At 36.4% G+C, this 103,556-nt stretch overlaps 13 protein-coding genes and 2 pseudogenes across 23 annotated transcripts in view; 7 read left to right on the top strand and 8 right to left on the bottom strand.

The window, feature by feature from the left end:
- Positions 1–3,697: 3,697 nt before the first annotated feature.
- Positions 3,698–6,365, bottom strand: LOC113702937 (V-type proton ATPase 16 kDa proteolipid subunit-like; annotated as a pseudogene).
- A 3,463-nt stretch (positions 6,366–9,828) lies between these two features.
- LOC113704044 (haloacid dehalogenase-like hydrolase domain-containing protein Sgpp) lies at positions 9,829–13,271 on the top strand. Its single transcript, XM_027225675.2, has 5 exons — positions 9,829–10,131; positions 11,774–11,888; positions 12,188–12,339; positions 12,451–12,712; positions 12,807–13,271. The coding sequence occupies exons 1-5, from the start codon at positions 10,097–10,099 to the stop codon at positions 13,008–13,010; spliced, it is 768 nt and encodes a 255-aa protein (XP_027081476.1). The 5' UTR covers positions 9,829–10,096; the 3' UTR covers positions 13,011–13,271.
- Positions 13,272–13,576: 305 nt separating this feature from the next.
- On the bottom strand, positions 13,577–20,792 carry LOC113704043 (phragmoplastin DRP1E-like). Of its 3 annotated transcripts, none has more exons than XM_027225673.2 (15): positions 20,416–20,791; positions 19,996–20,059; positions 19,478–19,585; positions 18,962–19,063; positions 18,733–18,783; positions 18,591–18,652; positions 18,095–18,185; positions 17,910–17,974; positions 16,720–16,914; positions 16,494–16,613; positions 16,339–16,409; positions 15,154–15,379; positions 14,764–14,814; positions 14,311–14,679; positions 13,577–13,821 (listed from the first exon to the last, which is right to left on the bottom strand). In XM_027225673.2, exons 1-15 carry the CDS (start codon positions 20,542–20,544, stop codon positions 13,702–13,704), a joined length of 1,824 nt encoding a protein of 607 aa, XP_027081474.1. In that variant the 5' UTR covers positions 20,545–20,791; the 3' UTR covers positions 13,577–13,701. The 3 variants fall into 3 exon arrangements, with proteins under 3 accessions (XP_027081474.1, XP_027081473.1, XP_071917494.1); XM_027225672.2 differs by having other exon boundaries at positions 13,577–13,830; positions 20,416–20,790; XM_072061393.1 differs by lacking the exon at positions 14,764–14,814 and having other exon boundaries at positions 13,577–13,830; positions 20,416–20,792.
- Positions 20,793–23,101: 2,309 nt separating this feature from the next.
- Positions 23,102–26,948, bottom strand: LOC113702876 (histone-lysine N-methyltransferase, H3 lysine-9 specific SUVH6). 3 transcript variants are annotated; one of them, XM_027224032.2, is made up of 3 exons: positions 26,598–26,948; positions 24,260–25,388; positions 23,102–23,538 (listed from the first exon to the last, which is right to left on the bottom strand). In XM_027224032.2, the coding sequence occupies exon 2, from the start codon at positions 25,372–25,374 to the stop codon at positions 24,262–24,264; it is 1,113 nt and encodes a 370-aa protein (XP_027079833.1). In that variant the 5' UTR covers positions 25,375–25,388; positions 26,598–26,948; the 3' UTR covers positions 23,102–23,538; positions 24,260–24,261. The 3 variants fall into 3 exon arrangements, 2 of the variants coding, with proteins under 2 accessions (XP_027079833.1, XP_027079834.1); XM_027224033.2 differs by having other exon boundaries at positions 23,102–23,535; XR_003451289.2 differs by lacking the exons at positions 23,102–23,538; positions 24,260–25,388 and adding an exon at positions 26,000–26,472.
- Positions 26,949–29,639: 2,691 nt separating this feature from the next.
- On the top strand, positions 29,640–31,734 carry LOC113702886 (histone-lysine N-methyltransferase, H3 lysine-9 specific SUVH5). The gene is made up of 2 exons (XM_027224042.2): positions 29,640–30,876; positions 31,425–31,734. The coding sequence occupies exon 1, from the start codon at positions 29,805–29,807 to the stop codon at positions 30,873–30,875; it is 1,071 nt and encodes a 356-aa protein (XP_027079843.1). The 5' UTR covers positions 29,640–29,804; the 3' UTR covers position 30,876; positions 31,425–31,734.
- A 1,590-nt stretch (positions 31,735–33,324) lies between these two features.
- Positions 33,325–35,074, top strand: LOC113703352 (F-box/kelch-repeat protein At3g06240). 2 transcript variants are annotated; one of them, XM_072062220.1, is made up of 2 exons: positions 33,325–33,734; positions 33,815–35,074. In XM_072062220.1, exon 2 carries the CDS (start codon positions 33,817–33,819, stop codon positions 34,873–34,875), a length of 1,059 nt encoding a protein of 352 aa, XP_071918321.1. In that variant the 5' UTR covers positions 33,325–33,734; positions 33,815–33,816; the 3' UTR covers positions 34,876–35,074. The 2 variants fall into 2 exon arrangements, with proteins under 2 accessions (XP_071918321.1, XP_071918320.1); XM_072062219.1 differs by having other exon boundaries at positions 33,326–35,074.
- Positions 35,075–38,036: 2,962 nt separating this feature from the next.
- LOC140012591 (histone-lysine N-methyltransferase, H3 lysine-9 specific SUVH5-like) lies at positions 38,037–47,513 on the bottom strand. 2 transcript variants are annotated; one of them, XM_072060842.1, is made up of 3 exons: positions 46,385–47,513; positions 46,207–46,291; positions 38,037–39,328 (listed from the first exon to the last, which is right to left on the bottom strand). In XM_072060842.1, the coding sequence occupies exon 3, from the start codon at positions 39,301–39,303 to the stop codon at positions 38,152–38,154; it is 1,152 nt and encodes a 383-aa protein (XP_071916943.1). In that variant the 5' UTR covers positions 39,304–39,328; positions 46,207–46,291; positions 46,385–47,513; the 3' UTR covers positions 38,037–38,151. The 2 variants fall into 2 exon arrangements, 1 of the variants encoding a protein (XP_071916943.1); XR_011819769.1 differs by lacking the exon at positions 38,037–39,328 and adding an exon at positions 40,879–41,110.
- A 596-nt stretch (positions 47,514–48,109) lies between these two features.
- Positions 48,110–50,774, bottom strand: LOC113702906 (probable purine permease 11). The gene is made up of 2 exons (XM_027224083.2): positions 50,279–50,774; positions 48,110–49,474 (listed from the first exon to the last, which is right to left on the bottom strand). The coding sequence occupies exons 1-2, from the start codon at positions 50,316–50,318 to the stop codon at positions 48,357–48,359; spliced, it is 1,158 nt and encodes a 385-aa protein (XP_027079884.1). The 5' UTR covers positions 50,319–50,774; the 3' UTR covers positions 48,110–48,356.
- Positions 50,775–50,787: 13 nt separating this feature from the next.
- LOC113702907 (purine permease 21-like) lies at positions 50,788–53,124 on the bottom strand (annotated as a pseudogene).
- A 1,912-nt stretch (positions 53,125–55,036) lies between these two features.
- Positions 55,037–55,621, bottom strand: LOC113703508 (putative invertase inhibitor). Its single transcript, XM_027224887.2, has one exon. The coding sequence runs from the start codon at positions 55,619–55,621 to the stop codon at positions 55,037–55,039; it is 585 nt and encodes a 194-aa protein (XP_027080688.1).
- A 1,777-nt stretch (positions 55,622–57,398) lies between these two features.
- On the top strand, positions 57,399–59,290 carry LOC113702919 (cytochrome c oxidase subunit 6b-3). Its single transcript, XM_027224099.2, has 4 exons — positions 57,399–57,698; positions 58,414–58,523; positions 58,637–58,718; positions 58,888–59,290. Exons 1-4 carry the CDS (start codon positions 57,543–57,545, stop codon positions 58,939–58,941), a joined length of 402 nt encoding a protein of 133 aa, XP_027079900.1. The 5' UTR covers positions 57,399–57,542; the 3' UTR covers positions 58,942–59,290.
- Positions 59,291–60,947: 1,657 nt separating this feature from the next.
- Positions 60,948–75,048, top strand: LOC113703652 (exocyst complex component SEC10b-like). 2 transcript variants are annotated; one of them, XM_027225092.2, is made up of 26 exons: positions 60,948–61,309; positions 61,482–61,516; positions 62,644–62,742; positions 62,836–63,078; positions 63,162–63,236; positions 63,793–63,894; positions 64,085–64,135; positions 64,240–64,345; positions 65,637–65,756; positions 66,629–66,720; positions 68,113–68,278; positions 68,359–68,435; positions 68,719–68,817; positions 68,916–69,006; positions 69,565–69,650; positions 69,788–69,961; positions 70,302–70,355; positions 70,461–70,589; positions 70,706–70,798; positions 70,882–71,028; positions 72,211–72,308; positions 72,405–72,489; positions 73,374–73,432; positions 73,972–74,070; positions 74,161–74,244; positions 74,558–75,048. In XM_027225092.2, exons 3-26 carry the CDS (start codon positions 62,644–62,646, stop codon positions 74,634–74,636), a joined length of 2,508 nt encoding a protein of 835 aa, XP_027080893.1. In that variant the 5' UTR covers positions 60,948–61,309; positions 61,482–61,516; the 3' UTR covers positions 74,637–75,048. The 2 variants fall into 2 exon arrangements, 1 of the variants encoding a protein (XP_027080893.1); XR_011820094.1 differs by having other exon boundaries at positions 61,156–61,309; positions 72,405–72,457.
- A 1,602-nt stretch (positions 75,049–76,650) lies between these two features.
- LOC113703455 (transcription factor SCREAM2) lies at positions 76,651–80,211 on the top strand. 2 transcript variants are annotated; one of them, XM_027224823.2, is made up of 4 exons: positions 76,653–77,883; positions 78,083–78,310; positions 79,079–79,249; positions 79,897–80,211. In XM_027224823.2, the coding sequence occupies exons 1-4, from the start codon at positions 76,717–76,719 to the stop codon at positions 79,978–79,980; spliced, it is 1,650 nt and encodes a 549-aa protein (XP_027080624.1). In that variant the 5' UTR covers positions 76,653–76,716; the 3' UTR covers positions 79,981–80,211. The 2 variants fall into 2 exon arrangements, with proteins under 2 accessions (XP_071918328.1, XP_027080624.1); XM_072062227.1 differs by lacking the exon at positions 79,897–80,211 and having other exon boundaries at positions 76,651–77,883; positions 79,065–79,222.
- Positions 80,212–80,283: 72 nt separating this feature from the next.
- LOC113703454 (protein TORMOZ EMBRYO DEFECTIVE-like) lies at positions 80,284–88,860 on the bottom strand. Of its 2 annotated transcripts, none has more exons than XM_027224822.2 (14): positions 88,427–88,860; positions 87,962–88,144; positions 87,214–87,363; positions 86,646–86,863; positions 85,903–86,188; positions 85,003–85,137; positions 84,464–84,582; positions 83,826–83,982; positions 83,413–83,659; positions 83,248–83,324; positions 82,137–82,256; positions 81,620–81,750; positions 81,372–81,546; positions 80,284–81,077 (listed from the first exon to the last, which is right to left on the bottom strand). In XM_027224822.2, exons 1-14 carry the CDS (start codon positions 88,730–88,732, stop codon positions 80,730–80,732), a joined length of 2,652 nt encoding a protein of 883 aa, XP_027080623.1. In that variant the 5' UTR covers positions 88,733–88,860; the 3' UTR covers positions 80,284–80,729. The 2 variants fall into 2 exon arrangements, with proteins under 2 accessions (XP_027080623.1, XP_071918327.1); XM_072062226.1 differs by having other exon boundaries at positions 87,214–87,349; positions 88,427–88,567.
- A 3,976-nt stretch (positions 88,861–92,836) lies between these two features.
- Positions 92,837–103,556, top strand: part of LOC113702809 (regulator of nonsense transcripts 1 homolog) — a 14,012-nt gene continuing 3,292 nt past the window's right edge. For both annotated transcript variants that reach the window (XM_072061902.1, XM_027223955.2), the window contains exons 1-21: positions 92,837–93,582; positions 95,727–95,978; positions 96,402–96,572; positions 96,713–96,763; positions 96,879–96,971; positions 97,134–97,229; positions 97,448–97,498; positions 97,607–97,725; positions 98,223–98,331; positions 99,339–99,461; positions 99,540–99,611; positions 100,013–100,084; positions 100,185–100,251; positions 101,242–101,384; positions 101,514–101,585; positions 101,689–101,817; positions 102,409–102,564; positions 102,967–103,080; positions 103,169–103,267; positions 103,349–103,426; positions 103,552–103,556. The exon at positions 103,552–103,556 is cut by the window's right edge and continues 130 nt beyond it. In XM_072061902.1, coding sequence (XP_071918003.1) covers positions 93,034–93,582; positions 95,727–95,978; positions 96,402–96,572; positions 96,713–96,763; positions 96,879–96,971; positions 97,134–97,229; positions 97,448–97,498; positions 97,607–97,725; positions 98,223–98,331; positions 99,339–99,461; positions 99,540–99,611; positions 100,013–100,084; positions 100,185–100,251; positions 101,242–101,384; positions 101,514–101,585; positions 101,689–101,817; positions 102,409–102,564; positions 102,967–103,080; positions 103,169–103,267; positions 103,349–103,426; positions 103,552–103,556 — 2,621 coding nt within the window. In that variant the 5' untranslated portion in view covers positions 92,837–93,033. The remainder of the gene's footprint in view (positions 93,583–95,726; positions 95,979–96,401; positions 96,573–96,712; positions 96,764–96,878; positions 96,972–97,133; positions 97,230–97,447; positions 97,499–97,606; positions 97,726–98,222; positions 98,332–99,338; positions 99,462–99,539; positions 99,612–100,012; positions 100,085–100,184; positions 100,252–101,241; positions 101,385–101,513; positions 101,586–101,688; positions 101,818–102,408; positions 102,565–102,966; positions 103,081–103,168; positions 103,268–103,348; positions 103,427–103,551) is intronic.

The following is a 103,556-nucleotide window of genomic DNA, read 5'->3' as shown; positions in this document are numbered from 1 at the left end:
AAAAGTTGTACAAGTCAATTCCTGCTTAGCTTTATGCATTTACAATTTTTTTGTATGTAACTAGACTTAATAATTAATATGAGTTTAGTCCCTTGTCTTCTCTAATTTTTGCTTGTATCCATCTAACGTAGCACGTGTATAATCATAGTTCTGGCCAAAAACTGACAGGTGTCGAATCTATACAATAATAAAATTCTACTCAAAAAAAAATTTATTTGAGTATAATGATAAGTAAGGTCGTCTCCACAAGAATTAGGGAAAAATCTGCTTCTTTCCAAGTCAGAACTAAAAAGGGGGTTTTTGGAAGATTTAAAATTAATATAAAATACTTGATGGAAATTGATAAGTTACATTTTTATCATTAATTTTATGATTATTTTTCTCATTTATTTTACCAAATATTGCATTAATTGGTAGATTTTACATATTTTTGGTAAATGGCACTGGTTGTAGGGATTTGGAACAAAATGGGAATTAAAGTCATGATTTTTCACTAGATTTGCTGTTCTGCATGGTCACCTACAACTCTATACGTCCGGAAAGCGCGGGAATTAGGGTGTAATTTCTAGACGCTAGTTGAAGTCATATGAATAGGACGCTCCACCAAATGGATAGTATTTTATCAGTACTAGGAAGCTAGACTATTTTGTTTATGATGATATACCCTTTTTCGATTAAGATATGATTTGTGGAGACAATTTGACTTCAAATAGTAGTAGTAGTTTAGTTGCAGTTGATAAGTGTGTATTTTACATGTTTTAAGTATGTTTTATTAATTAGTTTTGGTGTGTTTTATTTAGTTTTATAACTAATTAGTTGGGATTCTTGTGAAAATATACATTTTGTGGTTTGAAGTGTGAAAATTGTATTTTTATGGATTTTAATGGTAAAAATTTCTTCATGTTTTTATAGGTTTAATGATTCAATCATTAAATGACATGAACTTAATTTGGTATTTTACATTCATCATTTACATATCTTTTGAGTTTAATGTCATACTTTGAATGATGAATTTGTAATGTTATTTGCTGATGTATATAAGCTCCCTTATGCTTATTTAACATCTCTAAACATGTTTAAATGATCAAATGTGGGAATGTGATGATCTATACAATGTTTCAATTTATGCATATTCCTATTTTATGATCAATGTGATATTTGGTTTTGGAATGTTGTTAAGCATAATTGGATTGTTCAAATTGCTAAAATGTGACTTGTTTATTATGCTTACATATATACATTCCTTCTATGGTGACATTTTAGCCAATTTGATTACTTACTCTTTATATAGAACTTGATTGGATGATGAACTTTGAATATGTAAAAAGTTAGCAATTTTAGTGATATTTTAGGGATAAAATTGAACATGTGCATAATGTATGTTCCTTAGATTACATTTTGCTCCTAATCTTGTTATTATATGGTGATGTTATAATTATCTAGAGAATGAGACATGCTTATACGTCATATTCTAGGTAATAAATATGATGATTGTGTTAAATGCATAAAAATTTTGGGAATTGTTGTGTGATGATGTAGGAAATGTTGGCACAGAGTTAGTAGCAAATCCTTCATGCCTTTGTCACTATTACATCTTTTGATCCTTATCTAGTTTATTTTTCATTTTCAATTCTTAGGTTCAATTACTAATGGTTATCCAATGAAACTCATGGAGTTTTGGAGATAAGCGGATAACGGTTTGCGACACTTCATGATACGTCAAACACAATAATAGGGGAGTACTATTTTCTTTATCTTGATTTCTCTTTTTACACATTGAGAAAAATGTGCATATTAAGTGTAGGGGGAGAATTGAGATTATATATGTTGGTTGTGATTGAAATGATTTGGACTTGCCTTGAAAATATTTATTGTGCTTACAAAATTTTGAATTTTAGGTTTATTGGCAGGGAGATTTATACGTTTATAAGGGAAAACTCTGCCAAAATTTTTTCTTCAAAATCTTGTCAAAAATTGTAAAATTGCCCCCAAAAGTTTCAAATTTTTTCAATTTTATTCAAGGGGTAACAAGTTCTATATCATTAGTAATTCAAATTTCTTCTATTTTTGAGATAAATATTTGCAGTTTGAAAACTTCTTTTCTTATTTAACTTGAAAATGACTAGTATATGATTATAATTTGTGCATTTATAGGAAAGTATATTGTGTAAATTGGAGAAAATTATGCCTAAATTTTGCATATTTGATGAAATTTCTTCTCTTTATTTGATTTTATAAGTTAAGTGATAAATATGGTCAATAATTGCAATACTCTTCTCATGATTATACTTTTGAGGGACTAACTGTTATCTTTACTTTGAAAAAAAGGAAAAAAAAAAGTAAAAGTAAAAAAAAAGCAAAAAATAAACAAAAGAGAGAATAAGAGTTGTTCTACTCCAATGATTCTTGTACTTAGTAATCAGGAATTTTCATCTACAAATGTCGATTTTCACGTAAAACGGGACTACAATTAAGAGTATGCAAGGCAAGTTGAATATGTAAAATGTTGAGTAATCGGCGATTTTCATCTAAAAATGTCAATCTTCACATCAAAAGGCACTTTCATAACTTGAGTAATATTTATATATGTGATATGAATAAATCCCTCTTTAAATTAAATAAGAAGATGATCATGGGTTTAGGAAATATTTTTATTGACCATATGAGTAACTTGTTTGTGAAATTGGATAAGGATGAGAAAATGATTTGAACTAGTTACAATAATGGTATAATTGGCTCTCCTTTATTTGATATTATGAATACTTGAGTTTAGTTGAGTAATTGCATAATAGTTCTTTACCTTGTTTTGAGAAAATGAAGTTGAATTGTACACATATGTTTATTTTCAAAATTTTGGATCATTGTTGATTTGTATTTCTAATTGATTAAGGACATACAATGATTCAAGTGTGAGAAAGTTTGATAAGTGTATATTTTACATGTTTTAAGTGTGTTTTATTTAGTTTTATAGTTAATTAACTAGGATTTTGGTGAAAATATACATTTTGTCGTTTGAAGTGTGAAAATTACATTTTTATGAATTTTAATAGTGAAAACTTCATGTTTTGTAGGTTTAATGATTCAATCATCAAATGGCATGAATTGAAAAGATAATTGGATGATTGATGATAATTTGAAATGATAAAAAGAGAATATGAAGTGCAAGAGATGAAATGCAAATTAGTATACAAGAAGGAAGTTTTACAGCTTTGATATCTTTCACTACTACAAAAGTGTCATTTTATGACATTCAAAAGCGTCATTATAGATCTATGTCATTACGTTTAGGCTATAATGACGCTTTACTGATAGCGTCATCCATTCTCGCGTCACGATAGGTTTATGACAGTTTAAAGTGTCCCAATTTATCATTATTATGACATTATTAAATGTCATTATTTATGCCTATTATGACACTTTATAATGACAAGAAATGCTTGAGTACAATAACATATCACAACACTTTTTAAATATAAGTAGATAGAAATATTATGACACTTTTGAAGAGTAACTAGATCAGGCCTTTATGACATTTTCTACTTGTTAGTATAGCATCCAAATTAAAGTGTTCCAACTTCATGTTGCATATTATCTAACGTCAGAAATCACATTTCATCCTGCTGCACAAGCATCTCAGATCCTAAATTTTGAAGGATTGTAACGTAGCTAGTACAATAATATAAAAGAAGCAATACAATCATCCAAACTTGAGCAAAAGTACATCATCCAAAAAATCCACACCAAAAGTGTCTACAAATTACATACTAATTTAGATGATTTTAAATTAGTCGTGTACATATGAAGGACACCTTTAACAGCAACTCAACTACAAAGCAAGGAAGATGTCTTCAAAAAACTGCCACTTGACCCAATGTTGCTTTAGTTTTCTTCAATACTCACCTACAAGTGTCGTAAACCAAACAAGACAAATTACAATTCACGCAGGCAAATGAGATGATGAATAAGAAACACAAGCAAATATAAGAGAAAAAGAATCCACTCCGTGACTAGCATAACTCCGATCCCTACACGTGGACAAGCAAAAATATTCCAGCTTATAAGTTAAACTGGAATAAAAATTCTCAATCAGCTCTGGATTGGCCTGCTCGGGAAGAAAGGATAATCCTAACAAAAAAGCTTTGGCTGTTGTGCATTTTCTCTGCAGTAGTAACATAAAAATTCTGAAGCACACTTGATAGTGGACATAAAATAAGTAACGTTAGATACAGAAAATCACTAATGGTGCATAACAGCATGATAACTGCTGAGCCCAGGAGATTCATCATAAATCATAAATGAACAAAAATCAAACTAAAAGCTTTTCTATTCTAAGTTTAAAGACTATGCTAAGAGTGGGAAACCATTTTACTAATTACAACCCAAAGGTGACTGACAGGTTGTAATAAGCAGAGCAAGAAGTTTATCAGTTGAAACAAGCAATAGAAGGACACAATCACTAAAGAGTAGTCCTTCAAAGTAACCTCACAACACTTACTTTTCTTTTTTGCATGTTTACCCGCCATAAGTATTTTATGATAAGGACTATTTTAAGTTATGTAAAGCATCAGAGATTCAAGTCTCTCTTTCTTTCTTTCTTCTTGTTCTTCTTTTTTATTTTTTAACACAACTACATTGAAAAGTAGGTTCATGAAACAAATATTAAAATACAAAGAAACTGGAAAGTATTAGGTACTTTAATATAAGGAACAACATATCTGGGCACTGACATTGACATTGAGCTTGCCAATTGGGTAGCAGAATCTGGGCATTGAGGAAGTCAGGCCTACCCAAGACCCTTGGATCCTCTAACTTAATACATGCCCTTTACAATGGCATTTGAGACAGTTTCTCGTAATTATAGTTTCATAATTTTACTTACTACCTTTATCTTTGCAACAAAATCAAGTTTCTTCACATCAGCTTACGATCTCTACATGTTTGTCTACTAATGGTACAGAGCTACTATGTTTAGAAAGTCAACATAACCACTAGTTTGTCAGCTACCGAAGTTCATTAACAATCATCTATCTAATGCAGGTTGAAATGCAAAAAGGCAACTACCATACTTCACTTCATGATCTTTAGGTTTCTAGTGAAATTCAATAGGCAACAATAAATAGCAGGCCGATTTATTACAAAACCAGAAATTCCACAAGATAAGGAGCACGAATAGTAATACAATATGGAAATGCGAATTAACCCTGAAGTAAAGTTACAATAAAACATGGAGACCAAAAAAACCTTATAACACATTCACATAGTTTTCTAGGAAGACAAGCCCCTAATTAGAGTCAAACAATCTCAGATGCAGTAGGCTTATCCCATACTAACATGTACCTTATAACATCTGTTAGAAGTACCATGTATTCTCATGAGCTCTACTATTCTACAAGGGACTCTATCCTGAAATCCCAGCAAAATGAGCAGAAGCAAGCTCCAAAAAGTGAAACCGATATATGTTTCAAACAAAAAAGGCCTAAACTAAATGTAAGTTAGTTAGTCAGACACAGATATCCAACCAATAGAAGCACAATTTACAAACATCAGCAAAAAAATAGCTGCAAGAACCAACACAAATAGACAATACATCTCTTTAATCAGGACAAAAACAAGTTAAACTACCTGACACCAGCATCACCGACAATTCTGATGGCCATTCCCGCGGAAAGGCCAGCGAGACCGCAAGCCAAGCCAGAAGAAAGATGTGCATAGCCATCAAAGAGGTAATAAGCTTTGGTCTTAGGATTAATTCCAGTACTGATGATGACAGCAATAATCAAACCGTAGATACCCAGCACACCAGCCATAACAACCGGGACAATCGACTTCATCCCAAGCTCTGGCCGCATCACCCCCATTGATTCCACTCCTACCCACTCTTCGCTGTCCCATAACCAGCTCCCATGCCTAAATTCCCATAATAAATAGGAAAAATGAAAAACATAAATCGACATGAAATTTGATAAAAAAAAATGTAAACGTAGTTATCTATGTTAGGGTTAGGGATCGTACAGGAGAAGACAAGGACGGCAGCCGCGCCGAAGAAGCCAAAAAAAGGAACAATTTCATCGCCGCTAAAAGTTGATGACATTTTTCTTCAGATTAAGATCGCTTTTAGGTTACAAACTAGAAAATTGATCGGAAATTCGATCGAAAGAGCTTTCCGGAATTGGGGGCTCTCTCTCTCTATTGCAGCGATCCGATTGGTAATTTTGGGTGTTTTGACAATGCTGCGCTGTTCCGCTCCAGATCACACGTTTCAATTGGAATGATTGGTTTTATCCAGAGAGGAAAAATTGGGGGATGAAAGAGTAGAGCTTGAGATCAGGTAGGTTCTGGAGAAGGGCTTACAAATTTTTTGAAAAAAAGACGCCTTAGTGGAGAGTTTCAGCATTTTCTGTTTTTTTTTTTCAATCTGTTTCCAACCATTACGACGTCGTTATGGTGTTTTTTTTTTCTTTTTAATGACCATTCCTATTGCATGTCATATTAAGATTGTATTATGACATTTTTCTAGAAGTGTCATAATAGATGTGTCATTAAAGACTATTTTTGTAGTAGTGTTTTAATATTTTGGTTATATCTTGAGTTACAAGTATTGGATTGGGGTGATTCTTGAACCATTTTGAAGTTAAGAGATAGATATACATTTGGTATAAGACATCTAAGTCTAGTTTAGCTGTTTTCATTGTCAAAAAGTCGAAATACAAAAGTGCATTTTCATGATCAAAAGCTAAAATAGAGTTCTGACTAGTTAGGAGTATTTTGGTCATTTGTCGGCCCACAGAGTTTCAAATTTGATGATTCTTGATGCAAATTGGATGATTCTTGATGCATTAGAAAGCTAACTCAAAGAACTACAACTTTCATATTTTATACAAGACTTAGTTTAGCCTCTATCATCGAGAAAATATCAGTTGAAATTGGATCAGCAGTAGGAGAGTAGTCAATAGTTTTTTTTCTTTAGTCGTTGTCCTTTTCTCTTAGGGCATAGAAATAAATTTATCCTATTTTATGTCAACTATAGGCCCCAAATTCATGCTAGGAGAAAGTTAGTGCTATTTTTCAAATCTCATGAAGGTGAGTGCAACTGTCAAAAATCTAAGGGGAGATTTCTGCAATTATCCCATTCTTTTAATCCGATCTAAGTGAGGCCCTTAATATTACAAGAGAAAAGGAAAACGTCTGAGTATCGAATCAGGACACTTGGAATTGCACCCAAAAAAAATGATTTATCTCAAAGAGACTTACGAAAGATTTTGAAAAAAAATCAACGAGTGTTGGTTTTTCATAAAACTCCAGTTTCCAATTGTACAAAGTAGCTAACAAGATAATAGAGTATTATTATATTGAGTTATATTTTTTTTTAGGTTTCGAATCTATAAATCCTGTTGAAGTATATACTCAGGGGTGGGTTCAGGGTGAAGCAGACTCCCCCTTCATGTGATAGAAGAGAAGATCATCAAGATTTCGTGATCTGATCATGACTTGACTAATGTCTTTACCAATTCAATCATGGATGCCTCCTTTTTTTTTTTTTTGTCAGTAACGATACATGTGTATAACCTACTCTATCCTAATCTAAGGGGGAGGGGAGCCTAAGGAGGCTGTTGTAGGAGCTAGTGGGTATACAAATCCAACTAGATCAAGGAAGTGCTATGGCACAACCCTTAGATTTTTTTTCGCTGCTCAGCCCAAGGAGGGACTTAATCCCTCCCCGATGGCCACTGAGCCATTGGCCAGTGGTTGTCATGGATGCCTGCCTCCTTGCTTCGTCTCATTGAATCATGGATGCATAATGGGCTTTTAAATTGGAGGTGCTGTCAGGCCTGATGTGATTTGTTACTGGGCTTCAACTGCCACATATAGCTAGAGCCTCAGTTGCTTGGTCCACATGAATATGACAGTTGGGTAATTTTGATTTAACTGCTTGCAAGACACGTGGAAACGCTTTTTTGGACTGATTACAAGGAGACATCAGAGAAGCATCTCATCATCATCGTTTCAGGTTTCACGTGTGCCGTCTTTATTTGACCACATCAGGAAGATGACAGCCCACCAGCCCACCAACGAAAAGCTTCCACATTCACGAGTGGCAAAAGGCCAGAGGATAATTGGGAAATTTGGTCTCAGCTTCACAAAATTTGCTCCTGGAAGAAGAAGAAGAAGTGACAGCAGCTGTCAAAATTCGTACCCACAAAAAAGATAAAAATATAAAAATATAAGAGTTTCTGTCAAAATGGAAATGTCCAAGCCAATTCTTTAGGAGGGTACAGCTCATTAGATGAAGTTAGGTATTTAATGTTTATAAAAAAAGTTGAGTTAAATTGGAGAAGTTTATCTAAAATTTTACTGTAATTTACTGTAAAAAATTTTTAAATTTTTTTTGAAATGTGTAGATTTTTGAATATTTTGAAATATATAATTTAAAAACTTTAAGAAATTTTTTTAGATTACTGTAACTAAAGTTTTTAAAAATTTGTAACAGATAAATTTGACAAAAAACCTGAGTTCCAAACAACTTGGGTTCCAAACAAGGATGATGATTGCAAGCGTGTATTTATATTTATACGTTAGGCTGTAATTCTGGTGTAATAATGAGTATATGCCAGACATCCGGTGAAAAAATTATTGTTTGACGAATAATACCTTATACTTTTCTTGTTTATAAATCAACTCGAGACAATTTTTAAGTCATCGAATTGTCTAGTTTTGAGATTGCTAGTATGAAGGATAGCAATCTAATTTTTGTCAATTGTGGTGATAATTAGCTCCCAGAACCAAAGGGTATGCTCTGATTGTCACTCCGAAAGAACAAAATATAGGAACAGTTAAAAAAACTACTATATTTGTTTTCAAAAATATTAAATATTTTCAAGACATTTTTTTGACAAGTAAACGATTTTGAATTAGAATCTCCTGTTTACTATTCTTTTTCATTTTATCACCTAATCCAATCCCCTTATACCTTGAAGACTTAGAGTCATGACACGGCAATTTTCTAAGTCAAGTTATGCATTGCGCCTTTTCTTGAATATCCTAAATTCTAGAATCCAAATGAGGGCGAAGTTTCAAACGTTGTTTAATATTTGGTTACGTCTTACTAGCCTTTACGAACAAATTGAGTCACTATTTGAATCATTGAAAAGTTCTACTAGGTCTAAAACCAAAAAACATTATTGTGGCGTTATTTAGGAATAAGGATTTTTTTTTAATGGAATTGGACAGCCATTTTCACATTTAAATTACATCCAATTTAATTTACTAAATGAATGCACGTACTGATAATTATTATCCTACCCTACAATTATATAATTTTTAATTAATTTTATTTTTCTAATAATTTAATGTACAAATTTTATTTTAATGAGTTTCCATGAACAAACCTTAAGAACAAGAGAATGAGAGGAAAAAGGAAGAAGCAAAGTGGGACTTGATTCTCCTTGCTATCATCACATAACACGTTTGCGTGAGAAGGGTAGATAATTACTTTATTCCTAATCACTCCATCCTCAAGAAAAACTTTAATCCTTGAACTTTGACTAAACAATTATATAACTTGAAACTTACATACTAATAAATCAAGATGATTGGAAAATCAATTTGACCTCATCTCAAGAAAATTCAAAATTTTTAGCAATATGAATTGCAATCACAAAATTCAATCTATGAAAAAATGCATATTAAACTTGAATAATTAATAATTCTTATTTTTCAATCTGATTGGAGTTGGTCTCGCTTACACAAATAATTTCATATATAAATGAAAGAAACTAAATACTAGAAACGGTAAGTAAATGCCGTATATATACACCATTCGCTCGAAGTGAGGTAGCCAAAAATAGAGGGCAATTATCAATTGCATGTGTGGGTGGGGAAAATAGGAAAGAGAGAGAGGCATCTTCACGAGTGTCTGGGGCTCCGCTTTCCTTGATTCCTTGGCACATTCTCTTCCTCTGGACCCCTTTATATTCTTCTAGCCACCCATCAGAAAAACTAGAAAGTTTTAGGGGGCAAAAAAAAAAAAAAAAACTACTCATCCCAGGATATTGAAAAACTTTTCATTTTAGAACAGACATCTCGCAAATTCACAAGAATGACGGTTTCAGCTACGGGAAACTCTTCAGACAGGTGATTTTCCATCTGGGTTCTGCTTTTCTTTTTTGTTGTTTGAATGTAGAGGTATTTGGGATGTGATCATTGGGTCTGCAATCTACACTTCGAACGTCGATTTTATTGATCTTTCATGCCAGTCTTTAGAAGAAATTGTTTGTTTAAAATCAGCATTATATGTATACAAGACGTGTCCCTTTGTGTAATTCTTTGTTTTATTTGTCTTGTCTGGGAAAATGTTTTGTTTGACCCTTCTTAAATCTTATTTCTTGGTTATTTTTCCCGTGCAATTGGATCCATCATCAGTTTTCGATTAAGTGGAGGAGTTACAATCATCAGCTGTGGGCTTTCATTGACTTTTCCTCCCAAAATAGATTTCTTCGTGGCTTTATTATTTTGGTGGGGCTGTTCGAGTACATGCATGTGGTTCTTTTGATGTCGCAGGAAATGTTACTATGATATTTCACCTTTTTGTTGGGTTTTGAATGTGTGTGATTGGTGTTCTTAGCTATGCTGGGAGTAGAGACGTCGCAATTAGACTCCCCTCCCCCCCCCCCCCCCCCCCCCCCCCCCCCCTTCTTCCCTCATTTTTTCTCTTTGATTGATTGATCAAAATTCAAGAAGAAGTTTGTGAGTCGTGGGAATCTTGGTTAATGGAGGGTGAGGTTTTGTTTCAATGGTATTTACCTTTTATTGCAGTTTTTATGTTTTGCTTTCATTCTCTTGGGGCCCAAAATTCTTGATTAAAAAGAACTCTTTCCGGACGAGCATCTGAGGATCATTCTTGTTTATTGACTGTGACTGACTGACTCTTTACATACCATATGGCATGGATTGCAGACATCCAATTGCCAGTGAAGCATTAGCTTTCCACAGCATCCATTTTGATTTTTCTGCTTCCCTGTTCTTACTCTGGCTTTCTTTGTCAGACTTTGGACCTGAGAATTACCTTTGCCTTTCTTTCGTTTGCGCATATGTATAGCTCCTCATGCAACTTTTGCGTCAAACACCTCTCTTTTGTTGTGTTGTTGTTGTTGGCAATGGAAAAGGAACAAGCACATATCTTGAAGGTTTTGTTGTGGAGTATAAGTTGTGATAGCTTGATTCCGGATTTTGGTAGTTCAATTTTGAATCATTCTAACTGTAAAGAACAATCATAAGGACTGGATTGATCCATAGCATAGTCCTAAAATTCTGGAAAGGGTATCTTGATTAGGCTCTAAATGGTCTAGTATGATCAGGTTCTATTATAATATATTGGGAAAAAAGTGTTGTTCTACATAATCAAAAGAAACTATGAGGGAAATATCCTAAAGTATAAGGTGTGTATGAAACCTAATACAATTTAAGTGTTAAATTCAAGTGTTAAATTTGCCCTTGTAAAGTGTTAAATTCAAGTGGGATGCAATGTAATTCTTCTCTGTGCAAGATTAGCAAATAACATGCTTGAAAATGGTCATTCTGTAACATTCTTTTTGGGGGTACGAGGGCGGGGTTTTAGAGCATTATGAGCTTTCTCATATGGTTACTTTAGATTTATTGATTGATAATCCTCATGAAATATTCGTAAATTTGAATTTATTGGTGTTAAAACATTAATAATTTTTCCCTTATAAAATTCTGAAGGAAGTTCTCACTGTTCTCTGTTTTCTGGTTGCAGTATTCCCTCTCTGACTCAGGCTGCTGCTCTTGAAGCAGTACTGTTTGATGTTGATGGAACTCTTTGTGATTCAGATCCCATTCATTACTATGCTTTCCGTGAACTGCTTCCAGAGGTATAAATTATGGTCTCACCATATCCATTTCAGTTTCGCTAGTTCATCCTTGAGAATAATCAAGTAATAAATGGATTACATATAAAAAGGGTAAGCACACCTTAACAGAACCTTATTCAGCTTGAGCAAGGCATTTGTGTTATTACAAAATGCAGTGTGCTCTCCATCTATAGGCCCTGTTGCATTTAACAGTCGGGGGTGTAATATGGTTATCCATCCATCTCAGCTTTGCTGAGATGTATTTTCGTAACCTAGTACTCTTGTGGGAGGGTTTTAACAAGAAGTCTGGTGTTTAACAGACAGGATTCAATGGTGGTGTTCCAATAACTGAAGAATTCTACGTTCAGAATTTTGCTGGGAAGCACAATGATGATGTTGCTGCTATTCTTTTCCCTGATGATATTGAAAGGGGCCTTAAATTCTGTGAGGACAAGGAAGCTATGTTTAGAAGGTTATTAACCATATTCTTATATACCATCTTACAACTTTTAACTTTATGTCCACCGCTGGGGATTGTTCAGTTTCCACCTGTCTTAGACGTTCTTTTGGTCGGAAAATACAGATTGGCAAAGGAGCAACTGAAGGCCGTTGATGGCCTCTACAAACTACGGAAGTGGATTGAAGATCGTGGTTTGAGACGCGTTGCTGTTACCAATGCTCCAAAGCCCAATGCCGAACTGATGATCTCACTACTTGGCCTTTCAGACTTTTTTGAAGCTGTTATTCTTGGAAGTGACTGCACCCGTGCAAAACCATTCCCTGATCCCTACTTGAAGGCACTCGAAATACTGCAAGTGTCCAAGGATCACAGTATCATCTTTGAGGTTTTGACGACTTCTGCCCTTTTTTTTGTGTGAATTTAGAATACAGCCTTGCCGTGTTCGTAAACTAACTATGGTCATGTTTCTGCTCGGTTAGGATTCTTTTTCTGGAATCACAGCCGGTGTTGCAGCTGGGATGCCTGTTGTTGGCTTAACAACAAGAAATCCTGAGAATTTGCTTATGCAAGCAAAGCCTGCACTGCTCATAAAAAATTATGAAGATCCAAAACTCTGGGCAGCACTGGAAGAGTTTGATAAGAGAGCTGGCAGATCAACAGATACTGCATTTGCTAACAAGTGAAGAGCAGTGCAATATGACCCCCTTGGTATATGCAATAACTACAGCCCAGAACAGCTTCATATCCTCTCCTCTCCCTGTTGAATTGAGGAAATTTACAGGATTGATTGATGGCGATGTGATATTGGCTTTGGCCACCACAGTTCGAGTCCTTGGACTTGTAAACGTCAATATCAACATTTTGAAGTATTTTAAGGTTAAAAATTTCGTGGACACAACTAAATCATTGAGAAATGAACATCTGTCAAATCTCTCTTGCTCTAATTATTCTAAACGATCAACATAAAAGTATGTGTTTTGTGGTGTGAAGAATTTTGATCGTATGGTAGAAGGGTGAGAACCTTCATTTGCCGTCTGGATTCACTTGTGGGTCAAATGGCTACAATACTAATGCCAAATTTTCAAATCTATGACAAGCACTTCACATCAGGTGTATCCATCTTATACCACCACTCGCAACTACTGTGGGTGGGTGTATGCTTATATGTGAGAAGGAGCAGAGTTGCTAGCTGCTGCCGGATTATTTAAGATATTAATAAAGAAATTATAGTCTCCTCTCACAAATCAACTGGTGAACATTAAGGTTTTTGCATTTAAATTGGAATGATCAACAAAATTTTGCAACCGAACATGAAATGCAGTTACCTAAATCATTCAATCTTTTCATCAGATAAAAGATGTAATCTACAATCCCTTATCTTGTCCACAACACTGAATCTATTTCATTTCTAGCAGCCGTGTACAACTCCAACTTCCTAGAGCACTGCTGCCTCCTTTCCATTAACACTGGATCTTCATCCAATAACTGAGCAAGCTGACGGCCCTACAAGATAAAAACAATTAAACTTACAGCTGTGTACAAAATCCTCATTCTTTGACCTATCATTAGCAACTGTGTGTGTAAAATTGGCTTTGATGCAAAATTTTTTTACGACATGTAGTAACAAAATTTGACTGAGATTACACCCAATGAGTGAAAATATGGAATTCCAACTCATGAAAAGATTTTGAGAAGACTCGAGTGTTTTGGTCCACTGCGTAGTGTAAAACTGTCGATAGTGTTTTGACAGCAGTAATTCAAAGTGCAACCATATCCTCCAATTGGTTTCAGACTAGATTTAGTTCCGATTACTGTTGCTTCAGCAGAAACAAATTAAAGTCCAGTGGAAATCGTCCCGATATCTTTCCCCTTCCCCTCCCCCTCCCTCAGCCCAAAAACAAGGTAAACCAAAGAAAGAGAGAAAAGCAGAAGAAAACAATCAATTGATCTCCTGTAACTAAGATGTCAGAGAAGGATATTTACCTCCTTTTTGCCAACTTGTGTATAGAAGTGATCTAGTAAAGTTCGCTTCGCCTCTTGAACTTGACAATATACTACAGCTTTGGGAATCATGTTCTTGAGAGTCTCAGACACCATGCCTACATAGGAGGAAACATTTGAACCTATCCGCCTAAAGTGCCCCTCACTGTAACGGTCAGCAGCAGAGACATTTGGATTTCCACCCTTTTCGGCTTCTTGCGGGAGTTTTCTAAAGAAATCCACAGTGAGGTATGAGGCCTCCATGTCTACCATTCGCAACACAGTCTTCTTGCTGTCATCACGAAACCTTTCCAATGCCTCATTTGCTGCAGCTACTATTTCTGCCTGGAGAGTTGGAAAACGTCGAAGCTCCTGCATTTTAGAGTTCCATCATCAACTCTCTTTTGACGAATAAATGTTAACAAATGTCACCGGAATAGACTTGTGACTTTCTACCTGTGTTTCTCCAATTGACTTGCGGACAAGCTCCTTCAAGACGAAGTGGATCTACAAGACCATTTGGTAGTTTAAGAAAAACAAGCAATTACTTTTGCAAAACTATAGATACAGAAACCACCTCTTTGCATATAAGAAAATTTGTTTTGCCTGCAGTATTTTCATTTATTCCAGTTGTACACTTGAAATAAATCCATTGATCCCGTCTTCAAACTTTTATCTCAACCCAAGCATAATGCTAATGTGTTAGTCTTATCACGCCCATTTACAGCCAATGGACTGCTGATTCTTCCTTACCAGAAATGGTCATTAATCCAACCAAAATAGGCATGCTTAAGCAGTTAATGAGAAGCCATTATCCTAGTGATACATGTAGACTGAAGCACTTACTGTATCAACTGAAGCTTCAGCTGGACCTCTGAAATAATTGAGAGAACTCTCAATCAGGCGTCTGTAACCTTGTTCTGGTGCTATAAGATGAGGTTGGTATCCATCTGCTTGACAGACCACTTTCTTTACATTTTGTAGTGAGAGATGCCGATCAAAAGGGAGCTTCCTCAAAGCAATAGGGAGTTGGTGGTCAAAAACTCCGTAAATCCGATCTCCCCCTGGCCGCCTATCAAGAGAAGTAATAGATGCTTAACATAACCAATATGGGAGTACAGATGCTTATTACCATGAAAAATGCAAAAGTAAAAACTGTACGCCTATTTATGGAGATTTAAAAAGCTCATGGTCAAACTTTTAGTGGAAGTTAGTATAGTGAGATCACAAATTCTTGTAATCCTCATAAGGGTTTCAAAAAATTCACTGTAGTCAACAGATGGTGAAAATCATTCAATTTACTCCATCTACTTCACAGTTTTTAAGCATAAGGTCCTAAAATCAATTTTAGATTGCAATTTCCTAAAACAATTTATACCTACATCTTATACGACCACATGACATGGTTTCTTTGCAGGAAAAGGACCTTAAGTTGCAATTGAAAACTCTGGTGCACCAAATATTAGTGATAGTGAAAGGACTGGTATGATCACTTTAAATTTGACTGCATTAGCATTTCTGAAAACTTCACAGTCTAGCAGACATAAACAAATTGTCCTATAAGCTCTGAGTTGCTATTTCAAACATCTCATGTCTCCATCAGTTGTATAATCTAATATGTTTAATACCCAAACTTAGAAACATCCAGCCAGCAGGATGTGCAATAACTCAACCAAATGGCTTGTGTTACATGGTCTTCAGTCATAAGCGGCTGCAGCTACAAACTGCATGATTGCACATTCTTTTCTTGGCAAGTGATAGTGTTATTGCCGATTAAACATGGAACCAAATGGTTTCCAAGAAAATCAAATACTCAAGTTTTATTTAATTCTCTATTTGATGCATTAGACTACTTTTTAAGTGAAGATTAAGTTTTTTTTATACATTTGTGTACTTCGCATCCCCCCTCACCTCCCCCCCACCCCAAAAAAAAACCTTTATTTTTGTTTTCTGTTTTGTAGGCCATGGGGGTGGGTGGGGGGGAGTGAGTAGTAAACAGTTGCACTAGGTGAGGCTGGAAAAGCTATGTACCCTCCTTCAAGGTGTTCCTTGAATACTCGGTCAAATGCCCGACAGAGCTCCAAGATTGTATACAACTGGGCCTACAAAATTGAACAAATTACTCAACACAGAAATTGACAAACCAATGTTTAGACAAATTTACCGAAGTAGGTATATGTCCTCACCCCTTCATCTATCGAAACAGGTCTGCCAAAATGGGTAAGATCTGATTCAAGTTCATCGGCAGTTTTGTTAATCAAAGACACAAGACTAGGTATGCGGGCCTTTATCACTGATTCTAGGTGCTGAAACCACAGATATTTTCAAAATAATTATTAGTGAACTCTGTTATTCTAAACAATGGAAAAATATTGCGGCGTCAGTAAGCGAAACATAAGTGCAAACATGTACCTTGGAAAGAAGTTTTGCAAGATACTCTGAACCCATTCTGCTGGCCAAGTGCCCATATTCAGGGCTAGTTGCAAAGAATTCCCGCTCCCTATGCCTGGCGGCAATCATGTCAAGATTTCTGTTTATGTCAGCTTGTGAACGGTTAACAACCCCAACCCAGGGATGTTGCAGTCTGTATGATCTTCCTTCAAGCACCTTGGTGGAAGAAAGGTGAACCTTGAGTGAGTAATCTAGGGGCAGGGTGGGGTGGAATTCTAAATCCTGAAATGGCATCTAAATAGAGACATTGCTAGTCGCTCGAATAGATCGTTTTCATATCATCCATCATTTGGTGGTGGTAATACATAAGAAACCAAACAGAATAAAAACTGGAAATTTAAAAAGAAAAACTGTAAGTTAATAATGTTTGCATACTTAGAAATCTAACTATGGGATATAGGAAAAAAGAAAAACAAAAAAATAGAGTGGCCACACTACTATATTCCCTGAAAACTACGGGCAAAATTTGCAGAGATAAACAATATGGTTATCAAGATTATGGCTTTCAGGATAGCTCTAATAACCAACTTGCATCTGCAGTGGCAACACTTAGGTGTGGGTAATGAAAACAAGTAACTGATCGACATTCTTCACAGGCTCGAACAGAACTGCATCCTAATGAAATATATCTATAAGGCCCTTGATAATTATAACCTTCAAAAGGATAAAGGACCTAAGTGTCAGTTTTTGTCTTCAAAAGGAAACTACATATAATCCTCCAACTCATGCCTGCTCTAACTTCAGCTAATTCAAGAGCAATTTCCTGGAAAACTAAATAACCTGCAACAACTCCATCTAGTTTGGAGATTCATCATGTTAACACAACAATCATGAAGATCCAAAGAATTTAAATGTGTTTCTAAAATCCATTGTCGATCTTGAGCATATTTAATTAGAAATGACCTCCAAAAAACATAGACCTTAACTCTAAAAGTGCTGATGTTAAACTCTGGATATTGAGAAAGTTGACAACAAAAAGAAAGTTGAGTAAGAACCAACCAGAAAATTGGCTAAAACCAAGTTTATGGACTAATGTTAGGCACAATACATAATATATTGGTAGAGGCTACCTTGCCAAACAATAGATTGATATAAGCAGTCACTTTCAACCAGTCTCAGACAAACTTCTTGGAAAAAGTAAAGACACTTACATCCAGCGCATTTGTTCCTTTATCCATCAAATCAAGCTTTGTCAACACGCCAAAGGTCCGTTCTCCTGTATATAGGATGCATCAATAGTGCAAAGAGACAAAAAAATATTCCAAGAATACATTCCAATAAATTAAGACGAAAGAGTGACATAGCAAGGTTGTTAAAACTCTACCACAGAAATTACCTGCTGGATCAACTTCTCGTGCAATCTTGATAGCATCAGATGTGGCAAGATCTTGATTGGCAGGAGTTATGGCTAAGATGATTGTATTTGGCTACAACCAGAAACAAGATGATCAGCAATCAAATGTAACTACAAACTGCAATTTTGTTCAAAATCAACAAATTCTGTACTTCAATTCCAGTTCAAGGGTGTGCGAAAGGTTAAGAAAATTCCAATGAAAAAGAATCTTCCGTCATTATATAAAATGACACTTTGTGCTTACAAGAAGCTACTTATCATGTCTCCAAACTCAGAAGTTACCTTCATACGCTTCCAAATCTTTTAAGTAGAGTCATTTACCAAATCAAACTAGATAAAAAAATGATAATGAGTGGCACACCAAAATCAAAGTGCTTCGGTTTTTGTATGAGCATCAATCAATAGGATCAGAAGAGTTTACTGAGATTTAGCTATTCAATGAGAGTATTTTCCACAAAATATGAGAGCATCATTCTACCTTCTCTACATATGAGCGAACCATATTTTCAATTTCTTGGACTATGCTTTCAGGCTGTCCCTCTGCAAACGCAAACTTGTAAGTAAGGCATAATGATTGTACAACAAAGAATAACAGAAATTTAGCAAAAAGAATGACATACCCACAGCAACTTTGGTTAAACCAGGTAAATCTACCAAAGTTAAATTTACAACTGCAAGTAAAGAAATTAAGTGAAAGGAAAAGATATTGTTAGTGAAGGAATAAGACAGGAGAATATGAAGAAAACCAGAACTGCAAAATTAAGGATCACCAAAGTAAGAAATCAATATCTTAAACCATAATCGCCAAAAGTTAAGAAATCATGAAAGATTTCTCAAATTAAAACGCACCATTAGGGGAGTAGATACTGAGATTAATGGGCAGTGCAGAGATCTGCTTAGCTTTCCCAGTCACCCTGTCAGTTTCTTCCTGAATCTCTTTCCGAACCATGGCTTCACAAGGAAAGCATAATGAATCAAAATGAACATTGTAATAGTGTACGGTTGTGCAAAATGTCTTTTATGATGTTTTTCACTCCACTTAAAGAAATGGAAAAACCACTAGGAAAAAAATCTAAGATGATAAAATGTCTACCAGTGGTAAGACACTGTTACTTTCAAATGAAGCAGATATGGCAATGTTGCCACGTCACCAAGGCAAAAGCTGACAGCTAATCAGAAAATTAACAGATCATCCTATTCTGCAGTTTAATGAATAAAAAGAGGCAATTCATGCAGCCTTGCACCTGCAAGTTAGGCAGCTTCGTTGCATTCAACTAGTGATCTTCATTTCACTCTCAAAACTATCCAATGCATTTACAATATTCACAACATTACCATTTAAAACAGCAGAAGAAAATAACTTACAAAAGTCTATGAATTTTTTATCTCCAGTATGAAGAAACTGTGCATAATCCTCTTTTCCAGGATCTATCTTGTAGAGTTGCAGGATCAGAGGCCTTCTTGTTACAATCCCTACAAGCATTATAAATTTAAAACCCATAAGCATAATTAGTTGCTCCGAATAACACTAAAATCAGGAAAATTGAAGCAAGGGGAATAAATGATAGACATTTGCTGTGTTTAAGACTGTGATGCATTCAAACTTCATTCTTAATTTCCTCAAACTCCCTCAGCAAGAATGACGCTCGTAGTTAATGATGTGAAATCCATTAACAACACGCGATGCCCTCTAGCACATTTAGTATTCACCACGAAAGCATTTCTAGTCCAACATCAAACTTGTAACTTTCGATCATCATCATAATACAACTAACTTCTCTTAATTAGCATCAATTAAATCACAAAATTATACACACAAGACAAAAGGCAAAGAGAAAATGAAGATAAAGAGAATAAACAAGAAAAAAATAGGGAAAAAAAACCTGATCCTCTAGGCAGAAAATCACGCCCAACGAAGCTCTCCAACACCGATGACTTCCCCGAACTCTACACGTCATAAGAAAACCAACAAGGAAAAAGAAAATTCATATTCTTTTCCGAAAAAAATGAACTAGTCATCTACTTGCATTCCTAATAAACTCTGCCAAAAAAATCAATATACATCAAAATTGAAGTGCATAGAAACGTACAAATGTTATGCATGTTCGCTGTGCGAATTTATATAATCACAATTTTAGTGCTACTCACTCTAGAAAAAACCTTAAAAAACAGTAAAAACAGAAAACGCTTAAAAATCTTCCACTGGCAACTTCTGAAGCCTCGACTCCTCGGGTGCACACACAACAACACACAGCAGTACGTGATGCTATAAAAAGTATATATACAGAGAGAAAGAAGAAAACCTGGCCGCCGAGGACGACGATGGTGGGGAGAGAGTCCCAAAGAGTTGGCAAAGAGCGATCATCACCATAATCGCCGAGAAGAGTACAAGTTTTCTGGAGTGTATTCACAAGTCCTATCACACTTTCCATCTCGCTACAAGTACCAGAGCTAGCCGGCGCCTTAGGAGTTCCGGCGTTCAAAAATTTTCCGACGCCGGTGAAGAAGAGAAGCAGTAGGAGGAGCAGGGGAAGAGGCAGGGGTGAAGTAGAGAAGAGGTAGAGAAGGAAAATGAGAAAAGTAACGGAAGCTATTTTAAAATTATTATATTTTGACCTGTCAAGAAAGTTTTGTTCAGTTTTAGAGAGAGAAAGTAGAGAGTGGGCCTTTTTGTGCGGTAGTTGTTGGAGCGAAGCGCCACGTACGTGCTCTTTTTATAGTAGTTGTAGTAGGAGCAGGGCTGGACTGAGTGGGGACTATCTGGTCCAGCCGTCCAGGGTGGTTTGAATGATTTTGAAATCCAATTGCGGCGGGATCTTTTTTGAGAGATGAGATAATTAATAAGAAATTCTTTTTAGTGGGGGCTTCTTTTTTCCTTTTGAGATAAATTTATTTTGCCCCAATTAACTACCAGGCATTAGCATTTTGCCTTCTTTCTTAATGGTGAAAAACAAACCAACACTCAAGTGGAGCACGGTTAAAAAAGAGTTTTTTCTAGCTTGATTTATCAATGAATCATACCAAACATGAACAGTTTTTTTTTGGGTGTTAAAGTTCCAAATTTGACTTAAACTTGACTTGATTAACCTAAGATTTAATTTTATATGTAAAAAAAATTCAAATTATGTGAACTCGACTTGGTAAAAGTTTATTTGATTTCGACTAGGTAAAAGTTTTTTATTTGGACTTGACAAATATAACAATGTAAGGTTAAACATAATTTTAAATTCGTGAAAATAATGAACAAGTTTTAACACTAGAATGCTCGATTTGATTAGACTCATTTATATTTCTATTCTTTTCTAGGTTGTACATAGACTCGTTTCTTTGAACCATTTGGATTGCTATTTTTAGGAGTTTTTGTAGAAAGAATGTATTATAGCAATTTGATATATGCGATGTAAAAAAAATGATTAGAAAATATGTTCACAAAAAACGTAAACATTTTTTCACGAAAATCACAATCCAAACAAGGTTTCATACCATCACTAAACGAGGTATTTTGCCAAACAAAGTGCGTGTTTGGATATAGGATTATTTATAATATTTTTGAAATAATTGCTCTATCATGTTTTTGTGATATGATGCATGTGTGATAGTGATTAACTAGATAAGAAGATGATTTAAAAAAATATGTTTGTGATTCAAGTAAATAAATTTTTTTTTTTTTGCAAATAATAGCCAATCCAAATTTAATTTAAGGTACTAAAATCTTTTCATTAGAACCTAACTAGTGAATGACTTGTATAACAAATTTGTATTTTATAATGTTGTAATTGATATATTGGGTGCTTATTTGCAACATCAAATTAAACTAAAAAGTGAGTAGAGACTATTGCTCAAATACGTTCATTAGAATTCCCCTTGAGGAAAACATTTCATTGAAAAATTTCCGTCTAATCTCTTTTGAATCGTTGAATGGTAGCATTAACGAAAATTCTAAGATATGGTTTGTTTAAGGATTAAAGGAGCCCCCAAATGTTATTTTTTTAATGGTAATTTATATCTGGAAAAAGTATAAATCAAGGAACTATAAATGTTACTATGTCCAATTCATTGAATTGTATATACTAATTAGTACTCCTTAATAATCAGTAGAAATTTCAAAAAGATATGGAGATGACATGACTAGGAAGAAGAAAAATAGATGGCATGAGCAAAATGCGACTGCAAGTTGTTCTAGCATTCCCATCTACAAATTTTGATGAATTTCAAAAACCATATGTACTTTAGGATATAAAAACGACCATTTTTTTTTTTTTGGTGTTCTTAAATTTGATATTCAGCAACAATTACAAAAAAGAACTTCAGGGTTCATAAAAGAATAGGATACTTATATCACATTCTCGCTTTATACCGTAAATTTCAATTTTGAATACTTTGCACTCTAAACTCTTAATTTTTGGCACTTTGCACCATAAATTCTCAAGTTTATCCCATTTAAATATGAGGCAAAGAGTGGTGAAAATTAATGACAATGTACCATTTTGTTCTAACTGCGATCATTTAACTTTTTTTTTTGGACTATTTTTAGCATACGATCATTGATTTATATGGTTTCAATTAGTAATAGTATTAGTAAAATTAACCAAAAAAAAGATGGTGCAAATTAATAATAATGTATTGTTTTATTTTTGCTATGATACCTCGATACCTTTTGACCACTTTTGGCACATTGTCCATGCTCCTAAGTTTGCTAAATTTGTTATTGACTAGACTTAAATGGAACAAACTTGAGAGTTTACGGTATAAAGTATCAAAATTGAGAATTTTTGGTGCAACGTGTTCAAAATTGAAGTTTAGATTGCAAAGTGAAAAAGTGATACAAGTTTGGGAGCGTAACGTGGAGTTTATCCTGAAAGAATATGCAGAGAAAAACGTACATCTTGAATAGAAAAAGCTTCTTCAGAATTTTCTCTTACATGGGAAGGAAAAGGCAGTTGTTATAGCATGCCAAAGATGTAGGCACAACAAAATCACAGCCAAAGATACTAAAACTTGACTCTAGACAAATAAACTCACAATAAAATACTCTACAATATTGTTAACTCAAGATTCATGAGCAATAAACTCACAACTCTCTGCCAAATCTTTGAGGCTTTGTCAAGATTTCTGATAAATCCTTTTTTAACTAGTAGGTTTTCAACTAAGCACTAGTTTATATAGGCTAACACAACAGGTTCTGGCTAAACTAGAAGAATAAAAAGGAAACCATCCAAACCAGTTCCTACACAAATTCTGTCTAGCAAAACATCGGAATTACTACTAAATCCTGTAACATGTCTCTAGTACGTTCATACAACTCTTTCACCTAAATTGCAGTAATTTTTTCCAGCAAAAAGATTGAGTCGTCTTGGGAATGCCACCAACTTGAACTTGGAAAGAAATTTCTCATGCAATCTCCCATCTTCCCACATCTTCTGCTGCTGTGTATACAATCCACAAACCAACAGTAGGTCAATTAAAGCAATAAGATCATTTGCTGTTAAAATTGGACAAAAGGCCTCCACTATCGTCCTTTATAATTGAAAAAGTTGCATATACGCATTTGTTAACTAATCAAAACCAGCTATGAAGCACATTATCTGTGTTTTAGCCTTTTAAGTTGGGTTCGTCTCTTAGCTCGATAAGCATAAAATTTTACATTGACACATGAACAAATTAACTTTTACTTAAACCCGACTTGAATTTGGTTGATAAAAACTGATTTGGGCTCAGACCAAATTACCAAATTAACCCGAAACAAAGTTTTTTTTTTCCCTTAAATTATAGAAAAAGGAAGATCAAACCAATCTTGAACATGTACAAAGGCTTGCTTAGATCCTAGCCTGGTCAAGTTATAAGTTTCTGATTGTGTAGCAGAGTGATCTTTCTGGACAATTTTCCAAAAGTCTAATGATGGGGGACAAGCACGAGCTTGAGCTTTGATTAAACATCAGAGGACATGAATACAAAGTGAAGAAAAAAATAGACAAATAGATTAAAAGTAGGAGCTAAATGAGCTCTCGATCATTTGTGCTTTTGTCCCTTAAAGTTCTTTTAGACTAATATTGGCCTAATTAAGGTGTAGCAGAAACTCAAGCTGGAATTTTTCAAGAGGAATATCTCTTCCAGAATACAAGTATATGCATATGACTGGATTATTACCTCTAGTTTCTTCGGTTGCTGAGGCTGACTTGTCCTGGGATTTTCTCCAATTTGAACTTGAAAATCAGTTTCCCATGGTTGCCTCTCTCCTTCCAAATCTTCTCCACAGTATACAATCCATCATAAAAGTAATGCCCAGATATTGCGCTTCTCCGAATTACTCTCACAGGATTCTTTTTCACAATACTATTCATCAGTGCAAGATTTCCTTTGCTGAGCTTCTGATCTTCTGCCGTCCCCTGAGTACCAGGTCCATACTGATTTCCTCCTTGCCCAGAATAAATTAAGGTACCCTGATTGCTCAAATGATTACTGTATCCCCCAGAAGCAACCACACTAATAGCAACCTTTCTTCTTCCATAATCCATCCAATCAATTCCTCCTTGTGGTGGACGATGGAGGCATAAAACATGAATTTCCATGCGATTGTGGAACCTGTCTCCAATCTCTATCCCCGGAACTGACCCTAGGATTGGCACATGCGGGTACCAAAATTTGTTCTTTATCATGTTTGATGCTGCAAATTCAGGCCTCCTCTCCTCCTTGAAGACATGCTCAACGTAGTGCCGAAAATGGTGTAAGATGTCCTTCACTTTCTCACGAGCCAGAGACTGACCGGAACTGCTAGTAGAGGACCTCAGGCCTTGTGGCTTAGAATTCTCTTGGATCACATCTTTTTTCAGTTCTTGGATTTCATTTTCATTATCAATTGTTGAGGGACGTGGTTCAATTCTTGTTCTTATATCACTGTTTTCATGATGCTCTGAAGAAGGTGGAATGTTTTTGGAACTACTTGCTTTTTGTTCATGACCAAGCTTAGGTACTAAGATTCCATCTTGAAGATCGAAAATCAAGTTCCTCAAGAACTTAGGAGACTTAATATGGTTAACCTGGATTTCTGGAAGTTCCTTATTGATCATCCCTTGATTAGTTTCCACTGGCCTCATGAAAATTCCGTGCGGGACTCGAACAATGGGGAAACTTTTCTCAACTTTCTTAGCCTTGGTGGGGCTGAAAGGGCCTTGATCACCATCAACATCCTTCACGTCTCGCTTTTTTCGCTTTCCTCCCAGTGGAAAAGGCTCCATTAATGAAGTCTTGCTCCAATGTTCCATGTTTAATGATTTTTCTAGCATTAAGAGGAAAAATTAATGGCCAAAAGCATGAGAGAAGAATGTGCTTTAGTAATTTCGAGAAGGTGCAGAAAGTATGGGAAAGGCTAAGTACAAGGGAAAAGAAGCAAGGAAATGAGCGGTTGGATCATTGATGACTACCAAATGGAAACTAAGCAAACGCTCATATAAAGCACTACTAATTGTGTGACTAAACACTTTTTTGGCTTGTCTCTCTCTTTTGTTAGTGTTTTTCTTTTTCCGCAAAAGGTTATGTCAGCCATAGTTATTGCTTTACTGCCACCCAAAGCGTGCGGGATTTTCACATGTACCGAGCAGGCGATTTTACCAGTCAAATGTTCTGGAATTTGTATCAACAGTCTAATCACAGTTTAGTAAAATTCAATGCAAGAATGCTCTTTAGTCATATTGGAATCCAGATGAATGAGTGAATGAATGAATGTGATCGCGAAATTCAAATGCCATCGTAGAGATGCAAATGAGTCGAGAATCCGTCAAACTATACGCGTTTCGAATTTGGCCTGAATACCTGACGGGCCTTCTATTCTTTCTCCCGAAACCGGATCCGACGGATCCGAATCCGGGTCGAGCCTACCATTGATACGGATTTGGAAGCATAAAATCAATCAATACATTTCTTTAGACATGCAGTATAAAATCAATGAGTTCTTTTGGATGAATTCCTAACTTTTTTTGTTTCCTCTAGCCTTTAAAACGAAGCATAGAATAACATCATCAGCTAGATCGGCTTTGTACAATCGAGGCTCTGAGCCTCTCGCTACTCAGCTACAGAGCTCTCTGCCTCTCTTCAAAGTAGAGTTGACCAAATATCGCGACGACAGAGTACTATATCTTCATCCTTCCAACTAGAAATCTGTCCACGTCTCTCACTTTGTTTTTCCATCGATTATCAAATACCTTCCATTTTTCTTGTAATTCCGGCCAGATTGGTAAACCAATATTATCTTCTCATCCACCAACAGCTAATTTAACTCCCTCTTCCACACAATTCTCCACCATCAATGACGAAAACATCATCAGGAGCAGCAGTGGCATTGAACCCAAGAATGAGGAATTATCCTTATCAAGGGATTGAAAGGAATAAGCATAATTTGGGGAAAAAAAACTTGTAGATTTTAGAAAATATCAAGTGTAGATGAAACAGCCACCATCTTTGACAAAGACAAAATACTAGAAAAATTTACCTGTTAGAGAGTGAGAGCTGGAACCAATGACTGTCGCCGGAAGGCCCGCTGCTGGAGCTGCAACTGTGAGAGAGTGTGGACTGAAGAGATGGCGGAGGCGGAGCTAAGAGATGGCTCGGACAGTCTGGTGGAAGCTCAGAAGTCAGAAATGGTGGAGACGGACCGAAGAGAAAGAGAGACGGTGGGCTGGAAGCTTAGATTTTGCCTTGCTCAGTTGCTCCTCTTTGAAGCTTGGAAAGGGGACGGCTGAAATTGTCAAATTGGGGACAGTTAAAGAGGAGAGAGTGAGAGAGATATCAGATGCGGCAGAGCCGCAGAGGGATACCAAAGGTATATTAGCCTATTAGGGTTTGGACCGTTTGGCGTGTTTGAAGTAAATTTGGAATATTATATTAATAAATATATATTTTTTAAATTATTAATTAACTTATATTCGGGTTTGGTTCGGATACGGGTCGGAATACCACATTTCGTATTCAATCCGTTTTTTATTTGAGAAAACGGATCCGAACCCGGGTCTGGGCCCCGAAATTATATCCCTACTCGTACTCGGAATAATTTGACGGATCCGGCTCGGGTCCGGGCCCAAACCCGAACCGTTGACAAGCCTAAGCTCGAGCTGCTCGAATAGATTGATGAGCTAGAATTCGAGTTTATTATGTGAGGTTCAAGAACTCACCAAGCTTAATTGAGCTCACTCAAGGTTCTAATTTTTTATTTTTATATTATTTGTATGAAATGTCAATTATATTTATTGATTCAAATTCTATTAGTTTATAATAATTGAGTTCGATTTTCTTCAAATAAATTCAATAGGGCTCACTTGAACTAAATCTACTCAAATTTGAGCTCGAGCTCATCTTTTAAAAGCTCCATGGACTCAAGTTCAAGTATTTTGAATCAAGTCGAGCTCTGAGTAGCACTATTCCATAGGTAAGCTCCCCTTTATTAGTTGACTTGAGTCAATTGTAGTGCTATTCCATAGATAAGCTTCCCTTAAATGAGTCTCAGTTTGGTCCTTGGAGGGATAAATGGAGTGAGCGCCACCACTAATAAAATGCCTTCACAAAGCAAGCAGTACGAAATGCCTCTCTCTATTAGTATTTACAAGAAGTATATAATTTTGGAAAACCTTTCTTTGGGATCGCTACGATTAAAACTCAATTAGGATCCATAGATAAGCAACGAACCCCCATGAACAATATATTATATTATGAAACTGTCTAAGTTTTTTTTTTTTTTTTTTTTTAAATCACTGTCGATTTTAGAAAAAAAAATGAAATTTTACAGTTTGTAATTTCTCACATTAACCATGACAAGAAAAATCTTGAATAATTATTTCTCACTTTAATCCCTGCTTTCCCACACATATCAATTAAAAAAAAAGGAAAGAAAACGTATTTATCCCCGGTGGACAAAGTCCAATTACATCCGTCCCGATTTGATTGAGCCACGGACCAATGCTACTTTTTCCCCAAATAGGAGAAAAAAAAAAACCTTAGCACCTGTCCATTTACAATCAATGATCAATTCACAACTAGTGAAAGTTTTCTCTCGCTTAAAAAATTTTTGAACGAGACTTTGTCCCTTTTTTTCTTGTTCTTTATTTTCTCTTGTTTTCTTGTCAGCTCTCATCTAGAATTCTCTGATTTTAGTTATATATGTTAGATCTACACTTGTCTTATGGATATGGAGCTATTCATGTTACTACTACAATTACTACTAGTCTAGTACCAATAGAACTGGCCTTTTTGTTGTGCATGGCTACTGCACATTTTGCCATCTCTAGCTATAATTGATGCGAAATATGCTTTGGCGACATGAGAGTCTATGGAGCATCGTTTGGAAGTTGGGGGAAGTGCGAGGAAAGGGGGAGAAAAAAGCCACGAAATCCCGTTTTCGCAAAGGATCCGTGTTGATATGAGGGCTGTGTTGGTAAGGACGGTTAATTTTCTTACAAAAGGTCGTGTGTTCGAATCCCTTATCGATATGAGAGTTGTGTTGGTGGGCGAATGTATGTATCTCTGTAAGCAGCTTATAGTCTCGAAGACCTACCCTGACTCGTAGTGGTGACCGGAGTCGAATTTATTCAAATTTTTGTTTACCAAAAAAAAAAAGGATTCGTGCGCAGATATATATCTATATAAACTACAGAAGGGGTTTTTGGTTAAAAGCCATCCTAAACCTTTAAACTCTCAACTACTTTTTTATAGATTTTCCATTTATCTTAATTCCTAAAATGAATGAGTTGATTCAAAATCTTGATTGTAGGCTATATTCTCATCATTTCAAAATTTAAATTATTTCCAAACTCTCAATTCCTTTTTTTTTTTTTTTTATAGATTTTCATTCATTTTGATTGCTAAAATGTAATGGATTGATTTCAAAATCTTGATTGTAGACTATATTCTCATCATTTCAAAATTTAAATTATTTCCAAACTCTCAATTCCATTTTTTTGTAGATTTTCTTTTTATTTTAATTCCAAAAATTTAATGAGTTAATTTCAGAATCTTGATTGTAGTGTATGGTCTCATCATTTCAAAACTTAAATTATTTTCAAATTCTCAATTCCTTTTTTGTAGATTGTCTATTTATTTTAATTCCTAAAATGTAATGAATTGATTTCTGATTTTTCTTAGCACTTTCTTGGAGGATTATACAATACAATGCACAAGTAAATAATTTACTTCCCAAACTGATAGCTTGTGAAAAATGAAAATAGGGGACCATATATAATTAGCTGCTAATTTACGAAAATGGTCATGCCTTGAGAAATTTGCAATTCGATACATACATCTATATTGGTACTGAATTGGGACGTAAAAACAAAGTTCTGGGAATCAATTTGCCTATCCGAAAAAGAGCAAATTGATAGCAAGACAATATGATTATATATATATGGCCGTGTCGTTTTCTTCGTAATTTGTCGTGTTGTGAGATCGTTAGAAAGAATCTTCCCGCATTGATCCATGTCAGCAGTTAGTAGTGCGGCTCTGCATGTAGTGGTTAAGCATTGTCACTCCTATCCGGTTACCATCTGAATTTGTCCCGTATTTCCAACCCTCATTCTCTCTCTCCTTTTCCTCTCTCCCTTCCCATGCCTGCTGCTTTAATTTTCTTGACAATTAAAATTGAACTGCAAAAGTTCCATATCTTGGGTTTCTCATTTTGTTGGCCAACGAAGAAACTAATCTTGGCAAATAAATGGAGCAGTGGAACAAGACTTCTACCATGGAGCCCTCATCACTAGGAAGAAGGCAGAACAAGAGAAAAATGGAGGAGGATGGTGATACAAGCACAGATCATTGCCATTGCCATTTTTCTAACACCAGATTTCACAAGGGTCGAAAGGTTTTCCCGGTAGTTCAAGTCCCACATGGAGTTTTCAGAAGCCCGGCGGATGCTGGCAAGGCTGATGGGTCTGAAATCCAGATTGATCATATTAACTCTCCAGAAGATATTGGAAGAACTACATCAATGGCGGAAGAAAATGTCTCTGGCAGTACTAGACACAAAGAAGATGGAGATCACCACCAAAGAATGCAAAATGAGTTCATCTTAAAGGATCATTCCCAGTTACCCGCTGCTAGTACTGCTTCTACTCGGGGGAAAAAGCTCCCAAAAAATGTTGACAGGGCCAGGCAGCGAGTGATGGAAATTGTAAGAGAATTCCGAGCTTTTTGTGACCAAATCACAAGGATGGATAAAGAGGATAATTACAAGAGGAAGAGGGTTGATTTCATGGCAGCAAAGATGATTAAAAAGAAATTCCATTACTACCCAGATAAGCCCTTCCTTGGACCAGTCCCTGGTGTGGAAATTGGAGATGAATTCCACTACAGAATGGAGCTGCACATTTTAGGCCTGCATCGTCCTTCTCAGGGAGGGATTGACTATGTGCAGGATGGAGGAAGAATTATTGCGACCAGTATCGTAGATTCTGGGCTTTATGATAACTACAAGGCAGATCAAGACACTCTAGTATACTGTGGTCAGGGAGGAAATAATGCAAATCCAAACGTGGGCCTGCAAATGCCTGAAGATCAGCAGCTGAAAAGGGGAAACTTGGCATTGCGGAATAGCATAAGGGCAAAGAACCCTGTTAGGGTTATCCGCGGTCGTAAGTTACTAAGGGCCTCCATCACCTACATCTATGATGGATTGTACACGGTGGAGAAGATGTGGGAAGACAAAGGTCAGCGTGGCAAAAGGGTTTTCAAGTTCAAGTTGGTGAAGATGCCCGGACAGGCCAGCCTTTTTACTTCAAGAAACTAAGGTAAGAAGTCTTTGATTAGATGATATTATTGTTTGCCCCCTCTTTTAGCAATTTAAGGCATGTAATCGAACTTCTAGTCTAACTTTACAGAAAGCAATATCAATCCCCTTGATCTTACTGATTGATGTCACTATAGATTGATTCATCGCCGCGCATATTTGTCAAACTAGATTTTTCCAGTACAAGTAATTTTAATCTCAAAAAAATGGCTTAATTCCTTTGTTTTGTTGCAAATAATTCTTGACTTTCTAATTCTCTTTGCACGTTCTATGGTGTACATACTTTTTATTTTGGCAAGTGCTAAGATGTAAATACTTGCTTTTATTGTATTTCCACGCCTCCTTATTTGAGGAAAGTTCGTGTTTAATCTCTGCTATCGAGCTATGCGCTTCTCCTTCCAGGATTAACGTTTGATTTACAGATAGAATCATCGTTTTTAGCAGTTATTAGAATCGACTGAATGCTGTTAAAGTCTTGAAAAAGATCAGTTATCTACAGGGAAATCACCGTTTGATTGCCAGTTGAAAGCCTTTTCCCTCATTGTACAGGGCTAAAGATGTGCAAAGATGAAGGAGCGCCTGGAAACACCTATTGCTAGTTCAAGTTGGCAAAAATCCCCGGACCACTCACAGTCTTATCTGATGGGACATCTTAGGACTTCGAGTTCTGAATTTGGATTTGCAGAGTTAATGTTCTAGTACTATGTTGGATTTAGTCTAGTAGTAGTAGTAGAGGAGTATATAGTGGCTTTTCAATACATGCAACTTTGTCCATGCATGATCACTAGACTTCATGTTTCGTGTTCTCAGTTATCAGCATACAACATGAATGGCTGCTATTTACCCAAGGGAACAAAAATTTTAGGTATTCAAGGAAATAGAAACAAAAAATAAGCGGCTTTTTCATAAGAAACAACCATATAGCAGTTACAAATTAACTCATTTTGGTAAGTTTCATGGGACATGAACGGTTGCAGGTTACGTGCATTTTGCACATAGTGTAACTTTTTTTGCACATGGTGCAATTTACTTTCAATAACGTGTAACTTTAGAACAAAATTTTGTGAATCTCACACGTTAAAATCGAGATACAAGATGAAATCTAAATCATATAATTTTTTTTGGCCAAATCTTAACAGTGAACTGCCAAGAACGGTTGCAGCAGTTCCTGCTCCTCTTCCCATATTCTCCACCTCTAGGAAAGCTCCTAAATTTTGACGTACATAATTCATAGGTTGATTGAGTTGCTCTGATTGAAATTTTATTTTTCTCATTGCCTTATAATCTTGCAAAATGAAAATATTCACAAGAATAAAATTGAGACCCTGATAATCCAACTTTTTCATCAAGTCTATGGGTGCTCCAATTTTAACTTGAAAAATGTAAATATCCACATATTGTACTCAAGTTAAAATGATGGAACTCGTGGTCGAGCTCATGGAGTTTTCATAAGTCGAGTTTAAGCTCAAATGCGACTTCAATTTGTCTTGCTCAAGTTCAAACTCAATCAAGCCTAATCGATTCCAATTGAGCTCATCTATAAATTAATATTTTATATAATTTTAAACCAGAAATATAGTCGACATTTCAAACTAATAAATATGAAAAATTACACACACATATGTTTGTCAAGTCTGTTAGGCTAGATCGAACTAGATCCATTCATATTCTCGAGTAGCTCAAACTTGACTTGAGCTCAGTCTTAATTTAAGCTTGGTCTCGATTTCAATTGATACCGAGCCCAAGCCGAGTACTTAATCAACTTGCATCCGTAATCAAGTCCCAATCTACCAGCTAAGAAAAACCTCGTGTACGTAGCACAATAAGAATAACTACCTGTAGTGCAATTTGAGATTGAGGGTGGGTGGGCTAGAGGTCTAATGGACTACTGGATACGGCTCAATTTTTGGTGACAAAATCGATGTGGGTCAACCGTCAACCAATGGGCCAGGTTGGATCAAAAGCCCACCATTGCATGGTATTATGTGGTAATTAAGCTACTCTTATATATGATATCGTTTTGGTTCTGAGATACACTGGCAGTGTATATAAAAATTACTCAAATGAAAATACTCATAATAATAAAATTGAGATCTTGGTGCTCCTTCTTCATCATCAAGCCTGGGGGTATTCCAACTTTAACTCGAGCTCTACTTGAGTTAAAATAATTGAACTCAAGTTTAGGCTTGTTAAACTTTTAAAAATCGATTTCAAGTTCAACTTTAATTTATCTTACTCGAGTTCGAGATCGATCAAGTCTAATCGAATCTAATCTAATCGAGCCTAATTGAGATCGCCAAATATATATTAATATTTTATTTAATTTTGAACAAGAAGTGTAGTTGACATTTTAAACCAATAAATATAAAAAATTAAATACCCTTATATACATAATCTCATAGAGCTTACAAGGTTAGAAATTTAATATTTGAACTGGATTCATCCATACTATTGAGTAGTTCAAATTCGACTCAAGTTCGGTGTCGAGTAGCTTAATCAACTTGCACCCCTAATTCCCTCAAAAAAAAAAAAAAAAATTTGCACCCCGCGTCAAGTCCCAATCTGCTAGCTAAGAAGAACCTCGTGTATGTCGCAGAATAAGAACAACAACCTGAGATGTGATTCGAGACTTGAGGATCGTCGGCCTAGAGGCCTATCTAATGGAGTACTGAATATGGACCAATTTCGGGACACAGTTGATCTGGGCCAATAAAAGGGCCAGGTTGCTAGAATCCGAAAAATCCTCTCAAGATTCATCTAACAACGTTTTCTCCAATCAATCTCATCAAGAATTAAAACCCTCAATGGAGCTATGATTAATCAGCTACCTGAAGGTGTATTATCTGAGATCCTCGTCAGGTTGCCCGTCAAATCATTACTTCAATTCAGTTGCGTTTGTAAGAAATGGTGTGCTCTGATCAAGAGCCCTTATTTTGCAGATATGCATCTCAACCATGCCAAAGACTACAATGATCACCGTGTCGTTCTCATCAAGCGGTTCATCAAGGATGGAAAGAAAACCGTCTTGTCGTTCCATTCTCATCATAATGGAGGAGAAGAAGATGAAACTCTCCATGTTGTGGCCCCTAATTTAGAGCTACCTTGGTGGGATCGTTACTGGGTCGGCCTGATCGGAGCCTGCAATGGCATCGTTTGCATCTCGGATTTCTACGACATTTATCTATGCAATCCTGCCAGGCATGAACTCCTCAAACTCCCTGTTCGCCCTTTTGTTTATCCCGATGGTTGTTCAAAAGGCTCTGTGTTTACAACAAACGGTCTGGCTTTCGGGTTCGATCCATCTTCTGGAGATTATAAGGTTCTTAGGATAATCAGTTTCTCTGCGGGCTCTTTTTGCCTCCCTTCAGTGACAGCTGAAATATACAATCTCAGCACAAATTCCTGGAGAAATCTCGATGCTGACTTACCAAAAATCGAACACCCACACCCATGTTTCCCCGCACTAATTCATGGATCCTATCATTGGTGTGCTGCCAGCACGAAATCACGGCTCAGCGTGTCTAGGATGATCCTTTCTTTCAACATATGCACCGAGGCATTTGGGGAGATGGAATTTCCTTGCTATACAGCAGACGACACAAGGCCCAGCCTTGTTGTCTTAGATGATTCCCTTGCCTTTATCTCGTTCAAAAACCCTTACCCGCAACGGCTCCCATCAATCTATGAGCAGTTCATTGATATCTGGGTGATGGTGGAATATGGCATCAAAGAGTCCTGGATGAAGAAATTTTCCTTAGGACCTCTCGTAGGAATGAATGGGCCATTGATTCACGAGCCATTATGTTCTTGGACTAATGATAAGCTTCTGCTACAAAGCGAGGATGGGTACTTGATTTCTTGCTCTCTCAAGAATCACAGCCAGGAAACCAGGAAATTTGACATCTGCGGGCAGAGAGATACGCTGAAGGTCATAATATATCAAGAAAGTTTGGTTTCTCTTAGCAAAAGACATGAAGGTTTATCTTGGTGGAAGATTTAATCATGGAAGTGATAGTAGGACGAGATCAAGTTGGTCCTAGTTGATAGATCGATATCTTAGTATTCCTCTTCCTTCTAGGAATAATGTCTTAGTTTCTAAAACATGATGTCGGCCTCAGTGAGCGTGTCAATGTCCTAGTTTAATTCTCAAGCGTATCATCTATTGTACTAGTAAAAAAAACTGCTACTTTTTTCGTGGATGCTTCGGCTCATTTTACTGCAACTTTGGTTTCTTCTTTTACTTCGTTGTTCTATTCATTAGATCACTATGAAGCGGTTGCCTGTATATATACCATTCCAGTTTTACACCTTACACTGTGACTCTCAAGGCTATACCTTTACATTACATTCCTTTATACCTTAGACTGTGACTCAAGAGCTGTATATATTACATTACACTAATGACTAATGTACGTGTAACTGGAATCATCCCACCTCCTCCCCTGCCATAATCCACCTCCGTGCTTGAGTCCCACCTTTGCTCCCATAGCTACAAGGATCCTGCAAATCCACCCATGCATATACATCCCCACCACATACATCATCTGGATTCTGGAAGCTTCTCCTGGTCCATTAAACAAGCCGCACCTCTTCCCCTCTAATCCCCACCCACACCATCCACCGGCTAACTCAATAGTATTCACAACCGACCCATTCAAAAAACTAGCATTATCCGCCATCAAATCAAAAGTTCCAGCAAATTCTGATCCAAAGTGAAGTTCCCAGAGACATTTATCACAAGTTTGTAACCCGAAAACAAGCAGTTAACCGTAATATTCAGACGAATATTAAAATTCCCCTCCCCTTGCATATACACATTATCACTGATATTCAAATTAGAAGCTATTCTGCAAATAGTATCTAATGAACCAACTCCTCCAAGATCAGCTTCGCAAATCATCGATGGTGGATGAGGCGACAGTGGCGGTGGCGCCGGAGGTGAGTAGTCCTGGTGAAACAAGAATAATCGAAGTCGCCGGAGTCGTCATCTAAGTCAAAATCGGCGTCAACCCCACTGACTTGGACTAAAGTACCATAACTGCAGCTTGGAATCAGAAGCAAACCTATTGTTAGTATCACTACTAAGAGTTAAGTGAAGAATGTACACATATGTCTAAACGTGAAGATGCTGCCATTGATTGATGGGAATGGGAATATTCATTAGAAATGATGGTTGGTAGAGGAAGAAATGGGAAATTTCAAGAAACAACTTATCTTATAATAGGCGCAGCCAGAGAACCTTTTTCCTAGATTGTCAAAGATCCATGAAGTTTTCAGCCTTGAAGGTACACCACAATCACAGTTTGGGGATGACATGGATTCTCCATATTTGCTCTGTCATTTTGTAGATGAAAGTTGGATTCCTAAAGTGAAGAAGAAGACCTACTTCGGAGAAGAAATCGGTCCTTCACATTTGCAGTCAACCCACTACTTGATTTACGATTTTACCCTTAAAAATTGGAACACACAGTGGATCCCTAACTCATTCCGATTAAAAATGGCCTGAAAATCATTCCGATTAACTCATTCCGAGCTGCCCAAGCTCGGGGTAATTTCCTGGGAATCGGTGGGGCTCACTCTCCTCGGGATTGGTGGGATTAGTCGGGTGGTCCCGGATACCCCCATCTTAAAAAAAAAAAAAAGGCCTGAAAATGCGTTGAGGACCAAAATCGATCACTTTTAATATGTTACGAACTAAAATCGATCATTTTTATTTCGAGGGACTGAATTTTATCATACGCAATATGTGAGGGACGACTTGTCTAATTTTTCCAAATATTTAACTATTAAAATGTTAACCTATGGAGGAACAGAAAGGTATTTACAAGCTAGCTAGGAGGATGAATCCTAGAATGAGCAGTTACTGTTTCAAAACAAATGAAGACGAGATTTATGGGTACCTTCTGTAAAAGCCTGGGCAGTAATAATTTCGATAAGCAGTTGGAATTTCCATAGCTTCCTCGTAGAGGCAAGAGATATTATTCTTTCTACTTGGGAGATAAACTTCATTTGGGCCCTCAAATGCCGTGGCACTAGGTATATTTAAGTTTCTTTCTACTTAGGTAAAAGTTGTGACAATTGTAAAGGAATTTCATCGAAAAAAGGAGACAATTGTAAAGTAATTTCATGGATATAAGGGAGAAATGAGGGGGGAAAAGACAAAATTTGAAAATTTTTCTTTTTGTTAAAAGAGATTACTAATTTTTTTGGCCGAATCTTGTAATCATTAATGTAATTTTATTGCTTATTTATGTTATCTAATTTATTAAATGTGAATTTTTTGAATGATTAAATGTGTGTATTAATTATTTTTATTCTTGTATTAATACGATTTATATACATGCATAAGTGGTATTTATAAAATAAAAGTTTCATCTCTCTTTTTAAAGTACTTTTTTAATGTTACTTTTTCTAATTGGACTAACTTTGTTATCAAAATATTAACTTTAGGGGAGGTTTGTGTAATTTTACAAATTTTAGGGGAGGTTAGTGAAATTGTCAGAAACATCAGGGGAGGTTTCTGAATTTATCCCATTTTTCATACATCTCAAGGCGCATATCCTCCCTCTTTGAGTACCAAACTAATCATATATTTTTAAACCAAGAATTATTTTATTTGTTTCAGTACATTGTAAACTTCAAATACATTCTAAGCGCTTTGAGTAATTGCTTTCAATCCTCTACTATTGCGACTGAAATTGATTTTTGATTCATATAGGCCTTCTACCAGTTTCTTTGTGTACCCAGTCACTAGCCACATAAACACTATGGCATGCATTTGAATCAAGTTCACCATCCTACTCCAATAATATTTCCTCCCTTGTCCCAGCATAATTAACGACGAAGAAATTCTTCAAGAAAATCTTAAATAGGAAAAAGAAAGAAAAAGAGGAATGCCATCGTGCGAGAAAACAAAATCAATAACAAAAAAAAAAAGCTCTCTTTGCAGAGAGAAAATGCAGTTGTGAGTGCCTAATACACATGTAGTTTCTTCCATGATCTAAATCATCGCAATGCTATTAAATAAATTAAGCTTATCACCAAATGTCTCTTCTATTACGACATCCCTAAAACGTCCGGGTCGAAATATGGCTTTCGAATCGGTGATTCGATCCGAGCTTGATTAGCAAGAGGTCAACGATTACGTGAATTTATATATATTCTAGAAAGGGTTACTGAACAATTTCAATAGCAGTAACACAGATTAAAATGCTTTAAATTATTATAAGACTGTACAATAATCATCCTATCATAAAGTAATTACCTTAAATTTGTTTTAGCAAGGATGCTTGACTTGTCCTGGCATTTTCACTAACTTGAACTTGAAAATCTTCTTCCCTTGTAAACCTTTGTCTTCCCACATTTTCTCAACCGTGTACAATCCATCATAGAAGTAAGTCATAGAGGCCCTTAATACCTTAGTTCCCCTTATCACTCTCACAGGATTCTTTGTCCTTATGCTATTGAACAATGCCAAATTTCCCCCTTCCAGCTTCTGATCTTCAGCGATTTCTAGCCCCACATTTGCACTTGTATTATACCCTCCTTGACCACAATATATCAACGTATCTTTATTAGGCTTGTAGTTTTCATAACTCCCAGAATCCACAATACTGGTGGCTACAGTTCTTCCTCCATCATTCATATATTCAATCCCTCCCCGCCAAGGATGATGAAGGCCTACAACGTTAAGCTCCATCCTGCAGCGGAATTGATCTCCAATTTCCACACCAGGAACTGGTCCTAAGAAGGGCCTGTCCTGATAGTGACGAAATTTCTCTTTGGTCATCCTTGCAGCTAAGGAATATACCCGATTTTTGTTATCATACTTCTTGTCGCTGTTCATCCGCGATAGATGGTCACAATAAGCTCGAAATTCTTCTAAAATCTCCATCACTTTTTGCCTGGCCTTGACAACATTTTTTTGGTACTTCTTTCCATGATCAGGAGCAGTTTTCGTAGTAGAGGTGCCGGGCGCCATGGATGACCTGGAAAAATCATTTGTGATGAAGCTTTTATGGATGCTTTGGTGGTCATCTCCAGTTTCTTCATGACTATTAAAAATTCTTCCAGAAACGTTTGCTTCTGCCCTTGATATACTTCGAGCTTTTTCAGCCGGTACTTTCTGATTTACTCCATTTTCAAGAGTAGAAATCAGGTTTCTTATGAACCTTGGAGACTTCACGTGATCAACCCGGATTTCTGAAGCTTCACGGTTGCTGGTAATACTTGGAATATCAACTGGTCTTCTGAAAACTCCATGTGGGACTCGCACCACCGGGAAAATCTTTTGACCCTCGTGAACTTTGATATTAGGAAAATGGCATTCATCAGCGGTAGTTACACCAATTTCCTCCATTTTTCGCTTATTCTTCCATCCTCCTAGAGGTAAGGGCTCCACTGAAGAAGTCTTGCTCCAATGCTCCATGCATGCATATGCAAGAATAATTTCTCTGTATTTTGATGGCCAAGAAGGTGAGAAAATTAAAAACAAGGATTTTCGAGTTGAATGCAGGAGGCATATGGGAAGATGATTTCAGAATAGGAATTATGTTATAGGCATTTTACAAGTCGATTAGCTATTCTTGTTCTGGAGTAGTTAGTTTTCGGGAACAGAAATTTATTGCAGTGTGGAGTCTCATAAAAATGGTAATTAGATAGAAGACAGGTCAGTAGGAATTTCTAAGGATCGATCCATCGCTTTGAAAGCAACTTAGTGGTTAGCACTTGACTAGTAAGGTTTTCTTTTAGCTGAGAATGTAGGTGTGATTGAATCCATTGTAGTTAAAAGAAAAATAAATTATTGTAAACAACTTTTACTGCCTTTTTACCGGAAAAAAAAAACTGAGGTTTTCATTACTGGTCAAAAGTTAGACAAATAAGGTTTCACAGATTTGGAGGGACATAGTACAGTTTTTTTTTAATTTTTATTTTTTTAACGGGGAAAGGATGAGATTTAAGAAACAGGAATGAGAAAAGCGGAACAGAAGTCAGGACTTCTAGGACCTCTAAATCCTAGAGGGGGACATAATAAAGTGATGAGACGATTTTTATATATAATTTCTTTTCTCATTTGGTTTGAAAAAAAAGGAAAGAACGAAAGCCATCTAATAAATCATTTTGCTACTAAAGAATAAGCTTGGATTACAAAAAAGAAAAAAAGAAAAAAAAAGAAAAAGCTTCTTCTCTACATCTCGTGAAATTTGTTGCAATTACAAAGCTTCTTCTCTACATTCTGAATTATAATAGATAAGCCTGTCCTAGATGTTGATTTCACCAACACAATTTTGCATAATTGTGAGTGAATTACCCGTTTTCTTTTAGAAGCTGGTCAAAGCAAAAATTGGAGTTACTTTTAGATGCTTAAGACAAGGTCTTCAAAATTTATACTAGTTTGAAGAAGACCCATAGAAGTGATCCCTCCATGAACATTCTAGCTAATGCCAAAAGGTAGTTCCTTAATTAAAGATAATCTTTTTATTAGATTAGACTCGTTAATTAGTTAATTAATCAAGCCACACACTGAAAATATTGCTAGTAGCTATCAATCACTCAAAGACAGCATTAAATGTGCTCAAATTTTAACTTGAAAGACAATAAACCTTGTATCAAGAATTGGCATCTGTAATTGTTAGGGGATTGTTATCATTATCCCTAGACAGAGGATTTCCAAGAAGAACACCTTAGCAATGGTTGAGACTTTTCTCTTGTTCAATTCAAAATGACTGGGATATAGATTATCCTTTCTTTATTCCATTTGAATTTTTTTCAAAGAAAAAGAAAAAAAAAATGGGCCTTTTCTACTGCATGTTTGTAAAAATAATCAATATACCATTTGTTCTGCAAAGTCACATGCATGACTCCACGAATGCTGTCTTATTTCATACACAACTTTGCTCTCCTTTATAGACAACTTGATTCCAACTAACTTTTGTTTTCCTCTCCCAGTTTTGGTATCAATGAAGATGATGGCACAGTGGAGATTAATTTGTAGTATTAACTATTATCCAATTGGGACCTGATGAGGGTCCCCTATTTAACAAAGGCAAGCCAAATTGTACAAGGTGTGACCACTTCCAAATTGCCCTAGTTTCATCAGCTATCCACATATGGGGAATCCGGGGATGTTGTTACGTATCTCTCTTTTTTTTGTTGACAAGGGAACCCGCAGCCGCTATCCCAGAGTACGCACGGGATAAATCCCATCCTGGGTAAATCCCACTCGATGCAATAGCCTGTCAATCACATAGAGGGGTAAGATACACTAGGCAAGCCATATGCAATGAAAGAATATCCCAGGAGATGTTCGAACCCGAATTGGCAAAAACATGACACCAACTCAAATATCCCAAGAGAGGTTCAAACCCGGATTGGCAAGAAGGTATGGCACCAACTCCCCCAATCACACGAAGGGGGTAAGACACACTAGGCAAACCCTGTGTGACAGGCAAATATCCAGGAGAGGTTTGAACCCAAGTTGGCAAAAAGGCATGATACCAGCTCTACCATCTTGGCTAACTCAAGCGATTGTGCTGCAAAATCTCTTGTTCTTTATTTTGTGTTCTTTTTTAAAGGAGGAACTAGATTGGCTCCACCATAGAATTTTTCTTTTTCTTTCCAAATAATAAGATGTGAGAAATAGGAAATGACAGAAATCACACATGATAAGAACATTAGAACTCTAATTGCCACAATAAAAGTGAAACCATCACATCATTTGTGTGTATAAACCAATGTTTTAAAACTCGGACCGTTAATTGAATCGGTAAGGTGTTCAGGTCAAGGTTCAACCGGTCGGATCGGTTCAACTCTGGTTCAATGAATTTTTTTAAAAATAATTTATATAAATATATATATGCACAAAATAAGACATGCAATGGACTAATTTAAAAATTTATATGATGAAAAGTTTAATATTTTCAAAAATAAATTTTTAAAATTAGAAGTTGAAACAAATAAATTTCATCTCTATCTCAATTATATCTACCAAAAAAATAATCTTAAATCCAGCCAAAAAAATCACAATATTTTGAAATTATACAAAATTCACGTATATGGATATTAGACATTGTGAGTTTAAATTTTAATTCATGTTTTGGGATTTAGATATTGCAACTTAAAAAAAAAGAAGTTTGGAGTTTGGAAGAAGTCAAGAGAATCGAAAATAGAGATGCAAACTTGATAAGAAGCAAAAAATGAGATGAAAGTGAGTGATTGTGGCATTTAATAATTAGTCTTTATGGTTAAATAAAAACAAATTTTTTTTATTTTTTTCAATTTAATAGACAAAAACAAAATTAAAAGATGGAAGAAAACATCAATAAATTAAAACTAAAGAGTTTTGATTAAAAAGGGGTGACAAAAGAAAAGAGGAGAGAGAGAGAGAGTTGAATATTACAAAGAAAGAGTCATAAAAGAATGAGATTTTATAGGAAAAAAGGAGAAAAAAAAGATGGAGATTTGTTTTATATAAATGTGGTATAAAAAGAGACTAATTGGATGTGATGGTGCAATGGTTACTATGCTAGCCTGCTGTAGCAAAGGTCTCGAGGGGGAAATTGAAAAACCGGAATCACCGATTCGATCGAGTTTACTGATTTTGACAGGTTTGACCAGTTATTTGCCAATTTCAATTGTAGTATAGAATCGGATTGATGTCATGGCCGGTTCGCTTCAACCGGTTGAACCGACAGGTCTGGTCCAATTTTCAAAACATTGGTATAAACCACCACCTCCCGAGAAAAAAGGAAAAAAAATGCCTATCCTAAGGCTCTATTTGTTTGGATGTAAAATATTTTCATGATGAAAATATTTTCACCTAAAATTATTTTCAATGAAAAGATTTGCATTTTCATAATTTTTGAGTGTTTGGTTGCAATTTTGCAACTTTGTTCATATCGTCAAAATGGTTATTACTAATTACCACCACCACCACTGTTCTTTGCCGACTACTACATTGCCACCTCAACCTGACAAATCCTTAACCCATGAAAATTCATCTTCTCACAACTTGAGATAGAGTAGCAGATTCGTAGTCGACTTGAGAGAATTCCTTGATTGGGAGGTGAGGGAAATGTAATTTCATTGAACCCCAGAATATGATCCATAAACTCCAAATCCAATTTTCACATAAAGATCAAGGCAATTTGACACAAAAAAATTGGAGTTCCAAAAGAAAAGGAGAAAAAAAATGAATCCAAATGAAGAAGGAAAAAGATCTTAAGGTTATCTGGAAAGCGAAAATTGTATCCAAAACTACACCGAAAAAGTGGCCGGAAACGGAGTCAAGTTCACTAGCAAATTCCCTGGTGAGCCTTTCGAGTCTCTCATCAATCATCACCTTTGGAAGTTAGGTTGTTTTTTTTTTATTTTTTTTAAGGTGTGTCCCGCAGGGAGTGGACCCCGCAGCACCACCCTCAGCAACTTGCTGGCAGCAAGGTTCGAACTAGGGACCTGAAGCTCCATTTTCAGTAACCTCAACCACCAGACCAAGCCCCTGAGGGCTGTTGAGAGTTTCAATTTCGTCAACGACGTGTTCTTCCAGAAAACAACTTCAGTCGCTCGTATAGGGAAGTTATATTGCACTGACTTCAGGAAAATATTTTACGATGGAAAGTATTTGCACCAGCTTTAAAGCAACCAAACACCAGAAATTGTTAAAAATGATTTCTAGAAAATATTTTCAAATTTTGATGTGACTGAAACGGCATCAATGTGGTTTATTACCCGTTTCATTTGAGAAGCAGGTCATCCAAAGAAGTGTTTAAATAGGAGATTATTTGAAAAAATATTATAGTACATTTTTGTAACGTGATGTACATAAGATAAAAATAAAAGGTAGTTAAAAATTGTGTTTATAATGTAAGGTGAATAATTTTTTATTTTTTATTTTGTTGCAAATCATGCTAACCAAACAGCTTGTAGCACTGCTTTTGAAAGAGCATCCATAGAAATGATTTACTCCATGAAAATTCTAGCTTATGCCAACAGGCAGTTCCTTAAGGTTGAATTTTCTTGAGAATAGTTAAATTAGTTGAACAAGACGCATGATAAAGATATTACCAGTAGCTGTTAGTAACACAAAGATAAAACAAAATGTGCTCAAATTTTAACTTAGAAAGATATCCAACCCTAATTGCTTAACTGCTTAAACCTTGTATAAAACATTCCCGCCTCTATTAATTAGGGTTTAGTTGTTTTCCCAGAGCACAACAATTTCCAGAAAGAACAGGTGAGCAAACTTTGTTTTTCAGTTGAACGAAATGACTAAGATTTATATAATATCTTCCTTTATTCCATTCTTTTTCATTAAAAAAAAAAAAGATGAGAGATTACTGAGAGTTTTTGTAAAAATTAATCGATATACTATTGTTCTGCAAAGGTGTCTAGTTTGGCTTATCATGTGTGGTCATGGTCAACATGCAAGACTCCATGAAAGATGTCTTATTTCATACACAAATTTGCTCTCCTTTGCAGTCGACTTGACTCCAAGGAACTTTTGTTTTTATCTCCCAGTTTTCGTACCAATGAAGATGATGGCAAGGAGGAGATTAGTTTGTAGTATTAATTATCCGGCATTGGTGACTGATGATGCATGGTCCCTTATTTAATAAAGACAAGAATGATGCAGATTTAGTTTGATATTAATAAAATTTTCCACTCTTTCTATATAAAGACAAGAATGATGCATCTCCAAATTGTACAAGAGGTAATTCTTGTACCTATTGTCACAATGTTTGTCGAGATGCTAAATCAGCATTGATGGAGATTTACACTTAAAATATTTCCCATTAATCTTCTGTGCAAAATTGCAACATCCAATTGAAATGCCTTTTTTGATGTTCCTAAAGAAGGATTTAGTTGCTGCCTTTGTATTCAGCTAAGCACGATTAGGCATTAGAAATTGAGAAAGTCTGTGAAGTGTCTAACACTTGACTTCAGCATAAGGAATCCATGGCTTTGCACTCTGCAGTTTAGACGCGCTCCAATTTACGAATATGATCTCTGACACATAGGGATAGGGATGCAAACCAATCGAGTTCAAATCATTCACGATCTTGTTCTATGAATTTATTAAAATTCAAGTTCAAGCTCACATTCACTGAATTCAAATAATTGAAATAATTTGATGAGTTTAGATCTTATATATAAGGACGCGGCCATTCGCCCCGCGGGGGGCAAATGGGGCAGGGGAAATTTTTTTCCCCCGTTTAAAAATAGGGCAGGGGCGGGGGGCGGGAGGTGGGGGCAGGGAAGTGTACCCCCGCCCATTCCCCGCCTCGCCATCGGCTTAAAAAATATATAAAAATAAATAAATATATATATGTGTATATAATTATATATATAATATTTAATTTAATTAGTTACAAACTTATGATAATGATATTATTAGTTATATGTATTATATAATGTATATTAGTATATGTTATACTAATAATTATATATGACTACTAATAGAAATTATTAATTAGTTATACTAAATTTACTAATACATTTATACTAAATCCCTAATTACACTTAATACAATAACATTTTTTTCTAAAAAAAAAAAACACAAGCACAATAATGAATTAGTGATTGTATTTGTGTCAAAAGTAAAAATTTGACTACTTTAGTTGTATTTATTTCATGATGCTGGATTGTATTCAAATAACTTTTGTTTGATTATTTTTATAAGTTTCAATTATAAAATTATAATGAATAATAATTTGGTGATATGTTGATATTTTAGTACTTGATTATTTGCTAAAATTTAATTATAATAAAATCATATAACAAATTTTTATTAGTCCTATGGAGGCACCCGCGGGGGAAGCTTAATTTAAATATAACCCTGCCCCGTTGCCATCCTTACTTCAATATGAGGCTCAAGCCTCAAACTCGCCTTGACATTTGTTGAGCTTGATTAAGCTAAATTTTAGCCAGATCTAATCGAGTTCAAGTAAACTAAAATTAAATCAAGGTTGAGGTCAAGTTTAGGTATTTTAACTCTAGTACAGCTCAACTAGTGACTCGAGTCGTTAGCATCTCTACTCACAAGTTATAAGAAAAATCGCACACGATGCGAAATAAAAGTGAACCCATCATCACATCATTTGTGTGCATATACCACCACCTACTACACCAGCTCTACCTCTTAATTAACGCATCCTTAAGATTGAACAGGAATTTAATTATAATGCATGTAGATGTAAATCATCAATCCCTTAAATCAGCATTAATCTTGCTTCGAAGTTTTTCGCAACGACATTAGCAACATGGATGCAAACCAATTCTATACAAATTTGATAATTTCACTCTAATGGATTGCAAGAGGGAGAGAAGAACATACCTTAGTTGTGCAAATTCTCCTGGGAATGTAGAGATCAAGTAATGATTGAACTTGAGAATGCAAAAGGGAAGACTTCAAATCTAATCTGCAAAAAGATTATCCAGCTTGAGTTCAAAATTAAGTTATGTTAATAACTAAGGGAAAAAGATAACCATAAACTTGTATCATTTTGACAAACCTGATTATGCAAGACTGAGACGCAAGAAACTGAAGCTAAGAGAGCCACAAAAGGAGAAAACTGATGTGATTCTGAAATTCAGGGAGACTTCCCAAAAGCTGGGTTAAATAGGAAGACGCAATGGACTTTGATAAGAGATGAAGGGCAGAAGAATTTGGGAATGCGTTGTGCATGAACAACAAATTAGAAATTAGAATGAGTGAGCTAATTTCTTAGAACAAAGATGCCCACCAGTTTTATGTTTTCAACAGACTAGGAAAACATGGATAGAGAATCGCGAAAGTGCAAGATCTTTTTCCTTTTCGAGGTTCAAAGTTGTTAGTTGTTGAATTTCGGACCCTACTCAATTTCAAGGGTTAAAAGCAAAAAAACCCTATGTGGTATATCTAATATACAGAAAAGTCCCTCGTGGTTTTAAAACATACAAAACGATACCTCATGTTTTGAACTAAATAATAAACTAACAGAATTCGTTAAATTTAATGGAATCTGGTAAACTTAACGAAAAATTTAACGTAATCCGATAAATTTAACGGTAAACTTAACGGAATTCGATAAGTTTAACGGTCGAAAACGTCATTTTAGTTAAGTTTAACGAATTCTATTAGTTTACAATTTAGTTCAAAACATGAGATGTCGTTTTGTATATTTTGAAACCACGGGGGATTTTTGTGTTTTAGGTATACCACAGAGGGCTTGTTTGTTTTTAACCCTAATTTCAAAGGAAAATCAATTATTGGGTGACTTGAATTTTTAAACTTTTATTATAAACAAACTCTACAAAAAAAATAATCTACTCATGGTACTGAAAACGTGCCACTAAAAACAAGTGTCAGGAATAATTTTTATAGCAGTTTTGTGGCACTAAATCAAAGTGCCATGCATTATAAGTCATGGCACCATGAAAAGTGCCATAAAAAAGTTCATGCCCTTTAGTGGCACATTAATATGTGCCATGATTACATGTTAGAAATTTACTTTAGTTGAAGAAACTTTGGGTAAGCATTGCAACATTTAGTGCAAGTTGGGAGTAAATTAGTAATTTATCTCTAAATTAGACCAAATTGTACCCGATCTACACCAATAATAACAAACCAACAGTAATGATTATGAATAAATATTATATATACTGATAGTGTATATAATATCATCGTTAGATTCATGATATATATATATATATATATATATATATATATATATATATATATATATATATATATATATATATATACACACACACAAAAGTTGAATTTTAAATTCAAATTTTACATATTTATCATTCATCCAATACTGATAGTTGGTACACTATCAATGTATTGATAGATACCTAAAATAATTTGTTGTCGTTCATCTATCCTGAATCTAATTTGTTTTCACTCACATCTAATTTTTTCCACCGAATTTCAACTTTTAAATACCTAAAGTGATTTACACCAAGGACAAATTTGTGCGAAATTGTGAGAGACACAAACATGTGGTTTTCATAGGGGACAGAAACATGGTTTTCATAATCTATAATTATACAAAAAGATAAACAAATATACTTTCCCATTTTCAGTAGTTTCTTACAGGCTATCATCCGGTCAAGTCCTGCGACCTCAAGCAATTTGAGTCAGTTCAATAAATAACTTAATAAATTGTACTACTACCAACACCACAACAATTTGAGTCATTTCAGGGAAAATAAAAGCTATGGGTAAACAGTGATCAGGAAGTGAGTAGACCTTCAGGAAAACATATTGAAGTCCTAATATAATGAAGATACTATAAGGTAAGTGAGGTCAGTGTAACAAAAGACAAGTGCAAAAGGATTTTATCTGTTGAAAATAAACATATTAAGGAAATCACCCTATGTAGCTATATGATTTAATGACTGATAAGAATGTGGAAACAAACACAGGTTTGCTATGACTAAATCTTTCCATGAATTTGCTTATCCCTTGAGCATTATACAGGATTACTCTGGAATCTTTCAAGAAGTCCCTAGGAAAGAACCAGAGGCTTCTTCATTTGACATGGATGTTCTTGATTTAGCATTCACATCATCGAGATAATGCTGATAGACATAGGAAAGGAAGCCCCATATTGCAAGGATCAAAGATATTACTTTCACCCCATCCATTTTGTCATGGAAGAAAATCACAGCAAGAATTGGAATAGCGGGCAGGGAAATGGTACTAATGACATTTGAAAACAGGGAGGACACCTCAGAAATCAACCCCAACAAACCAACAGATGAAATCTGCCATGAGACGGCAGTCCAAAACAAGGTCATGACATAGGACACCCTGCCCTTTTCATACTCTTTCATTTCTGATGGCAATGTTTTCCACTCACCACTAGCAAAAAGTCCCACCACACAAGCACAAGTTGCAACAAATGATGGATATATTTGCATCAGCAAAACAGCATCAAAGGTTTCTCTCTTGATTACCTTCTTGAAAGTTAATTCCAGGAGGGAGAGGAACAGCGAGTACGTAGCTGATGCACCAACTGTGCACAGAAATCCAATGATGTACTTCCCTTTGGAAACTTTTGTCGTGGAGTCGGAGTCTGGATGGACTGCAAGAAGTGAGGCTGAGACAGTAAGCAGGACTAGGGAATTGAAGATATATGCGGTGAATTTTTGGGAATTCAGCACGAACGAAAAGAGTGCATTGAAGGCTAATTGAGTAGCACATACGAGAGAATACGTGGAGACAGGGAGGTATAAGAGGCCGTATGAGTACATTAGATTGTCACCGGCTAAAAGTAGGCCAAAGAAGAGAAAAAGCAACAAAAAGGTGGAGATAGATGGATGTTTTGGAGGAGCGTTGTTTGTAGAGGATTTAGATAGCTGGACGTACAGTAATATGGGAAGCAAGACAGGAAAGCCTGCTGATTGAACAAATGTTGCCATCCATTTGCTGTTCCCACCTTTATCATAGTATAGCCTTCCCAGAAGAGTAGCAGCGGATTGACCAGCAAGAAGAGAAACAATGTAGAGGGATACTCGAAACCACCACATATAGTCTTTGTATGTAGGAAGCCGCTGTTGAGTGGTGGCTGTTGAGGGCATCCGTGACTGCGAGTTCAATTCCTTGTTTTCCACTGTTATCGCAGAAGAAGGGAATTTTCATAGGTTTTTGGTGCAGCAAAGAGAAGGATGATAATAAAATATTGTCAACAAATACAAAAGAAAACAAAAAGAAAAAGAAACAAGGTTAATCATGAGATCAACACAATAATCTGGCATGATCGGAGAAATGAGATGTCTCATAACTTGAAATTGTTGATACATGATGCGCTCAAGTACTGTACTGTCATGTAGCTGCGGTCTCTAATCTTGATGATGTTAGTGTTTTTGACTTGATGATTTCAATGAAATTATCAGAACTACAAATCAGATTCATCAATCTTAAAAATCGACCAACAAAATGAATGTTGGTGTGTGTCAGAAATATACAACACCAAACGTAACTTCCACAAATCCATTTGTTTCATTGAAGTGCTTCTGATTAATCGCGTACGCCTTATGCTGTTCATTGGGCCCATGGATTTTAACGTCTAAGCCTTATTCAGGATAATTGCTCTATCGATCGAGAAAAAATAGCAAGAAAATTGAGCCTGAGCTTTTAGCTTCTCGGGCTCGTCCTAGGAAGAGTCCTACCTAACTATTATACCCATATATTTTGCCTTTACGGTTATCTCTCTTGTAATTATGCAGGTTTCTGCTGGAAACAGCAAACTAATCAATTAAAACTAAAGTTTCACTGAACACTTGGTTTTGGTCCCAACATACACTGCATGCTCCCAAGTAAGTATTCTACTTTAAGTATCTGTTTCCAGCATTAATTGCAAACAATTAAAAGAAAAAGCTTAAATTAAGTTAAGCGCAGGATATTGAAGACTGACCTCTAATCTGCAGTTCCATTTCTTGAGTAGTATTCTCCATGAAGACTTATCTTTCATAGGAAGAGTTTCTCTGCTTGCTTTATGGGTGCTCAATGCAGTGTAGAGCAACAATCATTGATTCTCGGTGGAGTATCCCCTGCTTTATAGAGCCCTCTTAGTTTAATTCCGAGCTCATTTAAGTTGACTTCAATAGTAAAACGTGGACTTAGCATATCGGAAATCTCAAAATGGAGGCTTTTGATTGCTACCATCTAACTTTGTTCTTCATTCATTGGTGAGTGGAGTTTGTAAACTTGACCGTTTTAGATTGCTTCACACCTCAAAAAATCAGTTGTCTTGTGTTTGGGATGAGGCTTACGTATTCACTCTTGGCCATATTCTTTGCTCATGTTTGGGATGAGGTTTACGTATATTAAACAAATTTAGCAAGGTGACAGAGAATAGTCAATATTGGCTAACTAAATCAGTGTACGTCTATAATGCTGAATGGTGGGACATGGAGATCAGCATAGATATCACATCAACTTGGCGGTGTGACAAGAAATTAGATCTCTAATTGAAAGTCTTCAACCTATGGGGTAGATTACATAGACTTGTCAAGAAGTCTCCAACAGAGAACCAGAGGCGTCTTCATTTGACAAGGATGTTCTTGATTTGACTTTAACATCATCGAGATAATGCTGATAAACATAGGATAGGAAGCCCCAAATTGCAAGGATCAAAAATATGATTTTCACTCCATCCATTTTGTCATGGAAGAAAATCATAGCTAGAATTGGAATAGCCGGCACGGGAATCGTACTAATGACGTTTGAAAACAGGGAAGACACCTCAAAATCAACCCCAACAAACCAACTAATGAAATTTGCCACGAGACAGCAGTCCAAAACTGCCCTTTTGATGCTCTTTCCTTTCTGATTGCAATGTTTTCCAATCTCCACTAAAAAAAGTCCCGCAACTCAAGCAAAACAGCGTCAAATGTTTGCCTCTTGAGTACCTTCTTGAAAGTTAATTCTAGAAGAGAAAGTAGTAGTGAGTACGTAGCTGATGCACCAACAGTGCACAGAAATTCAATGATGTACTTCCCCGTGGAAACATTTGTTGTCGTATCAGAGTCGGGATGTACTGCAAGAAGTGAGGCTGAGATAGTAAGGAGGACTAGAGTATTCAAGATTAATGCTGTGAATTTTTGGGAGTTCAGGAGTGAGGAAAAGAGTGCATTGAAGGCCAACTGAGTGGCACATATAAGAGATTCGGTGGAGACAGGGAGGTATAGGAATGCATCAGTTTTTCACCTGCTTGAAGCATGCTAAAGAAGAGAAAAAGCAACAAAAGGGTGGAGATAGATGGCTGTTTTGAAGGATCATTGTTTGAAGAGGATTCAGATCGTAGGACAAAAAGTAAGATGGGGGATCAAGATTGGAAAGCCTGCTGATTGAACAAATGTTGCCATCCATTTGCTAGTCCCACCTTTATCATAGTATAGTCTTCCCAAAAGAGTGGCAGCAGATTGACCAGCAAGAAGAAAAACGATGTAGATGCATACTCGAGACCAACATTTGTAGCCTTTGAATGTAGGAAGTTGCCGTTGAGTGGTGTCTTTTAAGCTCTTCTGGGAGTTCAATTTCTTGTCTTCCACTGTTTTCACAGAAGAAGGAAGTTCCCAGAGCTTTTTAGTACTACAAAGATGACATATACCAATACCATATGGTTTCTCAACAAATCCAAGAGGACCAAGACTTACCCAAAAAAAAAAAAAAAATCAAGTGATTAATCATGATGTTAGGTAACACTATGACCTGGAATGATAAGAAATCTGACATGTCTCATGACTTGAATTTTGTGGATATATGATGGGCTCAAGAACAGTTACATAGTTGTCTCTACTGATCTTGATCCTGTAGTTGTTCTTGACTTGATGATTTGAATAAGTTATCAGAACTCAGATGGTTGAGTCAAGATTCGTACAACAATCATAAAATCGAACAAAAACATGATTGATAGCGATTATCAGATTCATACAACAAAAGGCCTAAATAACACATGCATTTGTTTCAGTCAAGTGTCTCTCATCAATTTCCTATTACTTTAAGGGCCTTCTGCTGTTGACCGTGGAGTATGGATATTAACTTTCAACTGTGCAGTCATAATTGCTCTATTGCATCAGAATCCAAAAAAATGCCTAGAAAATTAAGCCGTAGCTCTTGACTTCGCAGCTATCCCAAACAAAAGTCCAACCCAATTACAAATTATCTATTCATGAGCTTTATATGTTAGATCTATCTTGTATATGTGAAGATCTATATCAGAAACAGCATGCTTAACAGTTAAAAGAACTTCCACAGAAACATTAATATAGTACTCCAAGAACAAACTGCACAGTGCATAAACTTCCAAGTTGGATTTTCTTTTTCAGATCCACAAGCTTGACTTTTAGTTCTTTTAAACATCATCAGTAAATCCAAACGGCAGCAAAAAAGCTAGAATCTAGGTTTGGAAACAAGAATTTTAAGAAATTCCAAGTATTCTACTACAAGAAAAGTATTCAGTAGCTATCCGGCATGCACTGCAAACAAGAAAAGGAAATTAGTTAAGGATACGTTTAGGAGTTTTGAGAGCTGACTTCTGATTTGCAGCTCCATCGCTTGAGCATTCTCCATGTAGGCGTATCTATCACAATAAAGACTAGCTAGCTTCTCAGCTTTGCTTTTTGAGCTGTTCATATTTTGGATATAGACTAATTAAGCGTCACGGGATTGACTGAAACTTTAAAGATTTTTCTAAGTTGACTTTCCAACTCATCAAAGTTGTTGACTTCAATGATACATTGTGGAGTAGCATACTGAAAATCTCAAATGGTGGTTGTTGATTGCTATCGTTTGACTTTTGGCTTCATTCATTGGTGAATAAAGTTTCTAAATTTGTCCTCAGAGGATTCTATGGTTGGAGGATTTTACAGCTAGTTTAGTTAGGAAATTATTTGAAATAATATTTAAAATAATTGTTGTAATACTTTTTTGTAGGAGTGCAAAATTGAAAATTTTCGATTTATCGACTAAATTTGAATTGAAATTCGGAATTTTCGAAATGAGTAATTCGGAATTCGGCACTGAAATCGGAATTTTTGATTTCGAATTATGTGAATTTGGTTCGAATTCGGTAATGAAATTTTTAAAATCGGAAATAGAAATCGAAATTTCTGATTTCAATTTCGTTTTATAATATATATATATTTTATAATATATGTAATATAAAATTTATATTATATAACAATACATCTAACAAAAAAGGGAAAAAAAGTTTCCGAATTCGATGAATTCGAAATTTACCGAATTTCGAATTGAATTCGGAATCGAATTCGGATCTAGTGAATTTGAAAAGAATTCGATCGGTAATTCTGCTGCCAAATTTTTGAAAACTTTCGAATTCATTGCACATCCCTATTTTTTTGTAATGTAATGTAATGTATGCAAAACAAAAGGAATGATTAAAAAATAAAATTTTAATTGAAAAACGCAATACTTGTGATGTATTGAGGAAACGCCTTGCTTGGATCGCTGTTTTCTGTAGAAAAATTTCGTCATTTTCCGTGAACACATTTCCCCATTACCTTTTTTCCTCACATACATCAAATCGCTACAGTAATTTTTCCATGAAAAATGACGAAAAATGCAATCCAAACGGGACCTTTACTTTTCAAACAAATTTTGACAATAAAGAATGATCAAATCAATGTGATAGGACGGAGAGACAGTTTAATGAAGAGCACGGCTCGAATCCAAAGTATCTATCATTATACAACACGTAAAAACACAAAAAACTTTATTACTCATTAAAATTTATATTTTATATTTTATTTCATCCATCCAATTTCAGCCAAACTCATCTATCACCACTTGCATGACTCTTTTATAATCACTACGTACTTTGGAAATAATAAATCATTTCTTTCCTGAAAAAGGAAAATAAAAGACCAACAGCACTCCAAAACACTCATGCGTGGTAGAAATAAATAAGCTAAGATTCCAAAACTTCTATTTGTTCTTTATAGCTTGAATGCTTTCTCACTCCCTTTGTGTTGCTTTTCATTTTTAGTCCATAGACTCGAGTAAGACTTCTGCAATCACAGTTCGTTGTAATGGTGAAAATGAGTTCAATCTGAAATTGATTATTGGATGCAATTTTCAAAAAGTAACCAAATTTGTTATGTATTTGCATATTGTTGTGTCTATATTTATTGTGCTAGTTTTTACACATTTTGTATTAATCTACATTGTACCATACAATTAAAATTGACAATTATAGAAGTCCCAAATCTCATAAACTCAACATCTTCCTCACTTCAACTATTGAGCTTCTGTCAAATGATTCTCCCCATATGGACAAAAAAATAATAATAATAATTTAACTACCAAATGCATATTCTTTACAGAAGTTCCTTTACTATCTTAAAAAGACTTGTGTTTCCATACTATATATATACATATACATATATATATATATATATATATATATATATGTGCCAGAACAGGTTGAACAATTTCTGCATTGACATCCATAAGACATCAGTAGATAAAGCATTCAAGAATATACACAACATAACAAGAAGAACTGAAAATTAGCTGTCTAAGCTGGAGATTACAACAATCATCCTCAATCCCTAGGCCATCATCCCTATCAACAAATACAAGAGAGTTATTATTGCCTGCTACCTTCCTATAGATTTCGATATTGATCACATGCTTTCTTATTCCCGGTTCAGAAGGACAGAGAAGGATCCATAGTCACTAGATTAATAATGCATAGACCTATAATACTTATTTCAAACATGTAATAATTTTCCTTCACTAATGGAGTCGGTTCCCCCTTCTTCTGTCTGAACTCTGCTTCACAAGACATTGATTCTTCCACAACTGCACTCAAAAACATATTAGCAGCACCATAATGGTCTGACAGAAAAGCACCAATTGCCAGTACCACCTTGGAGACCGCATTTGCATAATGTTCCAAGCAATCCCTCAGACAATCAACAACAAATGGATCGAATTCCTTGCTAGCAATCAACTTCTCTATGGTTCTCACCGTGCTGGTAGCATTTGCCAGATCCAGCTCCATTGCAACAATTGCCAGCCCAGGAAGATTTACATGGTGGCTTATAGGAACTGCTTGAAGAGAAGTTACACAAAGGTCGTAGTCGAATACGGTGGATACATCAGCACATTGTTGGCAGGTTGAGTTTATTACATCCTCTTGCTGTTTCATCATGAAGTAACTGTTTGTTGTAGGAGTTAGAGAGGATAAAAGCATGAAAATTGCGATGGGGAGAAAATAGAAATGCCTCATTTTGCTCTTCTTGTTTTTTCTTTGATTTTTTGACCTTTTCTTGTGGTGTTTATATAGCTGAAGTGATGAAGGGTAAAGGATGAATGAACTGCTAACTACATGCAGGAAGCTTCCTAGAAAGCTCATCAGGAATTTCATGCATCGACTTTGAGGCACAATCGTGGTGCTTCGTTTGGGTGGCTGAGAACATTCATGCAGCTATGCATGGGACAAACTCAGCTTGTTTTACTCTACTTGAGATTTCCACATAGCTCTTACTTGGAACATTAATTTATAAACGCTAGCTCAAATCAATGGTCTGGTGACTCTGGTCTGATTATGTATGTACAATTTTTATTGAAAATTCAAAAAATAGTCCATACTATTGATCACTTTTAAAAAATAGACATTTCTAGATTGGAGAAGACGACTTTAAAGTTACCATTTAAGTTAATGATCAAATTTCTATCTTCGAAGAATTCAAAACTTGGGACAAACTTTGAAATTTCCAATAAGCATTGGATTATTTAGATATAAGAAAGAAAAAAAAGCCATTCTGGTCTTGTATATGCTACTTTTCTAGGAGGAGGAAAGTACTTAAATTCAACATTAATGCCAAGTTAAATTTAGAGTTCGAACTGAAAATTCGTGTTCCTTTTAGCCAAAACGAAAAATAATTGCTTTTTTTTTTTGAGGGGGGCGGGGACAATTAATAGAGAAATAATTGAAGAACAAATTTTCCAATGACTCCACAATCCCAAAATTAAAGAGACTAGAGAGAATGAATATTCTTGTAGTTAATTACTTGCATAGTAGATCAGCGGGGAGTATTGTCCTAAACCAACATTTTGCACTTCGACCAGTTAAGAGTATAAGAAAGTTTTAAGTCCCAATTCCGAACTCATTTTGCCACGGTAGGAGGCAAATCAACTGCTGCTACGAAATTTCCTGGGCAATTGTTTATGCAAGAAATCGAGAATAGTGCGGACAAAATACTGAAAGGTGTCAGGAATTTGATGTCGGGACATAAATTTTCATTTATCTTGAAGGAAGTCATTTCAATACACATATAGTAAAACATCTAGCCCGACAAGACTGCTAGATTCTCTAGCACTTGTTAAGTTGCTTTTTTTTTTTTGAGGAGAATGTTAAGTTGCAACCTAATTTAACATGTTCATAAGCATTAATAAATTAGATCTTAATATATTCATACGCACTAATTCGACAATCTATTTCATAACCAAATCCAACAAATTTAATAGGTTAGATTTTAACATGTTCAAATGTTTTTAATAATTAAAAATAAAATATCTGAACTAATTAAATAGTACTGCATGTTTTTTCAGCAAAATTTGCTTCAAAAATTAAATAATAAGCTATTCAGTTATAATTTAGTATGATATATACTCAAATGTAATTTATTAGTAATTAACAATTCAATAATTTAACGAATTCAAATTTTAGATTTCAAATTTCAAATTTTTAGTCAGACTTAACTTGCACAAAATTAGATCCTCCAGAGATTCTTCAGGAGCGAAGTTTCCAAACTAAAATGCTTCAAAATTCCATACAATTGAATCTCCAAAATGGACAATAATAGTATAAATTATAATCTTCACGTAGGCTGCTTACTCCAAAAACAATAATATCACTAGGCCTTGTTTGAATGGAAGGACAATAAGCCGAAGCGGTGGCTACCCTATCCATACAGACACGTCCCCACTCCAATGCCACTTGTCTCCACATGCATAAAGCCTTTCAAAATCTACACATTTCCCATTTCACCTAGTCGGCCAAAAATGTCATATTTATTGTATCATTTCTTGGCTAGTTGCTAGAGATAAATCAAAGCAGCTAAATAAAATTCACTACAAATTAACCAGAACATCACCATTCACTTGCTAAGATAGGGAACTCAAATTTCAGAGAGAAAATATTTGGAATGTCGACTGATGCAGTTATAGACCCTCACGACAAGATGAGGTCTAGGGATGTTAACAAAGTTGCTAGAGGTGAACAAGCCTCAAGGCCTCCTGCTGATCACCCTATTGTCTCCAAGGCACCACCTCCAACTTCTACTGATCCTAAGCCCAAAAAGGTCTCTTTCTTTGCACAATGGAATTGCATGTCTTGCTAATTTTTTTCTTTGGCTTTTTTTTTTTGGGTCTATTCATGGGTTAAAAATTTTCAGATATCTTTAGTTTTTTTTTGGCATGATTGTGTTTCTTAGGATAGTATTCATGTGTTTTTTTATTGTAATTTTCATGTTTGCTTTGAATTATGTTAATTTGTCGTGTGCATGCACATAGTTCTTGCTATTGAAGTTTATAGAATTAGCAAAATTGCTTGGAGGGGTAATTGTAGATTTTTGGAAATGACTTTTTGAGTTGATGATCCTGAAGAGTTAATGAACTATATATCTGATCTATTAGTACTAAATGGTGTTCAAATTCTTAGCTCTTCACGTCAAATGCTATTGATTTTCGAAAGCGAAATTAAAACCCAAAACTACCTCCAATGTTTAGCTCTTTTTTTTTTTCAGGAAAAGTGAACAATGAGAAATCTATTTTTCTAAGATTAAAAACTAACCAGGGTCTATAATGAAATATTCCTCATTATTACCAAAGTAAGGTAGATAATCCCACCACCAAGTTCAAGTTCGAGTTCAAGTTCGAATTCTGTGTCTGACAGTTGACAGTGAGAAGGGTGTGAAAAGGTATGGAAAACTTAAAAAAACAAGGTAGAATAATGAGAAAATAACTCAGAAAAATGAGAATGATCACCATATACGCGATGCTTGCTCAATGATGCAGGCAGGGGAGAAGGACGATGTTGAAGACTTGGGGGCTGTACCTGCTGATGATGCTCCTCGCTTCACTAACCAGTTGAGAAACTGTTGCATACGTTACTATGAATTTTACAGGTGAATTTTTTCTGTATTATGTAACCTTTCTGCTGTTTTTGCTTTCCATTTAGAAATGTCAAAGCATGAAAGCAAAAATGTGTAAAACATTAACCTACTGGTGACTTGTATAGGTGTATCATGGAGAACGAGGAAGATACATCCAAATGTGACAAGTTTGCAGAGTATTATCGAGCACTATGCCCATATGAATGGGTACGTAATAGTTACTATCTGTGTCATCTTATTTCTATTCATGTTTATTGTTAATTTTATACCCTCTTTCTTTCCCTCTTAATTTTTACTGTAATTTGGCTCAATTGTCAGTTTAGTTTCCTTGTCAAGAATTAAAGCGATTGGATTTTGTACATGTTCACAATTTTAGGTTGAGAAGTGGGATGTTGAGAGAGAGCTTGGAATTTTTCCTCAGCCAATTTAGTGCGAACAACAAAGGCTGTTGTCAGTTCGATCTTTGAAGCCAAGGAAGGCATCTCGTCGGTGAATAAAACACAAGAACTATCATATCTTTTGTTACCAGCAAATGAAGAAAGAAGGTAGAAGGCGAAAAGAAGAAAAAATTATGTTTGTCCCTAGCTTGGAGGTCTCCTTACTGTATGAAGAAAACAATGGAATAATTCCACAAACCTCCCCTAACCTTTTTTATTTGGGATAATTTCACAAACCTCTCCTGAAGTTCATGACAATTGTAGCTAATACCCTTCATGTTTAAAAAAGTGTACCTACCTCATGGTGTAAAATGATAAAAATAACCTTCATGAATTACTCAATTTAACACCTCCATGGAGTGAAGTAATGAATATTTACAATTAAAGTTGACAAACCATTAAAAGAAAGAGAGAAAAGAAAAATGAAGAAGAGCAAGAGTAATAGATTTTCTCTTATCTTAATTATTTAAATCACCTCAATCCAATCTTACCTAATATTGAAGTAATTTGAAAAAATTTTCTAGATTCTTACAAAAATAAGTTATTTACTCAACTAGTGTTCAAGATTTTTTTTCATGTGAATATTGTTTTCTCTGAGGGAAAAGAAATGAATTTGATAGATAGTTTTCTTAAAGTATGTGGCAGTATATTAAGTTTAAAATTACAAAGGAGTATTATTTCTTGGGAAAAAATCATCTAAGGTCAATATAGGATTATCAATGGGGATATTTTGTCTACATCAATAAAGTGAGCCCTAAACCATTTTCCAAGAGAGGTTACATAACTTTTTAAACCTAGAGGGTACTTCTTGCAATCATTATAAACCTCAGGGGAGGTTTATGCAATTATTCCTTTTATTTTGCATTAATTTTAGGACAAGTTAAGGCTTGTCAGCTCATGATGGGGCAAAAAAAAAAAAGGGATAATTTTAGAAACCTCCCCTGAGATTTTTGACAATTTCACTAGCCCCTTCTGAAATTTATAAAATTGAATAAACTTCCCCTAAAATTAAGGTTTTGATAACAAAATTAGCACAATTAGAAGAAATAACATTAAAAAGTACTTTAATGATAGAGATGAACTTTTTATTTCATAAATACCCTTTATGCATGTATATAAGTTGTATTAATAAAAGAATAAAAATAATTAAAAATTAAAAACAATTAATATATAAATTTTATCATTCAAAAAGTTCACATTTAATAAATTAGACGGCACAAATAAGCAATAAAACTACACTAATGATCACAAGATTCAACAAAACAAACTAGTCACCTCTTTTGACATAATGTTTATTATGATTCTTGTAATTTTGAACAGAAAAAATTTTTGAATTTTGTTTTTCTTTTTCCTCTATTCTCCTTTACTAATATGTGTTTGCTATGAATCCATATGTATTTTTTTTTTAGTATAGGTGGAATGATTTGAATTTAAGACTTTTTACTTATACTCCCTCTTCGAACCATTCAATCCATTCCTCCCCCACTGAAAGTCGCTTATAATAAAAGTCGCTTTTGCTTAAAGAGAAAGGCAAAGACATTTCCAGGTAGAAAGATGGTAACCAGTTTTAGCTTTCAAGGTTGGAGGTTGCAATTTTGCTAAAAAGAAAAGAAAAAACCTACATCCTAAAATAATTAAATAAAATTCTTTCAAACATTACACAAGAGAGTCCTAACTTCTACCCAAAAAAAAAAAAGAAAAGAAAAGAAGATAGTCCTAAATAATAAATTTCATAAAAGTAATTACCCTTTGCTTTAATAATCACACCAAATTTAAAAAGGTTTAAGGAAAATACTAACATAAACTAGTTCTTCATTTAATTAAAAAGCCTGATAGTATTCGAGAATCTTATTCTTTATTTTAATTAGACTCTGGATTTAATAGTAATAATTAAATGAAGTGGTATGAAAATAATTATGAACCCAACCTTATACATTGTGAAAATAAGAAAATAATATTTTTACTAATATTTATTTTAGGGAAAAAAGAGAGTCACTCCATAACAATGACAAAATTGAAACAGTGAGCTGTGACGGGGCCGGGGAAACCCAAGCATTATTACTGCGCTTGTTCGTTTCCGGAGAAACGAAAGAGGTAAAAAAGAACGTAGAGCCCAGGATTGGAATGGTAAAGATTCCAGATTTGGGAAATGGGGAAATGAAGAAAAGAGAATAGCAGAATTAAACCGGAATTGGAAAAAAAAAAAACAGTGACTTTTCAGCAAAATCGGCTACCGGCGTACGTATTTGCTTGACAATTGAGGGAATCCTTCGATTTTTCAATAGTTCCTTCTTCACCCCTGCAGCCTCCATTCAGCACCGCCGGATTCCGCCAGTGTTACTGCACCACCGGTGAGAAAAGGTACGTCTTGGATCTCTTCCCTCCAAAATTACTTCCCCCCCAACGTCCTCCTGCTCTTTCTGATCTTCGTTGATCTCTTTCACCTCCTAACCGATCCCCAATTTGATCATTCGTTTTCTCCTCAATTCCAGTTAGAAATTGATCGTTGTGGTTATACTTTACTTTCTTGTAGGATTCACACGTTAACAATTGTAACCGGTGGGCGAGGTAAGTGTTTTTTTTTGGGGTCCTATTACTTTGGATTAATTATTAGGACCTGCTTTGATTTTAGTTCTGTTGAAATTCGTTTGAGTTTTTTTCTGCTATATGCAACTATTTTTCTTCTATAGTAAATTCCTGGTATAACATAGTGCATAATGCAAGTTGGGTAGTATTTGATGTTCTAATTCCCTCAGTGGTTTCTCTGGGGTGTATAAATGTCTGCAATGTTGTGTCAAGTGGTAATAATTGAGTTTTTTCGCACTGTAATCTCAGTAGGTCTTTTGCCATGTTCTGTTAGGTAATCCAAAACGGGGATGTAAGAAAACCTTACCTCATATGTAACCGTGTCTCTGATACTCAAGGCATTGAAAAATAGTGTATTCTGTGCTTTTCCATTAATTTCTTCAACTTAGCAGTATCATTAGGACATCAAACTGCAAATTTCCTGCTAGAAGTTCAGCTCTTGCATAAGGATACCACTTTCAGCTTAACACGTCTTGCTTGATCTTGTGGATTCTCTTCCTTGGTTCATAAACTTCATCTGTTCTTGTTAGAAATGCTTGTGTTGCGGTACTCCATTCTTCATGAGTTTTGTCAGCCTGGAGATAACCACAACTAATAGGGTATTGCATTTAACTAATGAAGACATGCATGGGGAGCTTTCTCAGAAACCCAAACTAAAAGCTGGATTGGGACTAGCCTTATCAACAAACTATGATTATGTGTACTTGTATCATCGCTTGAGTCTTAGACCAAGTAATAAACGCTGTCTATTTTCTCGGGATGCTATGAAGGGATGAAATATTTAGTTTGGTCCCCAAATGACCCATATATTTGTTTCGTCCTTGTTTGGGTTGAGCTAGCCTATACTCAATATGGTTAGATTCCAAAACCACTCTTGCTAAGGGGGATATCTGCGCATTTGGGTCGTATATCTTGAGTTCCTCAATTGTGCTACTTGTGTTTCATCCTGATCAAGTGTGATACCAAGTTTTGAATCTAAGACCTAATATGAAGCAACGGGGACAAAGCAAGAGGGAAGATGGATTCCCTGGTGAAAATGGGATGAAGAAAATGAGGATCTAGTATTAAAGGTCTCTACTAATAGTTGCTTGTATACTCTTTTGCATTAGATGAAAGAAAGTAGAGATGGTACCAGGACTGCTAGAGCATCTACAAAATCTTCATCTGCCGACTCCTATCCACTTGTTCTAGACATTGATGACTTCAAGGTGACTTCTCAAACATCACTTCATTGAGTGGTTGCGTGTGTGTCCACATAAGGAGCTAACAAGGGCCAGCACCATGCTTATTATGGTATGCAGGGGGACTTCTCTTTTGATGCCTTGTTCGGCAACTTAGTTAATGAGCTGCTGCCTTCTTATCAAGAAGAGGATGCAGATTCAGCAGAGAGCCATAGCAATATCACTGCTAATGATCTTTTGCCAAATGGGAGCTCACGACTTCCATCAGATGCAGGAAAGTCGAGTCCGATGTTTCCTGAGGTTGATGCTCTACTGTCTTTGTTCAAGAATTCCTGTACACAGTTGATTGATCTTAGAAAGCAGGTAGTGGGTCTGAACCAGTGGATATACTTTTGCTTTGTCATCTATCACAATCTGTTTAATATCTTTTCCTCCTCTCTTTAAAGATTGATGGGAAACTGCACAATCTTAAGAAAGAAGTTTCTGTCCAAGACTCTAAGCACCGCAAGACACTTGGTGAGGTTAGTTTTCCTGGATACCTTAAGTAAGACTTCACAATTTGCTATATTCTGGTGGATGTATATGCTAGTTAAGTACTTTGGGTCTATTTGTTTCTGTTGGGAAAAGTAAATATGATTAGTTTAGACAGGCAAACCACTCACAATTTCGAAGTCCTTTTTGATACTTTTAAATCTGCAGAGGGAAAGGAAAGTTTTTATAACCACTAGCTTAAGATGAAAGCTAGCTGACTGGAAGCTCTTAATTTTAAATTTTAACAGGAGAATTAATTTTTCAAAAGGAAAAAAAAAAGAATTTTCATATGTCCCTTATAATGAGAAAGCCATACATGTAGGAGGTCTAGGGCAATTTTTAGGATGGCACGCCATATGCTTCCCTTGTCTTTTCTCAGTAAAGCAAATTCATCTTTATTCTTCTCAATTGGCTTCTCTTTACTTCTTTACAGCCCTAGCCTTTTCCCTATCAGTATGAATGTTTGGTACTCTCTTTTTTTATGTTAACATTTATTGAGTGCTATCACAAACACATATGGATTCCATTTCTTTTCACAAATTGCAGCTCGAGAAAGGTGTGGATGGCTTGTTTAATAGTTTTGCTAGGTTGGATTCACGGATATCTAGTGTTGGGCAAACTGCAGCAAAAATCGGTGACCACTTACAGGTAATGTCTGCCTTATGCTTTATTACCTTATTTGGTTGTTTTTGCTCATTTTTTCAAAAAACTATCTTAGTGGACTTTTCCAGTTCTGAGTAGCTAAGATTCTGTAATATTTACTGCCCTACCAAGTTGGTACAACTAGATTGGTTTCATGGTGTCTACATGTTTTGATTTTGGGATGCTCTTTTGTCAGAGTGCAGATGCTCAGCGTGAAACTGCTAGTCAGACAATAGAGCTCATAAAGGTGTCTATTTAGTTTATTTCAATTTTTTGTTTCTATTACGTGAATCATTTGTCTGCCATTGCTTATAAAACCTTAACAAAGTCTCGTTGATTCTCATACTGCAGTATTTAATGGAGTTCAATAGTAGTCCGGGAGACCTGATGGAGCTTTCTCCTCTCTTCTCTGATGACAGCCGTGTTGCTGAAGCTGCTTCTATTGCACAGAAATTAAGTAAGATTACCAAATGCTGATGAACCTATTACTTCATTAAATTCTGCATAATAGTTTACTTGACTATTTGATCAGCAAAGTCATCCAGAATTTGTTACGTTGACTTAAATTTTAGTGTTCAAACTACTTACTTACTAGCTGTGCCTTTGAATGTTTTCTTTGTTCTTTGAACTTTTTGGTTAGTGGTTGGAACTTATTTCCCTGAAGCCAGGACCTATACAAAAATTTATCCTGTTGAGAACTTGTCATCATTTTTCTTTCACATTACAATATTGTTTGATCAAGACACCTTTGGTGTAAGTATATTATTATGAAGGTTATAGAATACAAGAGATGCATCAAGGGGTTGAGACAATAGTTTTGGAGGTTGACACGATAGTTTTGACTATGTTAAACTGTGTTGTAGTCCTTTATGCCTCTGCCTGACCCAGGCCAAGCGCCATTTGCCTCACCATGTCTTATACTAAAAATAGGTTAACTGACACGGCAATATGGAGAAAACTGTCTTGACGAAAGTATTGGTTCCCCAGGTTCCTGCTTTTCTTTTCTTTTTCTTTTTCTTTTTTTTCCTTTTTCTCTTTTTCCTGCTGTGGGGTGACCCCTCCCTAATGAAGTCTACTTTTCTTAAATGGGTGGTACTGCCCCATCCTATTCCTGCCTGAATGTTTTGCGTGGCACCAGAAATGCTGCTTGGTTGTTTGTCATGATCTGGATGTATTTTTCTTTCCAATCTCGTCTTGGTTTCTGTTTTTGATTTGTCATGTTTGTCTCTTTTAGTTTGTGCTCATTTGAATATGCATGTTTTATGGACCATAGAATCCACCATTCATATTATTAACTTGCTCGAGGGAAATTCTAATAAGTAATCAGTTTAGAGTTCTTCAAAATCATCCCTTGGTGTCAGACCCTGCAACTTAAATAATTGTTGTGAAATATGTTTCTGACTCCGATATTAGCGAAGACAACATTGGTTCAGACGAGCTGTTTTAGAAGAATGTTAGCTAATGTGTGCATTTTTTAGGCTTACCATACATGTATAGTATCTGTTTTTATCTAGTGTTAATTTATTAAATATTCTTACCTATTTCTGAATTCGAGACTCGCTTTCTATGTTGAATGAAAGAGATAGGAAGACAGATAGAGTGAGTTTTTTGTTTTTGGTCTTAAAACATTGATCTGAGGATCCCATCTCGGGGTTTTATACTGCTAGATAAGTAAAGATCATTTGGAAACTCCTTTGGAGTTTTTTGAGTGTATGATGTAATTTGTGGATATGCATGTTTCATGTTAGGGTCATTTGCTGAGGAAGATATAGGAAGACAAGTAGTCACTGTCCCATCAGTTGTGGGGAATGCAACAGCAAGCAGAGGACTGGAAGTTGCAGTGGCCAATCTTCAAGAATATTGTAATGGTTAGTGTTTAATATAGTGCTCTTACACCTACTTGTTCTAATAGAACTTGTTTGATGTGATGGAATTTTTAGCCAAATTGTTTATGCTAACATTATTAAACTGTCTGCTAACCGTCCTGAATGTTAATGCCCCTAAATGAGAAACTGAGGATTCTGGCTTCAGGAGAAATCGAAGACAGTTTGATGGTTGACTTTCAGATATCATCTAGCTTAGGGTGTTATTAGTGTGCAAATGCAATTTCTCTGTTAAAGTAGTATTTTTTTTAGGGTAAAGTTCCAAAATTCAATCCTAGAGGCAAACTGTTTGAGAAATTTGCCAATTTTAGTTTTGTTTTTCTTTTACGAATAAATGGTCTTTCTTGTTTGTGTCTGAAAGTAGTAGGCAGATAGATAGTATTAGGGATGCTGTCTATGTGCATCGAGATTACCAAAAAAGAATGTGGAGTGTATGTTGAGAATAAGTTTCTAGTAGCTTAATTGGATGACAACGAAAGTATCTTGAGAAGATGTGACAGAAGCAAGCGTGAACGTTGGTTTGATTCCCAACTCCACGACAAAATGATTTAAATTGAGGCTGTCAACGACATTTAGATATTTGTTGAAGCACAACAATGTGCTTCAGTGTGCTTCCACGTGTGAAGTAATATTGGTTTGTAAGTGCCAAAGCACTAGGAAAAAGTTCTACATGGCACAATAATGCGACCATCTAAGATTTTGGGAATAAAATAGTAGAAAGAGAATTAAAAGTCGTTGTCTCATAGGGCAGAAAAACAGTGAAGAATTTTTCAAACAGTCTATTTAAATTTGCAATTTGATTATAGATTCTTTCCATGTCTAGTTTTGTGCCAAATATGTGCTTTAATGCCCTGCAGAATTGGAGAACAGATTATTGTCCCGATTCGATGCAGCATCACAAAAAAGGGATTTGTCTACGATGGCTGAGTGTGCCAAAATTTTGTCACAGGTAAATGGTGCTAATTTTTCCTGATATACCTGATGATTACTTAGTTCTTTCTGCTTTTCGTTTGCAACCTCCTGTACTTTTTCTCCAGTAGGTAGTGGTGCTTAATTGACATGGCATGAGAAATAGACTACATAAGCAGCAAACAGGCCTGATGTTCCAATCAGCCATTGAACAGTGGGCTTCTTTAATGAATGTAACCCGCATTGGACAGATTACTGTCTAGGGCCTAAGTGCAAATAGCATGGGCTCTCATCCAACACGTTCAAGCACCATTTACAGGATGTGTTGATTTTTGGGATTGTTTCTTGATCCAACATGTTTAGGGAGCGTGTGTACATGATGTGTTGATTTGTAGTATTATCTCTTGGTCCCTTAAATACCTCTTAAGCTCTGACAAAGGTACGGGTGTAGCTAAAGCTACATAGCCATAAATCCAGGCTACCTGCCTGATGGAAATGAAATTTTTGGGCATAATATGGTCCATTCTAGGTCATTGGTAGCGAATCTATGAAAGAGTTGTGACATTGCACAGGGCGGTGGCCTTATTTACCTGGTGGTTGGAGCAAATATTCAAGCGGTCCTACTGTGTGGGTTTACAACATTATGTCGAGGGAGATATTCCTAGAGTGTCTCGCTTTCCTTGTGTCTTATTTGTGCATCTTACAGGAATCTTTGGACAAGAAACGAGAAAAAGAACAAAGGGATTGGTACCTTTCATTTCATTTTGGCTACTTTCCCATTTATGCTGAGTTTTCGGTATTGGCAAAATAATAGCTGATCTATCCTGCTCAATATGAACACCTTTTTCAAGCTGTCCTTTGCACCTTCCTAACCATTTCTTACTGCCTCTCTTTATGGAGTCACTTTCTCTTGGATACTTTTTTGGTCCTATAATGCACTACCTACATGCACCAAACCTCCACTCTTGCACTTTCCTGTACAATATATTTTGGTGCACCTTACTGCTCCATACGTTTTTTACCAAACAAACATAATATAAGAAAATAAGCAGGGAAAGCAATGAAAACATATAATGGACATAAACTTAACAACATATATCTTTCCTTCCATCTTTTGTCTGGTTTTTTTATTTTTGATTTTCTTACTTTGCTTTTGTTTGATGTGTGGTTTGTGGGAACCAGTTGAACTGCTTGTAACCTGCTCTGTTTTTAATTTAGATATTTTTTTCCCATAATTTCTAAGGAATAAGATTTTGGTTTTCATGGATATGAAGTACTGATATTGTATCTGTCAGTTAGATTAAAATTGTCTGTCAACTGTTCTTGAGACAGCATTTCCGGCAGGAAGAGATAAATTTATAGTAAAATCTTGTCCAAATGTTCCTCCTCTTTTTTTTTTTGGTGCTGTTGATGAACTTAAAATGGCATGCAGTTCAACAGGGGTACTAGTGCTATGCAACACTATGTGGGACTTCGTCCAATGTTTGATTTGGAGGTTGTGAATGAAGATGCCAGATTAGTTCTTGGTGACCAGGGTTCCCAGCCTAGTCCTAGTAATGTTGCACGTGGCCTTTCTTCGTTGTACAAAGAAATCACTGGTATGGAATAACCGCTCTCGACATAATGCTAGTTAAGTTTTTAGGTAACTTCCATCTGATGTGGTCACAACCACTTACAGATATGGTGCGCAAAGAAGCTGCTACCATTACTGCTGTGTTTCCTTCTCCAAATGATGTCATGTCAATATTGGTTCAGGTTTGATATCCTCCTCTTCTGGCTATTCTTCTAACCTTATGGTGTCCTCTCTCTAGGATACAGAGTTTGTGTTTCTGGAAGTTTGGCCTTCACTTCTATCAAGAGAAGTGACCAACCATTTATTGACTCTATCAATGAAATGCACAGCGCTTTTCATTACTGATTGTCCATAATAGATTGGACTCCAGCATTAGTGCATCTTATTTAAATTCATGTAGCAAGTTCATGTAAGCAGGAGATATAGCCTATTCAAATAGTATTTCATTTCTATTCTTGTCTGCAGCGTGTATTGGAGGACCGAGTTCCGAAACTTCTTGAGAAACTTTTGGACAAACCATCTCTTGTTAATTCACCTGCCATGGAAGAAGGTGGACTTATATTAGTGAGTCAACTACTTGATTTACTATCTCTAATCACCTAGTTGAATTTAGAATGGCTCAGAGTTGACCTCCTTTTTTTTTTATTTGCCTGGGAATTCAGTATCTGAGATTACTAGCAGTTGCATATGAGAAGACACAGGAGCTGGCAAGGGACTTGCGTGGTGTGGGATGTGGTGACTTGGATGTTGAAGGTACAAACACTTGCACACTTACCACTTCTACTTGAGACCACACTCATTTAAACCAGGTCTGGTTAAATTCTAAGCTGTTTATGGGGCAATATGAGCACAAGGCACTGTTGCTGATCGAGTTCTAGTGGTTTTCCTAGTGATCTAGCAAACTATTTTCTTTCAAAAAACTTGTTTTTTCGTGTTTGACTTTACTAGTATGCTGAATGACTAAACTCTAGTAGGTCATTGGTTTACTCTCTTTCGGTTCATGTTCGTCCTTGGTTTTTCTTTATTTGATCCTACTAGCAGCTGAGCAACATAGTTTCCAACTGTAGCCAAGAATTTTTAGTAGCAATAAGGCCAATTCCATTCTCATAGCCATGCCCACTCAAAATTTGGCTGGACAAATTTGGCTATTGGATTAGGCCCTAAGGGGAAATAGAAGATAATTCCCATTTGGGTTTAAGATACAATGGATCATTGGTTGAACTTATTTTAGTTTTTTCCTTTTGGTAGTTATGGAACTTTAAGGTAAATTTTCGAGTTCGTGGACTGAGCCAGTTTTATTTTTTATTACAGGCCTAACAGAATCTCTGTTTCTGCCCCACATAGATATCTATATCGAATATGAGCAAGCCTCTCTCAGACAACTCTACAAGACCAAGGTATGGACCACTGTGTTTGTCTGTGTGTGTGCACATATGTCTTTCTGTCTATTGCTCATGCAGTGTTTCTGGAATATCCCATTTTACTCTTTGTTTTCATGCATCTATATAATGCAACTACTGTTTGTGTTGCATAGTTGGAGGAACTACATGCTGAATGTCAGCAATCATCTGAATCAACTGGGACAATTGGACGCACAAAAGGAGCTTCAATTGCTTCTACCCACCAGCAGATATCTGTTACTGTGGTGACAGAGTTTGTGCGGTGGAATGAAGAAGCCATATCAAGGTGTAATTTGTTTGCCCCACAGGTACTAACCACCTGCAGGTGGGCACCTCATGTTTTTATCATCTAATTGCCACTGGCATCTCACACTGCTTAGCCAAGATCAGACTCTACCACATACCAGCACTTGCAAGGGACTTGTGCCTGTACTGTTGTTAAGGACACTCTAGCTTTGATACGTTTGACCTATATGGTGCTAAGTCTAGGGCACTATGAAACTTTATCTAAAGATTACCATGTACTTTACAGTCTTCTTTAGAATCACCTAAGCAAGGGGAACCCCTCTTGTGACTTTGTGGAAATGAAACATCAGCAGTTGTTGTTTTGTTGTCGTGGTTGTTGATGGTTTACTGGTTATCTTGCAGCCTGCAGCACTTGCAGCTAATGTCAGAGCTGTTTTCACATGCCTTCTTGACCAAGTATGCTTTCTGATTTCCTTTTACGCTTCTTGATATTTTCTGGTCATGATCATTAGAGTTTCCTTTGTAACAAGGGTGTATTATGCTCTCCTGTATTTTGGGTAGGTGAGTATATACATAACTGAAGGACTTGAAAGGGCTAGAGATAGTCTTACTGAAGCAGCTGCTTTAAGGGAAAGGTTTGTAATTGGAACAAGTGTTAGTCGAAGAGTTGCTGCTGCTGCTGCTTCTGCTGTAATTACTTGAGCTCTTTCCTTTTGTGGTATAGTTATACTAGTTATATATCTCGGAAAGTTATTGCTGCTCAATTTCTAAGTTGGACTGGTGACACAAAACATTGATTGTAATAGGCCGAAGCAGCTGCTGCTGCTGGTGAAAGCAGTTTCAGATCTTTCATGGTGGCTGTGCAACGTTGTGGAAGCAGTGTGGCCATTGTCCAGCAAGTATGTTCGATTGTTGCCAGTAGTATCAGATTCTAAATCTTCTTTCTGCAAGCATGTTTGTTGAACTAATTCTTCCCATGCAGTATTTTGCGAACTCTATTTCCAGGCTTTTATTACCAGTGGAAGGTGCTCATGCTGCTTCTTGTGAAGAAATGGCAACAGCTATGTCAAGTGCAGAGGGTGCAGTACATAAAGGGCTACAGCAATGTATTGAAACAGTCATGGCTGAGGTCTGTAGTTGATATTCCTTAACTAAATGTGGAGCGTAATTGATGTAGCTGCTGAAGCTGAAAGAACTAGTTTGTTTGACATGCTATCTGAGATGAGCTTAATTGACTCAAATAGATTGTCCTAGTTGTCTCGTTGTCCATTTTTAAATTAATATCCACTTTGCAGAAATTGGAACTTCTACAGTTTAAAATGATGAGTTCGTTAGGTTTATGTGGGTCCATTTGTATTGTCTCTTTTGGGTGTTTGTCTAAAATTTTACTGTAGCTTAGTGCAGTTCTTTTGGGCGTTTGTCCAGAACACTTTTTTGTTTTCTCTCTCTCTCTCTCTTTTTAATACCCTTCTCTTCCTCCTTCCCACCACCAGCAGCCACCCTTCTACTCCCGTTCCCCACCCGCCACCACTCCTCTCCCCTCTTCTCCTCTCCATCCCTCCCTCCTCCTTACCTTCTTCTCCTACCCCAATCCCAGCACCCCCCCCTCCCTCTCTCTGTTTTCCATCACCTTCTTCCCCTCCCCATCTCCCCTCCTTCCTACAATGGAGAGGAGAAGGGATGAGAGGAAAGGGGGAGGGGTGGGGGAGAAGGTGATGGAGAAGAGAGAAGGGCAGCGAGAAAGGAGGAGGGAGTAGTGGTTGTACTTTTTTTTAACGTGTTTTAGGAAAATTTTTGGTGTTTTAGGTTGTTTTTAATAAGTTACTGTAGGTGGTGTTGTGGCAAAAATTTGTCTTTCTAAGACACCCTTAAAATAGGTGTGACAAACAGAGCCTATATCTTCTTTAATAGTTTAAACATGCATAAGGGTAGCTTACGGCCACATGTATTCCTCCCTTTTTAGTTTATATTTGAATCTGCTATGGTCATCAAAATAATCCTTACAAACAACAATAAAGAAAGTAAAGCACATATATTATCAATTTAAGAAGATCAAGCAGAATATGACATACTTTAGCACCTGATTTGTAAACTTCCTTATTTTGTTGAGAAATTATTTTTATTTAAATCCCAAACAGAGACTAATTTCCCAGTTATAGATGATGTTTCTACTTTTATTGAGCTTGACTTTATCTGTCTTTTCAGTTATCACATTTTTTAACTCTAGCTGTGAAGCTTTATGGTGAATCAAAAACATTAAAACTATTCAACATTAGTCATGAAGGTACTTCGCCTTTAAAACTCTTATCAGGTGGAGCGGTTACTATCAGCTGAGCAAAAAGCAACAGATTATCGGTCACCTGATGATGGGATTGCTCCTGATCATCGGCCAACAAATGCCTGCACGAGGTTTGTGGAACTTGCTAATACTTGCTGTGTTTGTTGAATACCCTTCCATTTTTTTCTCTGAATAACTGAGGTTCGGACATCTCCTCCTTTTTCTAGAGTGGTGGCCTACCTTTCACGAGTGCTTGAAGCTGCATTCACTGCGCTAGAAGGTCTTAACAAGCAATCTTTCCTGACTGAACTTGTACGGAAAATTTCCTTTCCCCTTTATCATACTTTTAAGTCCTGATTCTCATGGCTGTCTTGCCCAGAAACAATAGACGTGAACAGTTGCACCTGTGTGATTTTTTCCATTATCTTTGGTTAAAATTTTCAAGTTGCTCAAAATAAATTTTGTCCTTCAGAATATCCCTGTTTTCCCTGCATGGTCAGCCAATTCTTCTTCACTTTTGCCAGTTACTTAGGAAAAAAATCTGAGATGCAACTGTGAGCGGAAGTTAATAGTTGATGAAAGCCACAGGTGGTAATATGGTTTTGAAACATTTGGCTCTATGCAATAGTAAAGTGTGCCTGATGAAACTTGGAGGGGTGAGAATTGATAGATGGAAGTAGGTTTTCGGTGTCAGGCCAGGCTATGCTATGGCTGTAGCTTCTTTTTTTTTTGTGAAAAGTCAACTTTCAGTACTGTAAACAATGTTACAAAAGTGTGGAGTAACTGGAGCAAATGCCCCAAAGTTAAAAACTGTCACACTCACAGCTGGAAGGTTTGAAACCGTTCCTTATCTTGGTTAATGCATAAAGCCTAATCTCTAATCTCCTATGGCTGTAGCTGAGCATACATTTTTCGTAGCGCTATATAGTAGCAAAGTGTGTGTGTGTCTGTGTAGCTATGTATAAATATGTATGCATCTATGCATAATACTAGCAGCCTATCTTATAGAAATGAAAGATGACATCTTGAATAGATTGAAATTTCCATCCTCTGCCCATAATGGTGATGATATGCACTTTGTGTTGAGTGATCCTTCTCAAATTACAATTAAAAAAAAAAAACTTTTTCTTCGCATGCTTATTCCTTAGAATTGATGTCCTGACATGGTTGTATTTGGCATCTTTGTCGTGTTGTAGGGAAATCGCTTGCACAAGGGTCTGCTTAATCATTGGCAGAAGTTTACTTTTAATCCTAGGTAATCTTTGCCCTGATATGCTATTGGGGTTTTTTAAAAAAAAAAAATTTAAGAATCCACTTTATATGTGCAACTCTTCTCTCCGGCAACAGATGTCTTCTTCTTTGTGTGTGTCTAATGGTGTTTATATGGTAGTGTATTTCTTCATTCCATGTGTTTTCATATGTTTATTTTTAAATAGAGGACACGATGCACATCTCATTGCAAACACAACTTATATATTCAAGCCTCTGTTATTATAGGAAATTGCATTTATTGCACAAGGAAAATGTATGTTAAAGAAGTGCAAAATTGTTTAGATATTATCTGCCCCATCCTTTTTTTTTTAAAATGTTTGAATTTGTAGAATAATTCGCGAAAATGGTATCTGTACATGGTAAATGATAAACTGTCAGGAAAATATTAAATGAGTATTTCCTCATCATTTTGAGATAAAAATAAGTACAAAATCATTATAGAGATGGTTAAGGATTTTTAATTGAATGGGGCCCCTGTTTTCATGGATAGCTTACCAATTTCCTTTGGTTTCTCTTCATTAGTGGAGGATTGCGATTAAAGCGTGATATAACAGAGTATGGGGAGTTTGTCCGCAGTTTCAATGCTCCTCCAGTTGACGAGAAATTTGAGTTGCTCGGCATGTGAGTTGCAGATGTCTCTCATTGATGTACCTATAGACCACCTATTTTAATTACTTATCCATTTTGACTAATGAAAAGTTTTCTCACCAGCATGGCAAATGTCTTTATCGTTGCTCCTGAAAGCCTGTCCAGTCTATTTGAGGGAACCCCGAGTATTAGAAAAGATGCACAAAGGTAATTGTGATAGGATATTTTATTTTTTGAATGTGATATAACCACTTTGCTGCAAATGTTCCCAGGTATATTAGAATTCTAGGTGCAATTTGATTTTCTTTTAAGGTATATGTGAGATGATGATAACTATTAAATTTGTATACTAACATTGTTGGGTTGCTGCATATACTTGGGTCTAATATGCAAGCGTTTCTTTAGTGCGGTGTTGTTTTACATCATAGAAAAAGTTTGATTATCAATGCCGTGTCCACATATTCTTTTAGTGTTATGAATCATGTTACAAGATCGACTTATAAATTGGATGGGTTCTCAGGTTTATTCAACTTAGAGATGACTACAAGAGTGCAAAACTTGCTTCTAGACTGAGCTCCTTGTGGGCTGGCTCCAATTGAAACAACATGCAAGCTCAAGGCGAAATGAACTACTACTCCTCTGAATGGTGAAACTCATTGGCAGATGTATCTATCACCATTGCAACAAAGAAATTTTCTGAGACAGATTGCAGAAATATTCGTGTCTAGAGTCTACTATATTCCTGTTTCTTTCTTCTTTTTTATTTGACTTATGGATATGGTCTTGTGGTAGAGTGTATATTGATGAACTGTTGTAGTTTTAGCTAGATTCTATTTGTTTTTCCTGTTCTGATTATTGTAGAGATGGAGGTACGCGACGGGTGATTCCTTTTTTGTTGATGAATGGCCATGAGAGCTTGTTTTGTAAGTGGTGTTTGTAGTGGAATTGGGAATTTCCATCCATCCTTAATTCCCTTCATTTTAAGTTTATCAATATCAGAGAAATTCTTTATTCTCTTGGATTAGTTAATTACGTGTAAGCGTTTTTTTTTATTTTTTCAAGGTTTTTGTTCAGGGTGATAAATGCAGGTGAAGTTAAGAATCAAGCAAATAGATCCATTCCTTCCATTTGCCATTAGCTCATAGTAGAAGTAAAACAGTAGAAAATGTGAATGCCAGTCTTTTCTGAATATCTTATGGCACTAAGAAAAGTAAAAACATAGCTATAACAATTTGTAGTTGTGGTAAACGATAAAAATACAAAAGAATCTGACAAGGTGAAAAGTTACTTTTCCCTTTTTTGTCAGAAGACCTCGTGTGAGGCTTTGCCGAAGACGTGGTTCCTGGCCATGCCTAAAACCGGATCCATTGGAAAAAAGGGTTATATTGTTGTGTGCTCAACTGTTTTTAATATCTTAATGTTAGATTTTTTGAACCTAAAGAGTTAAATAAGGTCATAACATATCGTTCAGATGTTTCTAACCAAAACTTGGGATTCTGACTCGTCCGGTCCGTCTGTTCCCCCATTGCCACAATTCGCTTGTAAACAGAGAACTTTGCACGATGGAGGGGAATGAGAACCACAAAAAATAACTTTCATTACAAAAGCAAAATGGATAATTTGGCTGTAATCAAAGCAAATACTACAAAATAGGTGTTGCATGTATGCAAAAATTTTAATAGCCGTAATTCGTGATTGAAATTGCTTCATTATGAATCTCAAGCGTCAAATTGATTTTGCATGAATTTTCTCCTCATTACCATTTTCAATATTTAAGAATTTGCCTTTATCTCGCACGCTTTATATGTCATAAAGTGTAACAACACTATATTATTTTTTTCAAAGACAATTCCTAGAAAATGCACCAAAAGCAATCAAACCTAATTTTATGTTGGATTAATTACATTTATCCTATGGCTGTCAACGGATCGGGTTTAGATCCGGATCTGATAATTTTTTCCTGGTACGGGATACCCGGATTCAGATCCGTTTATTCTAACAAAAAAGTGAGTTGAATACCGAATATAGGATTCCGACTCGTATCCGACCCGGACCCGCACAATATATTAATAATTATAAAAAATAAATATTTCTAAATACATTCTTTTACCAAATTAACAATTTAGTAATGACCTTATAGATTGATTTGTGGTTAATTTTGAATTGATTATTACGAGTTATTTGTGATTTAGTTTTGTAATTTGATTTGTTTAAGTTTGGAGATTGATTTGTGATTGTTTCTAGATTTAGTTTTGGAATGATTATAATTCATTCTTGCAAACTTCTTAATATGTAGGTAGTTCCGAATCTTATTTTTATTGGTTATTTTCTTTTCGGGTATATTCGAACCCGATCCAGGAGCCGTCGGATCCGATTTCTGGACTCTAATCTCAAGACCTATCAGTTATGTAGGTTGGACTCGGATCTACTATAATAAAACGGATCTCGATTCGAAATTTTCAACCTGACTCGAACCCGACCCGTTGACAGGACTAATTTATCCTATGTAGTTTTATGTTTGGGAACTTCCCACTAATCTTTAACACAAAAAACAAAAAGGAAAACCAAAAGCAAATTTTTTTAAGACAGAGATATAAAACGAGTTTAGGAAAACGAATCAAATGGAGAGTTGTGGCCAAAAATAGACAGATAGAGATAAAACTCCCAGCGGCGGTGGTGATGGTGTCCACATCTTACTCCCCACTCAGCCCTCAACCCTTCAACCTTTGCTCTCCGGTCTCTTTCCCTGCTTCCTCAATTACAGCAGAAATGCTTCCAAGCTCCAATGCCACCGCCAACACCAACTCTGCCCTCTGGACCCAACAACCTGAAGAAGCCGAAGCTGCTTCTTCACTTTCATGGTCCGCCCCCCCAAGAATTGCAGCTGCTGCTGCAGCACAAGAAGAGACATGCAAAGCCCACCAAGAAATCAACGCCATCGCAGCCGCAACCGCAGCCTCTACCTTGTCCAAATCCATGCTTGGAACCGACTGGTTCATCAACAGTGCCCAAGATTTCAAGCCCACTCTCTCCAACGACATGGCATTTCCCTCGAATCCATCCTTTGAAACCACTACCCATTACCAAAATTTATACTCTCAGCCCTCCTCCTCCTCCTCCTCATTTTTTCCTCCGAATTCTTACTTTTCCTCCCTTTTCAGCTTGATTTCCAGCGACCCTGTTGAGCAAAATGGCTTATTGGATAATAATAGTACTAATTTCTTCTTGCCCAGCGATAACCCCTATTGCTCCGATTCCAGTTCCTCTGTTTTGTTGGGCAATCCGGAGTCGAATTTACCTGCCCTTGGTCTCGAGGGCCTGCAGGGTTTTGTTGGGAACGGGGTTTTGTTTCCTGACAAGTTTAATTATGTGGGTTTGAGGCCGCTGGAGGTTTTACCGTTAGGTGGGGTGGAGCAGCAGCCGCTGCCCCACCCGCCCACTCTCTTTCAGAAAAGAGCTGCTTTAAGGAACAACTATTTGGCTGCTGATGCTGAAAAAGGTCTCATGTTGGAGGGAGATGATGGGGTGAAATCAGAGAAGAAGAATGAGAGAAACAAAAGGAATGATGGTGAAGGGGAGCTGGAGGATGTTGATGATATTTCCTGTCTGAATTATGATTCCGACGAGCTTAATCTGAACAGTAATGTGGATCGAGGGACTAATGAAAGTAATGATGGCGCTGGTGATAACTGGAATGTGGGTGACGTCAATGCTGTTACTAATGGAGATGAAAAAGGCAAGAAGAAAGGGCCTCCGGCCAAAAATTTGATGGCTGAGAGGCGCCGCAGGAAGAAGCTCAATGATAGGCTCTATATGCTTAGGTCCATTGTCCCCAAAATCAGCAAGGTACATTTCCATTTTTCTGTTGAACTGTGGAATGTGAAGAACTCAATTGTTTGTTCAGTTTGGAATTGTTGAATCTGAGATTTACAGTTTCATATGGGATTTGATCATCTATGTCCAACATGGCTAATTAATCCCTTAGCTTTTAGGTTGCTATGGCTTATGGCTTAATCTGATCAAAATGTTATTATTGTTTTGAAAGATGGATAGGGCTTCAATACTTGGGGATTCCATTGAGTACTTGAAAGAACTTTTGCAACGCATCAATGATCTGCATCATGAACTTGAGGCTACTCCATCAGGATCTTTGCTCGAGCAAACATCAAGTTTTCATCCTCTAACACCTACCTTGCCTACTTTACCATGTTGCGTCAAGGAAGAATTGAATTCAAGCTCATTGCCAAGTCCCAAAAACAACCAACCTGCACGGGTAAATATTCAACATGACTTTCTGCTGGATGCATGTGACAGAAAGATTAAATAATGTGTTTAATATGATCCTTATTGTTGTGCTTTGAACTCTAACGTCGGTTCTGAGAATTCTGAAATAATATGTTTTATTTAATTTTATCAATTCCATTAAGCTTTCCACTGTTAATAGTTATGTTTTTGAACCAATCACCCTCTGTTGGTAGCATTGGCTTGAGTGTTATGCAGAACAACTTCCTACATAATAGAGAACAATAGGGTGTGAGTGCAGAGGGTGGATTGCTAATATATATTGTGTTAGTTTCATTGTGCTTGCTCTACCTATATGTTTGTCCAGATTGAAACGGCTTAAGCATCATCCCTGGGCTAGTGCTTGTTTTACAGGCTGTTTCCAAAACTTTAGGTACAAAACAGAACAGTTCATGTGCTTTAACAGTTTGTGGTCCAATAAAAGAGTAATTTGTCACTTTCATGTATCAAACAGAGGCTGGAAATTTTCAGAAGAAGATCGATGTGGACTCTGTCTGTTGCAATTTTTAAGACTCATATTTGGCTTGCTTTTTCTGATTGTTGGAAAATTATGTCATAATAGAGCTCAGTAATCCAAAGACTACTAACCCTCTCACCATGGTAGGCTAACTTAGGCAGTTGCAATTTCAGAATTTTTATTGTTAAGAAACTGTTTGTTATACTTTTATTGCCAGTTGTTCTTCTTTTGCTGTTTCTGAAATCCTGGTCTACTAAAATTTTTGTAGTTCTTAATTTATAGGTGGAGGTGAGGTTAAGGGAAGGGAGGGCTGTCAATATACACATGTTCTGTGCACGCAGACCAGGTCTTTTACTCTCCACCATTAGCGCCCTGGACAATCTTGGCTTGGATATTCAGCAAGCAGTTATCAGCTGTTTCAACGGATTCGCTTTGGATGTATTTCGGGCTGAGGTGTGGTCCTGCTTTATCGTTCTTATTCTTATTACCTATTTTGTTTTGATAACATTAGGTATACTTGGTACGGTTCTATGTAAGAAGTTAATACCATCCTAAAAGCATCATTTATCTTTAAAAAGTTTTCATCTGGCTTCATTGTTCCAGATCCGGTTCTGTTTGTGGTTATTCTTAGTTAATTTATCGGGTTGATGCTCATCTCTGGCTTTCTTTCTTCAAACACTTGCATTTAAGCTTTCCAAAATACAATTGCTTCCTTGATCTGTTCATGCTCATTCTTTGGTTTCTTTTCAACATGTACTTTTAAAACTGCCAAAGCGTTGGTGATAAAAGAACCATGTATAGATAAAATGTTATACAAAGAACATGTTAGTTATTGTCATGAATCATCAAAAGGAATAGTAAGAAGTCAGACCACTTGTGTGCTTCAGGAGTCGAGAGTTTCATGGATGCACAATAAACATCCAATTGATCCCTTACTTCGAGCATTGTTACGCAGAACTTGCCATAATGTGCTATTAAGATCACTCTTTAGAAATGAGCTGTTACAGCTACAATTGTGGTAGAATGGCATTTGATGATCTGGCTTTGAGATGTTTTTCTCTGTCCTGGACTTAAAGACAAATTTGTTTGATTTTCAACAGCAATGCAGGGAAGGCCAGGACATTTTGCCTGAACAAGTTAAAGCAGTTCTTCTGGACTCCGCTGGGTATCATGGCGTCATGTAATGTTAAGCCAGCAGCTCAAGAGTACTGGTTGCTCGTTGCTGTTTAATGACTGGCTGGTTTCTGATCAACCTGAATTACCATCATTTTGGTTTTACTAATTTGTGATAAGTTCCCTAATGCCTGACGCAGTCAATGCATATTGTAGGTGCAAATCTTGTAGTTACTTGATTATGAGCATTCCGTCACTCGGTTATGTGCTGGTTGATGAATGAAGTTTCCTGATACATCAAAGTCAGTGCATTTATTGGCCTCCATATAGATCCATTAACAGATTTGCCAAACTCCAATAGAAAACAGACCCAATTTTCAAAATACTTATTTACTGAGATTAACGTTGATTTCGTAGCTTGCTACATGACGAGAAACCTAGAACGTCTATTAATGGGTACAAGGGAAGAGACGATTGAAAAAGGGACCGCTATAATTTAGACAAGAATCTTGCACTTCATCATCAAATGCTACAGATTACACCATAGACGCATCAGGCAAAGCACTCTCTTGGCATCTGTGTTGGGATATCTCAGACCACTCTCTGATGCCAGATGTAAGGGCACGGGCACTGTATTGCCAAAGAACTCATCGGAACCAACTGCAACAAACATGATTGGCAATTTTCGCTCCCCAGTTAATGGATCCCCAGCCAATTCTCAACTCCTGTCTTCCATGAACTATCACTCACAAATGTATGCAGCCAGAGCATCAGATGCTAAATCATGAATACTTCAAAAGCATTTGACATTTGCTGTGTACTATGCCGGTGATGGTATGGATGAGTCACCCCTGTCAGTCAGTCCCCTCAGTTTCTTGTATGCCACATCTCTAGATTTGCGTGACTTTCTCCTCTTCAAAGAGGCCTTCTCTTCTAGCTTTTCATGTTCTTGTCCTTCGACCTTATACCTAGCCTGCTCTTCATCATTCCTGGAATATTCCATATCTTTCTCCCTTGCATCTCTAACATTTGTCTCTGGTTCAATAACAGACATTCCTGTCAGAGTGTAGTCCAAAAGGAATGTGCTTCTTTGCAACCTATCAATCCTACTGAAGTGCCTCTGAGAATATGGGATTAGTCCTTCAAGCAATTCTCCAATGCCTCTTATCTGAAATAATTTCACACAGACGCTCCATTACTTTGCATTTTCCATAAATTTCAATAATGCTCAATTTCACGTAAATAGAGATGATTTTATTTCCTTTTCTAGTGGGGGAGTAAAAACAAGAGCCCATTTAGAGAGCAAGTCTTTGAAGCCCTCAAAAACATCTCATCAAGTAACAAGGAACGTCCAAGTGACTTTAAATTACTTTCCAATCCTCTATGACGCAAAACCAGCATTAGATCTCCGCTACAATTTCATGAGAGTTGCAGTGGGGAGCATAAAGCATGGAGCACCTACCTCTGCAATGTCTGTTGGTGAAAGGATACTGAATATCTTGAAGAGCACAAATTGGGCAACATGACAGAGCTTTGGCTTTGTATTCCATTCTCGAACATATTCCAAAAGCTGAGCGAATTCTTCCTTGTTAAGACATCGGAGAGCTTTCTCAATCTGAACATCTGCACTTCCCTTCCTGCAGAAAATCAAAATTATAGACGATGGGAGAATAATTACGACACAACTGTAGGGGAAAAATTAAAAATTACCTGTAGATCTCCCCAAATAATTCAAAGAGTTTATGAGGTCTGCGCAGCTCAAATGCAAGTTGGATTGCTCTGATATAATCAGCATCCATTACTGCATTCTCAAGGTCTTGTCCTCTCAAAACACCTTCCTCCTACATCAAAAATATAATGATGCTGTAACCTAGATTGGTTCATGTAACAGAATGCCACTAAGGCAAGCCAAAATCGAAAAAAAAAAAAGATAAATGAGTTCCAAATCACTATTAGAACTAAAGAAGACAAAATAATGTTTCCAAGCCAAAAAGCCAAATAAATGCCATCCAACTATCTTCCGCTCCACGCCTCCCTCTCACTCTCTGCCCATCCCAAGTAATTCCCAGAGTTTAGCACAAGTATCCATGCATACTATCACGAAGCATAAAAATGATGCAATGTAAGAACCCTAAACATAATGCAGCTTCAATTCAGTAAGTAAACCAAAATCTAGTGGTTCATATCAGTTTCAGAAAATAAAGCACCAGACAGAAAGATGCCTTACCTCTTTACGGAAGGCTTCTTCTTTATCAGCAGATGTCGAGTCATGCCACAAGTTGATTACTGCATCACTGCCTCCAGTAGCAAGCATTTCAGTTTTCTTCCCAATGGCCAGAGCCCATATCTGCAGACCAAAGTTATTGAGCAAACAAGGAATATAAATAACCTGATCTGGAAAAAATGTAACAAGACACGTGGTCACAAAGTGATAGACTCTAGATATAATAATTCTGAACCACATTTTGTCTCGCTTATTTTATTGCCACTAGTTCTTGACAAGAAAACTACTCGGTACACTTAAAATTTGAAGAAGAAGAATATGCAAGTAGTTAACATTATCTTTTAACAAGCACAGAACCAAATGTCCAAAGAAAGTCATGCCCACAGTCCCAGCACACATGCACATCCACTGTACAGTCAATCAAGCCATGATTACCCCCGGTGTGCTTGTAATGCCCAGGGCTCCACTAAGCTAGTTACCGGTACTACATGGCAACCCATACAATACAACTGAGAGTTACCCCAAAACTATAAATCCAAGATTGCACGAAAAATGCTGACAAGGGGGAACAGCCTTGTTTATGATTACCACCTCTGAAGAATTTAACCAATAAGGGTATACATAATGAAATCTTTTCAAGATGAAAAGTTCTACAGACCACATTGGCTGCAGATTCATGGAGTTGTAGCCAGCAAAGTGTCCAAAAGTTCAACTATACACACTTCCCACACCTCTAACAAAGCAAGATTAGTCAAGAAACACTGAACTCGTCATTTCTTTTTCTGTCATTAGCTTACGTTGTCTCAAAAGCGACAGTCTGCATCACCTCAGGTGCTTAAATAGCCAAAAGAAGAGGAAGCAGCAGCTTCAGAAACTATAGACAAAAAAAATTGTGCTTTCTATTTAGAAAAGGATGCCAAATTTAGTTAACATTGCATACTTCACAAGCTGCTCAATTAAGGTGCATTGAAGCATATCAAACAGCCATGACAGGCAAATAAAAGTCTCTGATTCTGAATATGCATAGACCCAGGTGGAAATAGTAGAAAGAAACCAAAAAGAAAGTACTTCAATAGATGTAATTGCTTATGCAAACAGTATGTCAGAAAATAACCTTGTCATCATGTTGATCATAAGTCGCTATGCATTCATTTGTATTAACAGTCCACAGCTTCACCAAACCATCAGCACCTATTCAATGCAGCAATATTTTCCAGTTTTTAGTATGTATGCATTAATATGGAATGAAAAGTGTTAGGACATCATCCATAAAAGTTACCACAAGAGACAAACTGAGTCCCACGAGTGACAAATGACGCTCTGATTACACTTGATGTATGCCCTTCAAATGTTTTCAAACATGAACCATCAGATATAGCCCATATTTTGATTGTTTTATCTCCAGAAGCTGTTATAACACACTGATCCACAGGAGAAAATTCCACAGACCAAATTCCCCTTTTATGCCCTCTAAGTACCACTACAGATACTAGATCTGGAAGCCTCCATATACAAGCAGTTCGATCCTGACCATATAGAGAGAATGAGAAATGATTAAAATTGATAAGAAGCCGATCAGTCCCATGATATGAACTGTTTTTTCTAAGATTACACCTTCTCTCATAGATGCCACAACTTCAAAATCCTGAAAACAGACATTAGTTGTGGAACTAAGTATTGCAACTTACAAACCTGGGAGCCACTACAAACAAGACTATCATTTGGGGCAACTGCAAGTGAGTTTATGTCCTTATCATGGGCTGCCACAACTGCTTTTGCTTTCAAATTAGGAACATCTTCAGCACCATCTGGGAGTCCATCTAAACTCCAAACCTTCAGTGTACGGTCGCTGAACGTGACCACCATGAAAGTTTTGTAAAAGCAGACAACATAGTAAACATATCAAAGAAATGAAGGTAAAGACATCAAGTTCAGAACGTCAATGAAACAACAAAGTTGCTGATTGTTATGACATAGAATTATGGATCTGCATTCAATAAAAACATCATTTCTTCTCCCAAAATAATCAGTAATAAGACAAGCATCAAAAGAGATGCAATGCAAAATGATCAGCAATAACCACTACCAGAAGATTACCCAAATTAAAAAAAAAAAAAGGTGCATGAACTACATGATGTATTCTACTGTCCATATTTGCAAATAAGCAGCAATAGAGCAAAAGCTTCATCGCCACCAATTGGCCAATATACAAACTCCCCAAGCCCCATGGAAAACGGATGAGGCCCACTTAAAGAAGGAAAATAAATACCTACCAAGGTAAATGTATACGAGACGAATTCTACTCTATATATGCCCAGATAATAACGTACCTACTACCGCTGACAAAAAAGTTCTGATGTTTTCTAGAAAATGCAATGGCACCAACTGCTCCCATGTGACCTATGCCAACTCCAATGCAACATTTACTTTCAGCATCCCACACTCTGACCTATCAAAGCAATGGTATAAAATTTGTAACATACAATAACCAGCCATTATACAAATATATGCACCGGAAACAAAAATCATAGAAAAATCCCACTGTAAATCAATATTTTCTATTTTTTTGCTTCTTCCTGAGTCTTTCTTTCTCTTAAGTGGAAACTCCTATAATCTAAGAACAAACAGGGACACAAAGTCAACTAGCATCCTAAAATGGACAAATACAAATGGCCCAAGAATATATCACTAGCGAAAATTTAATATGAAATAATACGTGGCTGCACACCATCCTCACTAGCCTCAAACAAAATGCACAGACAAAGCACCCCAAAACCAAAAAATAAAAAAGCAGCAAAACAAAGAAAATGAAAACTTAAGGAAGACGATGAAAAGCTAATCCTACAGAGGAAATGGATCAAAATCTTACACTGTTGTCCTTGCTTCCTGTCACAACAAGTGTTCTGCCAGTACCCAACACACAGGTATCAAGACACAAAACAATATCAGTGTGACCAGCCAACACATAGGCACATGACATTGATGTAAGGTCATACACCCGCACCTGTACATAACAACACATAACATTAGGATGGCAATGTTAGATCATTCTAACAAAGTAAATCCCCTAGCATTTCAATAATTAGTCAAGAACATGCATTACGTGAACAAAAAAAATCAAATGACTCCATTAAACTAAGAAAGTTATGCACCAATTTTCCTTATGACATGTTTCTTTCCAGACACCACTGCACGCAACAGAAGCAGAATAATAAAGTATAAGTGAATCATACCAAACACACTAAGGTACATTTCCAGCCTTGAATTTTGAAAGGAAATAATAGAGGCACATTTTCTTAACTAAGCGTGTAATAGAGTAGAACAAAAGAACCCAGCTCAAATGCTGATTAGGATGTCCTTTACAAGATTTAATCAAGCTCTGCATAAAGCAGCGAAACACAAAACGCCCTCACTACCTTGTTTTTCCATTAAGACTATTAAGTACCTTGCAGCTAACCAATCTTTCTAGTGTTTGTAGATTCTTAGTCAAGACACTAGCATTATTGATGATTCATGTGAATCAGTAGAAACACATTAAAGCATATACTAACCCAATTACAAACCCTAAAAACTCCTAGCATAATAATGATCCATAAGGAAAGAAATTCAGAATGCCAACAATGCCTCCTAGGTAAATTGATAGACCAGCATTACAGTAGAAAAGTTAACATCTTGAAAAATAGTTAACATCAGATGGGTCAGAACAATTAAAATTATACAAACATGTACCAGGCACTTTAAGGCCCTGCAAGAATTACAGAAAACTTACGTGTTCAACGCTTGTAGAGACAGCCAGAAATTGTTCTTCCTCACCCAAAAACTTCATATCTGCAATCTCTTCATTATACCCTATGAGGCGCTTGCTAAGGATTAATTTCAAACTGCCTTCAGAGTCTTCCACTGGGGTATAGAGGAGAAATTGCTGGTCAGCCGTAACACATATCAAGCCCTGATCTGAGGGCAACATCATAGCAGATATGAAGCCTCTTTTCACCTCATCCTTGTCCAAGCTCACAACAACATCAGAGGATTTTTGCTCAAAGAGGCAAACTGCACTGTTTTCAAAACAATTTATTCAAAAAGAAAAAAAAGAATTAAACCAATATACTTTATCGAGAAAATACTGCAAAAAACAGTGTCCAAATTACAGATGCACTGATATACACAACTGCCAACTAAATTCAGCCAGTGGGCCCATGCAAAAAACGCATTCCTATCCAACATGCACACAACATTTAAAAACAGAAAAATACGTCCAAGTATGGATATGCATAAGTTACTTATATACACATACAATATATGCCTATCACATCCAAATGGGTGTATTAGGAAAACTAAAGTATTAAAATTCACAATTATCAAAAAGTGAACGTTGCTTTTGGAGTCCAAAAGCATCTAAAGTATAAAAATATTTGGTGCTACATCTGAAGAAACATAACGTTAATATAGGGAAAAAGAACAAAAGAGAGAGTAGTCTCAGGTATATACAGTTAAAGAGAATCCATGACGCACCCTTTAGAATTCCATATCCGTACAATACCACGTTCTCCGACAGTAATAAATTGTATTGATGGTGAGCCATCTTTTTCCTTCAAACGTTTTTGTATAAGTGAAGCCAAACATTTAGCCAAAGTGGACTCAGAGCCAATGGCACAAACTGCTTCTAGTGCCTCATACGTAGGGACAGTAACTTTACAGCTAAAGTCACTCAAATTCCACAAATTTACAACCTGAAATTTTTATCTCAACATCAGCCAGTCACTTTGAAATATTATACTTGACACAAAAAACTAAAGTTATTGCTGAAGGAGATCCAAACATTTAAACTATACAAGGTTCTTTGCATTAACTAAAGAAGGCATTTGCTATCAAACCAATAGATACTTTGCCAACTAATCTCCACAGACTCAATACTCTAAAATTAACTGGTTAGCTCACTAAAGCTTTTAAAAAATTCAGATACTCATTCATATGCTGACCATGATTTTTATGGAACTGTAATGATCAGAATCCTTTTGGTTTGCTTTTTATTTCAATTTCAAATTGGCTTTTATTTTTCATATAGTGATATATGACATGCCTTGTCTCTTCCTGCGCTGATCAAGGTCTGCCCATCTTCAGAAAAATCCAACGATGTCACAGCCGATTGATGTTTTTCAAGTGTTGTAACACACTTCTTAGTTCTTAGATCCCAAATTCTGATGGTAGTGTCATCGCTGCCAGAGAAAAGCTATTAACAAGAAACCGTGAGCATAAAATATCAGAAAGTGCAACAAGTAAAAGTTAGCTTAATGTAAGAAACGGGCCTCTTAGCACAAGACCAAAAATCAGTTTCCAGAATTGGAGATAATAACAAACTGCATATTAAAACAAAAACTAAAGATTCAATTTCAAATGCTAATTCTGGCTTCAAAAGAATTGAACTTTACTTGATCTCATTTTCCATCCTAGCAAAATAGTGCCAATATAAGCAAAACTCAAAATGCATTCAATAAATAGTTTCAACTTATTTCCCCATGATTTTTATCTCGTATTCTCTCTTTTATCAGAAAAATTTCCATAAAGACCATCTCAATTTTTAACAAGAACGAATGAGCCATGAGGAAACACATGCAAATGAACACTCCACCAATCAAAATATAACCATGAAAATAAAGTTATGATATAAAACCTTAAAAACTCAACATGTATTGACACAATCTCTCGTTTCTAGTAATCTTTTCAACCATTCTCATCTACCTTTTATTTTTTCTATTTTCTTTTAAGTTACAATAAAAATGAAAGGAGGCGATTGACAGGAGACATCTTGGGCTAAAAGTAAAACTTACCAGTAGTCTATTGGGGTCACGATGGAACATAATGCAAGTAACAACACCCTTGTGACCTTTGAAATAATGAGTGCAGAAGCCACCATCAACGTCCCACACTAGCACTTTCCTATCAGCCCCCGCTGTTGCCAGCAGTCCACCTGACCCATGACAAGCCATTCCCATAATTGGCCCTTCATGCCCCTATATACAAAACAAAAATACTCAATTGAGCGGCTCAAATTGTGCAACAACATTAATCTACGGGAAAATCCCAATTATTTCCGAAAGAATTTATGAAAACCAAATGGTCATAAATTTCCTCTAAAGTCAACTTATTTCAGTCACTTTAGCTTACTACACTAAAAGACCAGGATCCAGGCAACAACCCATGAAAAGAAATGAACTTTTCTATTCTGGAAAGAATAAAAGTCACGTAAAAACACCGAAACCTTTTAGCCGAGAAAGCTGAATTTAGAATTTTACCTTCCAAGAACGGATGCATTTGAGAGAAGAAAGATCCCAAATCCTAATTTGGCGACTATGGCTAGCGGAAAATAGGAAACTATTGTTACTAACAGGGCTGAGACAGAGGGCGGTGACAGGTTCAGAATCTCCTTCAATTGTTGATTTAATTGAGGCATTGGAGGAATCAACGATTTTGATGGTGTCGTCGCAGGCGCAGACGATAAAAGAGCCGTCGGAGGAGACGGCGTAAGGGCCGCCGGTGTAGAATTGCTGCAAAGATTGGTGGCACCGGTAGTTCTTCTTCAGGGAGACCGAAGAAGCCATGGGAAAGAGAGCAAAATGTGAGCTGGAGGCTTTGTTCTGGGTTTAGGGTTTTAGGGGCTTTTGCAAAACTTGTACTGTACAACTTGGCTTTAACCCCGTTATGAATTAGCGAGCAGCTGTCAAATTGGCGGGTTTTCCTTCATCTCTTTCTTTTATTTCCCTTTCGTTCTTGCTTTTCCCTATTCTTTCCCTTAATCTCTTTCTTTGACCTTCTTGCCAAGTTTTCTTCTGTCTTTTTATTTTGTAGTAAATAGTTTTTTGTTTGGATTGCATTTTTTGAAGTGTTTAGAAAAAATTAATATTATTGCATTTTTTGAAGTGTTTAGAAAAATTAATATTATTGCAGCACTTTTGTAGGATAAAATATATATGAAATAAAAAGATAATTAAAAAATATATTATACAATCTAAACAAGGCTTTAGGGGCAGTAGGGCTTGATGTTGCAAGGTTCACATTAATTATTTTAGTAAAAAATTTAGTAATCTAGGAGATTGGATGGTTTTAACGTTTTTCTTTTTATTTTTTTTAAGCAAGACGGGGATGGAATTTAAAAAATGAGGAACAAGTATGAAGATTAAAACTCAACCATCTCCGATTGTTTGAGTGTGGAGCCATATTATCCCTATTGGACAAGTGAGTTTTTTGGGTGTTTGTCTAAAATTTTGTTGTAGCTTACTGTAGAAGTTTTTAAAAAAATATTTGAAGTGTGTAAATTTTTGAATATTTTGAAGTGTATAGTTTAAAAACTTTGAAAAATTTTTTGAGATTACTGTAACTAAAATTTTTAAAAAACTTGTAACAGACAAACTTGACAAAAAACTTGTCTGCCAACTTAGATTAGTTGACAAATTTAGTCTATTATGAATGTTATACGCTTTTAAATAATGATGATAACATTACATACAAATAGCAATGTATGAAAAACTTGCAAGGATTAAACATACATATTTTTTAATTTCCAATTATTAGTACAAAATCTTTTCATTTGTCATTATTCCATTTTACAAAATCAAACATAAATGTGATGGTAAACTTTATCCCAAAGAAAAAAGAATAAGGAATTGCTTATAATAAGAGAAATTCATAAATTGCATATCATTAGGAACAAACACCTATTTTGTAATTATTTTTTTCTCTTGATTCATCAATGCAGTTTACAGCCCTGTTTGGAACCTCAGTTTTTTTGCAAGTTTGTATGCTACTAGTTTTTAACAAATTTTGCTACATGAATCCTAAAAAATTTATCAAGTTTTTAATCTACACACTTCAAAATATATCTAATACACAAAAAATTTTCCTTCAACTTTTCTTCTTTTTCCTCCCTCACCCAACCCACCACGTCCTCTGTCGCCAGCCACCACCTCCACCACCGCTCCCGGCGCCAGTCACCTATTCCGACACTAGAATCAATGCCGGCCTTCCTCTTTTTATTTTTTTTCTCTCCCTCTCCCTCACCCCTTCTCCTATTTTGCTCCCTTCCCCTTTTCCTCTCTCCCTCCCCCACCACCCTCCCCCTCCCACTAGCTGCGATCTGTTCGCGCGACCAAATTGCAAATGGGGAGAGGAAGGGGGGCTGCGATCTGGTCGTGTGACTAGATTGCAGCTAGGGAAGGAAAGGAGAGGGGGAGAGAAAAAGCAGCAAAAAAAATTCATGGCTGCAAGTTCTCTGGCGTCGGAGTGCGAGAGGGAGGGGAGAGGAGAGGAGAGGGAGAAGAGGGGAAGAGAAAGGAAAAAAAAAATAGCAGGTTGGCTGCTGGGCTACCAAATTGCAACTAGGAGAAGGGGGAGGGTGGCGAGAAAGGGGGAGAGAAAAAGCAAAAAAAAAAAATCCATGGCTGTAAGTTCTCTAGCATCGGAGGGTGACGGGGAGGGGGAGGAGAGGGAGAGGGAGAGGGAGAGAGAGGAGAGGAATAGTGGGAGAAGGAGAGAGAGAAGAGAGAAAGAGAAGAGAGAGAGAGAAAAAGGGAAAAAAAAAATTTTCCCATGGCTGCTTGTTCTTCTATGTCAGAGGCAAAGGTGCCGGGGAAGGGGGAAAGGAGAAGAAGAAGAGAGAAAAGAAAAAAGTTTTTCATTCTAAAATTTTTTCATACAACTTCTACAATAATCTACAGTAAATGCCCCGTTTGAAACCTAAGTTTTTTGGAAGTTTGTCTAAAACTTTACTGTAAATCACTGTAGATGTTGTATAAAAACTTACCGTATAAGTTTTTTTCAAAACTTTATTGTAGCATTAAATTTTTTTTTAATAACTTCCAAAAACAAAGATTCGAATTTCATAAAGGAAAAAAAGACCATTTTCCATTTTAAATGCAAACCGAAGCAAGTTCCTGGCATCGTTCTAATTGTAGACATCGAAGCAATTTTTAATGGAAGCAGACATCGAACTAAGCAGACATCGAAGAGGGTTCCTAGTCACAGAACTAAGCAGACAGCAGGTTCGTGGCATTGAAGCAAATAGAAGGTAAAAAAGGGATTTAATCCCTCCACTATTGTTCCTGGGATCCTAATATAGGTTGAATGGGCAGCCATTGCCGGGTAATAGCTGATCGCTGCTAAGTCCGAAAAAAAAATTAAAACAGAGCTGCCGAGCTCAATTAAACGAAGAATGAAGGAGGACATTGCACCTAAAAGTAGAGGGGTTTTGTAGCAGCAACTACGTGGGAAGCTTGAGCAGGTGGACCGTGGTGGAGGACACGAACTGGACCACCGTCAACTTGCTGGACTGCGAGCTGCTTCCAAAATGCTGAACCTTCGCTGGGACTGCAATGGATCGGCTGTTTACTGCTCTGCTTCCTAGAGGTCTGACCAACTTCAACCGCCGTTTCTCATTTGGGTGTATCAGCTTCCGACGAGCAGAAGCAGATGTTGAGACCAAAAAGAAGCCACAAACGAGTCGTCTTGTCCTGTAATAGGGATGTACGCGAGCCGAGTCATAATTGAGTAGCTCGCGAGTAACTCGGTCAACGGCTTGGCTTGAACTTGTGTTGACCGAGTTCGAGCCGAGTCTCGAACTACTCGATTGTCATTCGAGTCGAGTTTCGAGCCAATATTTTTAGGTTCGAGGCTTGTCGAGCTACTCGTCGAGCCGATGGTATTTAAATAATATATTTATAATTTAAATAATATATATGTATTATAATTATAAAATGATCATTATGGGTATAAGTTTTACGGAATTTACAATAAATTCTTCTTTATAATAAAATTTCATAATGGCAAAAAAGTAATAACATAATTGTAAAAAGACCTAAAAAGAAAAAATGTCTAAAAAAGGGAAGAAAAGACGAAAGTGTATCAAAAAGCTTGATTAGGCTCGACTTGATAAGGTTTGACTAAAGGTCGAGCCTTATCGAGTCGAGTCTCGAGCTTAACACGAGTTTCTCGAGTCAAGTTTCGAGTATCGATTTTTTGTACTCGGTTGAGCTCGAGTCGAACTCGAGCCTAGGTATATATGAGTCGAGTCGAACTCGAGTCTAGCAATACTCGAGTTTGATTTGGCTCGATTACATCCTTATTCCGTAATGCCGCAAGTTTTTTTCAAGCTTTTGACCCCAAAACGACGTCGTTTCATTTAAGTTTTAGACATGACCGAAAGTTTTTTGCAAGTTTTTTGGGGTTCTTGTAGATAAAGTTGTTAAAAACTAGTAGCATACAAACTTGTCAAAAAACTTTGGTTCCAAACCGGGCCTACAAACACCCATAAAACTCACTTTTCCAAATGGAGCCTACATTTTCTCCAGGAAAAAAAGGTTCTAGAGATAAAATGAAACTTCAAAACATGAGAGGTGTGTTAGTAATTTGCCAAAATGTTCGGGGCGTAAATGTAATTAAACCTCTAAGTTTTGGTCAACGAATTACTCCATCAACTGACCCTTTGTCTTTTTGGGAACGGATAATCAGCTGACTTTCACGTGACAACCTTAAAGAGCATATTATACAAATGGCGCACATGCACCGGGCCATTGTGGATGATACGGCGAATTCTCATTGGACGAGAAAATGTTAACTGTCCTGTCCCTCCGAGTTCAGGATTTTCATTTTCATGACGTCATCACCTCCTCGTCACCAGTGCAGATATAAATGCCACGCGCGTAAGCTTTCACACCAACAACATTTCCTCTCTCTTCCCTCCTTTCTCTCTCTTCTCGAGCCCTAACCCCCAAATTCACCAAACCCTAACTTACAATCTCCACTCTCAGAAATTGTATTTACAACCTACCTTGAATACTAAAGACTAGCTCGAATTTCAACACTTAGTTATACTGAATAGCGAATTATTCGTGTTCGGGATATAGAAAGGATGGATTCTCAGGCGAACAATTTGTATGAAACGGCGTCGCAGCCGGACACCGGGAACGATGCGTACACATTCCTCGAGTTCAATACCCAAGGTGAGGATTTTGATTACCCTGAGTTTCAGGAGCTTTCGCAGCCGATTAGATCGTCGGTGTGGCCCACACCTGGGGATTCTATTGTTTCGTCGTCATCGGTGGAAGCGGCAGCGGCGGGGGTAGCTGATAGACCGGCTTCATCTTCGGATGCTTCTCCGTCGACGAAATCGCGAGGTGGAGGGAATAATGGGAGTAGTAATAATGGGGTGAGTGGCAGTAATAGTCAGGTGGCAGCTGTGGATGCTCTGGCAGCTGGGATGAGTGGGTTGAATTTTGAGGAGACTGGGGATGATGACAGCTTTGAGTATGGGAAAGGGGATTTTGCTGTGGAGCATGCTTGTAGGTATTGTGGGGTCACGAATCCCGCTTGTGTAGTTAGGTGCAATGTGCCGTCGTGTCGGAAATGGTTCTGTAATTCTAGGGGAAATACTTCTGGTTCGCATATTGTGAATCATTTGGTGAGTTGCAACTTTGGAAGTGTGTATGCGCTTTTCTAATTCTAAATTTTTTTTTGGCAATGCGCTAATTATTTCAAGGATATATATCTTGGTTCATTTGAGGTGTTGAAGAGCTTCTTGTGATAAGTCTTAGCTTTATGTATTTTGGCTTGTTTTGTCTCTGGTGTATATCTTTATTTCAATGCTTCTTTTACTTTGTAATGGTTGAAGTTATAAGCTTTGCATAGGAAATTTTTGATACTCTCTTTCAAAATTGGTTAAAGATGATCTAAAAGTGGAGATCAGAAGTCATGAGTTCGCAACAGGCACTGCTATAGATATGCAATGGTCTGAGAGATTTTTGGGCTAGTGCATTTGGTTTGGTGATTATCCCAATAAAAATTTTATATTATTTCTTAATGTGTTTTTATCACTCCAATCGTCTTTTTATCTCGCATATATCATATCACAAAAAGGTGGTGCAATGCATGATACGAAAATGAAAGGTCAAATATTTTTCATTTCAACACATGGAACTTTGTTGGTGGTATTTATTATGCTCAGTTTTTTGTCCGTTCTTGCATACAGAAAATTGACTAGTTATGGAGTATATTTGGAGTATTCAATTGCTGCTGTTTATAGAAGTTGCAGACAAAAGCTAGTCAAGTTTCAGTTCACTTATTTGGTTGTCATCATCTGTATAATTCTTAATTCCCCAAGGGAGTTGTAGCTACAAGTTGACTGGGTTTAGCCATTTATGCTCATTGGAAGCTAATTGTCGGTTGATGGTCAGAATACTGTGAGATTACAATTGTTCATTGAAAGTGGCAAACTTTTGATTGGAAGTTTTCTCGATCAAAACTTATTCCTGAGATAGTAACACCTCTAGAAATTAGAAACAAGGAATGGGGAAGGAACTCATTTAAGTATTTGGTTGTTGTTTTAGTCTTTCCTCCAAGCAGATGGGATTTGAGGGAGATCTAGCGTGTAACTCTATGATGACTCTTGTTGAAACTCTGTAAAACTTGACAACTTAAGTGAAGCCTGATTTAGAAAAAATTATGTTGGCACCAGATTATCCTGAACTTTGCACCAATTCATGACATTTACCTTTGTAATTGATTTTTTAACTGCTATTACTTAGGAAAACTATAATCTGTCTCATATTAGTTCTTGGTAAAATGAGAGAATTAGTAATAAATAATTGAACATTATCTGGTTAGTGGAGACTGTGATTTCTGCCGCAGGGGTCAGTTAATTGTTTGTTTATGTTTTGTGTTGTTGATCATGGGTATTTGAAATATAAACCGATATATTTTGTCGTTGACATTTCGGGAACTATTATTAAAGCAGAAGGAATTGTGCAAACCAAATTGGATTGTGGCACAATTTCTGTTTCTGTAATTATATTACTGATGTTCTTAGTTCTAAGAAGTCCAAGTTAGGCGGTCGGAATTGGTTATGTATCAGTACGATAGTTTGTTGTTGGACATTCACTTGAGTTAGGTATTGATTGTTTGACTGAAAATCTATGTGCCTTGAGCTGTTAGGATATGTTGCCTTCCGGTGTTGGGGGCCCCTCGTGTGTGTTTCATAGTTATGGCAACCTGCTTTTAAACTTGCACTTAGAATTGTTTCAATTTTTATCTATAAATGGGAGAATCATTGCCGCAACTCTGCATTTGGCTAGCACAAAAATTGTCATCATCCTTTAGTACCTGGTTTCATATAAACTTGCTTCTTAAGTTTCTCATGGTTGTGCATGAGATTGGTGATGGTATTTGTTTTCGTGCTGAAATTCAAATATCTTTTGGAGCTAATCAGTTTTTTTTCTTTTTCTCTGAGCAACCTGGTGTTTCTGTGTCCTATCTTTACCTCTACATAAATTTTGCCTCTTTTATAGGATAGTTGACGTGAAATTGTTGTACTTATGTTAACCGGATGGAATGTTGTTGTTATGAGAGATATATACATAAATGTATATGTATATGTGTATATATACATGTGTGTATATATATTTTGGGTCATGCATGGTGGCTTAGCGGATTTATCCTTTCTTGCAAGTTTGAAATATAGCAAGGCTGTAAACCAGGTGATGGTAAATATTTTGTTTGCACCTGATATTTAAGAAGTATGATATATCCTAACGTTGGCTCATATTATAGGTGCGAGCTAAACACAAGGAAGTTTGTCTTCACAAGGACAGTCCCCTGGGAGAAACAATCTTAGAGTGTTATAATTGTGGGTGTCGAAATGTCTTTCTTCTTGGGTTCATATCTGCCAAAACAGAGAGTGTTGTGGTGCTGCTTTGTAGGGAACCTTGTCTGAGCGTTAATGCTTTGAAGGATATGAATTGGGACTTGAGCCAGTGGTGCCCACTCATCGATGATAGATGTTTCTTGCAATGGCTTGTTAAGGTGATTGTTTTTCCTGTGATATCTTTTGACAGTTAGGACTGTCATTTGGGCTCGCTGGCTGAGCTCGGTCTGTTTGATCTACTTAAATTAGGGCCGAGCCTAATATGAAAATGAGCTGGGTTGAACTTCAGCTTGATTTTAAAGTGAGCTGAGGCTCAGCCCCGATAAAAAATATACATGTGTGTTTTTGTGTGTATTAAGCATGCATGTATTTGTATGTCTTTTCATGTAAATGTACATATTCCTATTACGCCATGGTGTTGTGTATGTAAGCACAAGCTGAGTTTGTCTCAAACATCTAAAAACTCAAAATGGCTGAGTTTAAGCTCATCAAAGCCAGCTCATAAAGTCCAGTTGACACCCCCTGAGTATATTTGTGTATAATTTCCTATTCCAAATTTGTCAACTGGTTGCATTGTACAGGTTCCTTCAGAACAGGAGCAATTGAGGGCACGCCAGGTCAGTGCTCAGCAAATAAACAAAGTAGAAGAGCTTTGGAAAACAAATCCTGATGCTACTTTGGAAGATCTTGAAAAGCCTGGGGTTGATGACGAACCTCAGCCCGTGGCTTTGAAGTATGAGGATGCATATCAGGTGCCTATGTTTATAAGACAGCCGTAGTGATTTTTTTGAATATTTGTATGGCTGCATGGGGTATCAATTGTGAGCATGAGAAGATTATGGAGTGAGCAGTCTTTCTGGATCGATTACTTAGTGTTATTTTTCTATTGCAGTACCAAAATGTCTTTGCTCCACTGATCAAGCTTGAAGCTGATTATGACAAGGTATACCTACAATTATGACAAAGTTCATCCCCAAGATGATTTCCATCTCAGAGAAGTTACATGAAATGGGATCATGTTTCTTTGCAGTAATGTGAATGTTGTTTTTGTTTGATAGATGATGAAAGAGTCTCAAAGCAAGGATAATGTTACAGTTCGCTGGGATATTGGTCTCAACAAGAAGCGAATTGCATATTTCGTTTTCCCAAAGGTACTAGTAATACTTAGTATGTTGAATTGGTAATGTATATTTGTAAATTTATTTATTTAGCTTTCAATTGTTGCTCTCTCTTATGTTGCAGTTTATTTCTCTCTTGCTGGCAACCCATTTGTTTATTGGTTTTTATAATGAATGATGTCTGTGTTTTTGTAGGAAGATAATGAGTTGCGCCTTGTTCCTGGTGACGAATTGCGGCTGCGGTACTCAGGGGATGCGGCTCATCCAGCTTGGCAGTCGGTGGGGCATGTGGTAGGACATCTATTGCACTCTTTCGTCATGTTAAAGTGGTGATTTATATGTTCAACTTGCTCTAACCACTTAAAGAGTCAACTCTGTTGAGTGGAATGCTTTATTTTTTTAGGGGGCAGTTTTTGTTGATTGTTAGAAATTAGCTTGCCTTGAGATTTCTGTCTTAAAATTTTGTTTTTCCTAAAATTATGGGTTCACTGATCAACTTCTTTATCCAGATAAAGTTGACTGCACAAGAGGAGGTTGCTCTTGAGCTTCGTGCTAGCCAGGTATTTTTTCCTAGTATGTCTCTATCTGTCAGTTTTTATCAGGAAATAGGAAAGTGTTGATTGGTGGTTTTTCATCTTTACTTGATGCAAACAAATTGTTGTGTGCAGGGCGTCCCTGTAGATGTGAACCATGGTTTCAGTGTTGATTTTGTTTGGAAAAGCACAAGTTTTGATCGGATGCAGGGAGCAATGAAAACATTTGCTGTTGATGAAACTAGTGTTAGTGGGTGGGTAGCTAGTTTTAGCATATCTTAATTTGTTATTTGATACTGAATCATTTACCTGAATATAATATGTTTTCCGAATTGAGATAGTGATAGTAAATCTTTCTCAAACGTGCTATGCGTGTATGCACATTTTCAAGGCGGTCGATTGGGCCCATTCACAAGCAAATATGCAATATCTCGTGTCATCTATTCTACTTGTTTTGAGCTATTTCAAGCTGAGCTGATCTTCTTTCAATGCTGATTTTTGTTTTGTTGAGGGTTTTGTATCTAGAGCTCTACTTGTAATTATGCTGCCTGAGTACACAGTATACATGTATACTCTTTCCTTGTATGCTTTTCTTATAAAGCTGTTTAATAAAAAATGACACTCTGGTGACTTAAATCTTTGCTTCACCATCACCTTTCCATAAAGAACGTATAATGATTTTTGGGTTGAGGCTTCCTGTTTTGTGCTTGGATCTTGTAGTGACTTAGTGTAAGTTGTTGCTTCCATGCAGGTATATTTATCATCACTTGTTAGGCCATGAAGTTGAGATGCAGCTGGTCCGCAACACATTACCCCGCAGGTTTGGTGCTCCAGGTCTTCCAGAGCTTAATGCATCTCAGGTAGGTCCTCTAAACTAGAGACTTCCATTTTTTCTCAAGAACGTGTTGGGTGCTCCATTGCTAAAGATTGCAATGTTTAATTTTTGAGGTTTAGTACTGATTGGTCTTTGTTGCCTTTTTTACATCTAAATTAAGCTTATCTCCGCAATTGAGATGCAGGTCTTTTTAAATTTCATTACTGCTTATTCTTTAACATGCATTAATGTTTGGAGCTCAGAAAGTTCGACTGAGAGCTTGGATAATGTTTGTTGACATACTCCAATGGTCCCACTTATTCAATGGATTTTATCTGGATGAATATACATAACTCAAATTCATTAGTTGTTGTGGACAAATGAATACTGCAAAACTTTTTGAGTTTCATGCAGAATTTATTGAGAGGATAAGTTTTATATGGGGACAAGTATGGAACGCTCTTTAGTTTCTAGGGATGATGAACTCCCATGAATTTCAATCATGGCAGGGTTTTTTGCCAGTAGTTGTATTGGAATAGATTTACATTTCCTATCAACTTATAGGAATATAAGTTGCCTGAAACTACATGAGACAGACCAAAATACCCTTGATTAGGCACATGCCTGGTGCATTGCACATTTTGCTACATTAAAACGGTTTATAAACTATTGCACTACTTTAGGAATCAAAGCATAGCAAACGACATAATAAGACGACAACGGAGATGGAATGAAGACATGCCTGTAACGGTTTGTTCAAGAATACGAAATTCTGTGAAAAAAAAAATCTGTTTACATGAAAATAAGAATTTCAATCAAGTTTTTTCACCATTCTTGGTTTCTGCAGTGAGGCATTTGGCTTGCCTTTTTTTTCCCCATCCTTATTTTGAGGAGGGAAAGTGGTGGTGGTGGTGAAGGTGTGTTTAAAACAATGTTTCTCGATAATTTGACTTGATAGAAAAAGAAAAGGGATAATTAATTTTTCTGCCTGAGGCAGCATGTGGATGATAATGCTATAATTTGGTCTCTTGACTGCCTTTTGCACCTGTGTAGGTTTTTGCCGTCAAAAGTGTCCTGCAAAAGCCCATAAGCCTTATTCAAGGTCCACCTGGAACTGGGAAAACAGTCACTTCAGCTGCCATTGTATATCATATGGCCAAACAAGGCCAAGGGCAGGTAGGTTTTGGATATCTAGCTTTTTGTGGTGCGACGTTCTGTTTACTATATAAACTGCCTGATTTTTTCCATGATTAGGTTTTGGTATGTGCTCCCAGTAATGTTGCTGTGGACCAACTAGCTGAAAAGATAAGTGCTACTGGTTTAAAGGTAAAAATTGCTGCTTCAAATATTGGAAGGACCTTCACTCATTGGCAAATTTATATGTCTTACTGAGCTGTCATGTTATGGATTTGTTTCATTTCTTAAGGTACCTGCTTGTGAGTTGGTTGAGGGGATTTTAAATGTCAATCTAAATTAATTAGGTTTCCTTTAACTCTCAAAATTAATCTTTTATTTAACTCATGACAATTTTGTAGCATTGGCAAGTCTCATGGGACAAATTTGAATCTCCTGCTACTATCTGCTTGTGATGAGAACATCACTTTGGTGTTTCCTCAGCATGTTCTGCAAATAAAATTCCACTTGACTTGCAACTTCTTACAGCATGAGATACAGGGGTCTATATAATATTTCACATCCTCATCTCTTTTATTTCATCCTCTCATCAGGTCGTTAGACTCTGTGCTAAGTCAAGGGAAGCTGTTAGTTCACCTGTTGAGCACTTAACCCTTCACTATCAGGTATGGTACATTTAATAATATCGGCTTTGTCAGAGTGTTGTTTGCTTGAGTGATATACTGTTTTAAGAGATTTATGCATGTTTCACTTGTCTCTTGGCAGGTCCGGCATCTTGATACTTCTGAAAAGAGTGAACTGCACAAATTACAGCAACTAAAAGATGAACAAGGTGTGCTTTTGTGTTTTAGCCTGCTATCATTGTGATTTCATTTCAATTGAAATTATAATGTCTTCACACATTTTGATACTCAGAAAATCTGTGTTCTTTATTGGGCTTCAATATGTACACATTTAGTGGGTGCCTATTGGCTAGGATATTTCATTTAGTTTTTATTTGTGGAGTTCATTCTAATGTTTTTATGTAGAGGTGTTTTATTTGATACTTGTTATGTCTGATTTCCAATTTCCTCCGCACATGTTATTATTGTCTTTTGGCTTCATAGTGTTTGGAATTGTGCTTGGTTTATTTTATTAAATTTTACAATAGAGTTCGATTGATTAAAATTCGTTGGAAAATTTTGCTTGTCGAGAATATTCTATTAGGATTAACAGTTAAAGTTTATGTGATGGTTTTATCATTCTTACATGGATGATTGCATTAGTAAAAGAAGTATAAGTAATAGCCCTGTTTTTAATGTTTTTAAAAACAATGAAAATCAAAATAAAAAGGTGATGAATCTAGTGATGTTTTGGTTGGTCATAGAAGATAGAAATTTTGATAAGCTGCAACTGCAAGACCATCTCAAATTTGATCAATTACAGAGTCAATTCTGTGTACCTAAATGTAGGAACAATAATGGTGTCTGCATTTTAGCGGTTGCTAGGTTTTAGCCTTACCATCTCAAATTTGATTCTAATCATTATACATTCATGATTTGTTTTTGAAGTCAGATATGATGTTTTAACTTGCCCAGTTTGGAATAGAGTGTGCATAATGCCTCCCTGTCTTTCTCTCTCTCGCTTTGGTGGGAAAAAAAATGTGTGATTCTGCATTCTCCTCTTTTGGTAAAGCATTTGTTGTAATGTTGTTGGTCACTTAAAATATGTAGTTGACATTAGGTGATTAGAAATGTAAGATGGAATTTTGATTCCCTTGTTACGTTAGTATTTGCTTTCCTATCGTATGTAGCTTGATGACCCTTTCTGCTAAAAATTACAGGTGAATTGTCCAGTAGTGATGAGAAGAAATACAAGGCTTTGAAACGGGCAACAGAGAGGGAGATATCTCAGAGTGCTGATGTCATTTGTTGTACCTGTGTGGGTGCAGGAGATCCTCGGCTGGCCAATTTTAGATTCCGACAGGTGAATTGCATGAGATGCAAGTATATATGTTTATGCTATTTGGCTTTCTCTGGCCTGATGGTTCTCATTCCTGTTTGAACTGTTCTTTTGCTCTGTTTTCTTTTCCTCTTTTGAAAAATTCTGTTGTAGGTGCTTATTGATGAATCTACTCAAGCAACTGAGCCTGAGTGTCTTATTCCTTTGGTTCTTGGTGTAAAACAGGTACTATGTGCTTTAGTGGCTTTTTTTGTTGTTTGGTTTAGTTACCATATTCATTTAAAAAAGCCCACTGTAGCATTATCATCTGACAAGTGGTTTCTTTTAGGTGGTTCTTGTTGGTGACCACTGCCAGCTTGGTCCTGTTATAATGTGCAAGAAAGCAGCTCGTGCTGGGCTAGCTCAATCTCTATTTGAGCGCCTTGTTCTACTTGGTGTAAAACCTATTAGATTACAGGTGATTTCCTCTGAATGCCTGTATGTGCTCTTGGTTGCATTGGTTCTAGGATGGGAGTTATGTTTTCTATACAATGGTTTTGTTGATATATGTACTGTTTGGAGTTTGTATTTTGTGCTTGCAACTCTTTTCTAACTGGATTCTTTGCTGTTACTCTTTTGAATCTCACTGAGTTCTTGTGCTTTATCCTCATTCCATATCTCCTCACTGCTGCACTAGTCCTCCTTGAAGGATTTTCTGAAGACCAGAATGCCAATAATGCTTCGATTGTATAATTACTATGAACCCTTCATTCTTAGAATAGCAGGTGTTAGAAGAAGCCTTCTATTCTTGCTTTAGGTGGTGATTGGTGAAAAGAATGCTTATAAACAACTGTTGTAGAAGATGCTTTCAGCATTAAAAGTGTGTCATGTCATTACCATGAGCTTTTCTGCTCAGCTTATCATGGAGTTTAGACTAGTGTTCCACCAGTCTCCGTATTTCATCCATTTATTATTTTTTGCATTCAGCATTTGAACCCATAAAAGGTCTGGAACTACTAGAAAGTGCTGCAGATTGCTAATGTAAAACTTTTCTTGTCTTGAGTGACAGGTTCAATATCGAATGCATCCTGCCCTCTCTGAATTCCCATCTAACAGCTTCTATGAAGGTACTCTTCAAAATGGAGTAACCATCAATGAAAGGCAATCATCTGGCATTGATTTTCCTTGGCCTGTTCCAAATCGACCCATGTTCTTCTATGTCCAGGTAAAATCTTTTTTAAAGCATATATTCAGGAATTTGATCACTGAGAACTCGACAAATTGCAGCCTAAGTGTTTGGCAGTGACTGCTGATTGGAAATAGAGAAAATAACTTCTGGTTACTCTATTCACTTGTGATATAGTGTTGTGTTAAGCAAATCCTGAATATATCGAACTCCAAATCTGAGTTATTTACTGCCACATTTAAAAAAAAAAAAATTGCGTGCATAGGAGATATTTCCACTCTTTTTTCCTGGAAATCAACATAGGGATCACTTGCTTAGGTGAAAACCTGATATTAACAGAAAATTTGATGTTTTTGGTTTCAAATCTTTTTCCAATCTGTTTTTCTTAATTTTGCATTTCCTATTGAATGTATTTAAATCTCCATGACTCGTATAATACAGATGGGACAAGAAGAGATAAGTGCCAGTGGTACATCCTATTTGAATAGAACTGAGGCTGCAAATGTTGAAAAAATTGTGACTACTTTCTTAAAAAGTGGTGTGGTACCCAGTCAGGTAAATAAAATCTCTCTTATGTTTTCTGTTTCTTCGTGTCATCTTTATTTTAGTGGTGTAATGACACTTCTGTGCTTATGTTTTGTAGATAGGAGTTATAACACCTTATGAGGGTCAGCGAGCATACATAGTCAACTATATGTCAAGAAATGGTTCTTTAAGACAGCAACTGTACAAGGAAATTGAGGTAAGACTAATACAACATGAACTTGTCTAATATTTGGATGTTTTCATCGTAGTAATTGCTAACTGATGACTTTCATCTCAGGTTGCAAGTGTAGATTCATTCCAAGGAAGGGAAAAAGATTATATCATTCTGTCTTGTGTCAGGAGTAATGAGCATCAGGTTGGTTAATATTTCTCATTTTATGTACTTTATATGTAAATACTTGGAGAAGTTAATTAATCAGATCCTTTATTCTTACCTAAATGCTAAGACATGATGCTTTTCTGCTCAAATTTTGCGCACAGGGCAT

The sequence above is a fragment of the Coffea arabica genome, chromosome 8e (assembly GCF_036785885.1).
Source record: "Coffea arabica cultivar ET-39 chromosome 8e, Coffea Arabica ET-39 HiFi, whole genome shotgun sequence".
Lineage (NCBI taxonomy): Eukaryota > Viridiplantae > Streptophyta > Magnoliopsida > Gentianales > Rubiaceae > Coffea > Coffea arabica.
Note: the sequence above shows the minus strand (reverse complement) of the source record. Positions and strands in the feature narration are given on the sequence as shown.

Coding starts and splice junctions, on each gene's coding strand:
- LOC113702919 (XM_027224099.2), top strand. CDS start 57,543: ATGTCGACTGATGCAGTTATAGACCCTCACGACAAGATGAGGTCTAGG. Junction 57,699..58,413: donor CTGATCCTAAGCCCAAAAAG/GTCTCTTTCTTT, acceptor TCAATGATGCAG/GCAGGGGAGAAGGACGATGT. Junction 58,719..58,887: donor CACTATGCCCATATGAATGG/GTACGTAATAGT, acceptor TCACAATTTTAG/GTTGAGAAGTGGGATGTTGA.
- LOC113702876 (XM_027224032.2), bottom strand. CDS start 25,374: ATGGAACATTGGAGCAAGACTTCATTAATGGAGCCTTTTCCACTGGGA.
- LOC113703508 (XM_027224887.2), bottom strand. CDS start 55,621: ATGAGGCATTTCTATTTTCTCCCCATCGCAATTTTCATGCTTTTATCC.
- LOC113703455 (XM_027224823.2), top strand. CDS start 76,717: ATGGTGTCCACATCTTACTCCCCACTCAGCCCTCAACCCTTCAACCTT. Junction 78,311..79,078: donor AAAACAACCAACCTGCACGG/GTAAATATTCAA, acceptor CTTAATTTATAG/GTGGAGGTGAGGTTAAGGGA. Junction 79,250..79,896: donor TGGATGTATTTCGGGCTGAG/GTGTGGTCCTGC, acceptor GATTTTCAACAG/CAATGCAGGGAAGGCCAGGA.
- LOC113704043 (XM_027225672.2), bottom strand. CDS start 20,544: ATGGAAAGTGTGATAGGACTTGTGAATACACTCCAGAAAACTTGTACT. Junction 20,060..20,415: donor TCGTCGTCCTCGGCGGCCAG/GTTTTCTTCTTT, acceptor TATGACGTGTAG/AGTTCGGGGAAGTCATCGGT. Junction 16,410..16,493: donor CTGTTTCGATAGATGAAGGG/GTGAGGACATAT, acceptor TCAATTTTGTAG/GCCCAGTTGTATACAATCTT.
- LOC113703652 (XM_027225092.2), top strand. CDS start 62,644: ATGAAAGAAAGTAGAGATGGTACCAGGACTGCTAGAGCATCTACAAAA. Junction 68,436..68,718: donor TCATGTCAATATTGGTTCAG/GTTTGATATCCT, acceptor TCTTGTCTGCAG/CGTGTATTGGAGGACCGAGT. Junction 74,245..74,557: donor ATTAGAAAAGATGCACAAAG/GTAATTGTGATA, acceptor ATGGGTTCTCAG/GTTTATTCAACTTAGAGATG.
- LOC113704044 (XM_027225675.2), top strand. CDS start 10,097: ATGACGGTTTCAGCTACGGGAAACTCTTCAGACAG. Junction 10,132..11,773: donor ACGGGAAACTCTTCAGACAG/GTGATTTTCCAT, acceptor TTCTGGTTGCAG/TATTCCCTCTCTGACTCAGG. Junction 12,713..12,806: donor ATCACAGTATCATCTTTGAG/GTTTTGACGACT, acceptor CTGCTCGGTTAG/GATTCTTTTTCTGGAATCAC.
- LOC113702906 (XM_027224083.2), bottom strand. CDS start 50,318: ATGGAGAATACTACTCAAGAAATGGAACTGCAGATTAGAG. Junction 49,475..50,278: donor AATGGAACTGCAGATTAGAG/GTCAGTCTTCAA, acceptor CTGCGATAACAG/TGGAAAACAAGGAATTGAAC.
- LOC140012591 (XM_072060842.1), bottom strand. CDS start 39,303: ATGGAGCATTGGAGCAAGACTTCTTCAGTGGAGCCCTTACCTCTAGGA.
- LOC113703352 (XM_072062219.1), top strand. CDS start 33,688: ATGATTAATCAGCTACCTGAAGGTGTATTATCTGAGATCCTCGTCAGG.
- LOC113703454 (XM_027224822.2), bottom strand. CDS start 88,732: ATGGCTTCTTCGGTCTCCCTGAAGAAGAACTACCGGTGCCACCAATCT. Junction 86,864..87,213: donor TCAGCGCAGGAAGAGACAAG/GCATGTCATATA, acceptor TAAAAATTTCAG/GTTGTAAATTTGTGGAATTT. Junction 83,325..83,412: donor GACTCAGTTTGTCTCTTGTG/GTAACTTTTATG, acceptor TGCATTGAATAG/GTGCTGATGGTTTGGTGAAG.
- LOC113702886 (XM_027224042.2), top strand. CDS start 29,805: ATGGAGCAGTGGAACAAGACTTCTACCATGGAGCCCTCATCACTAGGA.